The sequence below is a fragment of the Mustela nivalis genome (genome assembly GCF_964662115.1).
Source record: "Mustela nivalis genome assembly, chromosome: 7".
NCBI lineage: Eukaryota > Metazoa > Chordata > Mammalia > Carnivora > Mustelidae > Mustela > Mustela nivalis.
Genome location: NC_139026.1, coordinates 97,023,434 through 97,167,612, shown reverse-complemented (window position 1 = coordinate 97,167,612; position 144,179 = coordinate 97,023,434). Strand labels below are relative to the sequence as shown.

General features: G+C 38.2%; 1 long non-coding RNA gene across 1 annotated transcript; it reads right to left on the bottom strand.

The window, feature by feature from the left end:
* Positions 1-33,883: 33,883 nt before the first annotated feature.
* Positions 33,884-91,522, bottom strand: LOC309870019. Its single transcript, XR_014314428.1, has 3 exons — positions 91,390-91,522; positions 44,430-44,605; positions 33,884-33,960 (listed from the first exon to the last, which is right to left on the bottom strand). It is a non-coding gene; the product is annotated as an uncharacterized lncRNA (long non-coding RNA).
* Between the last annotated feature and the right edge of the window lie 52,657 nt (positions 91,523-144,179).

The window sequence follows — 144,179 nt, the reverse complement described above, 5'->3', positions numbered from 1 at the left end:
TAAGAAAAACTATTTAGGACTTCTTTTTTCCTCCCAGAAGTGTTCATTAGTATATAAATTTATTAATATTCAAAAGGTACCATAGGTAGATTTACCATCTACCACAATTTTTAATTTACTTGTGCTATGCTTTAAGGTTTACTTTTTTGTTTTTTTTCCATTATAAATATTCTCTGGAGTATCAGTTACAAGTGGTTCAGTACATTCAATATACTATAATAAGTATTAATGAAGTATTTGCAGTTTATGGCACTTTCTATGCTTCTGAAAGCACTTTCATGAATAATATTATTGATCACTAGAGTAGCAAAATTTCACTCATCCTTTGAGGCCCAATTTAAATCTAACCTCCTCCATAAAACTGTCTCTAATCACCGCAGCTTAAAAGACACTGACTCTCCAAGCGGAGAAAGACAAATATCATATGATCTCCCTGATATGAGGAAGTGGTGATGCAACATGGGGGCTTAAGGGGGTAGGAGAAGAATAAATGAAACAAGATGGGATTGGGAGGGAGACAAACCATAAGTGACTCTTAATCTCACAAAACAAACTGAGGGTTGCTGGGGTAGGGGGGTTGGGAGAAGGGGGGTGGGGTTATGGACTTTGGGGAGGGTATGTGCTTTGGTGAGTGCTGTGAAGTGTGTAAACCTGGTGATTCACAGACCTGTACCCCTGGGGATAAAAATGTATTATATGTTAATAAAAAATTTAAAAAAAAAGACACTGACTCTCCTTGAGTTACATATTTTCTGCCCATGAATTTGTTTTTCATCTTTTATTCTCCATGACCATCAATAACTTAATTAACTGCTCCTTTGTACATCTACTCACCTGCTCATTCATCCATTCATCCTTTAGTAAATATCTCCTAAATACATTCTACATGTCAGTCATTGTATGACAATCTGGAGACATTAAATTGTATATATAGTAATTGCTTATAATAAGGGTATCATATATAATATGATAAGAGAACCAGAGGTCAAAAAATTTAGCTTTGCCCAGGGGAGTCAAAGTATTGCAGAGGAAAAGACATTGGGACTGGGTCTTTCGGGATGCATAACAGCTTGCTAAGTGAAGAAGAGATCATTCCATACAAGAGAGACTAGAAAGTCAAAATGGCATGGGAGTTTTCAAAAGTGAACACATTTTCACCAGTATTTCATCTCATAGCCCAGATGTATTACTTCCCAAGGCCACTTTCTTAGGAGCACCAATGCTTTCTGTGTTCACGCTTGAATAGAAACATAGTCACATAAGTGCCTGTCTGGAAAGGACCCTGCAACAGAACTACATCTTCCAAATGTCAGAGTAATTAAGTGACCCTCTAAGTGAGACACCCTGTTTAGACAGAATGCCTTTATGTGAAAGGTATAGAAGGGATGAACTGACAAATCTAATGTTAGTTGACACAGAACTATAAAATCTGATCCTCTGGAAAAACATACACAACAAATGACAGGACTAGACACTAAGCTGGGAAAAAGAAAAAAAGAAAAAAAAAAAGGAAAAGAACAGTCATAAGGGAAAGATGCATGAGATATAAATGGAGCACTGATAGAGGCTCACAGGAAAAGAAAAGAATCTAGAAAAATGTTGGATGTGTAATCTGATACTTATTATAATTTTCCTTACCTGCATTGCTTGTCACTTAGGGAAACTTCATTATTAGCCTTGTTAACCCCAGCATCCAGGGAATCCCATGTACTTTGATGGGCCAGCGATGAGTGCAAATCATGACACTTTGTTCACAGTCTATGCACCATTCTCCCTTGGGATACATCAGTGACACCACAGTAACACACTCTGAAGAAATTCTGTCCAAGTCAATTAGCACAATCCTATAATGTATTTTGGTTGACTCTTGCTTGTCATTTTCTTTTGGATGCTTTCTGAGCTTGAAACTTTGTAACCCACATTGGGTCCCCCTGTCATTAGTGTGAGGTGAGAGAGTATGCTTCTATATGAAATAGGCAGGTATGTATTAGCTTGATTTCTCATCAAGGGAGAGAACCGTAAGGTAATTTGCATGCGCTGATGCTCCAAGGTAACTTAAAAGTTATCTCTGCTTTTCTTGACATTGATGAAACAAGACTATACCCACAGGCGATGGCTCAAGGTCACACTTTGGATTTCCCTTCATCTTTGATTTCCCTTCATCCAATACCTGAAAATTTATATTGGTAAAATGAGCTCACTTTGTACTGAATGACCCATCTTAATGAATACTGATGTTGTATAACTTCTCATATGCGTAGCTCTGTCAGACATTTACATGACAGTCTCTGGTGGATAAAACAGGTTGGAATATAATAGTTCAATGAATTCTTTTCTGCCTGTGGAGCTAAACATTTCTACCAGTTTTACTGAGATTTAAACATTCTCATAAAGATCTATGCCTTAAACCTTTTCTGTCGTTTATATCTTCAAAGCACATATCTTGGTATCACTATGCTTTAATACATGTGTATACATATAAAGTTCTCAATTTATTTAAAACATTTATCATTAAAAACATCAAAGAAAGGAACCAAATAAAACGAAACCAATTTTATTTTTGAAAATCTTATATTAAGAAAAATTATGAGTTTTAAATTTTTTTAAGAAAGAAAAGAAAAGAAAATTATATCCCATTTTCATTGTCTGACAAAAACAACGCTAAAGCTTTCTGTACCTGTAACAAAGCCTTATCACATGTGCATGCAAGAATGTGGATATATACATCTACAGATTTCTATTTCTAAGCAAATATTAGATCATGCTACACATACTTTGCAGATCATATTATCACTGAATAATATATCATCAACACTTTCCATACCAGTCTATAAGATCTACTTTATTCCTTTTAAAATCTTCATAATAATGTATAATATGAAGATACCATATTTACTTTTGTCTATTCCCTAATGGACATTTACATTATCTCTAAATGTTTGCTCTAACAAAAAATACTCCACTTTCTTTGCACTTTTACATATACAATTAGGATTGTATGGAATTGCTGGATGAAAGAGTAAGCACATTTTAAATGTTGAGAGATACTGTGAAATTATCTTTTAAAGAATTTCATCAAAGTCTACTTCCCCCAGTGGTATGAATCACCTTCACCCCATTATCACCACAAAATTATATTAATCTTTTAATTTTCTCATTATGATTGGCTTTTGTATTATCTATGTGAATTTCCTGTTCTTTTTGCACATTTAAAAAATTTGCTCATTTGTGTTTTTCATATTGATTTGTAATACGTTTAGAATATTATTTGGGGAAATATAATTTATATATATTATACATATTTTACCCCAGTTTCCTCTTGTCGTTTTGCTATTATATCTTTCCTTGCAAAGAAGTTTTAAATTTTCAAACATTTTTTCTTTTATGGTTTTTGGGTTTGAGATTTTCCTTTTTAATCTATCCTCATCAAATTTTTAAAAAATGTATATTTTACTCAATAAGAATTACAGTTTTAAAATATTTTTGTGTATGGTATGAAATAATAATATATTTTTCTCTTTCCGGTTGGAGAAAAACCATTTACTAAATTGGTCCAAATTATTCACTTACTGAATAACTCATCTTCTCTCTACCAACTTGAAATATCACTTTTATCCATGAGAATGACCTATTGTAGAACCTATTCTTCTACTATAACACTGTTTTAAGTAGTGTGCCCTACTGGCATTATTTGATATTTTTAAGTTATATTCCCCACTCTATTAATCTTTTAAAAAATATATTTGTCTCTTTTCTTCCTAAACTTACACCTCATATTTCACTTTTGTGTTTTTTTTTTAACCTTAGCCAATTAGATAAAATTTCCAGAATAATGTTAAATAGTGATGCCAGGGAATATTTGTGCCTTTTTCTTAACTCTAACAGGAAAACCCCTATTGGTTCACTGCTAAGCATGTTTTGAGTGGCTTGTGTCTTTTTCTGCCTAGCAGCCCCTCCTACCCTCCCAGTCTTTCCATAATAAGCCATACTTCCTGACTATGTTTTGGGGAATGTGACTCTCATCCCCTGGACACAATGACTGATTTAAACATGAGCACATGACTCATGCTAAGCCAATAAAAAGTCTTCCGTAGAATTTTTCAACTGGTGCTTGCAAGGGAAAAATCTGTCTAGCTTTTCAAGTTAACAACACCAGAGATATATGAATCTGATGTTGCTGCCATCAGGCATCATGCCATATGTCAATTCCTGAAATAAACTGAGAAAGATTGAAGCTCACCACAAAGATGAGAAGAGAGAGAGAGAAAGATTGAGCACAACCTATAATCACTTGTTCCTTGAGCCAGTCATATCGGAAAGGAGACCATCTTCGCTCTTGCTCTTTTCAGGCAACAGGTCTTCTTAGAACTTTATTTCAGAGAATCATTTTTACCTGAATAATGAAAACCTCAGAGATTTCTTTACTTTTTTTCTGGACGTTCCCCTCAACTTTATCTCCCAAATCTTATATCTCCTTTCCTGGAATTCTTATTACAGTGAATTCATTTTGTTGGTCTGGAGTATTTGCCTTTCCATACATCTATTCTGGTTGTAATCTGGTTCTCCTTAATCTTAATAAAATCTACTTATTTCTGGTGCTAAAAGTATAAATATCTTTTTAAACTTCATTTTATTTCTAAACTTTAACCTAAAGATCTATTGTATGTTAGAAGTCTCAGTTGGTAACAAAATCACAAATTCCTGTTACTTACTCCAACTTACCACTGCAATCCCAAAGCAGCATTGGAGGCAACAAAATCTCATGCCTGTTCATCTCACCTGGGTTTGAGTCTGGAGCTCTACCTTCCAAGAACCTCCGCCACCCTGGTAACCAGGTGGCGGCACCAACCCTATTATATCTACTACCCTCGAAGACCTCGGGTAAATAATTAAATTTGGCTCAGCTTATCCATCAGTAAAATAAGATCATAATCACTACATTAAAAATGGTTATTAAGATGACAAAATGAGGTTGTAAATGAGATTACACATGTAGATCATGTAGTGTAGTCCATGGCACATAGTACCCATCAATAGTCATTATCATTATTATCCTTCATGTGAGTGGTTCTCAGTCCCAGCTGAACATTAGAATCACCTGGGTAACTTTTGAAAAAATATCACATTCCCTCCCTACATCTCCCTGGAGTTGAGGCCTGAGTGTCTGCAGTGTTAGAATGGCCCATACGTGATTCTAACAAATATCTGAGTTAGTTAATAATCTCACATGAGCCAACCAGTTTCATCTTCCCAAAGCTCCAACTTCTTGAAAGATTCTTCTTTTATAAGCTAAATTTAATTTTCTACTCATATTTTTATTTTGAGTAGAAAGAACAACAATCAAATAACATTTCCTCCTTGATAGTCCTGTAAACACATGAAAGCAGCGATTTTTCTCCCACTGTGTCATTTCTGCCCCTGGCTAAACATTCCCAGTTTTTCATCCACTCCATATAACATGATCTTAAGTCAAATCATCTCTCTAGCATGCTAAGTTTTGGTGTCTAGAACAGAATGCAGCACTTCAGATTTCTTCTGATGAGCTACAAGCAAAGAGGTACTATTACTGCCCTAAGATAGCATTAAGTGTCCTCATGTTGTTGAGAGGTTGGGAACAAAGTGCTATTAACCATCTTTGACTCACATTGTGCTTATTGTCACCTAAAACTCCCTATCATTACCTACGAAGAGATCCCCTTCTTTCTCTTAGCCCCATGTCACCACATCAGGTAGCTATGGCCCTTGATCCATGAAGAAGTTCCGATATTTATCCCTCTTGCACATCCTTTTGTTAGATTCAGTTTGTCCTATCTCTTAGATTTTACTTAAATCCCAAATCAATCATCCAATGTGATCACTACATTGCTACAGATTTATGTCATCAACATTTTAACACAATGTTAGTGAAAATATTGAAGAGGACAAGAATAAGAAGATAGCCTGGTGGCTTACTACTAGGAAATATGGATTTTTTTCTTTTTTTGTTTTGTGTGTCACTAGACTGAGAGGCAGATTCTGAATTAGAATATCTGATTTCAATGGCAGGTTCTCTACTTGCTAGGCGTATGACTTTGGGGAACTTAACAAATTTCCAGGGCCTCAGTGACCTCATCCATAAAATGGTAATGAAATAATGATAGTACCTGACTACTACAGTTTTTGTGAGGATTTAGTAAGTACTTCAAGTAAGTATTATCAGCAAGATAAGATAGCCGATCACTGATAAAATCAGGAAGCACTGGTTAGCGGTATGCATTTAGATTCAGGTTGCGTTACCATTTTCCATTTAGGCGTCATTTGAACATAAGCAAGTTATCTACCCTCTCCAAATCACAATTTCCCTCTGTGAAATGAAGATTATAATCATACCAACTTCACAGGGTCATTATGAGGATTACATGAGATGACGTGCGTAAAGCACTTAGCCCAGGGACTGGTCAATAGAGATCACTAAATTAAGTGTAGCATTGCCGCTATTATTGTTGTTGTTATTTATAATATCACTCAGTTCTTCAATTCCCCATGCATTGTTCTCTCCATTATTTTTTGTTACCCAGGTCCTTCTTTTCAAAACCAAACTACTTGGCCATTGGTGCCTAAATAAATCTTTGTTCTTTTAAAGGGAATAAAATGAAATGGAATAAAAATTTTCATGTGTAATCCCCACCCCAATTTTTATACCTTTCCCTATAATAGACTTTTAAATATACTTCTTAGAATAGCATTTCAAAGAGTTAATAAATCTTTGAAGCCTTTTATTTTTTTAGTTGTGTTTCAGGTTTCTTTTATTACAGGTGGAAAATCATGCTTTGACTTTAAAAGAGTGCTGCTGTTAATTCTGTAGTCTTGAATTGCCCTTGAAATAAGGCTAAGTCTTCTTGCAGTGTTATTATTGCAGTGTTCTCAAGTTAGGGGGAAAAAAAGTCAGTGGATTCGAGAACACTTACCAACCTCTCTTATTGATTCTCTGAGTACATATGAATTTCACACAAAATCTCCACTCAAGTGCCAAATACAAAAGAAAGTTCTGATACAGGGAAATGATGATTGATGTACTCAGTTGCGTTCTGGGAAGATCTTTGCTGGGGCTCTCCTGGCAGGTGTAGACAAGAAGAGTGGCCTTGTTCCCAGCAGTCATGCGTCACACTCCTCTGCTTGCTAGTCCTGATTCCTGCTCATGGTACTAGACCAGCAAATATTTTAGGTTCATATTCTCCTCTCAAGAATTATTTCCTTGGTGCCTGACTCAAGCGTGGCTCCCATTTCTGGGACAAGAGGTCTGCAGGAGGTCTCTGTAGACTCTCCTGGTCTCAGAACTTTCTTTCCTGTGATTTTTTTTCATTGACCCATATGAGCCTGCAATCTTTCCCTCCATCTGTCCCAAAAGCACTGACCCCAGACGAATCTAATCTTGAATTCTGTGAACTACTTCATCGGCTATTACCTTGAGGACTTGGTGTAAATGCAGATGATGGACTTGCCAATTCATTCCGTCTTGTGTGGGATAGAGAAACCTGTGTGACTGAAAAGCTTCCCAGTTGAACCTAATGTACATTTAAGTTTGGGAGCTACATTTTACACATCACTACCACATCAGTTTCTCCAAACCATGGTTCAGATCACACCAAGCTCCTGCTCAAAACACTTTAATGTTCCTCCAATGCCAATAAAATAATTCAAAATCCCCAATCTGATCTATAAAATCACCATAATTTGGCCCCAAGAATTATCTACTTTTCTTTCTATCACTGTCATGTAGGTACCATTTACTCTAGCCAAACCCTGCCAAGATGTTCCACAGGTCTTACGGCCCCCATAATTTAACAAATACCTTGCCCTCCACTTGGAATACTTTCCTGCTATTTCCTTCAGCTATCCACAGACTTCAACATCAGAGTTTTTCCTAGCCTTCCTCTCCTACCTTCACTCCCGGATAGACTTTATCCAGTCAACAAGTACTTACTGAGAAGCAACCACATGCCAGATGGTAAGGAAGGCACTGGTGATGCAAAGCCTTCAAAATAGAGCCTTCATGGAGCTTACATTTTAGCTGAATTATGCCTTTGAACTGTTACTGCAATTGGCTTATGCTTTCCTTATGACACCGACCTTGGATATATTACTTGTGTGCATGTCCTGTGTCCTCTCTGAAACTGTAAATTCATCTATTGTGCCCTGCAGCATCTGTCATAGGGTTGTACAATTGGCTGGTGCTCATCAAAGTGTTATTGGACTGAACTGAAATCCTCCACAGGGATGAGCACAAAGGTGATGCTCAACACTGATTGACATTAGGCACTTCAACTACCACAGATCGTTCTCTGCAATAGAAAATACGCTTTGTGGATACCAAAACAGAGCAAAACTGGGAAAATATAAATGTGTTTTCCCAAAATATCCTCAATACTAGAAAAAGAAGCTAGAATACTTTGAATTACCCTTCAGAAGAAGGTACTGAAATAATTACAAGCCCATGTATGATTTATCAGCCTCGTTGGTGAACAAAGATAAGAGAATATGCACAAGGTGCCCATGTCAGCTTAATTCTCAGGAATAAAGCTGAAGAGTTTCCTTTCTTGAAACCTCAAGATAGGCAGGCCCAAGAAGAAATCATAGTAATAAAAAAGCCTTGGAGGTATGTGACTAGCCTCTAAATTCTGCAATAAATGTGCTTTGTTGAACATTAGTGTCAGCGTGTCATAACGTCAGCTCATTTGATGGGGCATAACTCCTGTAAGTCTTCTTAAAATGTCAAAATACAGGCTATAGCTCTTTTTTTCCTGTGGAAGAAATAGGAAATAGTAATAAATTTCTTTGCTGCACACAGGCTGCTGGACAGGTCTGTTTCCTGGCTCCCATGCTGGTTGTCAAGTGGTTATACCCCTGAGGAAAATGAAATGTTATTCCATGGATATCCAGTGACTGGTCTCCTGTGTTTACTAAAAGGCTAAAAGGCAGAATTCCCAGTGACAAACAAGGAATGGAGGGCAGGGAAAGCCTGGGGAAACTCCCCTGTTCAGAAAAAAGGTTCTGCCTACACTGTGCCTACTTCCAGGCACAAAACTATGTGGGCAAATAGTAGACAATAAATGCTTGCTTATAGGTGAATGTTGAATCGAAGTCTGGCTTCTTATCATTAGAATGTACACAGGCTGGGTCTGATGCTGAAAGGATACCTTGTAAACCTATGGAGTTTGGGGCACCTGGGTGGCTCAGCTGGTTAAGCATCTGCCTTCAGCTCAGGTCATGATCCAGGGTCCTGGGATCGAGTCCCAGGTTGGGCTCCATGCCCGTGGGGAGCCTGCTTTTTTCTCTCCCACTCTCTCTCTCTCTCTCTCTGTGCTCTCTCTCTCTATCTCAAATAAATAAATAAATGTTAAAATAATAAATAGATAGATAGATAAATGATTAATCTATGGAGCTTGTCCAGGGGGGTGTCCAAGTGATGAGGCTTCAAAAGAAGGTCCAGAGAGACATAATTCAACATATACTGTCCACTTTCCTGCTCCAATTTGTTTGGCAGTATCCAATTACACTAACAATTATAAGCTTCTCAAGGGCCGGGTGCACAGCTCATGTGTCTTGTGTATCTTCCATTGCTCTTACACATTTCTGAGCATTCCTGGTGTATGTTTATTGGCTAATTAAGAGTGGGGGGGAAGGGCGGGAAACAAACAGCTGAGAAGAAATGTCGCTGTCAATGCACGTGGCAAATCCACAAGCCCCGAGAGAAAATAAGGCTTGGATTTCCAAATAAAGTTGGGGCTTTGAGACACAGCTGCTTCTGTTCTGTCTCTCCCAGCTTTTTCTTATTGGTTCACTCCTCTGCTGCATTGCTGACAGGGTGCCATCAGTGTGCCTAATGGCAAATAGAAGCTAAACATACATTACAGTTCCTCTCCTTGTCTCTTCACAGTAAGTGGACCTTTTCTTTTGCTTTTTGGCTCCCCTTCCTGCATAATGAGCCATCTTTTTGGCTAGCTCCATGGAAGTTCCTTGAAAACATAGGAGACCACCTCTTGCCATTTTATTAAAAACCTCCTATATCCTTTGGGATAACTAACAAGAAAAGTTTTTCTTTTTATTGTTTTTACCCAACCAAAGATCTCATGATTCAAAGAGAAGTCTAAATCTGAAGAGATTCAAAAGATTCCTTCAGAGTTGGCACACTCAAAAGCATTCAAAGTCACATAAGTCTTTCTGAGAACAGCTCTCACTGTAAGAATAGTTCCAAGTACAGTCTATTGACATCGTCAGCAAGATTGCAAACTCAGGTGGTCCCAAGCCAAATCCTCAAAATGGCTTTGTCCTCGACTTGCACTCAATACCTCCGACTAGCCAGGGCAGATATTAAATAAGCGTGGTACATCAGGATGGTGAAGTAGCTACCAGATTTGTCAAGACTTGCAAGGGGAGTGTGGCTTTATGAAAAGACTCTCAGTTTAAAGGAAAGAGCAGACCCTGTTTTCAAAGCTGGCAAGTCCATTATTAACTATGTGACCCAGGCTAAGTCACCTCACCTATGTGTAACCCTCTTATTTCAGAGTAAATATCTATTCCACAAATTCTCATAGACCTTCTGAGGGTTTTTTTTTTACTTAATGTACATGAAAATGCTTTGAAACACTACTCACATATAAGGCAATGGATTTACTTTGATATTCACAGAGATGAGGCAACAGTCCTGTAACCACTAAAATCTTTCTTCATTCATTCAATCAGTCAACAAATATGTGTCAAATGTCTGTGTGACAGGCAATGTTCTAGATACAGAAGTAAATGAGGACAGAAGCCCTTGTCCTCATGAAGCTTACATTCTAGTGGAGAGGGACAAAGATAAATGCTATGGAGGACAATAAAACAGTGTGGGGGTAGAACCTGATTTTGGTGGAAGAGTACACTATTGCATATAGGACGGGCAGAGAACTTCTCCTATACACTGACATTTGGGCAGACCCCTGAAGGAAACATGTGACAAGGCCATGGGGACATCTGCAGAAGCAGCATTCCAGGCAGAAAACACAGTGCAAAGGTCCTGAGAAGGGAGTGTGCTCAGTGCCCTCAAGGGATGATAGAAAGGTGGTTTAGTGTGGCTGGAGCCCAGGGAGTGAGAATCATAGTGGTCAAAGAAATAATCTGGAGGTAGAGACAGGAAATACCTTAGGTATGAACTCAGTAGGTTCTGGGTATGAGGAAAAGGTCTTGGAGAGCTTCAAAGGGAAGAGAAACAAGGCCTACCTTTCTTTTTCAGTGGAACTCTCAGACCAGAGGGTCCTTCATTAAAGCAGCAGGGATGGAAACTGAGAGACAAGTTAGAAGCATTTTGCAGTAATGCATCCAGAATTTATGATAATTTGGATTAGAGAGGTCATTGTAGATGTATTTTTAAGATAGATGTGAAGGATTGTTGATTGATACATTGGATGTGAGGTGCTAGAGAATAACCTGAGTCAAGAATGATCCCAAGCTAAAAGCAGGTTTTCTTTTTGGAGTGAGACGTGGAGAGGAGAGAAATCAAAGAAATCTAACTTAACATTGTTTTTTCCTAAAAACTTATTTATCAAGGTCCTAACACATCTGACATAATTTTTGACCTCAAGGGAACTCACAGCCATTCAGCTAAGCAAGATCAGATGAGGAGTGGGAAAAGTTAAGCAATAGTATTTTAAACCGAGAGTTAATTACAAATCTCACAGTTTTAAAAATACGTGTTTATTTTTATTTAAAAAAAATAAGCAGCACGGTGTCTAATGAAATTAACTCTGAATGGTTTGTTGAGGCCAAGATTAAAATCCCAATTCTGCTATAAGTGTGCAATTTGGAGCCAGATAACCACAGCAGCCACAACAGTATAATACAGAAGTTTACTTTTTTCTAACTTAGTTTGGTTTGATGGACCTGGGTTCAAATGACAGCTCCATCATTTATGAACAGTGCAATACTGGGCGAGTTCCTCACAGCTCCAGATGCAATTCTCTCTTCTGTGAACTCTGAATGATAAAGCTGACTAGCTCATGGGCTGTCCTTGAAGATGATGTACCTGTGACATTGCATCTGACCCATGGCTCTCAATAATTCGATGCCGCCGCCATGGCTGTTACTTCCTCTGCAAAGCCTCCCTCGTGTTCTGCAAGCGTGCCTCACTCACTTGAACGCTCAAAGGGATATCTGGTCTATGCCGCAAACTACTCAATGGCAAGAATCCTTTTTAGATTCTTCACATTCCCTGAGTGCCTGGAACTGTGCTGAGTGCTAGAAAGAGTGGAAGGTGCGTTTGCTCCTTGACACACACCGCAAGGCCGTATGAAGATGTTTGCTAATTGGTATCAGCAATGCCACATGGGAGCATTTGCTGACTGACCAGCAACAAGGCAGTATTGGGTGGAAGGCCACCTAAATCGTGCAAGAGGTGAAAAACGACACAAAACTCAGAACTTTGCTCTTCCTTGGTTTATTAGTTTGGAAGGGCTGCCGTAACAAAGTACCACAGACAGAGCAGCTTGAACAACAGAACTTTATTGTCTCAGCTCTGGAGGCTAAAAGTCTGAGCCCAAAATGTCGGCAGGGCTGATTCCTCCTGAGGGTTGTGGAGAAAGAATCTGTTCCCGGCCTCTCCTCATTTGCTGCTGGTTTTCTGGCCATCTTGACATTCTTTGGCTTGTAAAATCATTGCCCCAGTCTCTGCCTTCATATTCATATGGCATTCTCCCTGTGTGTATCTTCATCCACATTTCCCATTTTTAGAAGGACACATGTCATCCTGGAATAGGGGCCCAGCCTACTTCAGTGGGATCACATCTTAACTAATTACATCTGCAGGGACCTTATTTCCAAATCAGGCCACCTTTCGAGGCGCTGTGGATTAAGACTTCACCATCTGAGTATCGGGGAACATAGTTAAATCCACATGACATTCTGCATGCTCTCCACATCCGGGACCTTGGCTTCTGTCCACTTTCCTCTCCTTATATATATATAGTTTTCTAACCAGCATTTAATAAACCCATGCCTGTGAGTCACCCATGGTAGCACTCTGTATTCTTATCACTACTGACTTGCCACCTTACCATTCAGGTCATGTGCTCTGGAAGGAAGGAAGCTTTCTATTTTGGGAACATTCCAGATTATTAAAAAAAAAAAAAAAAAAAACAGAACAACTTGTTTGAAGGACCCTTCGATGACCCACTCATCATTTCTACACTCATGTCTTTGCTTGTGTCTCCTTCCTCACTGACCTTTCCTCTTGGCAAACTGTTTCAGACAGTTTCCCTCTTCCAGAAGCTCAGCCCACCTCTCCTATCCACAGCCTTGCCAGGAGGATCTTATACACAGGCCATGCATAGAAATGAACAGCACAGACACCACAGAGCAAGGTTAATGAAGAGCAGTTTTAATTCTATGGCTATCTCCACTCCCCTCCTCTCCATTTATATTTTCAACATATGGTTGGTTTTTTAATGTCGCTTTAATGTTTTCTCTTGTATTTAATTATTTAAAGATTTAATAACAAACTGCTGAGAATCAATCGCACACAAGGGACACATTTCTTTGAATTCTTGCTCTTTTTTTTTTCCCTGCTTTTGCATAAGAGTTAATTTAAGTCACTGGAAACTAAAAGCAACAAGCTAAAAGGGGAAAAGATGAGAACAACTTAAATGCACTCAGGAAAGGATATCTGTAGGTGAAATCAAACTTCCAGCAATATCTGGTGTTGTCTCTTATCAGCAATGGGCAGGAGCGATAACCAGGAACCCCAAAACAAGTAACTTTAATTCTATTTTCTATCTAATCATATAAAGTCAAGGATCTTTTTATAATAAATTCCTTTTGGGATTGGTTCCAAGTGTTAGGAACGAGGAAATGGAAGAAGAACTGCGATAGGGCTCTAGTCCTATTGATGGACAAAAATTAGATTGTTAAATATCACTTTTAGAATTTTAAGTGATTTGTTGCCTGACATTTTAGGATTTCCTTTCCTCATTTCTGTTATCTGGGTGAGATAATCCATCGAGGAAGATATTCGTTTATTATCATGTTCTCCTTACATGGTTGGAACCACCGACTCGGCTAGTGCGCCATGTCCTGTGGATCCCACCAGAACCAATGCCAACTCCCTCCCTGCCTTCAGAGCCACTCCCAGCTATCCTGGGGGAACAGAGGTTGCAAGAGGCCAGTTAAAATGCATGTGCTCTGATGCGGGAAGTAGGATACTGTGGAGGCCCCTAGGATGGGCACCTAACCCAGCTTTGGGTGCCCAGATGAAGAGACAGCTATCGCAAGACCTGGAAAATCACATATCTGAATGGTGAAGCACAGTAAGAAGGATATGTACTATATGGTGACTAGCATAACATAATAGAAATATTATAAAACAAGAAGGATATGTAATGGACCTCATGGAGAATCCCCTACTTCTGAATCATTTTCTGCTTGTGTATTTGAAATACGAATTAGAAATTAAGCAAACATTTTACAAATAACACTAGAAACATCTTCAACATCTTCTAGAAGTAAAATCTCATTGAATTCCTTTGGGAAAATGTCCTCTGGAATTCTCACCAAATGACTGGATCTGACATTCTGTTTGCTTCCTCTGGCTAGCACTGCTAAGAAGAGAAACCTTAATCTGCATCTGTCCGTCTGACCATGGGCTTCACGGGGGCAGAACCTCTAAACCTCTTGGAATCCCAAATTCTGCACTAGCCACAAAGCAGTCCAGAAAAAGTTTGAGTGGAATCACAAGACTTCTCCTGATTTTGAACTGAGGTTTCATATCACTTCAGATTCACTCTGTGCCAGATTCCTTAGGCCATTTTATTCCATTTTTATACCTATTTAAAACTGACACTAATTTGAAAATCTGAATACAGTTAAAATAAATACCAAAGAATATTACATGCCATTATGAATTTTTTTCCAGGCTATATAAAGTTAACTTCAGTTAACTTCTTTGTTTTGGAGGGTATCATTGAAATATATAGTTAAAATATTTTTAAAGCCAGCATGCAAAAAAACTTTATTTTTTAATATTCAGTGATGTTTCTCCAGGATCTAATTAATGAAAAAGTTAGCCATTGCTTATTAGCCTGAGCCCTGTGACAAATCTTGCTGTCCTATCTTATAAGGTATCCATTTTTTATTTTTTTGCCAAATTGAGACCAAAGAAACAACATTTTCACTTTGTAAAATGTGCCTTTTATAAACATATATTATTTCTAAATCACATTTATTCCAAAAGGATTTTTTTGAACACCTACTATGTGCCAGGAGCTGTCCTGGAGGTATAGAGACATAAACCAAATCTAAACCAACCAACAAAAAAGTTTATATTTTATTTGGGGAGATAAAATAAATGACATAAATTATACAATATATTAGAAAGTGACCGGGAAAAATATTATCAGAAAAAATAAAGCATGTAAAGGAACAGAGAAGGCTGGGATGTGTCGCTATTTTGAACAGGATGGTTGGCAGAGGATGCTTCAGCAGTCCCTTGAAAGAAGAGGAAGAACAAGCCATGTGGTTATCTGCAGGAGGAGGGTTCCAGGCAAAGGAAATGCCTAACAGAAAAGCACTAGACTGGCCTAATGTGTTCCAGGAACCCCAAGGAGAATGGTGGCTGGAGTGGAGTGAACAAGAGTAAAAGAGGGTCAGATTATGCGGGAGCCTACAGGTCTCAGAAGACCATTCTGGCTTCTACTCTGGGTAAGAGGGGAAGCCCTCACAGGGTTTTGAGGAGAGCATGACAAGCTCTCATATTGCTCCGGCTCCTGTGATGAGGATACAGCACGGGGTGACAAGAGTGGACACAGACCGGGTAGGAGGCTACTGGAATGGGTCAGGCAAGAGAAGAAGGACAGTGGCCTGCACCAGAATGATGGTAATTAAGGTCATATCCCGAGGCCAGACTTGGGATTAATTTTAGAGGCACAACCTCTAACTTTTGCCTTTTGGTTGAAGGAACGGGGATGGGAAGAGAAGTCAGGGGAACTCCTAGATTTTTGGCCTGAGCATCTGAATGGATTGAGCTGCATTTTACTGAGCTGCGTAGACTTCACATAGGGCAGGTTTGGGCCAATTTTGGGGGGAAGACCCTCCAAAAATGGCAGTTATGCTTTTTCATGTATCTCCTTAAAACTATGGTATAGATTTTCAAGTTATCAAAAATGAATTTTTCCCTAGCACAAATTGTTGTAAATCCACAGCATACTTATCTGGAAAGAACTTACTGACAAACTTACCTGAGTGGAAAAATGTAAACTAAACAAAACACCTCCTTGAACAACAAAGATGATTTACTCTTTCTTTATTTGTAGCTTCTGACCTTTTGCCATTTGTCATTTCTGGCTGGAGCTAAAGAAATGCAGACATTTTCCTAAACCTACAAATTTCTCTCATCACTTCCTTGGACATGGGCATTTTCAAAGCTTTCTGAGGGGCTCAGCTTGACCTACACTCGACTGGTACGTGAAATAGAAAGCAAAGGTACCGTGTCACTGGTCCTGACACATTAATTGACTTCAATTTAATTGTTTTCTGTTCCCTCTAATCCAACACTCTCCTTGAAAAATAAATATAAGCAACTCAAACCCATTTACAATCCTTTTCTTCAATTCCTTTCCCTGATAACGCATTTCATGTTTATTCTTCTCTTTGTGTGATATAGTTGTGCCTGAACTATCCATTTACTTTTATTTCCTGAAATGTTGAAATACCTTCTATTCTTTTATTTTTAGATCTCTATTCCGTTCATTTCATCCAGCTCTCTCATAAACCTGAAAATCAACATCAACATGATCATCATCTTCCAACAGCCCAGGTTAACAAGAACCCAGAACATGTGACAAACTATAGCACCGGGTAGCTGAGTAGACTGAAAATTCCTTCAAAGGAATAAGTTGTCTAATGAAGCAATGTGTTCCCCATCCTTTGAGAGACTGAGGCAGTAAGAAGAGGACTGGAGAAAGGATCTTTGGGTTGACTAGGGGGCTAAATAATAAATTATTACTCTTTTAATTTTACAGATCATATACTTGAGTTTCATATTCCCTATAGGGTCATTGTAAGGATCATTTGAGATATACATAAATAGTATAGGTCAGAACCTGGCAAATAAATATATTTAACAAATTGTGGTTGAGTTTGTGTCATAGAAGTAGCAGCAAAATAGTGAGTTGTTAGAAAAAAGAGGGAGGGAGAAAATACCAAAAAAAAAAAAAAAAGAAAGAAAGAAAATTTAAAAATCTTGTAATATCTCTCCCCAGAGAAAAACACTTCATATTTTGATATCTCCTTTCGTCTGGATGGATGGGAGAGAAAGAGGAAGGGAGGGAGAGACCAACAAAGGGAGGAAGGAAGGAAGGGAGAAAGGAAGAAAGGAAGGAAGGAATCAACGAAGCAATGAAGAGGGGAGGGAGAGAGCAGAGGGAGGAGAGAGGCATGAGTGATAAGTTTGAAAGCTTACTTTTCGTCTTAATACTTGAATGGTAATTTAGTGGATATAGGACCCTCAGTGCAAAAAACATTTTCCTTCTGGGGTGCCTGGGTGGCTCAGTTGTTTAAACATCCGACTCTTGATTTCAGCCCAGGACATGATCTCAGGGTTGTGAGGTCCAATCCCACATCAAGCATCAGGCTCCAGGCTGGGTGTGGAATGTGCTTAAGATTTTTGCTCTCCCTCTCCTTCTGCCACCCCTGCTTCCCACTCACATACATAATCTCTCTAAAAAAAAAAAAAAAAAAAAAAAAACAAACCTTCAAAATTTTGCAGACATTGCCTCATTATTTTTTAACATCCTGTGTGATAACTGAGCATTCTGCTATTAGTCTGATTCTCAATTTTGTAAGCAAGTTTTTCTTTCCTTTTACTTATAGGATTTTCTCCTTATTTTTGTTCAGAAGTTTAATAATTACATGCCTAGCTGTGTCTCTTTTTCCATTTGTTTTAATTATCTACGATCTTTGTCAAGTCTTTGTTCAGATCAGAAAATTTTACTTCTACTTATTTTCCTTGCTCATGTCTCTTTTTTTCTTTACTCCTTTTACTATAATTAGACAGATGCTGGATATCTTAGACATATCTTCCATATCTCAGCAGATGAGGCAACCATTTTCTCCCTCAGCAGTGAAGAGGTTGCTAACCATAGAAACTTCGACTACAGCGGATGGAAGAATATGAACAAAGATAGAGCGTGCCTCTGATCCTAGAAGGTCCTTGTCTATTGTTTTGTTCCACTTCTTTCCCTGGAATCAATACTCATGCTGGTTTTTCTCATTAATCAATTGCTTCATTTGTTTAAAGAACTGTTCCTGCATCGTTCAACTGCTGCAAATCCTGATTCAGCTTCTCCCATGGAGACTGGAGCAGTTGGGCCGATTGGCCTCTTAATCATCACCACCCTGACCATCTTTGGCTTATTACTGCTTGCAAGTTTGGATCTCAGATGGGGGATTTTTCCTGAACTCAGCTGGGAAAATTCACTCTTGAATGGTATCCAATTTCGTTTTTATGGACCACAGACTCTCTATCAATCCAAGCCCATCTGCTATGTGTCTTCCAGAAATTCTTTAACATTCCAGGCCTGCTGATGGTGCCCTTTCCAAGGACTGCCAAAAACAAATTAGTGAGATTTTTTTTATTGCCCAATGGTATGCAGTGACTCTGCCCTTTTTTTTGGGGGGGGGGGGGTGGTTCTACTTTCACTGTGGGTTTATTTATTTTTTCTATCATTTCAGTAGGATTATGGAAGGAGAAAAAGCAAATGGATTTTCTTAGCCAGGCATCTTGAACCGGAGTTGTTGAATTGTGTTTTAATTGTTCATTTACATGCTTGTCTATTTGCAGTAAAAAAAACCCTTGATGTTATATTACTTCATTTTTATATACCTGCCCCTGACATGCAGAAGATACAAAACAGAGGTTACATAAGGAATAACTCAATAAATTAGGTAGAATGACTATAAATGAATATTTTATTATATTACCTATACATAAGTAAGCAATAGAAGAATCATTTCTTGAACTTGCTGTGGAGTGATAGGAGAGGAAATTTTTACCCTATTCATGGAACTTCCATTGTGTTCTACAGAAAAGGAAACTTTATAAAGAACTCAGCACTTTCTGGAAGCTCAAACAAGGTTGCCTAGAGTGGTTGGGGAGCAGAGAAGACGAGAAGAAGAGGGAGAATTGATTCTCAGCTGCTTCGCTAACCAGTCCTTGTAAGAGATTCCATTCCTGTCTTATGCCTCCTACTCTATGGACCACCTCCCCTCCTCTCTGAGTTCAGGCTTAGCTGCATTTCTCTGGCCACAGTTTGGCTTCCTATCCCACTTTCTTCATGTAAGTCACTGCAGCGGCATCTGCCTCTGGCTAAGCTTGGTCCTCAGTGTCCATTCCTTTTGCTGCCCTTCCAGGCTGCATCACAGCCACACCCATCCCAGCCCCCCTAAATAAGAACTGACATGTTTGTACCTATTCTTTCCTAATGTTTTTAAAAGTTTCATTTTTAATGTTAATAAAATTAGTAAAATAATTCCCTCTCTCCCTCTGTCCAGGGATAATTGGTGAGCTTAATGCTTCATCATTTATTTTTAGAGGCTCCAAGAAATATAAAAAGTGTCTAATATGCAAAAGCCATGGTGACTATAAGCAAAACAGATAAGAAGTCAAAGAATTGAGGCTTCCCAAGCTACTAACCACTTGCCCCTCTGCCCTCAAATCAAAAGAAATGATACATAAAGAAGTCAAGTCAAAATAATTAAACCAGATTTTTCAAATTACGTATAACAAGGAAAGAGAGCAATGAAGATTATTGTACCATACGGCAAAGAGCTTATCATTGAATAAATTTACACATTTTATTGTTAGTCATTCTAACAGCTAGTGAAGCAACCATTTCCTTCTCTGAAAAAGAGGTGCCTGCTTCAGGTCATTTTGAGGCATTGAGTTTAATGAGCTGGAAAGTATATGTTGTGAATTTCTACTTGTGGCAAGAAGCTTTGCATTAAAGTATTACATTTGTAACTCGGAATTGAATCTTGACTTATTATTTAGATTTGCAAAAGTGGGCCAGTTTGTGGGGATCAGTGGAATGTATGATACTAACAGTGGCAAGATAAAATAAGTGAGAGAAAATAATCATCAGGGATAAAGTCACTGGATGAAGTCAAAGATTTGTTTTAGCATATACACTTTCTCTGGCTTTATGATGGTCAATAAATTTGGGTATTTTTCACACCTTAGTAAAAGGAGCTCTGGAGAAACTGACTGTGGCAGATGATACTGACCAGCTTTTTACAAAACCCATTTCTTTTTCTTCCAGGACCATGCAATGAGGCTACCTTTCCCAGCCACCTAGAACGAGGCATAGCCTCATTCTAGAATGTGCCGATCACCACTTTACAGAACCACAAAATCCTCCCATAGGTGATTCTTCCCTCTTTCCCCAACCTCTGGTTGAACGTGGAGAATTCTGAGGTCCTAGAGAAGGATGGAGCCGGAAGATGGAAGGAGACTGAATCTCAAAATGTCAAGTGTTAACAAGGAACTCTTACATAAATAAGAAATCAGACTCTATCATGTTTAGCCACTGAGAATTTGGGATTTGGTCATCATAGGAGCTAGCACTAGCCTTACTGATTTATTATACTTACTTATAAGTTACTGGCTAGACATTTTTTTTTTTTAATTAGAATTGGTCACTATGGCAAAGGAATTTCAAATAATCTTAATGACCATGGACATAGAACTAGAGTTAAATCCATGATCACAGGTAAACTGTATACCTAGAATGGCAAGCATTTTTTAACTCATTTCAGTGAAGCTTGACTCTTCTCAGTCTTCCTATCATATAGGACCATGACACATCATCAAGGGGCTTCATTCATTGCATTTACCTCAACTTACTCTCCAACTACCTGGTTTTCTCTGTAGAAATAATAACTCACCAATTTAAAGGATCTTGGACAACCAACTGTTTATTTATTAATTTTCTATCAGCCTCCTTCTTGAATGTCAGCTGTATGACAGAAGAGAACTTGCTGGTCCTGTCACTTCTTAATACCCAGCAACTTGAATACGTGATCTATAATTAGACACTCAGTGGTAATTTTTGCTGAATTAATGAATGACTCTTGATGTCCATGACTGAAAAAATTATATTATTAGATTCTTCCTCCAGCCAACAAATATTAATGTGATTTAAAGCAAGTGTAAGACATTAGTCAGTGCCCTCAAGGAGCGTACAATCCAGGTAAAGAAAATAGGATATGATAGAGTGAATCATGACAGATAGTGATTGATAAATGCAGAATTTAATTTAATTAAGGTGACAGAATCCAAGCGTTTCTAGGACTTCAGAACAAAATAATAAGTGGTTAAGAAAAATTTCATAGAAAAAGCATCTTGAGTCAGATCTCAAAGACTCAGTAAAAAATGACAGCCAAGACTAGATGAAATGTGCTTACTTCAAGAATAGAGAATGAGGTTCAGAAGACATCTACTAGAGTGGAGGGAGAAATTTTTAGAACCTTCATCCTCATGTGTATTTGCTTTTTTATTTTAAAAAATTGGGCTTTAATAATACCATATGATTTAATAATATTCATGCATACAATTTATAAAATAAACATGCACATATTATGGGGGCATTTTTATAATCAGAAAGTTTAAAGATTATTTAAATTAAGAGGGCATTTTACTAAAGAGATGTGAGCAAGGCATGAGTGCAAGAAAGAACAAAGGAGCATAACTGTATCATAAACTGAATAGCGCAAGAGGCATGTAGAAATGAAGTATAAGGTCAAGTTATAAAAAAGGATTAAGTCAAATTAGAAGGAGTATTCAATGTCAGCAAAAGCATTTATATTTTGATTGTTGACTCTTCCACAACAACATACCCTTATGTGTCCACCATTACCATCTCCATGATTGTCTCTCTAAGAGATGTTCCTTTCAGTTAGTCTCTGGGTGGCTGTAACACCTCCTAACTCATCTTCTGGCTTCTATGCTGGCCCCACTCCACTAATGTCTGCTCCCCACATAGTAACTTTTGTGATATATTAAAAAAATGTAAAGGGGATCTTTCTACTCCCTTACTCAAAAGCTTTAAATGACACACCATTGCACTTAGAATAAAATCCAGGGACAAGTGAGTGGCACAGTCAGTTAAGCATCCTACACTTGGTTTCGGTGTGGGTCATGATCTTGGGGTCCTGAGATCGAGCCCCACACTGAGCCACATCCGGAATCCCACAGTGAACCCAGCAGCAAGCCCCGTGTCAGGTCTGTGCTCAGCTCACGCCTGCTTGTCCCCCATCCCCACCTCTGCTCCTCCCCCTCTGCCCTTTCTCCTGCTCTCTCTCTCTCTCAAATAAATAAATAAATCCTTAAAAAATAAAATAAAATAAAATCCAAATTTCTGCCAGTTCTGTGTGATCTTCTCCGGGCTTATTTTCCCATATCATTATATATCACTCTTGTCTCTGATCCCTATACTTAAGCCATATCAATCATGCAAACTCTTTCCTTCCATAGTGTCATTGCACTAGCTGCACCCTCTGCTTGGAATGTGTCTCCCCATAGATGCATGACTCATCCTTCCTCATCATCCAGGCCTCTTCTGTGCTTGGTACTTTCATATGTATACTTTCATATACACATATCATTAACTTTATCCTCCTCACATCACAGAGAGTTAGGCACCATGAAAAAGGGTCAACTACATTTGAAATGTACATATGGAGATTTGTATGTATGTATATGTGCATTGATTAATTCACAAGGTACTTTAGCATGATACTTAGCAAGGTACTTGATCCTACCTCCATTCTCTCAGGTGGAAACAGATTTATAGAAGAAAGGAATGAGATCAGAAAGATCATGACTTCACCAGAGTCACACAGATTTTAAGTGCTGGATTAGGAATTCAACTAAAGTCATTTGGCTTCAAAACCTGATGGTCTTTTTTACTCCATATCCCAAAGAAGCAAAGACAGTTTCAAGAATGTTGAGGGGAGTCATGAGCATCTGAGAGAGTCAGCAAAGAAATAAATGTATTGATGAGGAAGTGAAGAATAGCCTCCGGCAATATGATGAATCAACCAACACATTTATTGAATTAAAATATTCATTAAATTCCTATCAAGTGCAAAACACTGACCTGGGTTAAAATCAGCACAAAGAGGGGTTCCTATCCCTAAGATGTAATTTTCAAAGAATATCAGCACCAAAAGTCAAATTAGATGAGGACAATAAATAATTCTCTGAAGAAAAGAGAGAAGCATGCCCAGGTCAATTCTCTGCAATTCTGGCAGTGAAAGGAGACATCAGTTTGGTATTAGGAAGGAGGAACAGGTCAAGTGAAGGTTGTATTCAAGACTCAAGGCAACAGGCAATTAGGAAGATGTCAGCTTCTTTAGCTTGACATTGTTTTGTGGCCTTTTTAGCCTATATTAAGAAATTTGCATTTTTACCTCAGGCTTCCAGTTATCAGCATTTCAGTGGTGTCATCAAATGACTTTTCCTATGGGTCTGTTCTGAGAGCAGATGTCAATATTGAAAGCTTGGTATGCAGGGGAGGCTGACTTTGACTCACAGAAAATACCCTTCTGATGACTGATGCTTTTGCTGCCTCAAGTTGGCAGAGTGACACATTGACCCAGAGCCTCCTAGGATTTGGCTGATCCCTGGGAGTAAGATGAGAGTTTGGAAAGCCTCATGAATAACTCTGATGGGGGCAAGGAGCATTTGATAGATGCATACTTGCCTTTGTGTACTCATTGGTACTGTAGAGACCTAAAAGTGGGAAAGCAACTTCCCAAAGTCTATTTACTTACTCCAGGACAGTGGAAAGACTCAACTTTAACCCAAAATACTGCACCATCAGGTCTGAATTCTGTTTACAGTGGGTCCCTCGTTAGCACTGGATTTAATTGCTGTCATCTGCAACTGTCTAGGTTCTGCTTTGCAAGGCATTCCTCGAGAAACTTGGTGTATGACCAGGTGGGACATGGTCTCAAGTAATGAGACAAATTAGGTAGCTTCCTATTAATTTCCTAGGAGAAGAGGTGAAAATGTGACAAAGAAAGAAACTGAAGCTAACAGCTAGATACGCTGAAAGAATGAGGTCAGGACAAAACAAAAGTCAGACTATGGAGTAAGAGGGCAATGAAGGACACAATGGAACAAAACCAGGAATACAGTAGGCAAAGTTAGCAGATTTAGAAATTGTATTTACTACACTAGTTGAGGGAAATACTAAATATTCTCTATAATCTACATCTAAACATAGAAGCTTTCCTGGGAAAGCTCAATATTTAAATGTCATTTCTCTCAACCTGGGTCTTGTTCTAAAAGCCTTGTAATGGGACTTCTTCCTGATTCTGTCCCAAAGCCATCCTGCTATCTTGCCTGTCTGACATTCCTGTAAACTTTGATTCCATATCCTTCCTCCATGGTTCTGGGAGGTTGTCTCCTTGGTGTTCCACGGTTATTATGGTCATGTAGGTCTACAAGGTTATCCATCTGGGAGGAGAAAGCTAGGGTTTTTAGTATTACTGTCCCTCCATACAAGCCTCCCACAAACACTCAGTTGTTATCCTCATCTTGTTTATCCTCATCTTGTTCCTTTTTTCTCACACTTTTTCTTGTCATATTTTTCCCAGAACTCCCCAAGAGAAAAGAAAAAAAGTAAAATCTAGTAGCTATGAGAGTAACAACCAAGTACTCCCCCAATTGAAAATGAATCTGACATTTCTTCTGGTCTATATAATCAACATGAACCAATCATACTTTGGAAAATACAGTTATAACCTATAGTTTTTAAATTGAGGGCTTGCCTTTTCCTAAAACAATATAGGTTTAAATAAGTTGATAGAAATGGCTATATCCCTATATACTTCACTGATTCTCAACCCTGTATGCGCATCAGAATTACCTGTGTGGCTTTTTTTTTAGTTTTTCTATTGTGTTATGTTAGTTACCATACAGTACATCATTAGTTTTTTTATGTAGTCTTCCATGATTTATTGTTTGCGTATAATAGCCAGTGCTCCATGCAATCTGTGCCCTCCTTAATACCCATCATAAGACACACCCATCCCTTTTAAAACCCTCTGTTTGTTTCCCGAAGTCCACAGTCTCTCACAGTTGTCTCCCACTCCAATTTCCCTCCCTTCATTTTTCCCTTCCTTCAACATTGACCACAACAACTTCTTTCAAGACATATCTCCAAAGGCAAGGGAAACAAAAGCAAAAATGAACTTTGGGGACTTAATCAAGATAAAAAGCTTCTGCACAGCAAAGGAAACAATCAACAAAACAAAGAGGCAACCCACAGAATGGGAGTAGATATTTGCAAATGATACTACAGAAAAAGGGCTGATATCCAAGGTCTATAAAGAACTTCACAAACTCAACACCCAAAAGACAGATAATCAATTCCAAAAATGGGCAGAAGATATGAACAGGCATTTCTCCAAAGAAGACATACAAATGGTTAACAGACATATGAAAAGTGTTCATCATCATTAGCCATCAGGGAAATTCAAATCAGCACATTAGGATACCACCTTACATCAGTTAGAATGGCAAAAATTGGCAAGGCAAGAAACAACAAATGTTGGAGAAGTTGTGGAGAAAAGGGAAACCTCTTACAACATTGATGGGAATGTAAATTGGTGTATCCACTTTGGAAAACAATGTGGAGGTTCCTCAAAAAATTAAAAATAAAGCTTGCCTATGACCCACCAACTGTGCTACTGGGTATTTACCCCAAAGAGATACAGATATAGTGAAAAGAAGGGCCATATGTACCCCAAAGTTTATAGCAGCAATGTCCACTACAGTCAAACTGTGGAAAGAGCTGAGACGCCCTTCAACAGAGGAATGGATAAAGAAGATGTGGTCCATATACACAATGGAATATTACTCAGTCATCAGAAAGGATGAATACCCAACTTTTGCATCAACATGGATGGGACTGGAGAAATTATGCTAAGTGAAATAAGTCAACATGTGTAGCTTTTAAACAATACCAATACCCAAGCCTTACTCCAGACATTTAAATCAAATACAGCTTTCCCTACTATCCAGTAGCAGAGTATTGATACGAAGCTTTTGTAAGCTGAAATTGCATAAAATAAAGCAATTGCCATTACTTAGTATGGAAAATTTTTTAAACATTCCCAGACACCCCCCCCCAAAAAAACCTTTTATAGGCTTTATAGGCTTTTCTGACACCTTAGTACTATTCTTGCTAACAGATGAGCACAATAAATCGAGGTAAAGCACAGATACTCACAGACACAGTTCGAAGCTGTGGTAGCTTGTTTAGTTTCTGGGAAACGAGATTGGTAGCTACACTCTAGCTGCTCTGGTGTGTGTTGCCTAATGGCTCACTACAAAATAAACACAGTGGGTTGAGGACCATTGATATCACGCTCAGAGGAATGTAAAACTAAGAATTGGTTGCTGGTCTCTGCTCTACCACTCACTTTGGCTGTGACCTTGAACAAACCACCCAGTCCTTTGGGTTTGAGTTTCTTCCACTATATAATGTCAATGACCTCCTTCTCTCCATTCCCTTCTTTCACGTGGACTAAATGTTCTGCAGAAATCATCCAGTTTTAAAAGTTTGTCATTTTCAAGACCTACAAATGACTCAAGTGGGATTATTTTGGCTTCTCAAATCAGAGAAAAATCTTGTGACAAAAGGCACTGAAGTGATTAAGGATGATAGACAGGAAACAGCTGGTAGGCAGCCAGGGACTTAACTGGGCTGGAAGAAAGAGCCAGGTTTCCCAAATGTCAACCTTCCAGGCTTTAGGAGGAGAATAGTAAGAAAGGAACCACCTAGTTTGTTGACAAAGCAGGTTAGCCATGCAAGAGTTCTGATGGCGCAATCTGAGGAAATCAGTGATCTTACTTTTAAATTTCCAACTCTACCCTTTACAGGAAATCGACAAATAGCTTGAGAACTTAGTCTTATTTTATGTGAATGCTGTATCTAACACACACCTATATAACCTTCGAATATACATATTCACATATGTCACATATCAATATGTGTATTCATATGTTAAATGCATTTTTTCAAAAAACAAAATGAAAGAGATATTTGTCAAATAATCTATTTCATGTTTTACATATTGAGGATATAGCATATACAAAATAAAAGTTCCTTCTTAATGACAGCTTGCATTGTAGTGGAGAAGGCAGACTAAAAACAAGATAAGTAAGTATACACTGATAAGACTAGAGAGACAAATTGAAGAAAAAATATTCCAGAAGTGTTGGGAAGCAGCCTAGTTTTAGATGGAAAAGCAGAGAGGAAGATAATCCCACATATCTTATTTGGTGTTAGATACAATTAACTTTGGTTTCCATCTGTGAAATGAGGATTGTTTGCCTTCTCCAGGTTTGTTGGGAGGGTTAAGTAAAATTGTATATAATCCTTGATAGGTACCTAGCAGGTACTAAAGGACTCACTTAGTAGAGAAAGTGAAAGGAATAACCAACCCAGAGTCAGCAGCAGATCAATAGTATCACTAGATCCTAAACTCAGAGCTTGAGATGTTACATCTCAGCCCTGTAGCATTGTGTTTACAGAGTGGTTCTGATATTTAAATTAATGGTACTCAGTCAGGAGAATGTGAGGTCTGCAAAGGTGGAGGTGGACTGTTTGGTCTCCACTATAATCTAGGAAGTAGTAAGGACTCAAGTAATATTTGTAGAATATTAATTCTACTTACTACTCTAATTTCTAAAGGTAACCCCTAAAATTCAACAAATACTAGCCATGGAAATGCTGCACCTCTGTAGGTGTATTTGGTTTTACAGTGTGTTGAATGAGACTTTAACATGCTATTTGACTAAATTAATGTTTTGTTTATTGGTTTAGTTTAATTTAGATTATATGAGATTAAGTGGATTTCCAGGGTTGAAATAAGGATAAAAAACATATATTTTAAATAAGCGTTTACATTTTTCAAGCTCTTTGTGCTTCACCATAGCGTTTTAAGGCCCAGTCTATTTTCTCTGTATGTAAGGAAGTTAACCTTACATTTTAATCACTGTTCATGCTATTTTCACTTCTAAACTCTCATGGACACCATTCTTCTGATGATCACTAATGCTGCTGTAGGACCTCAACTCTGTCCTATCCTCTTTGGCTTTCTGGCAGCCTTTGAGTCCTGATGAACATATCAGTCCTCCTTGAAACTGTCCCCTTTCTTGGCTTTTAGAAGGTTGAACCTTGGGTTCTATGTCCTCTCTAGTCCTCCTTCCCTGTCTTTCTGAATGTATACCTTCCTCTCGCTTCCCTTTCTGCATGTACTCTTTCCCCAACTCCCTACATGTTGTCATTCCCCAGACAGTGTTGTCCTCATTCTTCTTTCTATATCCCTTAGTTAATCTGTTGTTATTTTAATCATGACTTCAGTTATCAACTTTATAAGGGATGTCTCTATTTTCTCTCCTGGTTATACTCCATGGTGGCTTCTAGGTCTACATTTATAGAAGTAAGACATGTTAAGGGTATGTTTCTTTGTTTTCTTATATGTACTGCATCCAAAATAGGATTCTTTAACCTCAGGTCTTTTATCCCCCACCATCCTCTTCCTTTTGTTGTGTTCTCTACCTCTGATCATGGTATTGCTGTCTCTCTAATTTACCTAATTTATGGATTTAAAAGTCCATAGCCATGACCACTCATTCCTGACCCTTATTCCCATATGCAACGGGCTGTCAGACCCAAAGAACATGGGTTCCCTGTTGCTACTCACATACCATTTCTTTCTCTTAACTGCTTTTGTTGTGCTTAACATTAATTCTTTCCTACACCATTGCAGTTCTCAGCTTCCCCTCACCCTCCAGTTCATCTTTCACACATAGGCAGTTCTAATTGTATTCCTCTCCTTCTGCTCCTTCTGGAATAAATTTCAAATCTTTGCATCTAAAACATTTAACCATTTGGCCCCAAATACCCCTTCCCACTCAAATTCCTGTCTTTCCTCTTTCATAGTCTGTTTCAGCTGCACCAAATAACTCCTCATTACTCAGACCTCCTGCCCTGGTGTCTTTGTCCTTAATGTGTCTTCCACCTGGAATGTGTTGCCCCCAACTTGGCCCACCAAATAAGTCCCCTCTTCCTTCAAGGTCCTCCTTCAGGAAGTCTCTCTTGGTTCTCCCACATAAAATATGGCATTTTTCATTTCTGTGCTTCATTACCACTTTATCCGTTCCTTTCTCATAGCTCTATTGCACTATCTTTTCGTATGGTAATTGTGCATATTGTAGAGACATTTATCGTGTGACTACTTGACTATTTCCCTGCTACTTTTCGTTGTATTGACCTAATATATCCTCCATGACTGTCTTTTCACTTCAGTCATTGCTCAAATGGCCACCAGTCTCTGCTAGCTACCATCATCCTCTTTTGGTAGTCCTGGCTCCTTTTCGCAAACTAGTACCCTCCCCGGGAAAGCATCTCTAAATGCCCAGTGCTGTTCATCTCCATAATGACTCTCCTTTGAGAAAGGGTAAGAAATTTCAGTTCATGTGGCATGTTTACATCTCCCATTTTCACTTCCCTTAAAATTGCTAATCAATGATTTTTAATCACCACATTTCCCATTGACCTCAAAGACCCAACCATCTTTCTGCTCCTTGGGCTAAGATCCTTAGAATAGGATCATGCTGCAAAGCTGGTGGGGAGTGAAGGAGGTGCCTCATTAGAACCTCTTTCTTTTGCAGTTAGAAATGCAATAAAATGTTTAAAAAGAAAGAAAGAAAGAAAAGAAATGCATGTAGCAGCCTTGCCTGACTTCTTAGCTTCAGGGCTGAGAATTCAAACAAATTCTCTTGCCAGAGAACATTATGTGTTTACTTAGCAGCAAGGAGAGCATTTTCTAAATAATCAATTGCAAGCATAGGATCTTCCTGAACTGTGCTCAGTTCCTGGAATCCACCCTGAAGGATTGTGAATGCTACTTACTCATAACTGTCACTGTAGCTATAGATCTGCCTCGGTATGCTTTTGATTTTTCTTTCTGTTTTTCTCTAAAGAAAAAGAATCCTTAGCCACAGTGTAATTTTAAAGATTTATTTTGATTAGTCAAAAATGAAGACTATGAGAAAGCTTTTGCTTGAGATGCTAATCCTCCGAATGCTTACATTTGAATTTGTCCTTGGCACGTGGTTTCTCACATTCCTGCTCTCACTGTTTCAAGTCCTCTGCCTGAGCATGCTTTCTATCTTTACTTTTGTTTGGGGGCTTAGGATATCAGACTACAAGTGGTACAAATTTAGAACAAAGCAGGCCTCCGTTCAGGGGAGATTTGGTGGGTCATATCAAAGCATACCTGCGCAAACGGTAGCAAAAGTATTTTCCCACCACCTTCTAAATTCATGTGGGCCATGTAAAGCGTACAGGTCTAAACCATATAATAACTCTTCAAATTAACTTTATGATAAATAAATACTCTAAATCTACCCAGAATTATGTGGGGTTTTCTTTTTCAATATTGTATTGCAGCAACAAAATATGTTGTTAGGACCTGCAAGAATTACTGGAGCAAAACAAAGGCTCAGAATTGATATAAAAGACACGGGATATCAGTGACGCTCAGTTACCCAGAAATGAAAGCCATACAATTCCAGAACTGTGAGTGATCATCAAAGCCACCCTCTTAGGAAACTGAGGCTCAGAAAGGTAGAGAAAGCTGCCCAATTATTTTATTAGTATTAAAAGTTGATGAAAGTCTCATGACTCATATAAGCCATGCCATCAAACCAAACTACATCTAATATTTCACATACAAGGTAGCCTGTTAAGATTCATCCAGAGTTTATCAGAGGAGCCAGATTTCAAAAACAAAACAAAATCTCATCAACTGCTGAATAAAATCTCTCATTTGGCATGAGGATGCCATGAGAATGATATAAAACCAAATCAAAGTCATCTCAAGCCTGAAGTCCTACCAATCATGTATTAAAATAAACAAGAAATAATTTTGCTACCAAATGGTCCCTCTCTGTTCTTCGTCTTGCATTTCTTCTCTCTTCTTCCGCTTCCAGCCCCTTTCTTTCCATCTTCTGCTAAAGAATTCAACCAAAACTAGTTAGTAGCTCTCAAACAATCTGGTAGAGAGACAACTGCCATTTACCTTTAATTAGTCAAAAGGCAAATGTGAGGAGTTGCTCAGAGCCAGCTTCTGGGGATCTCCGCGAGACGTGCGCTATCCGGGTTCAAGAGTTGTCAGTGCAGCCAGCAGTTGTCTTCTCTTCCTTAGAGACAGATTTGACCTGATTGCATAAGTATGTTGAATGGTTGCTTAAAGTGACTTAGTTTAAGCAGCAGCTCTCCATGGCTGAGCTGTCAGAGCCCAGCATATGAGGACCAAAGAATCAGATCTTGCCAAAACTTCTTGTCTCTATGGAGATCGAGGCTACAGGAAAGCTCATCAAACTAATTCACTCCCTTCACTATGCATGCACTGCCCACTGTGGCCTTTTCTCACCACTGAGCTTTGTCCAGTCAACCTACTGTGCACTGTTCTGAGGCCAAAAGGTCCCAATTAAATGAAACCAGAACTGATGTTTCTTGTTTCATTTTTCTATGTACTATACAGCTTTTAAAATTTGGTCCACGGTGAGACCTGTACAAAAATAACTCACACTGCTGTTCCCTTGGCAGGACCCAAATTCTGGCTTAAGTTCTTTACACTTTTTAATTTCTTTTTCCCATCCCCAAGTGGGGGTTTTCTCTAATGTTATAATGCAAAAGTTCCAAGGCCTGTGTCTTATTCAACTTCTAACCCTTGCCCTACTATAGTGGCTGGTAAATAATAAATATTTGACGTGTTTTTTGAATGAAGGAATAAATAAGGACACAGAGTCTGTTGCCCCTTTGGAGCAGCATCTCTGGGTTTCTATGTGTCTATCTTACTGTGCACACAGGACTTTTCTCTCATCTCTGCACATTTCCTGCAGACTTTCTCGCATACTTTTATAAGCATCTTTTGGCTGCTGATTTTACCTTTTTCCGTGATGGCGCTGGACATTGAGTTTTCTCCAGCTGGGTCTTTTATTCTAAGGCTACTGGGAACATTTCTAGTAAGTATATCATTGGAGTGATTTTTCAGTGGCTAACCAAGTTGTCGTGGGCATTTAGCACTGCCAAGTAGTAAAGCTCTTTGACACTACTTGTCCTTCTTCCTTTATTTATATAAAATATTTAAATGCTTCATTGTGCACTTAAAACAGCTTCAGAAAAGTGTGACCAGAAGTAAGTCAATAGAGGAACTAATGAGGCTTTGTCTGAAGAAGGCAGAAGTTTATAATAATTCTGGAAACAGATTTCTGGAGCATGAGATGTTTTCAAATTCATTATTGCCTTTAGAACAACATGACTGTCTACATGAGCAGCCTGGACTGTTAGCAATAGAATTAGTGAGAGAGGCGGCTTTGTTGTTTTTTCATTACAAGCGGCAGATCATTTTCCTTTTTATACTTGGGAACTCTTTTGACTTTGTGAAATTTGATCAGTAAATTCAACAGTTTGAGATATTTTGTTTCTGACTTTGAGTGAAAGTAAAGTGCAAAGAATTAAATCTGAAAACTTCCAGCAATTGTTAATCAAGAGATAGAACTGCTTTCAATAATAATTTTAATCCTGCTTGCACCAGATTTATATTATAGGATAACTGATTGCTTGATTTTATGAGGCTGGGGAGCCTAGAAATACTTTGTTGTATTGATTAAGGACTTAACATTTCTGTGCAACATACCTGCTTGCATGTCAGGTGCCTTGCAGGAATAAAGGTGTTGCCAATTCAAGATAACCTGATAAATTTTTATTCTAATTAAGTTATGTATTGATTCTAATTTTTTATTAAATTTGATATGGAAAGGGATTGGAATGGAGGGTAGGAACCTTCAAAACCTTTCTTCACCAAGAGAAAACAGCTTTTCCACCTATTACAAAAAGTGACACACACACTCTATAGATGGATTTGTGGGCCGTGGGCATGCCAGCTGTTGGTCTCCATGCCAGAGTCTGTGAAATATTACTAAGGTGGAAAGGAAGTTTACTGCTTCCTTTGATGGAGGGCCTAGGGAAAGTGGGCGACAGGAAAGACGCACTCCCCAATGCCAGCAAAAATGAATGTCCCTGAATGGGCAAGTTAGACGGGTGTGAGATAGTTTGGGATGGGCATTAACTCCTTAGAAATCACAAATTAAATATTCATTGAGCACCACTGACTGCGAAAAAGAACTGGGAGTCGAGGGGACATCTGGGTGGCTCAGTTGGTTAAGCGTCCAACTTTTGGTTTCAGTTTTGTCTCAGGTCAAGATCTCAGGGTCATGAGATCAAGCCGGACCTCAGGCTCTACATTCATGAGTTTGTCTCTCTCCCTCTGCCTCTCCCCACTCTTACACTCTCTCTTTCAAATAAATAAAGAAATCTTAAAAAAAAAAAAAAAAAAAAAAGCAACTCTGGGTTTCCTTATCTTGGAAATCTGTAATGTGAGGACATTAGTTCTCAATGGAGCACCAGGGATAGAATCATTATACCAAAACCCCTCACTTGCCCTTAGAGTACATAGAGCCAATAGAGTTCAGTGACTTAGCCATGGTAAATTAGTAAACAGTCAACTAGTAAATTAGTAATTAGTAAATAGTAAACTGTAATCTATGTGCTGTACTTCACATCCAAGCCTGTGGGTATGGCAATAAAATCTCTAATACTTGGTTAGCAATGTTAAAGTTTATCCTGTGAGTACCATAGGCTTATCTTGAGAATCTTAGCACAAGAGTCAAGAAGGAGGCTAGACTACATATTTAAAATAAAAATTTATCATATCCAGGGTGTCTGGCTGGCTCGGTTGGTAGAATATGCAATTCTTCCTCTCAGGGTTGTGAGTTCAAGCCCCATGTTGGGTGTGGAGCCTACCTGAAATCTGGAAAAAAAAAAAAAAAGTATAATATCCAATAAAAAAGGGAAAATAGATAAAACCAGTGCTCATACATTGTATTTTAAATTCCAAGGGTCTTCACAGTACATTTTTCCCTATGTAGTTGCCAGATTTATGCCAGCTGCTTTGAATCTAGTTCTTCCAGCTTAGGGAAGGAAAAAAAGGTTCTAAAAGTCCTACCTAGCATGTATGTACACAAAGGAAAGAAAATATTAGTTTTCCCTCTTTGGGCATTTGTTGCAGTGGGAAAACTATCCTCTCTGGATCTCCCATGAACATCTTGAAGAGACAGTATATCAGTTTTCTATTGCTGTGCAACAAATTACCACAAATTTAGCAGCTTAAAATAATACTCCTTTATTAGCTCACAATTCTGTAGATCAGAAATCTTGTGCAGCATGGGATCTCTGCTCCAGGTGTCATCAGGTATTGACGGAACTGAGTTCTCCTATGGAAGCTCCAAAAACCCATCTTCTCCCAAGCTAATTCTTGTTGGCAGAATTCATCTCCTTGCAGTTATAGAACTGAAATCCCTTTTCCTTGCTGGCCATTACCCAGAAACTATTTTTAGCCCCTAGAGACCACCCACATTCCTTGCCACTCGCCTCCTCCATCACCAAAACAACAATGGTCCCTCAAATCCTTCTCATACTTTGAGAGTTTGACTTCCTCTTCTCTGACCAGCTGCAGAAGACTCTCTTTTAAAGGATTCAGGTGATTAAGTGAGGCCCACCCAGATAATTTCCCTATCTTAAGATAAATTGTTTTGTAACCTTAATTACATCTGCAACATCCCCTCACAGAAGTCCTCAGATTAACATTTGACTGAATCATGAAACACTACATAAGAAAAAAAATAATAATAACCATTTGAGTGAATAATTGTGAGAAAGTGTGTGCATATCAGGTGCCAAGAATCTTGGTAGGCCATCAGAATTCTTCCTACCACAGATGGCATGGTGATACCTGTCCAATGTTAAAAACGATGCTTCCTTTCTGCCTTAAAAAACATTGTCACCCAACACTGAAGATTCAAAGATCCAAAGAGATTATTTTTATTTAATGTGAGCCCAACTCCTAACTCATATTTTTGTATTTTAATCTCTATAGCCTAAACCTAGATATGAAATTGGTATGACCATACATACATATTTCTGAGGAAGGGCTCATAAATTTTATCAGGTTGCTAAAGGGTGTGGGACCTTCCACCCTTTATGATCCTCTTACTCCCACCAGAATATAAATAGCTACTGTTTTAATCCCAGAAGTTGCTTGTCACTTTTCCCATAGAGGGAATATGAACAGTCAGTAGAAAAACCCAAAATTTCTTCTCTCTCCCCAGGCATTAGAAACAATTCACTTGTTAGCATTCTTGGTAAGCCTACATCAGGTCTGCCTCAGGTGGTTGCTGCAAAATGGTGTCCCCATTTCCTTGTGCCCCTGCGACCATAAGACATCCATTCTGGTTTGTACCTACAAACTTGGAATTTACAAGGAGAAAAGCCAGCTATTTTTTGTAGCACCAACTGACTCTACTTTTGCAGCTGCTTTATGAATAGGGTGAGTTATCATTAGTAGCAGGAGGAGATCATGTGAGAATCAGCCTGGCTGGATTCAAACCATGTCTCCAACATGACTCACTGGTGAACTGGGGAAGATTCCATAACTTCCTCCGTCTTTGGTCTCATCATCTTCAAATGGGGTTTATACTAATAACATTTACAAGGTTGGTGGGAAGACTAAATGAGATAATACATGTAAAGTTTTTGAAAGTCACTCAATAAGTGCTGGAATTATTGTTATAAATTCTCAGCTCTTATTACCATCTCTCTTGTCTGAAGCAAGGTATATATCCACTGGCTCTCTGGTGGCTTGGGTTTATTCCCCCATTTCTCTAAGGTGCCCTCAGCAATTGTCTCTAATGAACCATCACCCTATTTCAGAGTGCAGTGAAGAGAAAAGAACTGATAGCAAGCTCATAAAATCTCCCACAAAGACCTTCTTCCGTGGCTCTTTGTGCAAATACAGTCTCCAACACATCCCACAGATGCCTGAGAAATTAGTCCCAACACAGAATCATAGTGCAAAAAAGACATAGGCACAAAACTCTGGAAAAACTTACATAGATAGAAAAGCTCATGGGACAACTGGATGGCTCAGTTGGTTAAGTGTCTGCCTTAGGCTCTGGTCAGGATCCCAGGGTCCTGGGATCCAGCCCCACATCAGGCTCCCTGCTCAGTGGGGAGTCTGCTTCTTCCTCCCCCTCTGGTGCTCTCTCTTTCTGTCAAATAAATAAATAAAATTAAAAACAAAACAAAAATGAAAAGCTCATTATTTTGTCATTGGGCAAATATGGATTACAGCCAGAAATAAATGATTGTAATGGAAGGGAGAGGAATGTAATATTGAATACCAAGTATCTGCAGTAGCCCCTTAGAGCTATAGGTTATATTTAGGTGGTGCCTCCTGTCATTCAATGTAAAACAAAGAACAGTCTCCCAGGAGTACCACGTGAGGGGGAAAGTGACTATGACCTGAGGCTATGACGCCAAAGGGAATTAAAGGAATAATGATAATAGAGTCCTCAGTCCTTCTGAAAAGTCATAGAGAAATAGTTTTAAAAATGGGATATGAAATATTACATGGAAACCTAATGAAGCAATATAAAGAACCAATTTATTATAAAATGGTATTAAATTATTGTCTTCACTGTTTAAGATCTTTAAAATGTCAATACTTGACAAATCTCAGTAAAATAATACAAATTTGCTCTTTTCACAAGACAGAAATGAGGAAAATGATGATGAAAATTAATGATGATGTAGGAGCTGTCATGTTCAAGCAGACTCCTTTGGAGAATAAACAATGTTTATTCCACAATAACAACCCCAGAGTATGTTTCTGTCCAGAGTGGCAGAGAAGCCTCCAGCTTTCCCTGCGATATCACCTGCAATATCCAACAATATCAGGAGATACTGACTTGTGTGCAAAAATCTCATTTTTGCGACGTCCGCTTTGCTAATAAAGCCTGAACCAGATGTATCACCTTGAGATCAGAGGCCTCCACAACTCTTCACCCAAACCTTACTTGCTCCAAAACTTGCTACCACTGCTACTGCCACCACCAAAGACAAAATTTGATTTCCCTGTCTGCTGACTTTGCCTGTCATAAGAGATGGCCATTTGTTCTGCTGCACCAGGATGATCTATTTCCACCCAGAAGCCCATAGTGTCTTGTGCAGGTATAAAGGTTGACTAGCTGCCCAGCCTTCTTTTACCATAGATGTGAATATCTTCTGGAGTCTTCGAACTACTCATCTTGGTGTCAGTATTACTCTGGATCTTTAGGTATATTTTAGTAATTATAAACCTCAAAGAGAAGAGAGTTATGTGTATCACTCTGCTTGCACAGAGAGAAGAAAAAGAAGTCACCCGCCCCAAGAATGTTCAAAGCCATCCAAGCAAACTCCATTTGGCTTCAAACCTGGAAATAATCCTCTGTGGCTGGATACTCCACCTCCTGAGATCAAGGCTGAATCCTAGGAGTCATCCTTCCTTTTCCATGAAAGGTAGCATATGTTGGCAGCTAAGTGAGGTTTTTTTTTTAAGATTTTTTTTTTTTTTAAAGGCAGTTTCAGGTTCACAGCAAAATTAACAGGAAGGTACATAGATTTCCCATATACCATCTGCCCCCAAACATGCCTGGCCTCCCTGTTATCAACGTTCACCACCAGAGTGATATATTTGTTACAATTAATGAACCTATGCTGCCACACCATATTTTACCCAAAGTCTGTGGCTTCACATTACAGTTCATTCCTGGTATTGTAATTCTGTGTGTTTCCTGCAAGTGTAGAATGACATGTATCGATCATTATGATATCATACAGAGTATTTTCACTGTCCTAAAAAATCCTCTGTGCTCTGCCTATTTACTTCTCTGCTCCCCCCAACTCCTGACAACCACTCATTCTTTTCCTGTCTCCATAGTTTTACTTTTTTTAAATGCCATACAATTGGAATCCTAGAGCATGGAACCTTTTCCACTTGGCTTATTTCACATAATAATATTCACTTAAGGTTGTTCCATGTCTTTTCATGGCTTGACAGATTAGTTGTTTTTAGTGCTGGATAATATTCCATTGCCTGGATATACCACATTTCATTATCCATTCATCTACTGGAAGACATCCTGTTGCTTCCAAGTTTTGTCAATTATAAATAAAGCTGCTATAAGCATCCAAAACATGGAGGTTTTTGTGTGGACATGAAATTCTCAACCTCTTTGGGTAAATACCAAGAAGCACAATTGTTAGATCACATGGTTAGAGTATACTTAATTTCGTAAGAAACCATCAAACTAGAGCACCTGGGTGGCTTTGGCTCAGATAATGATTCAGGGTCCTGGTATTGAGCCTTGCATCAGGGTCCCTGCTCAGTGGGGCATCTTCTTGTCTCTCTTCCTCTCCTCCAGCTTGTGCTTTCACTCACACCCACTCTCTCAAGTAAATAAATAAAAATCTTAAAAAAGAAAAGAAAAGAAAAAAGAAAGAAAAAGAAAAACCATCAAACCGTCTTTCAAAGCAGCTGTACCATTTTGTCTTTGTACTAGCAATGAATGAGAGTTCCTGTTAATCCACATCTTCAGCTTTATTTTGTGTTGTTAGTTTTCTGGATTTTGGCAATTCTAATAGGTATGTAGTGGTATCTCATTGTTGTTTTAGTTTACATTTCCATGATAACATATGATGTAGAACATCTTTTCATTCATTTATTTACCATCTGTATATCTTCTTTAGTAAGGTGTCTGTTATGGTCTTTGGCTCATTTTTTAAATTAATTGTTTATTTTCTTATGCTGAATTTTAAGAGTTCTTTGTATATTCTGAATAATGGTCCTTTATCGGGTGTGTCTTTTCCTAATATTTTCTCTCAATCTGTGACTTGTCTTCTCATTCTCTTGACATTGTCTTTCCCAGAAGAGTTTTTAAATTTTGATGAAGTCTAGCTTACTAAGTATTTTCTTCATTGATTGTGCCTTTCACATTGTCTCTAAAAATTCATTGCCATGTCCAAGGTTGTCTAGGTTTTCTCCTATGATACCTTGAGGAGTTTTGCAGTATTGCATTTTACATTCAGGTCTATGATCCATTTTGAGGAAATTTCTGTGAAGTGTGTAAGGTCTATGTGGATGTCCAGTTTTCCAACAGCATTTGTTGAAAAGACTATTTCTGCTCCACAGCATTGTCTCTGTTCCTTTGTTAAAGAGTAGTTGACCATATTTATGTAGGTCTATATCTGGGCCCTTTATTCTGTTTCATTGATCTATTTGTCTATATTTTCTCCAGTACCACACTGTCGTGATTACTGTAGCTTTTTAGTTAAGTCTTGAAGTCAAGTATTGTCAGTCCTCCAACTTTGTTCTTCAATATTGAGTTGGCTGTTCTGAGTCGTTTGCCTTTCTGTATTAATTTTAGAATTAGTTTGTTGCTATCTACAAAAAACTTGTTGGAATTTGAATTGAGATTGCAATAATCTACAGATCAAATGAGAGAACTGACAGCTTGACAATACTGAAATCTATTCATGAACATGCAATTTATCTCTATTTATTTAGTTCTTCCTTGATTTCACTCATCCAAATTTTGTAGTTTTCCTCATGTTGATCTTATACATATTTTGTTAGATTTATACCTAAGTATCTCATTTTGGGGTGCTAATATAAATACTTTCATGCTTTTAATTTCAAATTAAATTTATTTTCATTGCTGGTATATGGCAAAGAAAATGACTTTTGTATATTAACCTTATATCCTGTAACCTTGCTATAATCATTTATTAGTTCCAGGAGTTGTTTTTTTCAATTCTGTTGTATTTTATATATAGACAGTCATGCCATCTGCAAACAAAGGTAGTTCTATTTCTTACTTCCCAATATGTATTTTTTATTTCCTTTTTTTTTTTTTGTCTCATTGTATTAGTTAGAACTTCTAGTATTATTTTAAAAAGGAGTGGAAAGAAGGGACATCTTTGCATTTTAGCTGCTCTTAGCAGGAAAGCTTTAAGTTTCTCACCATTATGTATGATGTAGTTGTAGGATTTTGGAGTTGTAGGGTTTTGGATTTGGTAGATATTCTTTATCAGGTTGAGGAAGTTCCCCCATATTTCGAGCTTTTTGAAAGTTTTTATCATTAATTGAAATTGGTTTTTGTCAAATGTTTCTTTGTGCCTCTGTTGAGATAATCCTGTGATTTTTCTATTTTAGCCTCTTGATGTGATGGATTATATTAATTGATTTTCAAACATTGAACCAAATTTTCTTATCTGTGATAAACCTCACTTGATTATGGTGAATTAATTCTTCCTTTAATATCGTTGGATTTAATTCAACTGAGTAGTTTAATCAGCCTATTTCTTGCTTATAGAATATTGGAAGTCCAAGAGCCTTCATTTATTTCATACTCTCTGTCCCTTTAACTCAAAACTAGAAGTTATAAAAAATTTCTTAAGAACTCTGTGGTGATACCTTTTATTTCTCTTTGTTGTCTGATTGCTGTTGCTAGGACTTCTAATACTATGTTGAACAAGATTGGTGAGAGTGGGCATCCTTGTCATGTTCCTGATCTCAACGGGAAGGCTGCAAGCTTTTTCCCATTGAGGATGATATTTGCTGTGGGTCTTTCATAGATAGATTTAATGAAGTTCAGGAATGTTCCCTCTATCCCTATACTTTGAAGCATTTTAATCAGGAACGGATGCTGGATTTTGTCAAATGCTTTTTCTGCATCGATTGAGAGGACCATGTGGTTCTTCTTTCTTCTCATATTAATTTGTTCTATCACATTGATTGATTTGTGAATGTTGAACCATCCTTGTAGCCCAGGGATGAATCCCGCCTAGTCATGGTGGATAATCTTTTTAATGTGCTATTGGATCCTGTTTGCTAGGATCTTGTTGAGAATCTTAGCATCCATATTCATCAGTGATATTGGTCTGAAATTCTCTTTTTTGGTAGGGTCTTTGCCTGGTTTGGGGATCAGGGTGATGCTGGCTTCATAGAAAGAGTCTGGAAGTTTTCCTTCTGCTTCAATTTTTTGAAACAGCTTCAGGAGAAGAGGTGTTATTTCTTCTTTGAATGTTTGGTAGAATTCCCCAGGGAATCCATCAGGTCCTGGGCTCTTGTTTTTTGGGAGGTTTTTGATCACCGCTTCAATCTCGTTACCAGATATCTGTCTATTCAAGTTGTCAATTTCTTCCTGGTTCAATTTTGGGAGTTTATAGTTTTCCAGGAATGCATCCATTTCATCTAGGTTGCTTAGCTTATTGGCATATAACTATTGATAATAACTTCTGATGATTGTTTCTACTTCCTTGGTGTTAGTAGTGATCTCTCCCTATTCATTCATAATTCTATGAATTTGGGCTTTCTCTCTTTTCTTTTGGATTAGTGTGGCCAATGGTTTATGGATCTTATTGATTCTTTCAAAAAACCAGCTTCTAGTTTCATTGATACGTTCTACTGTATCTCTGGTTTCTACCACATTGATCTCAGCTCTAATCTTGATTATTTCCCTTCTTATGTGTGGAGTTGGTTTGATTTGTTGTTGATTCTCCAGTTCTTTAAGGTGTAGAGACAGCTGCTGTGTTCTGGATTTTTCAATTTTTTGGAGGGAGGCTGGGATGGCTATGTATTTCCCCCTTATGACTGCCTTTGCTGTATCCCATAGGTTTTGGACAGAATTGTCTTCATTCTCATTGGTTTCCATGAATTGTTTCAGTTCTTCTTTGATCTCCTGGTTCATCCAAGCACTCTTAAGCAAGGTGGTCTTCCCTCAACTCTATGGGCAAATAATCTTTGACAAAGCAGGAAAAAATATACAGTGGAAAAAAGACAGTCTCTTCAATAAATGGTGCTGGGAAAACTGGACAGCTATATGTAGAAGAATGAAGCTCGACCATTCTCTTACACTGTACACAAAGATAAACTCAAAGTGGATAAAAGACCTCAATGTGAGACAGGAATCCATCAGAATCCTGGAGGAGAACATAGGCAGTAATCTCTTCGGTATCAGCCACAGCAACTTCTTTCAAGATATGTCACCAAAGGCAAAGGAAACAAAAGCGAAAATAAACTTTTGGGACTTCATCAAAATCAAAAGCTTCTGCACAGCAAAGGAAACAGTCAACAAAACAAAGAGGCAACCCAAGGAATGGGAGAAGATATTTGCAAATGACAGTACAGACAAAAGGTTGATATCCAGGATCTATAATGAACTCCTCAAACTCAACATACACAAAACAGACAAGCATATCAAAAAATGGGCAGAATATATGAACAGACACTTCTCCAATGAAGACATACAAATGGCTATCAGACACATGAAAAAATGTTCATCATCACTAGCCATCAGGGAGATTCAAATTAAAACCACATTGAGATATCACCTTACACCAGTTAGAATGGCCAAAATTAGCAAGACAGGAAACAACATGTGTTGGAGGGGATGTGGAGAAAGGGGAACCCTCTTGCACTGTTGGTGGGAATGCAAGTTGGTGCAGCCTCTTTGGAGAACAGTGTGGAGATTCCTCAAGAAATTAAAAATAGAGCTTCCCTATGACCCTGCAATTGCACTCCTGGGTTTTTACCCCAAAGATACAGATGTAGTGAAAAGAAGGGCCATCTGTAGCCCAATGTTTATAGCAGCAATGGCCACGGTCGCCAAACTATGGAAAGAACCAAGATGCCCTTCAACGGACGAATGGATAAGGAAGATGTGGTCCATATACACTATGGAGTATTATGCCTCCATCAGAAAGGAAGAATACTGTTATGTCGAAAATAAATAAAAAATAAACTAAAAAAAAAAAAAAAAGAATTCTGTGGTGAGTCTCCCCCATGAATATTCACTCCATTAAACTAGAAGTTCCTCCACAGATTTTTCTTGGATAATACTGCCTCTATCTCTGGCTTCTGCTGAGTGGCTGAGGAATACAAGAATCATATCCATAATGTCTTCATAGAGCCTTTTGTGTGACTGAATATTCTGACTTTCTGATCCTCCTGAGGCATTGGCAAAAAGGTTGTCTGTCCAGCCATACCCCTGGCCTTCTCTACAAAGCCCGCTTTTCTTTTTTTTTTTAATAAATTATTTATTTTCAGAAAAACAGTATTCATTATTTTTTCACCACACCCAGTGCTCCATGCAATCCGTGCCCTCCATAATACCCACCACCTGGTACCCCAACCTCCCACCCCCCCGCCACTTCAAACCCCTCAGATTGTTTTTTGGAGTCCATAGCCTCTTATTGTTCACCTCCCCTTCCAATTTCCCCCAACTCCCTTCTCTCTAACACCCTTGTCCTCCATGCTATTTGTTATGCTCCACAAATAAGTGAGACCATATGATAATTGACTCTCTCTGCTTGACTTATTTCACTCAGCATAATCTCTTCCAGACCCGCTTTTCTAACATTGAAGCCCCCAGTTTAGCATCATTTGCAATAAGGGTAGGCTGAGAATTTCCAAAATCATCAAGCCCTGGTCTCTCTCATTAGCAGAGTTGTCAACATCCATATTTATATTCGCATTCCATCCAAGGCAATCTAGACTCTTTATCATGCTGTTTTTATCAAACTTCTTGCAGCTCTTGCCCATTGCCTGATTCCCAAGCCACATTCACATTTTTGGGAATTTATTACAGTAGTACCACACGTTCAAGTACCAAAACCTATATTGGTTTCCTACAGCTGTTGTATAGATTAACACAAAATGGCTTAAAACAATGAAAATTTATTATCATATATTTTTAGATGTCAGAAGTCTGAAGTGAGTCTCACTGCAGTAAAATCAAAGTGTCATTAAGGCTGTGTTCCTTTCTAGAAGTTCTAGAAGAGAACCAGTTTTCTTGCCTTTTCCAGCTTCTGGAGGCTGTCTGCATCCTTTGGTTCATGGTCCCCTTCCACCTTCAAAGGTAGCAATGACCAGCCATGTCTTTCTAATATTGTAACATTTGGACTGTGACTCTTCTGTCTCCTCTTCCCCATTTAAGGTCCTTTGAGACTACATTGGGCCCGTCCAGATAATCCAGAATGATCTCCTTATTTCAAAGTTATCTCATTAGCAAGATTAATCCTATCTGAAACATTAATTCCCCTATATACATTCACAGTTTCCAGGAATTAGGATGTGGATATCTTTGGGGGCCTTTATTCTACCCACCACAATTATACTATCTCACTTAATCCTCACAACAATCCTGTGAGATGACTGTACTTATTACCTTCATATTGCTGATAAGAAAAAGGATCAAGGATATTGAGTCACATATCCAAAGCTAGTAAGTGTGGAGTTTATCACACCACTATAGTTCTATGACTGTGAGTGTGTACATATCCCTCTCTTAGATAAAACTAAGACCTATTGCAAGCACTATGTTTCAGACTTTTCTGACATACCTTTAAATATTCCTGTCAGTCATGGATATTATCAATGCTTCTGTTGGTGTTTGGGTTTATGAGGAGACCTAAGAATTTACATAGTTGCTACAGTATTCCAAGTAACTGGTTCTCATAGGAATAAGTGGTGTGATGCATAGATGAAATGGGCCTCAGCTGCTAGAAGATTCTATTATCTGTGGAAAAACAAAATAAATGGACAATTTGAATGCTCATATGGAAGGAGATAAAAACAGATTAGTCAAAAACAAATTGGCTGAAGCAGCTATTTGGTTAAAAAATGAATCTTTGGAGTCACTGTTTTTCTGGTACTTCTGGTACAATGTGGGGGAAGTTCTGGCAAAATTTTATGTGTTACTTAAACAATTTGTTTCCCTTACTTTTTTTTCTTTTCAAAAATTTCTCACTCTTTTCTGTCTCTTCTGAACACATATTCTTCTTAGTAAATTTATTATAGATTCTTTACTAAATTATATGTTATGTGTCATATATATCATACTTGTATGTTATGTGTTGTATATATCATACTTGAATTATAGGCTATTCTCAATAGAATCATACTGTAAAAACTACTTTGTAAACTGATTTTTAAACCTAACAAAGATCATGAAATTTCATGTCAAGGTATGTATTTCTGAAATATTCTTTTTAATGGCCACATAGTATTCCACCATATAGACACGCCATTATTTTGTTTAACTAGTTTCCTATTGTGAATTTACATTGTCTCTACCTTTTCGAAAATAATGAAGAACAGGAATAATTGCTGGGAAATGCATTAGTGACAAAATATGGAAACAATTTAAAAATCTAAAAATGTAAAAAATTGCTTTAAAAAGCACAAAATGCTGCACTTGAAGATGCAATGTTCACATAACCTCAACCATAATAAACCAATGTCGCCAATAGGTAAGGGAAAAATCAATTTACAATTTCAAGTATTTATTCTTTGACCTATTCTTTTCACCAGCTGCTATCTAGATCATTTTCCCAAATTAAATTGCTTTAACTAAATAATTTAACCTGAGCCTGGTTCAGTGAGGAGGCTATTTGGTTATTCAATCTATCACATGGTTTTTTGTCAAAGTTAAAATTACTATTGAGAAATGTGCCTCTAATAAAAAGGGAAAAATTTTTCTGCTCACTCAAGGCAGAAAAATGAAAGAGCTGGGTGTGATGGCCTTGAGAGGAGGTAAAGAGAAAGCAAGGGCTTAATTAAATCAAAAAAACAAATATATTATTGTTTGCCAAGATCATTTAATCTGAAATAAGAAAATGATACTAGCAGTCTTACCTCAGGTTTATTTCACATCTTCAGGTGAGACAGTTCTACACTGAAGACATCCACATTGGCTGCAAATACTTGCAAAAATAACACTGCCCTAATCCACATTATGAATTGATCTCCCTGCATTATTTGTTCTGAAATTCTGAGTAGATGTTTTATGTTTCTCTGTTAAAATCCTCCATATTATGGAGTAACAGAATTAGTGCCTGACGTGTCAACTGTGATAATCAATGGGTTAAAATTATTTCTAAATTATTCACTGACTGCCTGTCTTGTTGCAACACTAGTTTAGTTAAAATGTGTCCAACTAGCTAATGTCCCCTTGAGACCCCATTAAAAACATCAATACTTTATCAAGATGTGACAGACACTACATAGTCAAAACCTTTTTGAAAAGTAATTATTTTCTCTAAATGTCAATGATCAAATTCTTTCAAAATGATAAATTCGGGCTTTCTGTATTATTCTAAATGCAGATTACCTACAGCAATTTAATTTAATTCAGTTTATTGTCCAATAGAAATGAACTTGGCCAGACCAAAAATTCATTGCTTCATTCAAAAGAAATAATTGGCTTTTTTCATTCTTATATATAAACCATATTTTTTCATTCAATAATTATGGTAGTTATCACATACTGGGCACTAGGGCTATGAAATGAAGAGAATAAAGAAAGAAAGAAAGAAATTTTGCATCAAGCCCAATGCCTCCAGGACTGAAAACAGTGCCTAGGAATGGTAGGTTCTGGATAAATACCAGACAAATAGGAGATAAGGAGTAAAGGGGGAGGGAAAGGAGGAGAGAAGGAATGAAGGATGATAATATTCCCACCCCACCCCTTTAATAACTTTCAAATCTCTGTGTGGAGTAATAGAAAAGCCCTCGGCTGGGAGGCAGGCACCTGGGTCTCCATAGTCTGCTACCAACTACCCAGAATCTGGGTGTTATTTCTCCTCCCTGGGCCTTCATTTCCAGATATGAATGCTCCATTTCAGTTTGAAGTTCTAGAATGCTATAAACAGCACTTGATCCATAAAAGTGGTCGTATGTTTTACTTAATTGCCCTTTTGGGCCCAAACAGTCACCCTATGGCAGAAGTTCAGCTCACCCTGCTCTCCTTTCTGCTCTTCACTCAGAAACATCTGACCTAAGGATAATCATCTTCTCCTTCCAGTCCCAACCCATATCCAAGGATAAATGCTATTTGTCCTTCTGGCTACATCTTGGCCTTTCTCTTTCCTCTTTAGTAACAGGGAAATTAGCTAGTTCAACTTTACCCAGGAAGAGAGCCAAGTGCATGCACCTCAGAATCAAAGAGACCAGCCAGAAATGCAGCTCTTCCCATAAAGGGGAGTGTGCTCAAGGGGCTCAGCTGGGTTGGACCTACAATAACATCTTTCGGGGCCACCTGAAAAATCTGAGGTGAGTCTCGGGGAAATGAGTTTGGATCTTAGGACACAGAAAGAAATCAAATCTCCTAGTGTGTCCTGCTGTGGTAACAAGCTCTGAGGTTGCTAATGCTGTTTTCCTGTCTCTGTTTGCCTTCTTTCTTCTAGGCTACCATTAAAAACCTCTTGTATGATAATTACTACTTTTTGTTTCTTCAAAATGTCATGGAGGCTATTTAGCCAATAGATCACCTAATGCAAGGCAACAACTTCTCTTTTAAATATTGCATTAATCATTTAAATGTCAAAAGATGTGAATTATTACCTTGGCAACAAAATGGTTTTTCCTCTTGGCTCTTTTTATTCCTTCTCTTATTATTACAGAAAAGCCAAACTAATACTTCACAATGGACACTTATGTCATGACTTCGGGGTCTAAATAATATTCCTTTGTTTCCACCTGTCATTGAACGTGCATCCTGTGCTGTGAAAGCACTGGAGAGACATTCCTCTCCAGCCATGCCCATCACAGACATGGCCCACCCTATTATGTACAACAGCTAAGATTCTGAGGATGGTTCACAGCTGAGGAGAGGGAATGAAATGAGTCCAGGATGATGTTTTCAAACCCTAGATCTGGTCTAGCTCTGTCATAGACCAGAACAAGATAGGGAAAGTCCTCTGTCTCCTCTGAATTCCTCTCTAATGTGAGGGAGTTATAAAGATCATCTCTAAGCTCTGAAACTCTGTTGCCATCAGACTCTTTACTGTCCAAAGTATTTTAGAACGCATATAGAGTAGCCATAGCAAAAGCATACACTGTAAACTCTGGTAAACAAAGAACATGATGACTCATAATACATGAGAACAGTGCTTGGTATTGGGATATATGGAACTCCCTTTCTGATATGAGGCTGGTGATGCAGTAATTGCTCAGTACTTTGAAGCAAGATGTCTTTATCTCAAATCATGGGTCTGTCATTTATGATCATTTCAGGTGAATTATTTAAATCATCTAACCTCAATTCCCTCACTTATAAGACAACCATGCATGTGTATATTGTGAAGGGATAGAGTGTCAATTTGAGAAACACTCGCCCTATTATGTGTCTGACTGGTCTTGTCATGGTACTATGATTATATGAGCCTGAGTCTGTGCCTCTATGACTGAGTTTCTGCATCATGGAAATGTCTGTGGCATTCTGTGTCTTTGTTTCCTTGAGTAAGTGAATAGGTTTATCACAGCCGTGTGGTTGAAGACTGGTAAACTTGGACGTGATTTCCATCCTAACTGCCTTACAGAGCTACTGTGAGGATAAAATAAGATGATAAGCATGAACAATTGCCACATTTATATGGCATTTTATAACTTATAAATGGCTTACCCACATGACATCTGTTTTTGACATTCTAACAGCTGACTGAGGTGTTTTATTACTTTTGTTGATATCACTGTATAGATAAGGGGATTTAGAATGTAACTATTTAACTTGAAGTAACTCAGTTAATCAAGGGGGGAGGTATTCTGAACATAGATCTTTATCACGGCCAATATTTTATTAATTTTTTTCCTTTTATATACCCACCTCCTTGTGAAAAAGTCATAAGGTTCATTGTAAAGCACATTACCAATGTAAGACATTGTTGTTGATATTAAAGAAATCTCTGGAAGGCAGACTATGTAATTTCCTAGATGATTTCTTGGCTAGGTTTTCCTAAGTAATTTACATTATTTTTACTTTTTTCTCATTGAAAGGCAGTCAAAGTTGATGGCAAAGTCAGGGAGGAGTCATGGTTTTAGATGAAAACTGGTAAAAGAATTTGTCTGAAAGACCCACACTGCGTGTTCTTTCATTGAAATTGTTATAATGTCTGATTAATGCTTTTAGTGTGAGAAGCCTGCTCCTGATCTATGATCAATGCTTTCTCCAGCAGATATTGCAAAGGCCTCATCTTTCCTGTACTGAGATACCCTGACTGAGTCATCAGTAGAATGGAGCATGAGCCAAAAACTTTCCTCCAGGACAAAGGGGGAATTTTCACTGAGCCAATGTCTCTTTCTTATCCTCCTTAGTCATGTGCTCTAAGTTACCTTATCTGTCAGAGTATAGCAGCTGCCTTGCAGGAGTAGTATGAGTATTTATAAAATAGCATGTGCAAAGTGGTTTACACGATAAAGGATAGTTATCTTAAAAGAGAGATTGCTATAAGGAAATCATAGCCAAGATTTTTGTCTTTTAGCAAAGAAATCCTATTGAATGACCAAGCAGCCAATCAAAGTCGCTTCCATCTTATATTCTGACAATCATTTCTCAAAGACATATGGGGGGGGGGTGTGAGTTAATTAATTAAATAGTTTCATTGATAAATATTTTGAAATAAAAGGGACCTATCTTTGAAATTTTATAAGCTTTGTACAGTTGTTAACTCCTCTCTTTCAAATAATGAAGAAATTAATTTGTTATTACTTGGCATTAAAGATGCCTTTGTAGATGCCATTTCCACATGAGAAGCTAGCTTTAGGTCTGTGCTAAAGAATAATTCAATTCATAGGTCTTTTCTTGGGACCTTGAGAAAAGAAAGGTCCCGAGGCAAGAAGCTAACATATGGTTATTATTATTGTTATTAAATTCCATTTATTCAACACATAGTATATGCCAGGTTCTGAACTAAATGTTTTACACACATCATTAATTCACTTATTTATTGAGCACCTAGCATGTGCCAGGGGCTATAGTAAATAAATTGTTGAGAAGCCAGGATTATTCTGACCTCTGCATAATAACAAGCCAGATTTTTTTTTTAAATCATGAATTTTGTTTTTTCTGGGCCTTATGCTCCTCCTCATCTGTATATTGAGAATAATAAAAACTATTTTTCTTCCCAGGACTGTTATAAAAATCAAAAGACATAATAGACATGAAACCCTGTGAATAATTAAAAAGGTTTCAAAAATATAAACGTTAAAAAGACCACAGAAATGTTTGGTTAACAAATGTTTTTGCTTTGTTCATTTATTTGTTTTACTACATTCTAAAATACCTTTTATATTAGCTAGGATTTTATTAGACTGCCTTCCAGAGAAAAGCCAAGCAAATGTGGTTTAGCTGGCAAACACTTATTATTGCCAGATAACAAACCATAAGGGGAAGGTGGTACAAAGGCCAACAATGCTGTTAAGAACCCAGGATAAGTCTATCTCCTGCCACCCTAAACCTAGAATTGGGGTTTCTTCTTTCTGGTCCTACAATGGCTGCTTGACCTCCATGATAGTGTCTACATTCCGAGCAGACTTCCTCATGAAGTTGTGTCAGGTCATTCAGGAAAAGTTCCTTCTAGCTATATTTGGAATACAAGATGCAAATTATATCTTATCCCACAATTTATTAATACATGAATAAAAAGGAATGAGATCGCTTTTGTGAAAAGAATAGGTCACCCTTTTGGGGTTGTTGTAAAGAAAGAAACAACTCCATATGTTTTTTGCAGACTCAAATTTCGAAAAGGAAATTATATGGGTATGTGCCTGAAAACTTTCTCTAGAAGTCAAATTTTCTCAGGGAAACAGAGGGAAGCTGGAGGGTTGGAAAAATATGCATCATTCATACTATCAGAACAGGAGCAGAAGAGGAATAAAAAAAACAAGGGCAAGTAGATTAAGCTGAAATTAGAACACTATGTCTGTAAGGAATGTATGTTAATTAAGGTTCCCCAGAGAAACAAAACCAATAAGAACCTGGGAGAGAATTGTTAGCTTGAGTCTAAAGTCCATCACGTAACAGAATTCCCTCTTCATCCAGAGAGGTCAGGGGCTTCTTTGTCTGTCTGTCTGTCTGTCTCTTAAGCCCTTCAACTGATTGGATGAGGCCCACACATTATGAAGGGTAATCTACTTTACTCAAGTCTACTGACTTAAATATTAATATCATCTAAAAAACTCTCTCAGCAATATCCAGATGTGTTTAACCAAATATTTGGGTATCCATAGCCTCATCAAGCTGACATAGAAGATTAACTATCACAGGGACTACTGAGATCTTAGAAAACAAGCCAGGTAGATGTGAATTTCAGGTTATAATTTTACCACAGTGTCAGCATTTGGGAAATTATTGGAAGGTATCCTCCAAAAACTCAGAAAATCCATATTAAAAAATAAACAATCCCTTGAATTTTGAGATAGCTATATCTAGTTGTTGTAGAAAATTTGGACAGAGTTGAAAGGGTAAAAACAGCATGATAATAAAATACTCAAAGATTGTTATAAACAAAATAATGACTCCCAATGAATCATGCAATTTTTTTTGTTCATTCTCATTTGCTGTCACTTTACTCTGCCTTCCATTCAGACAGGAAGTCCATTTCCCCACTCCTCAAATCTGGGATTCTCTAGTGATTTATTTATTTATTTATTTACCAATAGAACATGGCAGAATTGATGCCATGCATCTTTCAGAGCTTGTACCTCCTGCTTTTATCCTCTTAACACTACTTTGAAACCATTGTGCTAGAAGAAATGAAGGCAGGTGAAAATAAAGGTCCTTCTGTCCCCGCTGTGGCAGCTAAGTCCAGTCTGCACAGGTCTTCCAGCTACACCCTCATGAATGAGTCCAGACAAAATTAGTCAAGAACAGTCTGACCAACTGAAAGAATTATTTAAAAAAAAAAAAAAAAAAAAAACAACAACAACAACCAAAAAAGCAGGGCATTTTTGCTTTAAGCCATTAAATTTTGAAGTGGCTCATTGTACAATGATAGAAAACTAAAACATAATTGCAATTCATTTTCTTCATGGCTGCCTGGTACTTCATTGAATAACCTCAATTTTGAAAATCCATTCCTTTCTTGATAAACATTTGGATTGTTCCCAGGTCATTTTTCTTGATTAAAAAATGAAACTTATAAATATTTATATACATTTATATCAACAGTTACACAAATCCAAGAATTTCTTTGGAATATACCCATAGGTGTAGAATTACTATTGTGGGTGTGAGCATTTTCAATGTAATTCTCAAAGCAGTTATCAACCATGCAGCAGTGGCATAGATAAAACATAAAAGAAAAGGTTTATAAATATGCTAATTAAAATCAAGAAATTTTTTATTAAAGGAAAAGACAAGCAACAAATTGGAAAGAAGTATCTGCCTATATTTAATTAACAAAAACAGTATACTTAACACATAATTATGAATTAATGGGAAAGTACAAAAAGCTTATTAGGAAAAAATATGAACAAACATCACAGAAGAGAAAATAAAATAAAAAGAAAAATATAATAACAAAATAAGTAGAAGAATAAAATAATATGATAATAATAAATCATAAAATAATAAAAAATTTAAAAAGAAAAAATAAAATGGCCCATAAACATATAAAGTGACTCCTAGTTCGTTAGTAAGTAGGGCAATTCATTTCTCAGTGAACCCAAGACATTTCTTTGCCATTTTAAAGGGTGTAAGCCATATTAGTAAAAAAAAATTAGATTATGCCTCATAACTATCTACATAATAATTTGAACATTTGAACATCCAAAACAAGCAAATCTGGAATTGAAATGGTGACAGAAAAATACATATGTCCTCCAAACATTTTCTTTTAATGAATACTTATTGTATGGGACAGGTGAAGTAGAAGGCTTAACGAATTATATTTTCATATGAAGACATTTAAAGGCTAAAAAGAGGAAATAGTTGATTTAATATTAACTGGTCATCAAGTATCTTAATTCCAGTTTTGTTGATATGACAGCGTATTATCATATTGATCTGTATACTATAAACTTTTGTAGACATACATATTGATGGTAAAGGTGAAAATAAGCTCACATAGCCAAAAAAAAAAAACAAAAAGCAGAAGAAAAGAGAAAAAAAGAAAAAAAAAATGCATATGTTGAGGAAGGTGCAGGGAGTACCACTAATTCTGCTGGTAAGAATGCAAATTAATGTGCAAATTAATACCACATTTCTAGAGATGGATTTGGCAATATATCTCAAAAGCTTTTAAAATGTGTGTACTTTTTGAGTCAAGAATTTCATTTCTGAGAATAACCAGCAAGGATATTTGTATAAAAGTGTTGATTGTTGCATGCCTTGACCATCCATATTTCTAAACAATCTGTCTCACCTGTAGTCCTTCCTGAGTGGCAAGTCCAGTTTTTATACCAGACAAACCAGAGGTCACCCTGCTACAGTTGAATGGAATGAGCCAAGAGCTGAGTCATCCCAAGGGTAAATAATCCATAGACTCTGGACAGAGATCTGACTGATCAGGCATAAAATGATGGACAAGGACAATAAGAAACCAAGAAAGTGTAGCTGTTGGTTACGGAACAAGAGCCAAAAATATTGATGAAGTGTCACTATGATGTATATATAAGGACAGAGAAAGCCACCACATAACAGAGATGAGAATCACCAGGAAATAGAGAAAGGTGCTCATGAAAGAGAGTGAGAGAAAGAGAATAAAAAGATGTACCAAGAGAAGCAGCCATTCTAGGGCTACCTTACACAGCAGTGGCTTTCTAGGTGCAGCTCCAGTCCACATATATATATCATGACAAGAAAACACCTTTTCGTGGAGGACCAAAAAAAAAAAAAAAAAAAAACCAGTCAAGCAAGACTGTATATTTTTTTATTCATTTTATTTTATTTTATTTTATAAACATATATTTTTATCCCCAGGGGTACAGGTCTGTGAATCGCCAGGTTTACACACTTCACAGCACCCACCAAAGCACATACCCTCCCCAATGTCCATAACCCCACCCCCTTTCTCCCAACCCCACTCCCCCCAGCAACCCTCAGTTTGTTTTGTGAGATTAAGAGTCACTTATGGTTTGTCTCCCTCCCAATCCCATCTTGTTTCATTGATTCTTCTCCTACCCACTTAAGCCCCCATGTTGCATCACCATTTCCTCATATCAGGGAGATCATATGATAGTTGTCTTTCTCTGCTTGACTTATTTCACTAAGCATGATACGCTTTAGTTCCATCGATGTTGTCACAAATGGCAAGATTTCATTTCTTTTGATGGCTGCATAGTATTCCATGGTGTATATATACCACATCTTCTTCATCCATTCATCTGTTGATGGACATCTAGGTTCTTTCCATAGTTTGGCTATTGTGGACATTGCTGCTATAAACATTCGGGTGCACGTGCCCCTTCGGATCACTACATTTGTATCTTAAGGGTAAATACCCAGTAGTGCAATTGCTGGGTCATAGGGCAGTTCTATTTTCAACATTTTGAGGAACCTCCATGCAGTTTTCCAGAGTGGTTGCACCAGCTTGCATTCCCACCAACAGTGTAGGAGGGTTCCGCTTTCTCCACATCCTCACCAGCATCTGTCATTTCCTGACTTGTTGATTTTAGCCATTCTGACTGGTGTGAGGTGATATCTCATTGTGGTTTTGCTTTGTATTTCCTGACGCCAAGTGATATGGAGCACTGTTTCATGTGTCTGTTGGCCATCTGGATGTCTTCTTTGCAGAAATGTCTGTTCATGTCCTATGCCCATTTCTTGATTGGATTATTTGTTCTTTGGGTGTTAAGTTTGCTAAGTTCTTTATAGATTTTGGACACTAGTCCTTTATCTGATATGTCGTTTGCAAATATCTTCTCCCATTCTGTCAGTTGTCTTTTGACTTTGTTAACTGTTTCCTTTGCTGTGCAAAAGCTTTTGATCTTGATGAAATCCCAATAGTTCATTTTTGCCCTTGCTTCCCTTGCCTTTGGCGATGTTCCTAGGAAGATGTTGCTGTGGCTGAGGTCAAAGAGGTTGCTGCCTGCGTTCTCCTCAAAGATTTTGATGGATTCCTTTCGCACATTGAGGTCCTTCATTCATTTTGAGTCTATTTTCGTATATGGTGTAAGGAAATGGTCTAATTTCATTTTTCTGCATGTGGCTGTCCAAATTTCCCAACACCATTTATTGAAGAGGCTGTCTTTTTTCCATTGGACATTCTTTCCTGCTTTGTCGAAGATTAGTTGACCATAGAGTTGAGGGTCTACTTCTGGGCTCTCTATTCTGTTCCATTGATCTATGTGTCTGTTTTTGTGCCAGTACCTTGCTGTCTTGATGATGACAGCTTTGTAATAGAGCTTGAAGACCGGAATTGTGATGCCACCAACTTTGGCTTTCTTTTTCAATATCCTTTTGGCTATTCGAGGTCTTTTCTGGTTCCATATAAATTTTAAAATTATTTGTTCCATTTCTTTGAAAAAGATGGATGGTACTTTGATAGGAATTGCATTAAATGTGTAGATTGCTTTAGGTAGCATAGACATTTTCACAATATTTATTCTTCCAATCCAGGAGCATGGAACATTTTTCCATTTCTTTGTGTCTTCCTCCATTTCTTTCATGAGTACTTTATAGTTTTCTCAGTATAGATTCTGTGCCTCTTTGGTTAGGTTTATTCCTAGGTATCTTATGGTTTTGGGTGCAATTGTAAATGGGATTGACTCCTTAATTTCTCTTTCTTCTGTCTTGTTGTTGGTGTAGAGAAATGCAACTGATTTCTGTGCATTGATTTTATATCCTGACACTTTACTGAATTCCTGTACAAGTTCTAGGAGTTTTGGAGTGGAGTCTTTTGGGTTTTCCACATATAGTATCATATAATCTGCGAAGAGTGATAGTTTGACTTCTTCTTTGCCGATTTGGATGCCTTTAATTTCCTTTTGTTGTCTGATTGCTGAGGCTAGGACTTTTAGTACTATGTAGAATAGCAGTGGTGATAGTGGACATCCCTGCCGTGTTCCTGACCTTAGTGGAAAAGCTTTCAGTTTTTCTCCATTGAGAATGACATTTGCGGTGGGTTTCTCATAGATGGCTTTGATGATATTGAGGTATGTGCCCTCTATCCCTACACTTTGAAGAGTTTTGATCAGGAAGGGATGCTGTACTTTGTCAAATGCTTTTTCAGCATCTATTGAGAGTATCATATGGTTCTTGTTCTTTCTTTTATTGATGTGTTGTATCACATTGACTGATTTGCGGATGTTGAACCAACCTTGCAGCCCTGGAATAAATCCCATTTGGTAGTGGTGAATAATCCTTTTAATGTACTGTTGAATCCTATTGGCTAGTATTTTGGTGAGAATTTTCGCATCTGTATTCATCAAGGATATTGGTCTATAGCTCTCTTTTTGATGGGTTCCTTGTCTGGTTTGGGATCAAGGTGATGTTGGCCTCATAAAATGAGTATGGAAGTTTTCCTTCCATTTCTATTTTTTGGAACAGTTTCAGGAGAATAGGAATTAGTTCTTCTTTAAATGTTTGGTTGAATTCCCCCGGGAAGCCGTCTGGCCCTGGGCTTTTGTTTGTTTGGAGATTTTTAATGACTGTTTCAATCTCCTTACTGGTTATGGTCTGTTCAGGCTTTCTATTTCTTCCTGGCTCAGTTGTGGTAGTTTATATGTTTCTAGGAATGCATCCATTTCTTCCAGATTGTCAAATTTGTTGGCGTAGTGTTGCTCATATTATGTTCTTATAATAGTTTGTATTTCTTTGGTGTTAGTTGTGATCTGTCTTTCATTCATGATTTTATTTATTTGGGTCCTTTCTCTTTTCTTTTGATAAGTCTGGCCAGGGGTTTATCAATTCTATTAAATCTTTCAAAGAACCAGCTCCTAATTGCGTTGATTTGTTCTATTGTTTTTTTGGTTTCTATTTCATTGATTTCTGCTCTGATATTTATGATTTCTCTTCTCCTGCTGGGTTTAGGGTTTCTTTCTTGTTCTTTCTCCAGGTCCTTTAGGTGTAGGGTTAGGTTGTATACCTGAGACCTTTCTTGTTTCTTGAGAAAGGCTTGTACCGCTATATATTTTCCTCTCAGGACTGCCTTTGTTGTGTCCCACAGATTTTGAACCGTTGTATTTTCATTATCATTTGTTGCCATGATTTTTTTCAATTCTTCTTTAATTTCCCGGTTGACCCATTCATTCTTTAGAAGGATGCTGTTTAGTCTCCAGGTATTTGGGTTCTTTCCAAACTTCCTCTTGTGGTTGAGTTCTAGCTTCAGAGCATTGTGGTTTGAAAATATGCAGGGAATGATCCCAATATTTTGATACAGGTTGAGTCCTGATTTAGGACCGAGGATGTGATCTCTTCTGGAGAATGTTCCATGTGCACTAGAGAAGAATGTGTATTCTGTTGCTTTGGGATGAAATGTTCTGAATATATCTGTGATGTCCATCTGGTCCAGTGTGTTGTTTAAGGCCTTTATTTCCTTGCTGATCTTTTGCTTGGATGATCTGTCCATTTCAGTGAGGGGAGTGTTAAAGTCCCCTACTATTGTATTATTGTTTATGTGTTTCTTTGATTTTGTTATTAATTGGTTTATATAGTTGGCTGCTCCCACATTGGGGGCATAGATATTTAAAATTGTTAGATCTTCTTGTTGGACAGACCCTTTGAGTATGATATAGTGTCCTTCTTCATCTATTGTTATAGTCTTTGGCTTAAAATCTAATTGATCTGATATAAGGATTGCCACTCCTGCTTTCTTCTGATGTCCATTAGCATGGTAAATTCTTTTCCACCCCCTCACTTTAAATCTGGAGGTGTCTTCGGGCTTAAAATGAGTTTTTTGGAGGCAACATATAGATGGGTTTTGTTTTTTTATCCATTCTAATACCCTGTGTCTTTTGACTGCGGCATTTAGCCCATTAACATTCAGGGTAGCTATTGAGAGATATGAATTTAGTGCCATTGTATTGCCTGTAAGGTGACTGTTACTGTATATTGTCTCTGTTCCTTTCTGATCTACCACTTGTAGGCTCTCTCTTTGCTTAGAGGACCCCTTTCAAGATTTCCTGTAGAGCTGGTTTGGTGTTTGCAAATTCTTTCAGTGTTTGTTTGTCCTGGAAGCTTTTAATCTCTCCTTCTATTTTCAATGATAGCCTAGCTGGATATAGTATTCTTGGCTGCATGTTTTTCTCGTTTAGTGCTCTGAAAATATTATGCCAGCTCTTTCTGGCCTGCCAGGTCTCTGTGGATAAGTCAGCTGCCAATCTAATATTTTTACCATTCTATGTTACAGACTTCTTTTCCCCGGCTGCTTTCACGATTTTCTCTTTGTCACTAAGACTTGAAAATTTTACTATTAGGTGACGGGGTGTGGGCCTATTCTTATTGATTTTGAGGGGCGTTCTCTGAACCTCCTGAATTTTGATGCTCGTTCCCTTTGCCATATTGGGGAAATTCTCCCCAATAATTCTCTCCAGTATACCTTCTGCTCCCCTCTCTCTTTCTTCTTCTTCTGGAATCCCAATTATTCTAATGTTGTTTCGTCTTATGGTTTCACTTATCTCTCGAATTCTCCCCTCGTGGTCCAGTAGCTGTTTGTCCCTCTTTTGCTCAGCTTCTTTATTCTCTGTCATTTGGTCTTCTATATCACTAATTCTTTCTTCTGCCTCATTTATCCTAGCAGTGAGAGCCTCCATTTTTGATTGCACCTCATTATTAGCTTTTTTTATTTCAACTTGGTTAGATTTTAGTTCTTTTATTTCTCCAGAAAGAGCTTTTATATCTCCCGAGAGGGTTTCTCTAATATCTTCCATGCCTTTTTCGAGCCTGGCTAGAACCTTGAGAATTGTCATTCTGAACTCTAGATCTGACATATTACCAATGTCTGTATTGATTAGGTCCCTAGCCTTCGGTACTTCCTTTTGTTCCTTTTTTCGTGGTGAATTTTTCCGGCTTGCCATTTTGTCCAGCTAAGAGTATATGAAGGAGCAAGTAAAATACTAAAAGGGTGGCAACAACCTAAGGAAAATATGCTTTAACCAAATCAGAAGAGATCCCAAATCGTGAGGGGGGAGAAACGGGATAAAAAGAGGTTCAAAAAGAAAGAAAGGGAAAAAAGAAAAAGAAAAGAATTAAAAAAAGAAAACCAATAATGAAAAGTAAAAAAGAAAAAATATATATATTAGATAAACTAGTTAAAAAATGTTAAAAAGGAAAAGGGTAAAAGTTAAAAAAAATTTTAGCAAAAGAAGAGAAAAAAAATGAAAAAGAAAAAAATTACTTTAACTGCAAGACTAAAAAATCACAGGGAGAAAGCCATGAGTTCCGTGCTTTGGTTTCTCCTCCTCTGGAATTCTTCTGCTCTCCTTGGTATTGAAACTGCACTCCTTGGTAGGTGAACTTGGTCTTGGCTGGATTTCTTGTTGATCTTCTGGGGGAGGGGCCTGGTGTAGTGATTCTCCAGAGTCTTTGCCCCAGGCGGAATTGCACCCGCCCTTATCAGGGGCCAGGCTGAGTAATCCACTCGGGTTTGTTTTCAGGAGCTTTTGTTCCCCGAGTGCTTTCCATAGAGTTCTGGAGGATGGGGATACAAATGGCAGCCTCCCGATCTCCGGCCTGGAAGAGCCCAGACCCCGGGACCCCACTCCTCGGTGTGCCGTCAGAGAACACCGCCCAGTTACTCCCATCTGCCTGACCTCCGGCTGCGCTCCGAGCTCACCGAGCCTGCGACCGGTTCAAGGTACCCCCGAGCTGTGAGCTGTGAGGTTACTGTCGGCTCCGTCTCTGTAGCCGGCTTTCCTGATCCAATACCCGCCTGCTCTGCGACACTCAGACACCCCGATCCTTCTGTGACCCTGCGGGACCTGAGGCCACGCTGACCCTGCATGGGCTCCGCCCCGTTTAGCCTCTGGAGCGATGTCCCTCAGCGGAACAGACTTTTAAAAGTCCTGATTTTGTGCTCTGTTGCTCCGCCGCTTGCCGGGAGCCGGCCCCTCCCCCAGGGTCTATCTTCCCGTTGCTTTGGATTCACTTCTCCCCCAATCCTACCTTTCAGAAAGTGGTTGTTTTTCTGTTTCTAGAATTGCTGTTCTTCTTCTCTTTGATCTGCTGATGGATTTGCAGGTGTTTGCAATTTTTAGATACTCTATCTAGCTGATCTCCTGTTAGCTGAGGAGCAAGCAGAGCACTTGTGAATAGAACATTCAGGAGATCCAACCATGGTGGTCCTGAAATGTCTTAGACAGCTCAGTTAAAACTATCAACGTCTTCCCAATGTCCAACTACTTCTCCACCATCTTCACAAGACTGTCTTTTGAACTCAAAAAAGGTTCTCACTAAAATAGCCCTAAAATGAAATAATGTGTAAGGACATAAAATTGTAATGCTTAGACATATTAATTAAACTGTGGTTCATGATGATGATGTCATCTGTCTCCTCTCTGTGATGTATGGTCTGCACCCTTGGGACAATTTAATTCTGGAGAAGCAGATGAGTAGGAAGCTCTTTTGCCTACAGGATCAAGTTTTGTTGTCCAGTCTATTCCTATCATCAATATATACCATTTTGAGCCCACCCAATATAAGTTTATAAAATTGAAAGAAGTACATTACAGAGCAGTATATCTAAATATTTGCATTCCTTCCTTGATATTTACATATACATACATACATATACATTTGCATAGTATGTGATAAAAACAGACATATCATAAATGATGTACACCAAAGTATTGACTGTGACCATCTTATTTATTTCCCCCTTCCTTCCTGCCTCCCTCCCTCTCTCCTCTTTCTCTCTCCTTCTTTTCTTCCTTCCTTTCTTTCTTTCTTTCTTTCTCTCTGCCTTCATAATATTTCCACAGTGAAATGGATAATTTTAGAAACAAAGACTTACTTTAATGTGAGATAGTGACTGTTGAGACCACTGGATATCATCATCCCCATTTGTTTCTCCCATGAAGTGGCCAATTCCATGGGAACAGTTTGAAGATGGGGATTCACAGTTAAGTATTTTGCACCTACTCTCATAAATGATTGCTACTGATCAGAAATATGAGGTAAGGGTCAGCCTTGCAGTTGGACATTGGGAAGATGTTGATAGTTTTAACTGAGCTGTCTAAGACATTTCAGGACCACCATGGTTGGATATCCTGAATGTTCTATTCACAAGTGCTCTGCTTTGCTCATGGGATTTAGAAAGAAATGCCACAGACTGCTATGAGCAAAATGAGTTATTGAGGTATTCAACATAAAAAAAAATTGTTTTAATGAGAAAAACATTAGCGGTTGCGTTTGCTTATTTCTGTAATAATTTTTTGAATTAGAATTTCTAATAAACTTATCATTACAGTTTTTGATTGCTCGATGCAACTTTATTATTACAGACTATTTAGTAATAGCTTCAGAATAGATTCTATTTGTAATCTTCAGCAAATAGGATTTTAATAATCAAGAAATTGTTACTTTTACACCATGTTAATCATTAAATTGAGCCAGGAAATAGCAGAGTTGAATCAGATGAAAATATTAAATCTTTATCAGGAGGCTGGATAAAACCATTTGATTGTTTGTGGTTTACCTATGAGTTAACTCATTATGAAAAGATAATAAATGATTCAATCTGTTAGAGATTCAGTTAAGTGCTCTTTAGTTTTCATAACCACAGACCTCCTGCCATCACTCCATTCTCAATACTATCTCTATTGCATATTGATACCACTGGAGGGTAAACTATGATTATCTGAAAAATGGAAATAGTGTGAATCCAACCATAGATTCATGACATATCTGTACTATAACTTTCATCCACTCTATATCATTTACGCAACATTTATTCAGTGATATAAAACAGTGAATCCCCTGAATCTCCAGACACACCTAGTCCCCCATCCTCAGCACCCTTCAGACACTCGGGAGCTCTCTCTGCACTTATCTTGCCATGTTGCAATGATATCTTTACATGGATAATTCTTCACAAAATGATGGATTCTTTATGGTTCAGGACAATGTTGAATTCATTATGAAGGAATGGGTCAAAAGATATTATTTAAAGACAAAGCTGACAGTACCAACCTCTACCCATTAAGAAAAATGTTATAGTTATATTAGACGAAAAGGACTTTTGATTTTTGTAGGAGAGAGAAAAGACAAGACTGAAATTGCAACACCTCTTCCAGTTCTTTTGTGTTGCTACACAGTAGGAGCTAGAGCATACATCTCATTGTTTAGCAGAAAGTTGTAAGTATATCTCCACATATTCAAATGTGTACTCAAAGCCGAATAATGGAAAGTAGGTTGCTCAACTTAATGCAGTGAGAAGAATTAAGTTTTGAAGGGGAGGGACACCTCCCTTTTGGAGGGTGGCTTTTGGAGCTACCTACCTTTTGGAGGGGTGGCTCAGTTGTTAAATGTCTGCCTTTGGCTCAGAGCATGATCCTAGGGTCCTGGAATCGAGTCCTGCATTGGGCTCCCCGCTCAGCAGGAAGCCTGCTTCTCCCTCTTCCACTATCCCTGCTTGTTCTCTCTCTCTCACTGTCTCTCTCTCTCTCTGTCAAATAAATAAATGAAATCTTTTTTAAAAAAATTTTTGGAGGAGAGTTTAAGGATGGGGATACTTCCTACTAAACTGAAAACCTGAAAGAGTAGAGAATGTCCCTCAACATATCCATGGTGAAAGAGCAGCTTTTTACTGTTTATTTGTTTGTTTTAAGGGGGGTTATAATGTTCGATCATCACTGATCAATTATTTGTAAATGATTGCTCTCGATTTCTCTACTTATCTCATGGTATACTGATAACAGACCACACTTGAAGTAACATTGTCTAGAGGCTGGTAGGCTAAAGAACAAGAATGTCTAATCCTGGATTTTAAGTTGTCATTGCTAATAAATATGCCCTCTTTCTGTCACCAACTTTTTAAAGTCATGGTTGACACACTTTGTGAAAATAGATTTTGCTTTGGTTGTAGTTGTGGGTTGGGGGATTTTGGAAAACAAGGAAGAGACACAGTTTTGTGTCTTGGTCAGCAAACAGCAGAAACAAGAGAAGAAAATAGATAGTGATACAATTTCAATGGGACCAAGAAATTGAAGCCACAATGACCTTGAGAATGTAAGCTCTGTAGATTGCTGACTCCCCAAAAAGACCACCAAAAATTTATAGATCAAGCAAAGCCACATTTATTGCTTATTGTAATAAAGGAGATCATTACCTTGACCAAGTGTTAGCAGCATCTTGAAAGAGAGAGTACAAAAGGAAGGTATTTATAAGGGTCTGATTTAAGATGGGTCTTCCAATGTGAGAGCAGAACTAGGTAGAGTTCATGATATAATATTTTAGGACTGGCAGACATAGTGAAGAAAGGGTCTCAAAGGGAGCCATAGGAGTGAACAGTCTTTCGATAAACCCAGGTGAATGATCTATTGTCCTCAGAAGAAGGCTATTTACCCCGATGAAGGCTACTTTGGTGGTCTACTATTAAAATAAGGGGTTTCAGAAAGTTCACGAAGCAGACATCCTCCTGGGTAAGAATTTCCTTGAAAAATAAAATCAGGTTAATGCAGAAAGTTGAATAGTAAGGTCATACTGATGCAGACATTAAGCTACAAGTTTCAGTTCTGAGTTATCAGCAAACGCAAACCCTATAGAAGACATTAGATTTTTCAGAGGTTTTAGAATGGGAAATTTGATCTCATGTGACAGTTAGGTTGTATTTCATTGTATATATCATACCTGGCATCCAGTAATGAAAAGCACATAGTAGATACTCTACAAATATTTATATAAAAAGAATGAATAAGTAAATAAGTATACCACTCTAATACTGTTTAATTCAAAGCCTGAAAGCTTTAGTTTTCCTAATTTTCTCTATAATAAAAACTTATTTCGGGACGCCTGGCTGGCTCAGTTGGTTAAGCAGCTGCCTTTGGCTCAGGTCATGATCCCAGCGTCCTGGGATCGAGTTCCACATCGGGCTCCTTGCTCCGCAGGGAGCCTGCTTCTCCCTCTGCCTCTGCCTCTGCCTGCCACTCTGTCTGCCTGTGCTTGCTCCCTCTCTCTCTCTCTGACAAATAAATAAATGAAATCTTTAAAAATAATAATGATGATGACTTATTTCAACATAATTTTAATTTTTTAAGATTATATTTATTTATTTATTTTAGACAGAGAGGAGGCAAGCAGGAACAAGGGGACGGGCAGAGGGAGAAGGAGAAATAGACTCCCCACTGAGCAGGGAGCCCAAAGAAGATGCAGGGCTCGCTCCAGAATCCTGGGGTCATGACCTGAGCTGAAGGCAGAAGCTCAGCCAACTGAGCCACCCAGACACCCCATTTCTGCATAATCTTATGCTAAGCTTCAAACATGAGCACACAAGCATGTCAGACAAGTGACCCTGGACCCACTGGAATCTTACACAACTCCTCAACTGGTTGGAAATCTTCTCTCCCAACAGCCATGTAAAACCTGAAAGTGACTTGGAAAGGAGTGCTGTCTCTGCTATGCGAGCCAATCAGAGCTCTGAGCTCAGAATCTTGCCGGATGTATTTGGCATGATTCCTCCCTTTGTGACCTTTTGGTTTCTACTTGGGAACACTCATTGACCTTGTAGCCGACTAGTGGAGAGATCCCTTATGAGACAAACTAGAAATTTAGTTTTGTTTCAAATCATAACTGGGTGGTCATTTTTTCCCTCAGTGCTTAGCAAGTTTAGTAGAACCAGAATCCAGAGATATAATGGAAAGTATACTGTTAATAAAATTCAAACCCCATTGTCAATGAGATTTCAAAATTATGTATTTTTTCCAAAACTGCGGTCCCAAACTACAATAAAACTCGTAATAGTGTAATTTTCAAGTGCAGTCATTAAAGACTATGGCATATATATTGCAGCTAAATGGTTCTGTATTTCAAACAAATTAAAACATTATTAAAACATTCTATGAGCAATAGTATAGTACCAGAACTGCCCCCAGAAAATCTAGAACATTTGGTCATGAATCCAAAAGTCTGTCTACCCACACGGTTTCTATTGTATACTTGCTCTCTAATTCTGTCTGAAATGCCATTAGGCATGCATTTGAAACCAGCAGCATTTTAAAAATGTAAGCTTCTCTAGGAGGTTCTGGGCACTGCTCATTTATATAGACTCATTTAAATATTGTGAATTTGGTCAAATAAGGGCATGGGATTTGGGCTCTTAATGGATCTCAGGGAAACGTATGCATCTGAGTCAGCACCCTCAAAGGACTGGTTAGGACAAAAAGAGAGGGCTGCAAGCCAGTAAGTCCTGAGAGTAATTTGCAAAGAGAGATGGGAGTAGCTTTGCCTGAACATTAAGGGAACATTCCCTAAAATCAAATTATAGAGGTAGGTCTGGATGTCACACTGTTTGTGAGTTGGAACCTGCCTGTAGTACTTTTAGGAAGTCTTAGTTGCTGAGATGTTATGATTTCTGAACAGGAGGGGACAGATGTCTCAGCCATATATTTTTAGAACATTTTAGTTTTGTTTGTCTCTCCAGCTGAGCTTGGGCTTCCAGCCTGATGGTCTGCATGTAAAATGTTCTGTTGGAGTATTCAGTTCATTTATTTTTAATTAAAATGTTATTAAGATTATAAAACTGTATAAAGATTAAAAGCAGAGAGTACAAATTATATATATGATGTGGTGACATTAAATATTCACCCACCCAGCTAATCTGGGTAACTTCAGCCACAAACAGCAAAAAATAACTATGGCTTCTAACTTTGTTCTTTCCAGGTTCCCAGAAGGTCTCTCTCTGAGCACCCCTTTCCCTCTGTTGTAATTCAAAAGTAAAGGCTTCTTCCTGGCCTGATAGACTGTTTAATAATTGAGCCTTGTAAATGAATCATGTCTCATCAGTCCATCAGTGTAGAAAATGGGGGAAGAGGTAGTAGAGAGGCAGCTACCTCTTATAACCCGACAAGAAAAACCCGTTTCATGAAACACAGAGCCATAGGACACAAGTAACAGGGGCGCCTTGAAATGATGGAAGAACTCAGTGTGCACTAAGATGCCTCCAAACGTTATTGCCCCTCTGCATATAATCACCTTTCCTGTGGCAAGTTCGAGGGCCCACTGGAAAGGTGATTATATGCAGAAGGGCAATAACGCTATAGTTATCTTGCTCTGGTATAACTCCTCCCCTTACGGGTAGAAAAAGAGAATAGGACTACCAAGCACCCAGAATTTGCTAGAGAAAGAAATTATAGCTAAAAATCACTCTTAAGTTCATGATCTATTTCACCTTTCAACAATCTATTGAGGTTAAGAACAGTTAACCAAGCAGAGGTTTAGGAGGTGAAATGACATATTCAAGATCATTGTAGAGGTATAGGTGATAGAGGGAGCATTGGAACCAGCCCCCAAGCCTTAACAGTCCTTCCACCACACCAAGCAGGGAATTCTAGGTGATATGTACATACATGTTTATCTATGTATATATCCATGTATATGTCCATGTGTGTGCACATGTGTGTGTATGTGAGAGAAAGAGAGAGAAACTGGTCAGGACACTTCTGTATAGGATATACAAATGTTATACCTTCCTATGTACAATTGTATTAGTTAGTATCTCAGTTATGCATTTTATAAATATAGCACTTTATCCATCCTGAAATGCTAGACTGGCAAATCTGACCATTAATCGATTATGTCAGATTACTTTTAGAGGTTTCTTAAACCAAAGTTTATGTTTTATATAAATATTTCTATTGAAGAGAATAAATCCAGAAGAAAAAATATATTCTTGTCCCCACCCCTAAATGCCACTCGAGTAAAAAGAGGGTAATCTGAAAAATAACATAAATTCCATAAATAAAGCTGATGGTAAATGCAGACATCTACAGTGGTTTAGGATAATGGAAGCAATCCTTTTCGAAGAAAGAGAAATAACAGTGAACCTCCTGTAGGTTTCTTAGCAGAAAAATTCTCAAACTATATCAGTATGCCTCAGATCTGAATCTGCGTTTTTATTAATTTAAAGCATAGTTAGTTAGTTATGTTTTCATAAGTCCTGGGATCAGCACCCAGGTGGCTGAGAGACCTGTGTCCTCTGAGACACAGGAAGGTCCCTACTGGGATGGCCAGCCGCGCAGTCTCCATGTCTAATTCTTTTGTCTTACCAGAGCATTTGTGAACTCCCTGGGGCTCTTTAGCACATTCCTTTCTTGTTTAAACTGTCAAGGCGGACCTTATTTTTCAACGCCCTTACACAGAAAGACATATGCAAAGTGCATCCTCCACACAATGGCCAGAGAGAGATTTCTGTGTAAATTGCAATATATGACAATCCCTTGATAAAACCCTCAAATGGACTTCCCATTGCTACTATGCTATACCCAGACTCCTCCCCAGGACTCTGGGCTCTGGTCTTGACTGCAGAGACCTCTGCCACAGCCCACAGCCCCACATCGCCTGCCCTAACTCATCTCCTTCCCTTCTTCCTGCTAACCACTCCACTCCAGCTACACTGGCCTCTTTCTGTCCCTCAAACATACCAGCTTCTGCCCATCTCAGGGCCTTCCCACTTGCTGTTCCTTCTGCTTCAAACACTCCTCCAGAACTTCACATTGCTGGCTCCCTCTCACCACTGAGATCTCAATAAAATATTGACTCAAAGAGGGCTTCTTTTGACCACCTTAGACCCTTCCTATCATGTTCTCCCACATTATCTTCTACTTCCTTCATGTCCATGAAATTATTATTGATTTATTCACTTAACTATTGTATTATCTATTTCATTGCATATGAATGTAAATAAGTTGAGGGAAAAGGAACTCTGTCTTCTTTCCAGCATTTAGATCTGTACTAGGAACATAATGGATATTTAATAATTATTCACTAAATGACAGACTTAACAAAATACCTTTGAATACATTTTTGAGGTTTTGACTTCATTTTTTTATTTTTTTAAAAAGATTTTATTTATCTATCCGACAGAGAGAGAGAGATCACAAGTAGGCAGAAAGGCAGAGAGAGGGGGAAACAGGCTCCCTGCTGAGCAGAGAGCCCTATGTGGGGCTTGATCCCAGGACCCTGGGATCATGACCTGAGCTGAAGGCAGAGGCTTAACCCACTGAGCCACCCAGGTGGCCCGAGGTTTTAACTTTAAAACAGATTATTATTTTCTCAAAGAAAATAATGTATTTTCATTTGGGATAACCTGGAAGATACAAAAGATTACAAAGGAGAAAACACAAATCACCTTTATTTCCATACCCAAAGATAAGTCCTATTAACTATTTGATCTGTTTTCTTCATGCATTTTTTTCTACATAGAGGAATTTTTCATAATTGAGGTTAGATTCCATATTGATTACTTTCCTTGGGCTGCTATTACAAATTACCACAAACTGCAAGCCTTAAAATGACAAAGATAGGCAACTTACAGAATGCGAGAAAACATTTGCAAACCATACATCTGATAAGAGATTAATATCCAAAATATATAAGGAATTCCTATAACTCAGGAGGAAAAAATGGACAAAAAACTTGAATATATATTTCTTCAAAGAAGGCATACAGTTGGCCAATGAAAAAATAAATAAATAAATAAATAAAAAACAAGTGGGGCACCTGGGTGGTCCAGTAAGGTAAGTATCCAACTCTTGATAATCAGCTCAGGTCTTGATCTCAAGCTTACTTTAAAAAAAAGAGAGAGAGAAGGAATAAATATTGGGGAAGATATAAATATTGGGGAAGATATGGAAAAATTGGAACCCTTATACATTGTTGGTGGGAATGTAAAATGGTATGATACTAGGGAAAACAATTTCTCAAAAAAATTAGAAGTATAACTAATATATGATCTGGAAATCCCACTCATGGGCATATATCCAAAAGAATTGAAATCTGATCTTGAAGAGAGCTTTGCGCTTCTATGTTCATTGCATCATTATTCACAAGAGCCAAGAGATGGAAATAACCTAAATGTCTATTGATGAACGAATGAAGAAAGAAAATGTAGTATATACATTCAGTGGACTATTACTAAGCTATTTAAAAAAAAAAAAAAAAGGAAATCCTGTCCTATGCTACAACATGGATAAAACTTGAGGACATTAAGTAAAAGAAGACGGTCACAGAAAGACAAATACTTCATGATTCCATTAATATGAGTTATCTAAAGCATTCAAACTCTTAGAAAAAGAAAGTAGAAAGGTAGTTGCCAGGAGCTGGAAGGAGAGGAAAGTGGGATATTGCTATTCAATGCAGCATTTCCACTGTGCAAGATGAAGACATTCTAGGAATCTGCTGTACAACACTGTGCTTACAGTTCATAATGTTGTACTATACACTTAAAAACGTGTTAAGAGTGTAAATCTAGGGGCGCCTGGGTGGCTCAGTGGGTTAAGCCGCTGCCTTCGGCTCAGGTCATGATCTCAGAGTCCTGGGATCGAGTCCCACATCGGGCTCTCTGCTCAGCAGGGAGCCTGCTTCCTCCTCTCTCTCTGCCTGCCTCTCTGCCTACTTGTGATCTCTCTCTCTCTCTGTTAAATAAATAAATAAATAAATCTTTAAAAAAAAAAAAAAAAAAAAAAAGAGTGTAAATCTATGTTATCTGTGGGTTTTGGCCACAATTAAAAAAACAACAGAGACTTATTCCTTCACAATTAAAAAGGCCATAAGTATAAAATCAAGGGGTCAGCAAGGCCATACACTCTTGAAAACTCCAGGGCAAAATCCTTCCTTGCCTCCTCCTAGCTTCTGATGATTTCTGGCAATCATTAGATTGTTTGGCTTGTTGATGCATCACTCCTGTTGTTACATGACCTTCTTCCCTTTATGTCTATTATGTCTCTGTGTGTTCAACATGGCTTTTTACAAGGATACCTGTCATTGAGTTTACTCTGATCTAGCATGATCTCATCTTAATTAATTACATCTGCAAAAACTCTACTTCCAAAAATGGTCACATATCTGGAGATCAGTCTCTGGTAGGCTTCACCTCAACTTCCTTAGGGTAAAGACCCTAAGACCCTATATCAAGCTATCTACTTCAGCTCTGAAATGATCTTAGTCTGCTCAGTCCTTCTTGTCCCTGGTCCTCTGGATGAGACACTTCTACTCTGGCTCCAGGGACAGGCAGGTTCTTTGTCATCAGATTACCCCACCCTAAATATACAGATTTCTCCTTTATTACTACTAGGGGTTTCTTTGTTCTTAGCTCAGGGAAGCTGACCTTTGGCCCTTAAATCCTTTCTTTTTATTAGCTTTATTTTCTTATTTGAGGCATGTTCACTGCAGAGATTCTAAAACTGGCTCCATTTTTCAAAAAAGTTCCACTTCTTTACGTGTTATTCTGCTCTAGGACAGCACTTGGATCTAGTTTCTCATGGGTTCTCCTATTGTGGATTTTCCCCAACTACTTTATCAAAGATTGGCATAAATTTTCTTTAGAAAGCTTAAAAACTGTGGAACATGCCCTTGAATATCTGGGATTTGACCTCAATAGAAAAACAGAAGAAACTAGAATACGCTGAGCTAAGAAATGCTCAGGCAACATCCTCTGCTTATTTCTGGTGTCCCAGGAAATACCAGGAAATACCATGCAAACAATACCAAAATACATTTAAAAATACAACAGTATTAAAATATTTCTCTCAGCAGCTTAAGGATATCTAGCTAAAACTATGCTGGCAAAGCTAGTTCTTACAACAGCCCGTACAGGGATTCAGGGATGAGAGAGGAGACTGGCCAGTTGGTCATCACGAGATCTGAAGAGACTTTGTGAACTAGAGGAGCAACAGAAGGAAGAGGAGCCATGAGAACTCTATTCAACTTAACTGATGCACTGTTATGACTTCCCCAAATTTCCCAATGTCAAGGAAATGTGTCATTGAGCTGGTTTAGACATGTATAGACTATTAGAAGAACATCTGTCTAAAGGGACCAAGTGGAGTGACCATGAAGGGGCAGAGCGTGACAACATAGAGTTCTGATAGTGAGCTTAAGATAAGTAACATGCAAAATATGAAATATCTGGGTTGCTTGTGACAGTATAATACCATTAGATCCAACAAACATTTAAAGTCCTACATGAAATTAAATCCTCCCATAAAATGAAGACAGACTGGAAAAAACGGGTTATTTTGCTTAGTAAGTATCACATATTTGAGAAAATAGAATACATGTTCTAAGTAAAACTTAAGACACAATGTGCTTGTTATAAAGATATTAAAATTATCTTCAAGCAGTAACAGTAGTCAAGAATTCGTTTAATGACTAGAGTGTTTAAAAGAGCTGTATTTGGAACTTGCCATTTCCAGTATTGAAAATTGTACACTTCAGTGAAGTTAAAAAAAAAAAAAAGGTTTTGGTCATTTCACTTTAAAATTCTAAAGAGAAGGAAGTGTGGAACAAATACCTTTGTACTTCCTCAGGCACAACAAATATGACATGATCCTTTATATCATTCTCATATGCCTGTGGGAAAGTTTAAAACCAAAAATGTGATTCATTTTAAGAACCTTTAACCTTATTTCATGCGATGCTGTGCTGTTTGTCATTAAGACAGTTCTGATTAAAGGTTTATTGACTCAATAGATACTCTATATTATATATTACTGTTTTAAAAAGAGCAAAACCAACTCATTAGTTAGAAACCAGCAAAGCATGCAAGCGCTTTGTTCGACTGACAATAAGCAAGAGAACCAGTGGAAATTTACTGCTGGAAAGCATTATCACCAGAAGATATTCACTGAGCTGACAATTTTTGACATTTCCCATGTTCCTTCTGAAAATATTTGTGTTAGAATCAGACCTTTCAACATCATCAAATACCATCTGATTGATTTCTGTGAGATTTTTCAAACTCTGAAAACTGAAGTACAAGTAAAATAGTTAAAATTTCTTTGAATCCATACCCCAGACCAAACCACACCAAAGATCCTGCTCTTTCATTACCCTAACCCCATCACCATCATCATGAGGCTGTACTTGAAGGAGACTATGACCTTGTGTAACCTATACTGTACAAAAAAGAAGGAAAAATCAAGTGATATGACTAATAAAAACAGTAACAACAATAACAAAAACAACCTTGTGTCTGACTGGAGAGGAAGGATGGGGTCCCCCTTTCCCTGACAGGGAAACTCAAATGACTACTCCAAACCCCGGGTTCTCTGTGGAGCCCTTCACCTTCACTTGCTATAACAGTCTTCCTTTCTGACATCGAGTGGTCCAAGTGAGGTAGTACACGGGCTGCCCCTGTTTCTGTTACTTTTACCTCATATTTCCCCTCAGAACCTACTGTTCCTGCTAGAATCCAGCTTTGCTATCACCCCCATTACCTTTCCTCTTATCAACGACTTCTACTGCCCTCACTGTCTATGATGCTCTATAAAGATGGTGAGCATCCTCTAGGATGCAGTATATACTCTAAAACATAGGTCCAAGAAGCAGGGGATGGGAGTGGTAGAGGCCTCTCTTAGCATCATTTCCAGTGACCTACCTGGGAATGTGTGCTTCCTACCCCTCCATTATTAGGCTCTGGGTATCTAGAAGTTCTGGGTTCCCAAAGCAGAATGCAGAATGCTTCTAACTAAAGAACATGGTTAGAGTCTCATATAACTTTAAGCTATGGCTGCCATCCAGTTTCATTGAGTCCTTTGTGCCAGGAGACCAGGAGGCATGGAAAAATGCCACCAAATCGGCAAGATTAATAACCCTGATCATAACAAGATTTGCAACTGCTTTTATACAATGGAGTAGGAAAGAATTTGGTTGGCACCCAGGTAATCCCTTGGATGTCTCTTGGTACTCCCCTATCCAATTTAGATGGAAAATGGAGAGATAAATCAGCTACCACATAATAAATTTATGGTGACCAGCAACTCAGAGCCCTCAGGGATGAGTCCTGTTTCCTCTGCCAGATTAGCCACATAAAATATCAGAGGTGTTAACCAAGGATGAGGGAGACCTAAAATAGGTGGTAGAGAAGGAAGAACATGAGTCTTGGTTGCAACCCCAGCTAGAGTGGCAAAGAGCTGAGCTAGACCTCTTAACCTTTTCCTTTTTGGTTTCATAAGGAAATAAGACCAATCAGAATTTTGGAGTTCTTCCACAAGGAGAGGATCTTACTATATGAAACAAGTGGGTCTTAGGGATGGATGATGGTAAGTGGAAGTTTATGCCATCAGATCTCCCCTTCAACACTGAAACACTCTTTCCTTTACCTTCTAAGCCTGTGTGCTAATGACAGATCCAGAATTGCTGTCAGCCAAAGGGAGCTGCCTCATCTTGGGGTACCTGCTATCCAGTGACTGGGCCACAAGCCCCTCACCTTGAAATGACACAGCTTTGGAAATCCATCCCAATGCCAGAGCTCCCTGAGGGATTTGCTGAGACTTCAGTCACATCTTGCCAACTTGATGTTTTCCTCTGCCCAGCTGTGTTCCACTCACTCCATTACAGATTCTGTTCAGCACTCCTCTAGACATCTTTTGTACACAGACCACAGAATCTCTAGGGGAACCCAACCTATAACAATCTCATGAGCCATGATTTCAGTATTTGTAAAACTCATAGCAACACCTACATTACAGAGTTACTATGAGGATTCAATGAAAAACCATCTGCAAAGCATTTAGCGTAATGCCTAATTTATGCAATAGTCACTTAAGTGTTTGTTCTTCTGGGGCCCTATTCCAGATTAACTCTTGGCTTGCATGTCAATAGTGATGTCACTATCACTAGAATCTAGAAAGTCTGGCATTTCCTAAAACTGGTGCTATAAGAGGACCTTCCTATTTGTCCCGCCCCTTCTCCTAATGTAGTTCATCTGTAAGCCTGAGTTTCCTGGTTTCAACTCTAAGCCTTTGAAAGATTTTGTGGTATCTGTGGACCCTCACTTTGGGGATGCTAGAAAGCCCTAAAGCCAAGAACAATTGAAGGGAAATTGCTAAAGCCAAGAACAATTGAAGGGAAATTGCCAGACCTAGACCTGAAGGATAAGTGATTGTCAAATTATTTCTAACTTGAATGTAGAACATGTTTGAAGACTATAAAATGAGATTTGGGAGATCTGTTATTAACCTCAAGAAAATAAAAGCCCGGTTCTGGGTATTCAGTTCCTGTACTGGAAGCCATGGAGTTCTCTAGTCTTTGGAAGAATAACAAATAAGAATATTCTCTATTTTCTCTTTAGTGTGCCTCAGAGCTGTAGCTGCACAATGTATTCTGCTGAAAATGGATGGGCGCCAAACACTCTTCTCTAGGCTCAGCCTTCTATCTGGGAGGGGAGAGTTAGATAGGATTGGGTAAGCTGGCTGTCTAACAGGACATTCTTAGAGCTTAGCATTAAAATTACTCTCATCACCCTGTCCAACCTTCTGCATCAACCATCCATCAATTTAATTTCTCCTCACTTTCTCCACAGGGCTCCGCATTTTCTTCAGCCTGTGATCACACCATGCCCTTCATTCTTAAAGTTGTTACTCTTTGGCCCCTGCAAACTCTGCAATAACTCTCTCTCCTTGAATCCCATGGCAACTAGAGACTGTACATTGAATGTACATATATGTAAATATATATTTACATATATTTTTGTAAATATATTTCTTTTATAATTCTTTCTTGTATTAGATATGTTTGTTTTCTCTTTCTCTAGTAAAACTAAACTCCTTCAAGGGAAAAATTCCTATTCTGAGTGAACTTGGAGAGGATACTGTGGGAGAACGGTGAACATCCTCGAGTGAGTATCCTTCAATGGGTATTGATGTCCCTCTTATCATGAAATTAAATATGGCATCTGTTCCTATGGGCAGAGTAAAGGCTAGATCTATAACATGACCCACTAAAAGGAACCAGAGATCTTTAGAGAAAAACCTGATTTTAGAGCTTGGAGAAGGAAGGGACAATTAAGGGTGGAACATCTTTCTGTCTTAGAATAGATGTGCTCAGGAGCACCTGGGTGGCTCAGTGGGTTAAAGCCTCTGCCTTCAGCTCAGGTCATGATCCCAGGATCCTGGGATCTAGCCCTACATCTGGTTCTCTGCTCAGCAGGGAGCCTGCTTCCTCCTCTCTCTCTGCCTGCCTCTCTGCCTACTTGTGATCTCTGTCTGTTAAATAAATAAAAAAGATCTTAGAATAGATGTGCTCAAATAATGGGGAAATACCAAAATAGACATAGGATCCAGTTCGAGGAGCTCCCTCTGGCCAAATCCAATAATTGAGCATCAAACTGAATGTTGGTTTAAAAATCATTGAGTAAGATAAATATCCACTAGTCTATCCTGACAAATAATCTATCTTTGCCTATTCCTAGGTCACAAAGGTGTTTGTATGTTTTCATTTAAAAGTTTTATAGTTTTAGAATTTATGTTTGTTTGTTTGTTTGTTTAATTTATTTGTCAGAGAGAGAGGACACAAGCCAGGGGAGCACTATGCAGAGGGAGAAGCAGTCTCCCCACTGAACAGGGTGCCTATTGTGGAACTTGATCCAAGCACCCTGGGATCATGACCTGAGCTGAAGGCAGATGTTAAACCAAATGAGCCACACAGGCATCCCAGAATTTATGTTTAGATCTAAAATTCATCTCAAATTTGCTTTTGTGTATAATATGATGTAGAGATCAAGGTTCATTTTTTCCATAAGTTTATCTATTTCTTCCAGCACACTTATTGGGGAAAAAAAAAAAAAAAAGCCTTCTCCCCATTACATTAATTTGCTCCTAGGTTAAAAAAAAAATCCATTAACCATATATCTTTGGATCTATTTCTGGACTCTATTCAGTTCCATTTCTTTCTCTCTGTCTGCTGATTCTACTGTCTTAAATGTTGTTTTATAGAAAGTTCTGAAATCTAATAGAGTAATTATTCAAGATTTCTTGGCTCCTTCTCTTCTGGGATATTTTATCTCAGTTTCTAGTCACCTCAGCATCCCAGGCTTTGCCTTCTAATTCCTTAGGTCAAGAAAACTGTGACTTTCCTATAAGCCTTATGAGGACAGGAAGTGCCTTCAGGAGAAGAGCCTTATGTATGTGGATTTCATGCATTATAGTTTTCTTTATTCAGGGGTTGAACTCTTGCTGTTCTCGCCCACTTTGGGAAGTTATCTATCTATCTTCTATCTATCTATCTATCTATCTATCAGCTGTCTATCAGAATATATTATACAGCCTCTATATAGAGAGAGTCTATAATAGTTGTCAACAGATGAGTTAATTTAATGCAAGCTATTTGGCCATTATCAACTCTTCCATTGGTTTTCAACACTGACTGTCAGGTCTGTGCTAATAGCCCCCATCAGCCCTAACAGGGAATTTCTAGCAGATGAGTGAGCCAGGAACCATGCTTTGTCATTCTGGCAGCTTTTCATTTTCACCATTCCTCTAACCAGGTCTCCCCAGCTGCATCCCAAAGCACCCAATCACACCATGGAACTGTTGTGCACCTTTGGCCATCTAGTTCCTGTCTGTGAATCTTCATTCAGGACAAATGGGGACAGAAGCAGATTCAGGGAAGCACGTATAAACATCCTGAGGAAAGACAGAAAGAACAGGAAACTTAGCCATTTCTGAAGTTTCATGAAAGCATGGATGTAAAGGAGGTCCTAGGGCCAAAGCATGGATGGAAAGCAGGTCCTAGGGCCAAAGGTGCTAATATTTAGATCAAAATCTTGTCCTTTGGGGGAGCTGTTTATCAACGACTGTGGGTACTGAAGAGTTTTATTACTCTATTGACAGTGTCTCTTTGTCCTCCTTGAGACCACTAATCCCTTAATTGTTCCCAGGGGAACCAAAACTATAATTATACTTCTAGCTACCATTGACTCCCTTGGCAGCCTGGACATCACAGTCATGTCAAACCTCCCTTTCCTACCATGAATTCTTTGGTCTTTTTCCCCCTTCAAAGGAATCATTACTTCTGAACTACCTCCATTACTAAACTTTGTCAATTTCTGTAAAGAGAAAATCTACTTATTTTCTAATGAAAAAGGGAAACTCATCTTCCTTTGGAAATTGTGCTTGTCTTTGAAAACTTGATAGTCATATCAGTGGGAAGGGTATGAAGAAAACAATCGTTATAATAATCTTTAACTCTATGCGGTTTAGTAAGACGTGAGCAGCCTCAGGTTATGCGACTTAGGACAACAATTTTATTTATTTAAAAAAAAAAAAAAAAGATAAGGTAAGCCCTAAACAAATCCAGCTTCATGCTTGTTTTCTGACCTTTCATTGAACAGTTATCAGTTGTCACTTTGGCTTGCAGACTGACATTAAAAAAGGATAAAAATATTGCTTTCTTGGTACAGATTCTTATTGACACAGCTTTTGTGGAGACTGTGGTGCCCTGACAAATTAGACCAGGAAAATGGAGCAGTGGGGAAAAAAAGGCTTCTGCTTGTTAGCATTTTTAATATGAGCAGAACAGTTTTTGATCCACATGTTCCCACCTCTTCACTTCTCACTAAGGGATAGGATCTGCATGGATTATTACATGCAACTAGATTGTAAACTCTGTGGGTGGGGAACTTGTTTTAATCCACCACAGCACTGAGCATACTCCTAGGCACATGGAAAGTACTCAGTAATTCCTTGTTCTTTTTCATTGAATTGGAATTAACATACAGTACAGTATTAGCTTCAAGTGTACACTATAATGATTCAAAAATTCTGTACATTACTTGGGCTTATCGTGATAAGGGCTTAATCCCCTTTATCTATTTCACCCCTCTCCGCACCCACCTCCCTTTTGGTAACCATCAGTTTTTCTCTGTATTTAAGAGTCTAGTTTTTTGTTTGTTTGTCTCTTTTTCTTTGTTCATCAGCCATAAAAAAGAATGAGATCTTGCCATTTGCAACAACATGGGTGGAGCTAGCTTAGGTATAATTCTAAGTGAAATAAGTCAGCCAGAGAAAGACAAATACCATATGATTTTGCTGATATGTGAAATTTAAGAAACAATACTCAGTGATTCTTGTTTGATTGTATAGCCCAAATATTGGGCTATACAATCAAACACACAATATTAATATTCCATATTAGCACAATATTAATATTCTATATTCAACCTCTGTTTCCCTGAGTGTCAAGAGTCTACACTAATTTTGCATTGGCTCAATGTCAATGACCTAACAATAAACCAAAATAAAATGAAATAAAATAAAATAAGCAAAACAAAACAAATAGCAATCTTTTCTCCATGGGTTTTGTAAATACAGTGAGAAAAGCTTTAATAACTCCAACTAATGGGTTTTATATCAAGCTTTTCTTATACTTTGTAATCAAATTGGAGATAAGGCCCTTTAGCACACTCAAATCTATGTAATACTTCACATTATAATGGCAAGTTCTATTTCAGCACATTTCATACGAAGAAACTGTTGATAAGTATGATGTTGGTTGTTGTGGTGATTAATATCTTAAATATGTTTGACCAGCCAGAATTCACTAAATAATTTCAAACTCTCTTTTGCTCTCCATACTCGACAGACTAATATAGGGCAAATGATTTGGGGTGTTGGGGGTATGGAATCTCTCCTAGCCTTAATCTCTTTGGGAATAATAACACCTGTCTGGTCTGCCTGTCAGGTTTGTTGTAAGGGTCAAACAGGATAATGCATGAGAAAATGATTTGTAAACTGCAAAGCTTTGCACAAATGCAAGTTGTTATTATAATTTGCATTTTACACAGGTCAAAGCCTTACTGGGCAAAGATCCATTCTAAGCGTCTAGAATAAACATTTTCAGCCATTTCTAAATCTGCAGGGTGTAATGTGAACATTTCTTTCTGTGCCACAGATCAATGATGATCCTGCCTTGTTACTTATTTCATTGGAACAACCCCTAAATAAAAATAATTAAAAGCTGATCTGCATACCACATATTCTTCATTGCCATATAGAGCCTCACAAACTAGTAACAGATCAATTAATCAATGTTTTTCTCAATTATGGTTTGTCAGCAGATAAACCTATGAAACTTATCAAGAGTATCATGGGCAGATAGTTGCACAGGAATGATTTTTGCAGCCGCTGAGCCATTTCTCTTGAAAAGAAAGGGTGAGAAGTCATTGTTTTACCTCTTCTTCTCTGCAAACATCAGAAATTTCCAACTGATGGAAAGGTTATGTTGACAAAGTCACAATAAGACCCTGGGAATCATACGTAAGTTCTGATGGACGTTTTCTGGCACAGAGGACGAGAAACATTCTGAGGAGGAGCTCACATTTGCCTTTTCGCAGCACATCAGGGAAATGAACCCCACCAGTGTTCACTACAAGGTCCTGTTTCTGAACCTACATAAAACATCGATAATAATGTCACTACTCTTGGGGAAGGCATGATGTCCCAAGGTGAATATCTTTGTATGCTTGTGTTCATTTTATTTTGAGGTGTAGGACAGTAAGACAGTTTTCATTAAGCACGGAAACCATTGTCTTAAGTAAGGAAGAATTTTAATATTTTGTTTCCCTAACAAAATATTAGGGAATTAAATATTTCATTTATTACTGAATCCCACCTCATTTGGCTTTCCTTCTCATATTCTTCTTCTCTGAAAGAAAATATGGTAAGGGATCAAATGCAGGAATCTGACTGCATAGGCAGACCTGGCCTTCACTGTATCTAACACCCTGGAATCTGAAGAGCTTACTGCACAATGAATCTCTTCTTAGGAAGGTTATTCCAAGTAAGTTCTAATTTCCAAGGCAGCAGGTGACAGACTGTGGGTAACTAGCATGGATTTATGAAACCCTAGGAAAGGTGAAATCATGAGTCTTCCATCTGCTTCTCCCTTTCCTCAATTATTCTATTCCATTTCTCTAGAAAATTTAATCTGTATCATAATATACAGCTGGAAGCAGATTTAGATTGTGTTTCCACCAGTGATTTTTCAGTCCTTTCAAAAAACTATCAATACCTGGGTCCCCCCTCAGATATTTACTTGGTGTGGAATGAGACCTGGGTAGCAAAACTTAAAGAAATATCCTGGATAATTTTAATGTGTAGCTAACAAGGTTGAGAACCACAGTTTAGAATGCAATATGTAATGAATCTTGGAAAAATAGATTTTACATGGGAAATGCTATGGTATATAGGAATTAATGTTTATATTATAAATTCTTGCATTGTTCCATGTTTTAAGGAAATGTACTTGAGTTTCCCAAATGTTGCAGGTATGGACCTTGCATTGATGCATTCCTATGTATCCCGTTGCCCTTGTGGGATTTCAGGAAAGTTAAGCATAGGAAAGAATGAGGTAAAATCAATCCACTTTTGAAAATTCAGGAGGAATTACAGAAATTCCCAAGGATACACTAAGCAGAAGCTGCCAAAAATAAGTTAGATTCTAACCAGTCTGCTGAAAGAAGTCCCACTGGCTGATATTGAAAAGAATAAGAAAAAGGGAAACAAAGGCAAAAAAAGAGCTATTGCGACTTCATTAAGATAAAAAGTTTTTGCACAGCAAAGGAAACAATTGACGAAACAAAAAGACAGCCTACAGAATAGGAGAAGATATTTGCAAAGATTTTATCAGATAAAGGGCTAGTATCCAAGATCTATAAAGAACTTACCAAACTCAATATCCAAAAAACAAATAATCCAGTCAAGAAATGGGCAGCAGGGGGCGCCTGGGTGGCTCAGTGTGTTGGGCCACTGCCTTCGGCTCGGGTCATGGTCTGGGGTCCAGGAATTGAGTCCCGCATCGGGCTCTCTGCTCAGCAGGGAGCCTGCTTCCCTTCCTATCTCTCTCTGCCTGCCTCTCTGCCTACTTGTGATCTCTCTCTGTCAAATAAATAAGTAAAATCTTTAAAAAAGAAGAAGAAGAAATGGGCAGAAGGCGTGAACAGACATTTCTGCAAAGAAGACATCCAGATGGCCAGCAGACACATGTAAAAATGCTTAACGTCACTTGGCATCAGGGAAATACAAATCAAAACCACAATGAGATACCACCTCATACAGTCAGAATGGCTAGAAGTCACAAGTCAGGAAATGACAGATGTTGGTGAGGATGCAAAGAAAGGAGGACCTGCTTACACTGCTGGTGGGAATGCAAGCCGGTTCAGCCACTCTGCAAAACAGTATGGAGTACTACCGTATGACCCAGCAATTGTCCTGTTAGTTATTTACCCCCAAAACACAAATGTAGTGATCTGAAGGGGCACCTGCATCCCAGTGTTTATAGCTACAATGTCCAAAATAGCCAAACTATGGAAAGAGCCCAGATATAATGCACGCATAAAGAAGATAACAGTATATATGTACGATGGAATGTTACTCAGCCATCAAAAAATGAAACCTTGCCATTTGCAATGATGTGGATGGAACTAGAGGTATTATGCTAAGTGAAATAAGTTAATCAGAGAAAGAATTGTCCTATGATTTCATTCATATGTAGAATTTAAGAAACAAAACAGAGAAGCATAGGGGAAGAGAGAGAGAAATAAAACAATATGCAGTCAGAGAGGAAGACAAACCATAAGAGACACTTAACCATAAGTGAGAACAAATTGAGGGTTGCTGGTGGGTAGGGGGCATGGGGAGATGGAATAACAGGGTGATGGGCATTAAGGAGGGCATGTGATATAATGAGCACTGGGTGTTATCTACAACTGATGAATCACTGAACTCTACCTCTGAAACTAATAACACACTAAATGTTAATAAATTGAATATGAGTAAATTTTTTTTAATTACCACAAAAAAAAAAAGCAAGAAAAAAAAACGGAAGAAAAAATCATTCTGTATATACCTTGAGTGACCAATTTCTTTAGGGTAACAGGAAGAAGAGATTCATTTGGTGAGGCGTGGGACTTTAATTTTTTCGTGAGAACAAAGGATTAATTTAATAGTCAAATATGGGAAGCTGGGGGCATTGACTATTTGTATAATAAAGGTGACATTTTGTCCCAGGGTAATTTAATTAAAATAACATACTGAGAACTTTGGGAGACTTCTGGAGAAAATAAGCAAAAGATATTTACGAAGTTCTTTGAGAATATGAACTGCTCATTTCCTTGACCTAAATGAATATATAAAAACAATGTTGGATTGGAGCAGTAGTTTCACAAAGTATGTGCAAGACAACTTCGACTGTCATTGCCTTCTTATTTAAGTGGGATTTCTCAGGACAAGTTAGATTAAGTTATTGGATTAAGTAATTTAAGAGGAGCCCAAGACTCAGATATCGTACAAAAAAAGTCAGTTGTCTGGTGTAAGTCAAAAACATTAACTGGATTATGGTGCCAAGTGCTGGTGAAGTTTTTAGTGAAATGACCAGATATACCTTTTTTGAGATCTCTTTCTTTGGCTCTACCTTACTCTACCTTTACTCTAACTTACATTCTTACTCTTGCCTTTTGGTTTGCTTTGTGTTGCCTTTCTCCACTTAATCTCTTCTCTTAAGGTCGGTGAGATAAGCGCCAAAAATACAGACTTTCTGGAAGGAAAGCACCCTCCTTTTCAATTCTCCAAGTTTTAGAGTTCGAGGAAGAATGGAGGAAAAGAATGAGTGATTTAAGTCTTCTCTGCCATGGACTGAAATGAGAATTTTCTTTTTCTTGAATTCATCTTTTGGGCCTCCAAAAGGTCATAAAACTGCAGTCAAGATGAAAGTGGCCCTGGGGGAAGACGTCAAGAGAGTTCTTTAGCCTCCTCCTAGCTCTTGGGATAGAAGCACAAATGGAATCATTGTTCTCACTTTGTCTACTCCAGTTCACTGCGTTTGGAAACAAGTCATCATGATAGGAAACTAGAGAACTGATGTGGCCAAATCCTCAGCTAAATGGATTGTGGAGCTTCTGAAACAAAAACACAATATCAGCAATGCTGGCTGAAAATGCCAAGATTGAAATCTTGGTCATTTCCGATTCTATCCATGGGATATGCAACAATTAGCAATCAATGTTGCTATCCCTGCTTTCACCAATACTTCCTTTTCCTCAGTCTTTGCTCATCTGGAGTTGTTGAGTTTACTAAGACATGTGCATTATATTGCTTTGATTGCTCTATCAAATAAATGTTGTGACTCGTCTTATCTGCCTATCTTCATCAGAATACTATTTCTAAACATGGATTTGAACCACATTTTTTACCTTAAAAAAGCTAGAGACTCTAATTTGTACTAAAATGCAAAATTCCATATCTTTGCCCCTGTTTTACCTGAGGATTCTGAAACTCTACACATCCTCTGATGTTGGCAATAATAATAATAATAATAATAATAATAATAATAATAATGAAAGGAGCAATATTCTTTATAAGTTGCAAATTGAGAACTAAAGCTCAGAGGTCACTGAGCACTGATTTCTAGAATCAGACACCAGACTATTACTGCTGCTTTTTTTTTTTTTTTTCCTTACTAGAATGCTGACTTATTATAAAAGGATAGAACTCAGGAACAGCCAGATGGAAGAAATGCGAGGTCTGGGTACGTGAGGGAGGGGCTCAGAGCTTGCGCTCCCTCTGTGGTACTTGCATGTGTTCATCAACCCAGAAACTCTATTCTTTCTTTTTAAAAGTCAATTTTATTTTCCTGAATTATGCAAGAATAATAGGGTAAAAGCAGTACTTTGTTGTTTTGTTTGCTAGTTTGTTTTAACAAGCTCTCATTTTATTTAATTTGTCATTATCCACCTGAGGTGGAATAAAGGCAGATATTTTTCATGGTACTGTAGACTAAATTACAAATGAATGGGAACATTAGCAAATGAGAACATTGCAGTTATTTCATTATAATGAGATTCAATTTCCCTCTCCAAATGTTTGTTTTATAGTCCAACTCTCCAGGAAAAGGGCACAGAGGCCATTAGGTAAATTCAGTGGCCCAAACTTACCCTTAATACTGGCAAAGATGAAAATACAATCACTTCAGACCAAAAACGAAGTAAAAATGAAATGGAAGATATAGTTCTTAGCAGGTTCTCTTGAAAAATTACTATATTCAAATGCATCCAAATTCAGCGGTTAGAGTTCAAAAATGGTGAAAGGTCAGATTTTTCCCTGCTTGCAAGGCAGCAGCTTAGCAAGCCAGTTTCATAGATGCTGGCAGAAGCTATGAGATGCCTGGATCAGAGACAAGAGACTTGATAACTCAGAGCACCACGAGCAACATGAGCTTTCTATCTTTGTCAGTGCTCGTCTTTCTCCCACCCACACATTGTGCGGAAGCAATACAGGACAGTGGAGGTGGGTGCTGCACAAGTCGTGGCTTTGCATTACAGCTAAGGAACCCTAAATCTTTTATTATCATACTGGCAAGTAAGCACATCTGCTCTCTGCTCTAGAGAAAACTATTATTCCCAACTTCGAAGGCTGTTCTGTATACAAACATCCTTGAAAAGATAATCCAATCTAAAAGCCTACCAGTGCCTCTGCTAATAAGACATGCAGGATCGTTCCCCCACATGAAGGTTATTATGAAGCACTCCATCAGAGTCTGTTCTAGTTCACATATAAATGGATGATGGCACGTATTTGTTTTGTTCCCTAGTAATCCATCTCTTCCTTATTAGACTATGAACTCCTCCTGGGAAGAGATGGTCTGGTTTGTCCTCATACCTCCATGGCATAGCCCAGAGCCCTTCACCTCATAAGTGCCTGATGAATGAGTAATAAGTAAGCATATGATTGGGATCACACAGCAAAATTTACTTTATGCTGTACCTAAAGATGTAATAGATGTCACATTCGGGAGAAATTGATTTTAATTTTCATTTCTTTTTATATTCAGGGATAAACTGATCCTTAATAGATATGGATACCCATGTGTACCAAAGCCTCTAGACAAAAGTTTTCATTAAATTTTTCTTTAAAGCTATTTTATGAGCATGCCTTAGAATAGGGAGCTTTTCCCAGGCAAAATGGTTAATTAGTGTTCTGTGAACATGGCTAAAATAGTTCCTTGACCTAGGTCTCATCTCAATATTTATGGAATCCTCTTAATGGCAGGCAGTTAAATTGAATAAGTCTTACATGGTTTTGTGTAGCCACTGAAAGTGATTACTAAGGATACTGAATTAACCCCTAGGAGAGGAAAGTCGGAGCATTTTAACATTTAGTCCTCCAATTTTGACCCTCGCTTCCCAATACAGTGCTGTTCTGTTAGATTTATTTGGTTTCCATTCTTGTGGGTCATATTTAGGATGTATGGGTGCTGTTCATCATATATATAAAATAACAGAAATAGCGATATAGCAGGTCTTAAAACAGTCTTCAAGTTTTAGGGCAACTAGTAAAGTGATGGTGGAGCTTAGAGGCAGGAACTCAGAGTAGCTGCAGGTCCCTGGCGCAGGGAGCAGGCAGGATGGGTGCAAACTTAGGACAAGAGTAAAGAGGACACCCACCTGGACCCCCAGTAATACACAGTAACATTCATCCTGGAGCTGGCAAAAATCAAGCTGGTGAGAGGCAGAAAATCATCTGAAAATACCACCCTGTCTTAGAGTAGATGTGTGGTCAGTGTCCAGCACCTCTGTTTTCCTAGGTAAGTTTGGGTTAGTTAAATAATCTGTAAAAATGTTTATAATAATCCCCATCTCACAGGGCTGCTTTAGGTATTAAGTGAACTAATACATGTGAAAAGCCTTCCTATGCCATGATATGAATGGTGGTTATTATCATTGCTATAAAGACATGCAATAAAGGCAATTTGGTTGAAGCAGTACCTTTATAGAGGGTACCCCACTCCAGGCCTTTACTGAAAAATAAAGCAGACAACAGATTTTGGTAAAAATGATAAAAAGACTACCAAATGAAAAAGTGAGAACCAATCAGATATTCCTCTGCAAACACTGTAATAGCCACAAAATGTCTGAGGCTTAACTGTAATGTTTGAGCTATGTGATTTTTCAGATTATGAAGCAGATAGGTGTCTAGAACTGCAGTGGGATTAACTTTTTTTTTATTAATTTTTTAGCAAGTCTGTACTCCTGAAAGCCTGCCATCCTATATTAATGCACCAGCTTAAAGCACAAGACGTCTCAAAGATGACTTATCTCTCTTATGACTTTCTTATTCTTTCAGCCTTTCTCACCTCTGCTGAAACCTTGGGAACACAGAAATGTGAGAGCATAAGAAAATAACTTAAGTCCCCGGGTATAATTATAACTCTAAATATAAATAGCATTTTTCCACTAATACAAGAGGAAAAACTTTATGGGGATACTAAGTGATTATCACCTTTTAAATAGCTTTTCTTAATGTGTGAAATAAACAGGGTATAGTGGGTTGGAAAATAATTCTTTAGCTCATCTAAAAATTCTGCACATTTTGTTATTTCTCCAATGATATAAATTATTCTCAGGTGCTTAGCCAAGTGTCTAGCTCATAGTGTGTAATTAATAATTGTTGAATGGAGGGAAGAAAGAAAGAAAGGAAAAGGGGGAGGGAGTGAGGGAGAAAAGCAGGAAGGAAAAAAATAAAGATAAAAGAAGGAGAGAGAGCAAAGGAACAAGAAGAGAAGGAAGAATGGAAAATTTTAGGAGAAAAAGGAGGAAAGAAGGAAGGAAAGAAAGAAAGAAAGAAGGGGAGGGGAAGAAGGAAGGGAGGAAGAGAGAAAAAGGAGGGAGGAAGAAGGAAGAAGAAAGGAAAGAAGCAGAAAGGAGGGAGAGAAGCAGGACAAAAACTTCATATCACATAGAATGTGAAAGAAATGCAAACTTAAGTTACTGATCAAGCAAGTTTGAAGTTAGGTATAAAATGAGCTGGTACAACATAACTTCTCTCATTGTGGTCAGCATCTAACATCTGCCAGAGTCAAAGTGGGGCATTCAACCATGGTCTCTTTGAGTCAGCCATTTTGATATCCCTTGATCCAAGAATGCAATGAACATTTCTTACACCTATCCCACCCCTGAATCTCGACCAGTTCCTTTCTCCCACTCCACCCTTCACTTTCCCCTTGCCCTACCTCTCACTCCATAGTGGGTCTCACCCAATACCTGAGCCTTACTCCATTCTGAAGCCTCACCTTGTCTCTGAGCCTGAGGGAACTGTTGTGTGAGAAGATCATTTGGGGTGAGAATGTCAATTGACCCCATTGCTTAGTAATTTTCAAGTTTAAATGTTAAAGAGAATCTAAAAAAAAAAAACCAAAAACTATATTAAACTGCCCTGACATCAAATGTTTCCCTTTTAAAGGGCAGTATTAAATGAGCTACATCCAGCTGTCTTGTACTACTGTTGAAGGGCTCTTGTTTTCTACTGGGGTCATGTTTGGGTCATGTTTTCACCACCAACAACTGTCCAATACAGACAACTAATTCAATCTTGCATCATTGTTTGGGAGAGACCTTGACAATTTCTACTTAACTTCTTCTTGATCCATAATACTAGACTGGTGCCAATTTAATCAGGCCTTTGGCTCACAGAACGTATCATTTCCCTTAGCTGACCAAAGCAAATGAGGACTGATTGTTTCTTCTTTTCTTTTTTCTTTATTGTGGAGTGAAGAATGCGCTATTCCCTCTTAGAGACTTTAACTCCACACAAATACAACTTCATCTGAAGTCTTGAAAAGGAAGCATTTACCAAAACAGATCTGCTAAGATACCTAATTGATGAGTTACAGACTATTCCCCATGCTTACATCCCTTAACCATCTCTCCTCTAGGCCTCATTTGTCAGCTGTGTAATTACATCCTTTGATGGTCTTCCACAAGCTCCAGATTCCCTCATCTTTCTTTTACCACTCAATGTGGCACCATCAGGCCTTAGTTAATCTCCTTTAATGCATATTGACATGCCCTTCCATCCGCCTTCCACGTTCTTGAGTCTCCTCTTTAGCCCTATTCCTGGACCGAAGATTCCTGGACCGAAGAGCATAAGTGCAGCACGGCTGGTTACCTACTTTCTACCTCCTGTGGCCTCCTGATCTCTGAATTCCCATTTCTCTTAAATCTTTCTGATGTTTTCCTGGGCTTTTCAATAGCTAGTCAATGTCTCTTCTTCCTTTGGTTTATTCCTCCTTTTCACTTCCATTGAGGCTTTCATTTACTTGACAAAGTGTATTGATTGCCTATCACATAGAATCCTGCCTACAAAACTTCCACACCAAGTATAACAACAACAAATTCCTATGCATCATTCATATCGAAATTTGCCATTTCGTTTTTCTTTTTGTTTGTTTGCTTTTTTTTCCCCCCGAAAATAAGCCCAGACCATTAAACAAATGAAACTCCAAGAAGTAGGTTTTCTCCCACAGCGAAACAAACACCAAAACAGCAACAAAGCAAAAACAAACAAACAAACAAACTGTATGGTGACTCAAAACTAATTCTGTGGGATAGACTAGAGGGTAAAATCATGATGGAGATGCTGCGGGCTGGGAAGGGGCTGGAGCAGGAGAAGGTGGGGTCCTGACCATTCAAGTGGGATCTCTATGTCCTGCACAGTCCGCTGTCAGGTGGGGGGAGGGAGGCAGTTCTTGCCTCCTGTTCTGTGTGTTGGTTTTGCAGGGGGTGGGAGGTCACTCTCCATGTCCCAGTGCCAGGAAGAGGCAGCTCACCCTGGGAGGAGGTGAGGATCGATTTCAAATGAGGTGACCTCTATTCCTCTCACTTCCCAGGACTAAAAGGAAGGGGGCTAGAGAAGCTCTGGGAGCTTGAGGGGAATGAATAAAGGCACAAAAATATGGAAGTGTTGGAGCGGGGGACTTGCATGGGTTGATCAGTGTTAACCTTGTTATTCCTTGATATACATACATTTTATGGATTTATGGTCAGTTACAGGAAGAAAATCCTAGCCACAGTTACAACAGATACTCCAATTTTACTGGAACGTAACTGTTGGTATAACAAATATATCACAAATATGTGAAATTAACACTGCAAATGCAGTGACTTGCTGGAAGAATGAAGACTGTTTGGTGTAGTAGATGAGGAAAAGTCAGCTTGAAAAGACTAGCCCAATGCCACACATTCTTTCAGAACTATCTTTACTCCACAGCGGAATATAACCCTGAGCCAGCTTTAAAGGTCAAAACAATTAAAACTATAATCGACATCATACTTCATTTCACTATAAATTCCCTAAATCTGTGACTGCCAGATTGCTTTTCGAATTCTAGTCATTCAGGTCCTCGGGATGCAGTGGAGGACAATTTTTAATAAAAGGTTTAAGAGAAAAGGAAGGAAGGAAAACAATCAGAACATGAGAAAAAGAATTATGGAAATGTGGTCATAAGGTTTATGCAGAAAGAACTTTATTTTGGATTGTGCTATGCCGACTTGTGTGATAAATTCAGTTTATGATGATCTCCATTTAGGAGATTTTCATTCTCTCTTGAAGAGTATTCAGCAGCTAAACTAATTGCTTTTACAGTTGAAGAAGAGGAATGTTGAAGTCGGAGCTCCCCCTCAAATAACTCCGAAATTCCAAAAAAAAAAAAAAAAAAAAGGAAAGCATAAAAAATAAAAACCCACTTCACCAAAAGGACAATTTGGGGTGTATAAAGGAACAGTTTGTACTTCTGCTGAGTTCAGAAAAGATTCATTTAGAGGGCGGCTATGAAACGGAGTAGCGAACCAGCAACTTAGTTAAATTGCTGGCTGGAGGGCCCGCCCGCTCTCCCCGCAGCCTTTATTCTCCGCGTGCCTCGCCCGCAGCGCCGCTGCAGCCCGCCGAGCGCTGCGGCGGGGCGACACTGCCATCTACAGGAACTGCCCGACCCGCGCGCGACACCCCGGTCAGGCCGCACCGCCCGGGAGTCTCCATTCCCGAGCCTCCTCACCAGCACACCCTACTTCATTTTTCATGAAGAGTAGTCACTCTGACTGTGAAAAGCCCAGCCTGTTGTTTAATTAACATTCAACAATAAACAGACTAAAGAACCTTTTTTTATTTTAAAGATTGTATTTATTTATCTGACAGACAGAGATCCCAAGTAGGCAGAGAGGCAGGCAGAGAGAGAGAGAGAGAGGATGAAGCAGGATCCCTGCTGAGCAGAGAGCCTGATATGGGACTCGATCCCATGACTCTGAGATCATAACCTGAGCCGAAGGCAGAGGATTAACCCACTGAGCCACCCAGGCGCCCCAGAGTAAATAACCTTAAGGGGGTACATTTCCTAGTAGAGAAAGCTGTTCTGAAACCTAGGAGAGTTCCTTTAAAAAAAAAAAAAAAAATGAAAAAAGGAATCAGGAATGTGTTTACTGTATTGTTCTTGACTGTCAGGGTACAATCATAAAAGCAACAAGCACTTAGCCAGGAACAGAACATTCTCCTTGACCTTCGTTTCTCAGATATTCCTCAGACTGAGTTCATTTTCTTCCAAGAACCTATAGAGTCATGGGCTTAGGATTCCCTAGGGGTGGGGAAAACACACACACACACAAACACACACACACACACACACACACACACACACTTGTATATTTGGTATTTGAAATATGATTAGAAGTTTCTGTCTTCACAGTGCAGCTTAACCCAAGGTGATTTACATAGTGTTAATCCCCAAATGATGGTTTGGGGTCTCTTCAGCAGGTGATGCCTCATGTGGAGCGATACCAGATTATTCTCGAGTTAAGCCTCCTATGGGGTATGTCCGGTATTTATTCATAATGTTATTTCCTTAGACAGAGCAAGATAAACTTTTCATATACGACAAGAGATGACCAATACACCCAGAAAAGGCCCCATATCAGATGAAACAATAACCCCCAGACTACATTAGCCTGGCATTGCCTCTTTGATAGTCAGTCTCCACGCCTCGGTTGAGAAAGCACAGAGGGCTGGGTGCTAGAATATTCTGGATCCTCGCCATTCCCCCATGCAAACAAATGCTCCAAAGACAATGGTTTTAAAACATTTTAGAAGCATGTTTAAAAGGATGCAGAGGACACAGAAAAGATGAAATTTCTTTCGCTGCTTTCAGGTTGATCAACTGCAGTAGCAACACTGACTTATTGAAACAGATATGAAAATCAGAAGGATAATTAGAACTCATTTCTATGTGAAGCAACAGCCTGAAACTTTCATTGAATTTACACAAATTAGACAAAAATCAAATTTGGCATTATCTCATCCTGAAATTTCTTGTTCATATCAAGAAGGTCGGTCTTCTCAGCACAATGTCATCTAAGTTTATTGCTGCTGCTTCCTACTATTGTTTTCCTTCCCTCTGTTTCATCCTTCTATTTTTTAATGTACTTTGTCTTGCTCTATTGTTTGCATCTTTGAAAGGAATTCTAAATCTTTTGGGGATAAAGTGAAAATAAAAATAAATAGGTGCATAAATTTTGCCTGCTGCAGTTCACGACCATCCCTACACTTTTCACCTTTAATCTGTCCGGAATCCTATGGATCTGTCCAGATGGACAAACCAAGTACAGCGATTATGATTACAGTCCTTTCTCATGACCTCACGTGGTCTGATGTGTAGCTCCCCTTGCCCAGGCAAGAGGCCAGGTGGGTAACCCACTCGCCATGGCCTCTGTACCAGGACTTTTAGCAGGACTTTCGGAACCAGAGTTTCTTCATCTTTGTATTACTTTCTTGGGGCTGCCACGATAGATTACCACAGACTATGCGGCTTATAAGAACAAAAGGGTATTTGCTTACAGTTCTGGAGACCAGAAGTCAGAAATCAAGATGTCTGCAACTTCCTGCTTCCTCTGAAGGCTCTAACTTCTGATGTTGCCAGCATCTTTGGCTTTCCTTGGCTTAGAGACACATCACTCCAGCCTCTGCCTCTTGTCTTCACATAGCATTCTCTTTGTATCTGTGTCCAAATATGCCTCTTCTAAGATCACCATTCATTGGATTAAAGTCCACTCCAATTTACTATGACCTCATTTAACTTGATTATATCTACAAACACTGATTTCCAAATAATCACATTCTCACGTCCCAGGTGGGTATGAATGAAGGGGCGGAAGGCACTGTTCCACCCAGGACAGTATGTACAACTTATAATGTACCTTCTTGAGAAAGCTATTGTAACAAGAACACAGGACTCCGCTTTTATTAAAATCCGGCCATATCTTCACTTTTCGTAACATTGTGTACAGTAGTAAATATCAAGAACACAAGCTCAAATTGTCTTTTTGCTTTTATTGTTTATGTTTCTCTTTAAAGAAAAACTCTTTTGGTTTGTTTTCAATATTTTTCATTGTTGTCCAAAAAATTATGGAGGTATTATATTTACATATATTAAGCAATCTACTGCTCTACAGAAGATAAGGGACTACACTAAGTATTTGACACTTATAGAAGAGCAGAGAGGCATGGAACAGAGAGATTATCTCACCAGACGCCTGCTAGAAACTAGAAGCATCTGCTTTGGGACCCAATTGCTCTTTTCAGTTTTATTGCCCTGGACTCTCCTCAGAATTCCATTCATCCCCACCTCCTTCCTATAGATAGAGACTGAGAAGTACACTAGTTTTCCCTCTCCCTTCAATAATACAGAGAAGCTAGGGAAAGCATAAAGAAGATAGGGCAGAGTTAACATGAAAAGACACGTTCAGTTACAATTCAGAGAAACACCGAGTAATAATTCAACTAGAGCAGACTCAAAACAGAACCCCCATGGAGAGAGAGAATTAAGGGTTTATTCAGTCCATTTGATGCTCTTGCTGACCTAACAGTCTTTCTCACCATCGCTCATGCTCCAGAGAAGTTTGGCATGGAATAAGTTCTGGGTGCTCTCTTGAAGTGTATCAGCTCCAGGCTTATCATGGTTCAACAAAAATACTACTTTTAAAATATTTTAACGTTTGTCATTTCCTCCATTAGGTGTTTACAGACTTCACCTGGCCAGCATGAATGCCCCTGCATTCAAAATACAGCAAAGCCTTCCATTCTTGAAGCCCAGAAGCCATTCCTGGGATTCTTGATCCAGACCATGTTGGTGGCAACACAAGGATGTGTGCACTGATGCATGTTACCAGTGTGTCCATAAGGTGCATAGACCAGGCAGAGGACCTTTGTAAACATGGTCTTTACCACCACATGCTTGTTCTATGAGCCAGGGGCACCAATATGGCAAGAAAAACTGGAACATTTTTCTTCCATGAGGGAAATTGGAAGCCAATAGTTGATGTTTCCCATCTGTGAAGCATTGGAAGAGTCACTTATAGCTAACACAAGCTCTTATAATTTAAGCCAGGCCCAGAGAAGAACACAATAATACTGGGACTTACAATTAAGAAGTAGTAAGATAAGAGTTACTTTAAGAGGAAGAACAGTCTTTCTTCAAATGAGAGACCATTATCTTGTCTCTAACAGAAGCTAATATTCAAACCGATGAGGAACATCGCCTTGCAAATAAGCCAAAGAGAATTTTCCTCTTGCCTGACCAATGAAAAGACCAGGATGGAATTGGAATGCCTCCCCCTGAAGCCAAGGAAACTTCAGCCTCAGGTCCACATAACCACTGAGAGTTGCTGAGACATGCAGTGTTCCAGGTGGTTAGGAAAAGCCAGGTGAAATAGTGCCCTCCGCCCCTTCACTCATAACCACCTGGTACCTAAGAATGTGATTATTTGGAAATCAGGAAGCATTTCCCTTTAAGCATTTGTGGAAAATTGCCCGTAAAGATCCAAAGATATGCTGGGTCTCCAAGGCTTCAATAATTAGTTGTGAACTGTTTTCTTTTTCAACCATTTGCCTACTTTTCTATTCACAATTTTGTCTTCATTTTCTAAAAATAAGTGCCTAAAATTTGGATTAGCAGAGGCAAACAGCCATGGCTGGAGGGCAAGGTAGGGAAACAGATTTTTCTCTTACTGTCAGGTATAGCACAGACCATGTAAAAAGATAACTAAGAGTATAGAAGGTGGCGATTGAGACAAGTGAACATTCGCCTGCACATTCTTCTTTCAAAAGCCTTAAACATATGGATTGGGGAGGGTATGTGCTATGGTGATTGCTGTGAAATGGGGAAGCCTGATGATTCACAGACCTGTACCCCTGGGGCAAATAATACATTATATGTTAATAAAAATAATTTTTTTAAAAGACTTAAACAGTAGGTCCTCTCCTTCGATGGACCAAGCGTGAAGTAAAACTGTCCCTTTGATACTCTTTGGAGCTCTAACCAATTCTTCATATAAAAATAAATAAATAAATAAGCTGAACTTCCACCATAGAACCTTGGGTGAAGCAGGAGATCCTCAGGAAGGGATGGTAACTGCTCCTGAACTCACTGCTGTATGGGGCTTCAGTGAACATGGGGTTAGGAAGACATAAACTGATTTGTCATTGGTTTTGGCATCCATGAAAGCTTTTCATGGCTCTGAAGGCAAGAAAATCCCAAAGCAAGCGAAACATTAAGACTGAATTCCCAGGCCCTGGGTGGCTCAGTTGGTTGAACCACTCACTCTTGGTTTCAGCTCATGTCATGATCTCAGGGTCGTGAGATCGAGCCCTGTGTCAAGCCCTGCATTGGTCTCTGCACTCAGTGTGGAATCTGCTTGAGATTCTCTCTCCTTCTGCCCCATCCCTATTCTCTCTCAAATAAATAAATAAATCTTAAAAAAAAAAAAAAAAGAATGAATCCCTTATTCCTCATCCTCCCAAATATATTGACCACAAGCAACTATTTCTGAGATTAAAAACAGGGGCTCTGCCACACCAACCAATATATTTATATGATTGGAGGACATGCTCTGCTGGTTTCAGATCAAGGAAAACAGGACTGTACAAGACATCTAAAATTTAAACTACAATCCAGGTCATGATATCAGTGAGGTCCCATGGGAGGGGAATGCATGGGCTTTGTTCTAAAGCATAGCTATAATCATTGTAACTGCTTACTGTAAAAATGAATAAATTTCTTCCAACAATGAGTTTTATAAGTATATATGCCAATTCTTCAAGGAGTATAGTACTGCTAAAAACCAGCGACACTGATTATATTGGAAGCCCAAATATTTTCATGAGGAAAAAAACGTACACTGTTTAAAGACTTTAAATCCTCTAGGGGGGCAGATGTTGTGTAATGATACTAAAGACCCAGTATGGGAAGAGAGAAGAAGGAGACCAGAGACATCCCCAGAGAACCGAGAAGTTGGACCAGATGGTCAAATCAATTGGAAAATTACTTATATTATTAGTTTTTTTAGGATAATGGCTTTGTTTTCTTCATTTTTCCATCTCCAATAAAATTTATTACAATGTTCTAGCACTGTCAGGGAGATGAGGTGACTCTCATTATGCTCTTTCCTGCCTCATGAAATTTTAAGAGATGAAAACGATATTGGAAGTAATCTTGTCTAACATTACATCTAAAGAAGGAATTCCCTTCAAATTGCCTCTGGTAGAGTAGAAATCAGACAAATCATCTAGTGACCTAGAAAAAGTGACTTATATTCCCATTGCCTTATTTTCCTCATTTTCCTCAAATGAGGTCACTTAGAGGCCTGTGCATCCTGTTGCTGTGAGGGTTAATTGAGATGTGTAACACAGATGTGGTATATAGTCCCATGGTCCAACATAGTTGCTCTGAACCAATTTTAGGTCCACATTCAGCATTTATTGGTTTCCAAAAAACAAAGACAAAGCCACAGCTCATTAATAAAGAAATGTGTATTTTAACAATGATGTAGGAACATGGAGAAAAAAGATCTTGTACTGGACACCCTACAGTATAAATGTCATCAAATTCCCCAATAAGCATATTTGCTTTTTCTCTGAACGTTTCTTTCCCCTGGCAGCCACCTCACCTCACATTTTTTTTCTTCCCTCCAAAAAATCACCCTAAAAATTTCTCCCATGCTTCTCCATTATCTCTCCTCAGTTTTTAAATGGAATTCAGGGTGGGGGCGGGGGGAGAAAGTTTGTTAACTAGCTGAACTATGACTATCTACTTTTCCTCCATCATGGCGGCGTCACAACATCACGCAAAGGCTTCTCAAAAAATTCTCTCACCCATAAAGATAGTAGGGGTTTGGAAGAGTCTCCTACCAAGAAGATAGGGTTTCCTCTATATAATTATATAGTAAAGTGACTAGTTCACTGTAAATATTAATTCCCTCCTTCCTTCTATCCTTCTCAGTATTTCGGTCCAAGCACTTCCACTAATGAGAGGAACTCACTCCCTCAGATTTATTAGATTAATAACAATAAATCCATTCTATGTTTTAATGGCTCCATTTGTTGGGAGATTCTTTCTATTTTTGACTCCAAATATGCTTCCCTGTAACTTTTGTCTGAAGTTTGTCATTCCCCCTGGGACAAATTAGAGCAAGTTTCTTTCTTTTGTAGAATTGTAACTTCTCCATCCGTAGGTTTCTCCCAGTTCATTTACTGCACTTTCTGCTACCAACTTCCCAAATTCTGGACTTTCTAGCTGCCCTCTACCAAACAACCCCAAATTTCCCCTTTTAAAAGCATGGTACTCCAAGCTAAATGCAATCTCTAAATGTGGTCTGTGATGTACTGTATGTCGAGTGCCAACAGATCATCTCTTCCCTTAATCTGGGCACACTCTGGTTAATTATTCAATCAAAGCATCTTTTGATGTCCTCAACTTCTTGGGCAGCCCTCTCAGGAGACTCTTTGGAATAGCACAGGGGGATAAGAGGAGCACTGATGCCAAACTTTGTGCATTAGTCACTAACTGTGCTGAAGCAGGCCACTAAAATTTCAACAATCAAAAATGGATTGGCTGTGACTCAGAGCAAAGGCATCAAGTAACATTAATTGAAGTAGCAAAGGCTCCAAGTGACAGGCTCCTTACTCTGAAAGCTGTAGGTGAATCCTGAAAAGAAACATCACACTCAATATAGTTTGCCTGCTCCTGTCCCCTCTGTGATCCAACCAAGTGAACACCTGGTATCTCTCAGGCACTGTTCTATGCGGTCCCATTCTCAAGCAGTTTAGAACGGATTCATGGCAAACAAGTAACCAGTTGGCAATTACAAGTAAGTAGGTAATCACAGATTGGGATAGGGCTAGGAAGAGTGTAATGAGAAACAGGATAAAAGGAGGGACCTACTTTAAGTGTGGATGATGACAAAAGGTGTCTCTGAGAAGATGACATTTAAGTTTTGATACCCAGTAGAAGTGAAAAAATTAGCCAGCAAAGAATAGGTGGGAAAGGTTATGACAGGAAAGGGCATGGTGGGTTATAAACCCAGAGTGAGGAAATTTTGGTGTGTTTGAAGAAGCTGAAAAGATGTTAGTGTGTGTAGAGCCTAGCAAATGAGAAGGAGAAGGTCAAAAGTAGGGACAAAAATGGACAAAAAATGGACAAAAAAGTCGTGAAGTATGGACGACTTCACACCAGCCCTGGATAGCCATGGTGGTATGGAGTCAGTGCTATGAAAAATGTTTGGTGAGCTTTAAGCAAAAGAGTAGGATAATCTGATTTAGGTTTTTAAAAACCATATTAGCCATAGCTGCTTTGTAAAGGAAAAATTGGAGGGAAGCAAGATAAGAAGTGTGGTATTAATTTGAAGGGATTTGCAGCTGAGCAGAGACTGTTGGTGGCTTGAATCTCAATGGAAACAATGAGGACAGAAAAGAGGAGCAGTTCTGAAAAATAAATGTCAGAATTTCAACTAAACTTTAAATCATTTGATCCTGGAATCCATAAACATCCCTAGGAGTTCTTAAAATGTGGTCCCCAGACAAGGAGCATTAGCATCACCTGGGAACTTGACAGGAGTGCAAATCTCGGACTCCACACCAGATCCAGCGAATCAGAACCTGGAGATAGGGCCAGCAATCTAGTTCTCACAAGCCTTCCAGCTCATTCTGATACACGCTCAAGTTTGAGAACCACCCACTGACCAAGAGGAATCCATTAACTTGGGGCTTTCTGAATACAACAAAACATGTGTACATGTTTTGTTATTACATACAACAAAACATGTGTAGAGAATTACTGAGTCGATGCTATGGAATTAAAATATATTTACCATGCTCTTAATACAAACTAGCATGACAGGCTGAAAATATCATAGTCATGTTCTGAAATAAAATTCTAGCTCCTACATACTGGGAACTTGTTTGAAAACTTGGCTAATAAGGTCAAGAGAATCCTCTTCTGGTGTTACTGGGATTTTTTTTTTTATCTTTTTATTATCCCAATTATACTGATATTTTGTATTAGGATGGTTGTATCCTTTACCTAGTCCTCAGGCTTTAATGTCTTTTATGAATTTGTTCAAATATTTCATCTATATTTGGATTCCATGGAGATTTCTCCTTTCAGTATGTTCCAAGAAATGTCAATTGCCTGCTTTGTTAATCATGGGGATAAGATTTTTGGTTTGCTTTAGTGCTTTTTCTCATTCTAGGAAAGAAGAGAAGTTTGATTTATTTCATTGGACAAAAGAAGTCATGACCTGACCTGAGTATAAATTAAAAGTGGCTGTCCCTTGTATGCAGCACCATGGCACTTTGGCATACCATTAAACATCCCCTCAGAAGCACTGGTTTAAAGCATTGTTGAGTGGGCTAATTTTTAGTGGTTAGCATAGATTACTAATAATTGCGTGTTTACATTACCGAGTAGTAATTTGAGTTCCAAGTTTGGGGGTGCCTGGCTAGCTCAGTTGATAGAGCATACAACTCTTGATCTTGGGGTTGTGGGTTCAGGCCTCACGTTGGGTGTAAAGATTAGTTTAAAAAAAAAAAAAAAAGGTCCTCTCCCATTGAGTTCCAAGTTTGGAGTTTGGGCTTGAAAAAGGGTAAAACAGTGTGATGGACCCCGGAGCCAGGAGGTAAGACAAAAATGACAGCCCTTCTGGAGTGTGGACACTACTGGGGAGAAGCAAATGCATGCATTTCCCAATAAGAACCTCAGGTCTAGCACAATGTCTGACCAATTAGCAGGTCTTGAAAAATTAATTATTTATCCAGCTTTGAAAAAGAATACAATTCAAGTACATGCTACACCATTGGGTGAACCCTAAATTTATTCTATTTATTTCACTTATGCTAAGTGAAATAAGCCAATCACAAAAGAATGCATAGTCTATGATTCCACTTACATGAGGTACCTAAAGCAAGCAAATTCACAGAGGCAGAAAGTACATAGAGCTTCCTGGGGCCTGGGGGAGGGGGAAAAAGGGAGTTAGTATTAGTGGCTACAGAGTTTCTATTCCAAGATGGAATTGCAGGGGCCAAGGACAGGACTCTGCAAGATGGGCCTCTTTGGCATGAAGACTATTTTGAGTTAAAAGCAATCAAAACCCGGAAGATTCAGGAAAAATTCTTTACCTCCCTCTCAACTGCCTAAAAGAGTTAGATAGAAAACATACTGCAGGAAGAGAGCTATCACCGTAGATAACTACATTATATTATGAACTAGATATAGCAGACAGAGAGGAACATACCAAGGCTTATATGATCAAAGTCCTCTATGTTCCATTGTTTCTGAGTGCCCCAGCAAACATTCGTTTACAGAACTTTTGCTTTTTTTCATCTTCCTGTGAATTGCATTCCCCTTTCAAGTCCCAGACCCCACCACTTTCTCCTTGGTTCAGGATAACATATATACCTTATTTTGCCTATATTTGGAATTTGGTGTCTGTGTAGATGCCCTGTATATATGAAATTAAATTTTATTCTCTCATGTTAATCTATCTCATGTCAATTTGATTCTTAGCCCAGCCAGAAGGATCTTCAAGGGCAGAGAAAATTCTTCCTCCTCAACAGAAAGATGAAAACATTCTGGAACTGGATAGGGGTGATGCTTGCAAATATTGTGAATATGCTTGAAGCTACTGAGATATACACTTAAAATGGCTAACATGGTAAGTTTTATGTTATGTATGTTTTACCACAATAAAAATTTTATTTAAGAGTTCAAAAGAAGCATTGAATAAATACTTGTTTACTGATACCTCCACAGGGCTGTTATAAAGATGAAATAACATGACATATAAAATGACTGCAAATACTCATTATCATTGTAATTATTACATATCCTGAAATCATTATGCTTACCCCCTGCATTATCAGAAGACTTCAGAGTTGAAACACAGGAGGCGTGTATTAAGAAAGAAAAGTTTATTAACAATATGATTATGCAAATATTACCACAAGTATTACTCATTAGTCCTTGGAACTCCTAGACCACATGCCTTCATCCTTGAGCTATTAAATACATTGGTTGTTAGTGATTAAATAAGTGTATTACACAAATTTATTTCACATGTTCATCTTACTCCATCAAGGAAATAAAAATTTTATTGTGGGATCCCTCAATTTTTTTATACCAATTCTAAGAAGCCAATAAAATTTAAAAGCTAAGCAGTTTCTAATTTTGGTTTATGCATTTTCTGTAAACTGCAAAAATCCAGCAGAGAAGGATTTTTATGCATACTAAAACCTACATGGTTTTCTCGGAAGGAGGCTTCATACTACAAGATCCTCACTGCTCTAGAAAGTAAATGCAATTCCTGATCTGTAAATGCTAGCACACCCACCTGCCCCTTCTTTCCTAATGAGATGAAATTACAAAGGAGAAAGCAATTTGCAAATATCCTCCCCTTAGCTGATTTATGCTTCTATAATGTATGTCAAGTCCTTTCTGAGTTCTTTTTGCTGCATATATGAGAAGACATTTAGAAAAAGGTTTTGGAGTGCTTCTAATCTTCTAAATCAACAATAAAGAAAAAATAAAGCAAAGGTCAAGGTTTTGATACACTGCTTCTAAAATACATCCCACACGGAGTAAAATGCCATGAAATCATCTGTCAGAACTGACTTTCTTCTAGAGACTACATTCCAAGAGCGTGAAGAGAGCTGGAGTGGCTATTGATGGTTTTCTTAGATTCCAGTGCACCTTAATCATATTCACAAGACTGTACTTTCTCATCACTGCAGGAGCTGACAGGATTTTGTGTCAATTCTTAGAAATGCTTTTAGATGGCCTCTTCTATGAATTATGAATGTTTCACAAAGTTCTGTGGTAAGTAGAATGTAAGTAGAATAGCCTTGTTCTCCACTAATGCAGAGGCTGATTAGGAGGTGGCCTTTCTTTGTCTCCTTGCCTTAAAATTTAACATTATTTGTAAAGAGCTATAGAAAATAAATTTCAGTAAGATTAATTAGTTGTAAACAATTCTTTGAACTCATAAAAGGTTTTATTTCTATTCTTTCTTTTAAAAAGATTGTACAAATTTCAAAATTTTCTTCTCCAATCTTAATGTGATAATAATAGTAATAATAAGTGACTCCTTTTAAGTATTAATAAAAAATATACAGTTGAGTCTCATTATTCCTTGTAGTTATGTTCTATAAACTTGCCACAAGCACTGAACTAGTGAATACTGACCCATTGCTTCTAGGGGAAATACAGGGTTAGATTCCTGCAAGACTCTGCACACGTTTTTGTCAACTGAGCAATATATAACTTTGTTTTATGTGTATATCTTTTAAAGGTACTTTACTATATATCAGTGATTCATTATCATCAGACGCACGGCCAACAGGCCTATAACTTATGCCTGAATGAAGCTTATCTAACATACATATTTCCTCTGTTAAGGCATATCACACCTGTTGCACGTAGGAACAACTAGCCAGCATTTTAGCACTATGCTCGGGGACCGTTTTAAACACTGTAGTTACCAACAAATAAGTATAAAAATGCAAAAAAGAAAAAAGTGAACCAAATAGAACTCAAAAAGGACAGTCGTTTACAATGTGAAAGTTGAAAAAAGAAGACAGAGGAATACCTTATTTAACATCATCTGGGAATGTATGCATCAAGCAACTCAAATTCTGCACTGTTCTCCACATGTATATGAATGACTGCAAAATCACCACAGAGTATTGGTTTAGCAAGGAAGTGAATTCACAAATATGAAGCCCACAAATAATGAAAAATAACTATATAAGTATTCATCTGAGACATCTCTCAGCTTAGAGATAATTTTTCCTTTTAAAGCCATGGTCAGTTGTTAGGACACAGTGAGGGAGGCCCACCTAGTTGTTGTGAGATTTATGATAATGGTTGTGTCTCCATTCTATCTCCAGAGTCCCTAGATAGTTTTGTGCTAAGTTATTTTATTCCTTCTCCTATCCTCTGTGTATCCCCATGAATGAATTTGGTGTGAAGGAATCTGTCTAACCTGATAGGGGTGACCAGAACCTGGCTGGACTGCCTGATAGTCATGGTGGAGGCAGCTTCTGGTTGGAAGCTGGGACCATGTCCCAAGACAAGTTGACACAGAATCCACATCTCAGTATTGTAAGGTCCAGGTCGCTCAGATAACCACCCAGTGGTTCAAGTTACCTTCAAGGAGAAGGTAAAAAATGAGAGAATGAGGCAGGAGTTGAGAGGATATAGAGCAGGAAGGCAAGAGTTCAAGGAGTTTACAAGGTAACCACCAGCACTGAGATGACAAATAGAGAGTACTGGAATTCCTATCCTCTGAAGTATTTAGTGTGTGAGTCCCACACTAGAAGAAGATATTTAAAAAGAATCATGCAAAACTGAAAAGACAAATATATCTAATAAGCATAAGTCTCAAAATGAACCCTCAGTATCTCAGTCATTCTGAGCAGATGCATGTCTATTTTATTCCTGAATATAATGAAAAGTGGAAAATTTTTAATGATTCATTGGTAGCTAATTTCTGTGGTTTTTATCACAATAAGTCCCCATTCAATAAATTTGCTTTCACTAATGACTGACCACTACACTTAGGACATACAGATGACTATCCAAAGGACTCCCAGAAATTATTCAACTCCTGCTAAGTCACTTGAGAAAGAATTTTCTATCAAATGAGTACTTTCTGCCCCCAAAATCAGGCTATGAGATTCTCTTTCTCAACCAGACAGCACAGAATGGGGACACAGTTTCTCCCTTGTTATTTTTCTGAAGTGTTCTATAGCTGCCTCCTCCAGGATAGTTTAATTGCATGATAATTGTGTGTTCATATGCTGTGTTTCCCTCTAGGTCGCAGCCTTCCTAAGTGAAGGGATTGTGTTGTGTCTTATTCATTCCCAGCACCTATTGCAAGTTTTGACAGTAAGTGCTCAATAAATGTTTTATGAAGGAATGAATGCAATCATGTGCCAGGTCCACCTTTATCTACATGAATTATCACCTACATCTTAATTACCAAAAAATGAGGATGGGGTGCAGAACCAAGGATTTCTAAAGACTCATCCTGTTCTAAAGTTCTTTGAGCATCCTGTGAGCATCAAAGTCTGTCAAGGTGTCTTTGCTGAACTTCTTTCCCAGGCCAGATGCACATCAAGTACCGGTATGAATATTGGAACACTAATTCCTAAATTTACTTTGGAAATCCGTCCAAGCCCATGGGAAATTTCTTCCTTTGACAGGATGATGTCCCAAAGATTATCCCACTGCCCAAGGAAACTCAGATATAGGAAGCAAAGGCCTATGCCCTGCCCCCAAATCCCACTTTATGATTCTACTATGACACGTCACGGTGGCTACTGATCATACAGAATGATCAGTGCCCTGTTTCCCCTGAAAATAATTTTACAGATCCCCAGCATCCCTAGGGCACCCCAGTGCCAAGCAGATATTCGCACTAGCATTATCAGAAGTAAAGAAAGAATATTTGATTAGGTGTCTGAAGACCAGTATTCAAAGCCAAGTTCTATCTCTTTGGACAAGTCACTGCTTAAGTTTTGAGTTTCAGTTTCCTCATCTGTAAAGTGGAAATGATAACTATATTATTATAAGGCACAAATAAAAAGTGAAATGTGAAAAGATTAGATGAACTAAAAAGTTATGTACATGTAAGTTAGTTTGGTTAACTTTGCTTTGGTCACCTGGGCCTTCTGCATTAGGCTCATTTCTACTCCAGGCCCTTTGCCTTTATTGTTCCTTTTACCTAGAATGACATTTAGTGGTCCTCTTCCTGGTTCATTCCTACCTCATTCAAGTCTCTACTCAAATGTCACCTACTCAGAGATAACCTCACTGACTATTCTCACTAAAATAGTACCCTCCTGGCCTTTTTGTTATTTTAACCAGTTTTATTTTTTTCTTGAAAGCACTTATTGACTATACTATGCTAGTTTGCCTATTGTTCCTCTCTCAGTGGAACACAAGTTCTTTGAGGACCAGGACTTGTCCTCTGTTGTGTTCCTAAAAGCTATTAATGACCCATGCACAGTAGGTGCTCAGTAAATATTTGTAGAATGATTGAATAATGTGCAAATAGAAGTGTAGGAATAATAATAAAAAAAAAATCTCACAATGAGATGCAATTAAAACCAGAGAAGTAAAGAAGATGAATAAGAAAGTATTTGATCTGAAATTGAACCCTAAAGCAGAACTTTGTTTTATGAATTTTTCCATAAACATAAATTACCAACATCTCAAATACATACAGTAAATTATTTGAGGACAAAGAACTTACTTTTATCTCTTTGTACACTCCCTCTCCCATTACCAACCAGAGTACCTAGTGAAACTAGATAAAATGTTAGTTTATTTGTTTACAAAGACATCAGTTCAATGCAATGCCCCTGACAACTTACTAGGGTATTGATCTAGTACTAATTCAGAGAAAAGATAATGGCCCCTAGACAAATTATAGACATTGTTTATGTCACAATTATATTTCTTGGTGATGTCTTGCCTAAATAAAACCAATGCTTGTAAAAAATCAGTTAAAAATCACAGCCTGAGGTAGAGAGGAGTGCTCAAGAATCAAAATTTACAGAAAAATATCTGTCTGTTCATGGATTTCCTTTGTTTCTTTCTCCCTTCTTGCTGTCACAACTTTGCAAGCTCAATAAAGAAGGTAATAAATTAGGGGAGGAGAGATGGCTGGCAGGATGATTGGAAGAGGAGAAAAGAGAGCAGAATGTAAGGAGATGGGATCCACATGAGAGCAGATGAATATGGCAGGAAATCTATGAACCAGGAAGATGCTATTGAATGTGTACCTTGTCAATGACCTATTTTAATGAAAGCCAACTGCACAAAAGCACCTACAAGAGTTTTACAAATTGTAGGGAAAAAAATCATGGAGCATTTATTTTGGCATGTGTATATAAAGTTCTTACTAAAGCATTAATTATTCTAACCAATTTATTGCACATATATGTAGTAAATACTGACTGTGGGCATGCCACTACCAAACTATAGAGGTTTCATTTTAATTTCTATCAAGAATATTTGTATTATACTCTTTGAGAAACTGACTAGGACTATTGCTCAGTTACTCAAATTTGTCAATATTTAGGCAGCCAAATGTATTGATATATTTCAACATTATTTAATAAAACCAACTACATTTTGAGAAGTTGTTTCAAGGAATTCAAAATACACGACTTTTTTCCTTATCCTCAAAGCACTTATCCTGACAGGAAAAGAAAACAGATAAACAAATGAGTATGTCTAACCAATAATTGTATGCACCGCCATCAGATTTACATTCTATGGCTATGTTTGTATTTTTACTTATACGTAAAAAAGAGCTGGAGAGGTGCCAATGGATACTCAAAGACAATTTCAGAAAGGAGATACCATGTGTGCCTTGAGGGGCACTCACCAGAAGGATAAGAAACGAAAGGATATTCCAGGTGGAGGAGAAACTAGAAGCAGAGGTAGGCATTGGAGAAAAGTAGGTAAGATTTGTTTCAGGTGGGTGAACAGAGAAAAATTTAAAAAGATCTGGTTTCAGAACTCCAAGAAACACCAACATGTAAAAGGACATGTGACAAATTGTTGCTCCAAATTTTCCACCCACTCTTGTAATTAGGTTGGCTCTCACGATTGGCTGGTGGAATATGGGAGGAAGTGGTATGTGCCACTCTAAGACTGATGCATGAAATCACCTTGCTTCACCTTATTTCCTTGTCTCTCATCTGGATACCAATGCCCAGTGCTACATGAGCCACACTGAAGATGGCAGAACCTCCATTTATTTAAGTCCTCAATGGTTACGTGAAACAGAGTCCCTCATCTCCCACTCCAATCTCTACTACCACCTCCACCATTAGACAGATTAAAGAATAAACTTACTGTGTTAAGACACTGATATTTATTCTAAGACAGTTCAGTATAAGTGAATTCTGAGACTTTTATTTTAAGTTGCAATATAATACTAATAATTAGGGATTTAAACAACCATTTGAAGGTACCAAGGTGAAAGGAAAATTACAGCTGGCCTTCAGGAAATTTGGATGGATAGGAACCATCAGGAGGTTCCTACTGATAATCAGCCCTGACTGCAGCACCCAGGCAAGCAATTTGCAGATGCTCTCCTGAAGCTGCCGTAAATCTCATGACTACTGACTTCCCACATGCTTACAGCTGCCACCAGAGAAAAACAGCTTTTCCTTTCTTCTGTCTTCCAAACCTTATGCAGTACTTCTTTTTGGCAGAAGCCAACCCAGAGTCCTGTTGGAAGAAGAATTCTGAACAATTTAATTTAGCCTTTTCTACTCTGAGATGCAGAAGAGCTTGAAAGGAGACCAGGATGACACTGAGTTGATAAGAGTCAGGCACAAGAAATAGGGAAGGAAGGAAGAAAAAGAGGGAGGGAGAGAAGGCAGCCCTTTAGGGGATTCCAGGGGGAGGGAATTGAAGAAGGAATGGTATCAATGCTGCAGAAACACCATGTAGGAGGAGTACTTAAAATAGGACTTTGGTGTTACCAAAATAGTCACTAAGGACCAGCAGGAAAAGATCTCAGGAACATAGAAGAGTAGGTGCCTGACACAGCTGAGGAAAGGTAGGACACCTGCATCAAAAATATGGAAGAGGAGACTAAGTTTTAGAAAGGATGCCTATTTATATAACTAATAAAAAAACAGGATTGCATCAAAAATAAGGAAGGTTTGGGAAAGGGAACTAAGCAGTGTGAATGAAGAAAGATGGGAAGGAATTTAAGACCTTATTTTAAAATCCAACAGAGATTTTGAAATGCATAAGGGGTATATAGAGAGGGATATGAGAGAAAGCATAGATCACTGGGGCTGAAAAGGACTTTGAGGAGTGGCTATACCAAGTTTTTCACTCTATAAGTGAGAGAACAGAGCTCCATAGCAACCCAGTGAATTGCCAAGTTTGCACAACAGAGAATAAAATACAAGAACTAGACTCTACCTGGAATCGGGTTGCAGTGGAACCAGACAGAAAGGACCCAGATCTACACCAGCACCAACCTCTCTCTCCCCAACCAGGCCTAGGATTGACAGAAATTGTTCTATGGCTAAAATTAGTGGGAATAAGAAGGTAGAGCCTTATGCCATCCTGTCTTAGGCTATCTTTTAAAATCAAACACAGTATCAGTTGCAAAATCATCCCTGTCACTACATACTCACCAGAACAGCTAACATTAAAAACATTGACAATACCAGGTATCTGAAATATATGAATTAGGTAGAACTCCTTCAATTCTACTCTACATGCCCAGAGAAATGTGTGCCTTTCCACTAAAAGACATGAACAATAATGTCTATAACAACTCAGCTCATTAACAGGACAAATCTGGAAACAATCTAGATGTTCATCAAGCCTTGAATGGACAAATAAATGTGGAATGGTCAGATAGTGGAATACTATACAACAATGAAAAGAAAGAACTATTGGTAAACACATCAACATAGACAAAACTCAAAAACATTACAGTGCACAAAAAAAGCCAGACATAAAAAAGGACATCGTGGGCGCCTGGGTGGCTCAGTGGGTTAGGCTGCTGCCTTCGGCTCGGGTCGTGATCTCAGGGTCCTGGGATCGAGTCCCGCATCGGGCTCTCTGTTCGGCAGGGGGCCTGCTTCCTCCTCTCTCTCTCTCTGCCTGCCTCTCTGCCTACTTGTGATCTCTCTCTGTCAAATAAATAAATAAATAAATCTTGAAAAAAAAAAAAAGCACATCGTTTGTGATTCTATTAATGTAGAGTTTAAGAACAGGAAACACTTATTGTGATGGAAAAACTCAGAAAGTGGTGGTTATTTTACCATTTTATATGGCCTACTTGAGTACAGCTTATATGTGGGAATTCTCAGCCTCTGTAGCCAACCAATCAAGTATTTATAATATAGATGACTTCCAGAATATTAAACATAGGTGGACAGTGATTGGGTCCCAATTCCAAGGGAACTTGGTATCCTAGGAAGCAATTTTTTCTCAAGATTCTAGATGATTGATGAAGTATTAGAGATAACCAACATTGAAAACAATGAGCTTCTCTTAATTAGATTCTTGGCAGTTTCTCCATGGAAGCATAAGAGATTAGAGAAAAGGTGGGGAGGTGTGCAAAATCGATGATACGTTTCTGAGACCACATTTCTAAGGGAAAAAAATCCCTGCCGTGAAGAAAGGATGAAGGAAGGAGGGAGGGAGAGTAAGAAAGAGGGAGGAAGGAAAATGAGAGAGAGAAAGAGAAGAAAAGAGAGAAGGAGGAAAGAAGAAAGGCCACGTAGCTGCTAGCCACAATACCCCTGTTTTGGAAATCCCTCCCTACCTCTCTGTTTCATGCCCATTACCACCTGCAGGGCATCACACTATAGCTTCCTCCTCCTGCAGGAAGACTTTGGGTATGAACTTTCAACAATTCTGAACACTTCTTGACCTTGCCTCCTTCCAATATCTCTCATTTTTCCCTTGTGGATAGGATATTTTGCCATTGTTTACATGGTCTTTCATATGTACACTTTGTAAATAGCACCAATGTGTTCTTTTCCAGGAGGTTCTCCTACATTCCCTTACAAAATAATGCTAGGCAAAAGAAGTGCCCAAAGAATTTTAGCTAGAAATGTGCCTATCACATAAAAGGCACTCAGTAAAAATTTTCTGAATGAAAAACAAGCAAACATGAATGAATAGCACCTCACCAAAAACCCTGACTGAAGGTCTCTGTTGGGGCCTGGAATGGTCTGGGCATGAAGAATAACAGAGCTTGATGGGTATTCACATAAAGTATCTCACTTGTAAATTCTGGTTGGCCATTCTCACTTTTGGGGGGTAATAACTTTATATTAACTGATTTGCCTTTCAAAAATTGAATAAGTTTGCTTCATACCTATTTTATCATAACCTGCTCCATCAAATTCACCTTTTCAGGATTTATGATACAATTCAATCAAGAACAGCTTTGAAAATAAATACTGCATGGGAGTTGAAAAGCACACTGGACTGGAATATCTCCCACGTGGGTCGTCGACCACCACCTGCAATGTCAACAGAAGGAGCGTCACGACAGTAATACTGACTGGTAACATTTACTGAGTGCTTACTAGGTGCCAAGGTGTAAGCCAAGTGCCTTAAGCCCCATTTAGTCTTCACAAAAATCTCTATGAAATCGGCTAAAATACCTACATCCAAATCATATAAGCTTTCTGAGCTTCAGATTTTTCTTTTTTTTTCCTTTTTAAAAAATTTTTATTTTTTTAGTTTCTTTTCAGTGTACCAGAATTCATTGTTTATGCACCACACCCAGTGCTCCATGCAATAGGTGCCCTCCAAAATACCCACCACCAGGCTCACCCAACCTCCCACCCTCCTCCCCTCCAAAACCCTCAGTTTGTTTCTCAGAGTCCATAGTCTCTCATGGTTTGTCTCCCCCTCCAATTTCCCTCAACTCCCTTCTCCTCTCCATCTCCCCATGTCCTCCGTGTTATTCCTTATGCTTCACAAATAAGCAAAACCATATGATAATTGACTCTCTCTGCTTGACTTATTTCACTCGGCATAATCTCTTCCAGTCCCGGTCTATGTTGATACAAAAGTTGGGTATTCATCCTTTCTGATGGAGGCATAACACTCCATAGTATATATGGACCATATCTTCTTCTTCTTCTTCTTTTTTAGATTTTTATTTATTTATTTGACAGAGAGAAATCACAAGTAGATGGAGAGGTAGGCAGAGAGAGAGGAAGGGAAGCAGGCTCCCTGCTGAGCAGAGAGCCAGATGCGGGACTCGATCCCAGGACCCTGAGATCACGACCCGAGCTGAAGGCAGCGGCTTAACCCACTGAGCCACCCAGGCGCCCCTGGACCATATCTTCTTTATCCATTTGTCTGTTGAAGGGCATCTTGGTTCTTTCCACAGTTTGGCGACTGTGGCCATTGCTGCTATCAACATTGGGGTACAGATGGCCCTTCTTTTCACTACATCTGTATCTTTAAAGTAAATACCCAGTAGTGCAATTGTAGGTTCATAGGGATGAGCTTCAGATTTTTCTTCTCCAAAGTCAAATTGTTGAAGCAAAGAATTACAACTTGCAGCCTATTACCACACACATTTCTAATGCATTCTCCCTAAGTATTATTTAATTTACCATTCAAGTTACCCACATGTTGTTGAATTTCATGGGAATAGCCCTGAGTTTACTAACAACTGCCCTAGTGGCCAACTGCTTACACAATGACATCTGGAAATATGCAAATCAATTTCCAAAACGACTGCAGGGTGATGGAGTTTCACGGATTTTTTTTTGAGGAGACTGAGGGAAGTGGTTATATTACACAGACTTCAGTGCTCACTATGTTTGTTGCTCAAACCCTCTTGGTTCCTCCAAATATACCCTCTCAACTCTTAACACTGACAGCAGCCCTCCCCCTGTTGTTATTTATTTTTCTTTAAAAAAGCAAGATTAGAAACATTAAACAAAAGAAACACTGAGGATTGGTAAAAACTACAATCACCTACTGACACACTCTCAGGCATGGTCTTATGGAGCCCTGGTTCATCTTGCCCTAGGCTCACTAGCACAGTGAAGGGCAGGCACCACGAGAGCCCTGGTCAGGGTGCTGCAGATCAAGGCCTTGAATCCTCATCTTCTGACCCCATGCAGAGTGGCATTTCTACTATGCCCCAGAATGTTCTCCTTGGGCTTTTCCATCTCTAAAATAATATGATCCTTTAAGATATAGAAATAAGCACAATGCAACAGTGCAAACAAGAAACAGTGTATGTCATGTTCTTCAGTTTTTGAGAATTTCCAACTCAGTTTTCCCGTCTCTATTTTACAGGGCATGTGGATTGAATTTAGTTACTGCATGGGGCAGTTCTCATGTGAGTGATGGTCGTGATTCAAAAATGCCTGGGAACACTTTCAGAGATTTATAGCCCTGTCTCCTAGGCAAAACCTGAGAAAAACAAAATGGAATTAGCACTCACTGAGTGTCCAGAATGGTCCAGGCACTCTGCTTTAACTCTCACACTATCCCCATAAAGCAGGCATTGTCGCCATTTTATTTATGAGAACAGTGAGATGTCCGGAATCTAAACCACTAAAGTCCACACAACTTATAAGTGGTAAGATTTTGAATTCAGATATATTTGATATGATAGCCCCAGAACAACCTCTTCACTGCACATCCCAGGATAGGAAAACCTGATAAAATTGAATATGCATAATCTGTACCCCCCATTCCCTCTCTGCTAGAGAAGGGAGAGTTCAGAGTAGGTCTGCTCCTGTCTGAGCACCAGGCGGTAGCCATGGTGAGGAAGGTCCATCCAGTATCAGATACCTTGGCCTGAAATCCTTCCTGTTCAGTGTTACTAAAAAGATACAGCTGACCTCCTGGCAGTCTTCTATGGGAAGACTAGAAATTATTGATACAGATGAGAGATGGCCATAGGTTAAACTAATAGATGGTGATAGTAAAGGTAGCCAAGGAGCCATGAATTTGAGAGGATTTGGTAAGGAGCCTGGATGGCAGGTCTCACTGATGGACGAGACGTGGAGACTAGGATGGAGGGATCAAAGATAACAAACAAGGGAGGTCAATGAGGGCCTCTCTGAAAAGCAGAGAGAGACTGAGACCATGCAGCCATGTTGAGTGTGGGAAAAGATGGGCTGCCAGGTCCAGGGTGGGAAAGAGATCAGCATCCTTGAGGAGCAAAAAGGAAACCAGAGTGGCAACATGAGCAAGGGACAAAATCAAAAGAGAAGAGTGTGGATTTAAGGAATCAGATCATGTGGGATCTTTCAGACTTTGTTAAGACATTTTGAGTTTACTCCAGGTATAATAGAAAGAAGTTTTAAGAAAGGGCAAGAAAATGAATTATCTCCTAGAACCCTCAGAAAGACTATAGCCCTGCCAGCACTGATTTTTAGATCAGTGAACCCCATTTCAGACGTCCAATCTCCCAAATTGGAAGATAATAAACTTGTGCTATTTTAATGTGTTATAGCAACAAGCATCAACTAAATTACAAGCATTTTTCTAGATTCCATTATCTTGATTGATTTTCTATCCCTTTGACTCATTCTTCTTTACTTCCTTCTGAAGTTCTTCTTTCTCTCCCTACCCCATAAGTATATACATGTATCCAAAGTCTGTCTCATGTACACACTTTCTCCACTTAGTAGCACCTATCCAGTGACTCTAAGCATGAATTCTTGCCAAGCTACCTCCACATTTATCTCTGTGCTGATTTTTTTTCCCCCAAACTTTACCCCCATTACCAAAAGCCAGCTGAACACCTCCTCCTGGACATTTTACTGGCACATTAAAGTCAGTGAGTCCAAAACAAAAGTGGGGGCTTCCCCAAAGAGTAGATTAACTGTAATTCTAATGAGCTTTACACTTCCCGCTGATCACTTCGCTGGTCATTTCTGAGGACCTGGGAGAAGCCCAAGAATATGTTTACATAGTCTTATTTTTCTGGAAAATTTGCAAGAATAAGGTATTTTAACCACCCTTGGTTAAGACCATTCTCTCTTTGCAATATGACCTCATTGTCATCACACTTTCAAAACCTCAAGTGAAGTGGTATTCAAATGGCCTGGAGCATTTGGGGATCCGGTAAGAAAAAGCTGCTACTACATGTTTGTTTGTTTGTTTGTTTAATGGGATGTGATTTGCTGTCATTTTGGTGTATAATTAAGTTATAGTGAACCATCTCAGAAATATTTGTATTGTCTGCTGTATGAACTCACATCATGATACAAAGGTGCTGGACCACTGGTTGTATCACAATATGAATGAGTCCTACCATACCTGCCCCCATAAGTATGTGCATAGTGAAGATAAAACAAGGGTTAAAATGTACAAAACCCGAAGTTATTTTGTGGAAAATTCCTCCAATCATAAGACAGGTAAAATTATAAGTAGGGTTTGATTCTCATTGATGCCTAGTTCTCTTCTGTTTGGAAATACAATTTAGTAAATACAGTTAGAAATACAACATTTTTTTTCACTTTTCCCTTGAGGATTGCACAAAGTAGAATTTCTTATAATTACTATATTTGTAAAACATACTTTTTACAGTTCGACCAACAGTGAGACGGTTGATGAAGTTGCATGCTTTATAAATCCCAATTAATTTAAATTAATTAAATTAAATATTAATTTTTAAATATTTTGATTAAATATGTTGGAGAAAAGTTCAAATTACCTTTTTATTCTCTCTCTAGATAGTATTACAAATCATTTTCAGAGCTTCCCATAAACTGAGAATGTCTGAGACAGATTATTTTATTTTTTCTATTATGACTATGTTTTCCCTTGTTCAAATATTTTATAGACAATTCAGTAGGTTTATTCATAAATTTTCTCAGGGTCTAGGTATTCTGTATATGTAAAATTTTTCTTCCTGCTTCTCCTAAGTTTCATATGTTTCCCATCCACAATGTCCTACAAAATTATTCAATGATTAGATAGTCTCAAGAGATAACTGAGGCAGAAATTTGGCTGGGATGAAGCATTATGTGCTTCAGTGGGATGCCAACTGAGTTTGTATCTTAACACAGAATAAGGGAATTGTACTGATTGAGAAGTCCTGGAAGTGAGAAGGATAGGGGAAATAATAGTGTGTATAGTGAGTACATTTTTCTATTTCCTTAAAAGATGGTTCCAGTGTTTGAGAGCTTTCACTAACACATGGAGAATGCAGAGCTTATTGAATCCCAAGATCTAACCAAGGCTATTCTGCGTGGTATTCATTAGGTAAGTGCAGCCAGTCATTGCCTGAAAATCAAAACACTTCGACCAACCTACTATAGTGTCTTATGGACCAAATTCATATCCCTCCCCAACACATTTCTTCCTATGTCCAACACTATCACCTTCAAAGTAAGCATTCCTCCAAAATTGATTTCTGGGCAACTTCTCCCTCCCTCTCTTTGAAAAAACTGGAATAATGGCATAAAAATTTCCAAAAATAATCTTTAGAGTAATGAAAGATGCAGGTTTCTTAAACTTAAATTGCATTTTAGCTTTGAGATTATTTTCTTATATCCTAATTCATACTAGGTCATACCTTATTTGTTTTTAATACTACCACAACTTCTTAAAAGAGTTGAAGGCAATTAAAACAATTTTCTAAAAAGACAAGTAAATCCCCAAGTGAAAGGATTAGAGGCTACTATTGAGTATTGATATGTTAATAGCATAGACTCCATGACAGGTGGAGCCCAACATGTGCCCTTAATGAGACACCCCTCTTCCAAGCCAGGATGGTAGTGAGTGGGGGATGTTCAAAATGATTTATCCAGTGGCTGCTTTTCTAAAGCCTCAGAGAACACAGTTGTCAAGCTGAAATAGCACATCCTGACCACCAAGATGACACAAGATGTGGAAGGAAACTCTCAGAAAATGGCACTGACGCAACACAAGCCCTTCATTCATCATGCCAAAGGCTATAATGAGGGAGGACCATGTAGTGTCCAAAGGCATCATTACTGAACACATTTCTGATTTAGATTTGCATTAGAATCATGATCTACTTACTTAGAATTTCACATATTTGGGGCTCTTTTCTTCTCACTTAGCGTTATACAATTCAGCCGACCGTTGTTTCTTGAAGTAAATTAGAGACAAAATTATTTCTTCCTGATTAAGATCAATGATTTGATATCTACTTAGCTTTGATACTCTGACAAACCTTACTTTTAAGGAGAAATCACCTAGTTCTACTGAGTAATAGATAGTTTTCTTTTTCTGCTTTGTGTGTGCTTGTGTGTATATATGCACATGTGACCCAGAGTTTATATTTGGTTTCCAAACAGCGATGCATTGTTTCAGCTCTTCTGTGATGCCTTCAGGGATTAGCTAAAGGGCCACAATTGCTAATCAAATTTTACACCAGTAAACTTGGCTTGAAGAGCTGCTGTAAAAATCCCACTGATTGTCATAAGCACTCATTCATAAGAATGCACACTACCGAGCATATGTGGGACAGGATGTTTTGCTATGCCAAAAACGAATTTTCATGCTGTTGAATTTATGCATTTCCCGCTGCTACTCAAAAGGCTTGTCTGAATGTTCGGGCAGGGGAGAGCACTCTCTGTGGAAAAATGTTCCTCTTCTGTTTGTGTCAAAAGGTCTGACCTGTACTCCAGTCCCCATTCAGAGGTAATTTGCACACTCTGTTAGATAATCTTCCAAAAATCCACCAGGATAGAATACCGGCTTAATTTTTGCTTAAAAAGAGAAGGACTATAAAAAGAATATTAGGAAGGGAGAAAACGGTCTTAAAATGGAAACCAAAACAGGCATTTGGGAAAGATAAATGCAACATCCCCTTCACCCTCAGGAAATGAAATTTTTCTGACAGGGTCGGAGACTCTGCTTGGCAAACCTTCTTAAATTAATTACCTTCTTGACATTTTAAAGGAAGGTTTCAGATTGTAAATTTAACCCAGACAAAGCATTCTTTTTAATCTTGTCAGTATGCAAACTACTTTGCACTGCAGTCTGTGAATTATTTATCAGAGGAACGACCCCAAAGGGCGAAAGGAAAAAGCAGGCATATTTGATCTGAGATTCCACAGCTAGATGTAGTTCTTTGCCTCAGATCTGTACCTGTTGCAACTACTTAACTTTTTTTTGCTTTTGATGTTTTTAATACCTTGAGCATTCTTTGTCTCTGAGAGGAAGACATTCGGTACCATTTTAATGTGCTTATTAAGATGAGTGAAATATATGTCTCAGCAGGTTTTATATGGCTGCCACAGTTGGGTTGGTGGGGGAAACAACAGGGCTTCTTTTCAATTTACTTTCACGTTCTATATGCCAGACAAGAAGCATCTCTGCCTACTCCTGGGCCCATGTGAAAAGGAGCCTGGAGGGATGAACTGTCAAGGAAATTAACTCTTCCAGGTATCAGTAAGCTTGTGTACATACGTTTTCAACATACATTTGCAGATTAGTTTAGGGCTTAAAGAAAAATGAAATTTACTATGCCTAGAAGCTATAAAACAAGCTGTGGCTTTCGTTCTAAAATTAAGTGTTCTTCGATCAAATGCTTTGGGATCAAGAACACCCTTGCAATGGGACATGCTGTTCATTCTAAAGCATTATATAATAGACATGGCACTAGAACAGCAACAGGACACATAAACTGATAGAGAGCAGCGTCTGTTGCCTTCAAGGAAAGAGTTTGCAGAGTGATGGCAAACTCAGCTTAGAAAATCATTCCCCATGGCTTCCGTCCTGCGGGGGTGGGATGTATGCATAGATCACAACGTCTCACCTGAGAACGCTTCACATGTCTCTTCTCAGGAGATTCCTGGGCTGCCCTTCAGAGAAAAAGGAAGGGATGCAAACTTATTGTGCCTTCTCCTGCCATGTGTGCTCATTTCACTCTAAACAGATCTCACCAGTCCATCAAAAGATGGGTGTACCCTTGGCAATTGTAAATAAATCTCCCAGTATGCACAGCTATGTGTCTTCATGAGATACTCCTTTCAAAACTAATAAAAAGCATGCATGTGATAGCTAAAATAAAGCAAAAAATTAGACCTAGTTTTTCATTTACTCCCAAGACCATGTGGGGCTGATTTATTCTCCTTCAAAATGCTGATCTGTTACTGTAAGAAACTACCATTTATTGAGTGATTATTATGTTCCATGCTCTCGCAACTCACTTATGAGAAACATCGTATTGTCCTCTCTACACCCTTCCTTTTTTTAAAGATGTATTTGTTTGAGAGAAAGAGCACAAGAGGGAGGGGCAGGGGGAGAAGAAAAGGGAATCTCAAGCAGACTCCATGCTGAGGGTAGAGACTGACCAGGGGCTCAATTTCACAACCCTGAGATCATGACCTGAGCCAAAACTGAGAATGGGACACTTAACTGACTGCACCCCCCAGGTGCCCCTTCACCCTTCCACAACCTGCCTTTTTTTTTTTTTTAATAGCTGAGAAAATTGGGGCTTGAAGGGACATTGAGTCTCAAGCCAATGGTCCTGTAGCTTAGAAATCTGTGATTCAAAGTTAGGTGTTCCTGACCCCAAATTCCATGTGCTATGCCTCTCTAACAGTGAGATGTGATCTTAATGATCTTAATTCCATTTGGTTGCCTGTAATTCTTCTCTTTGTGCACATTTCAATCTAGTAGAAGTATAATAACCCTAATAGTTCACGGAATAAAGAGCGATACTTTATAATTTTCTGGGTCATGCTAGAAATGTTTCAAACTTGTATTTAAATCTTAACAATCTAACCTCTAAAGAAACTATTTTATGCAGTTTATGTAAACCAAACAAGTGAAAAATAGCATATAGATTTGAGTTTCAGCAAGTATGTTTTCTAGAAGAATTACACAGGCACCTACCAAGGAAGCATATAACATGCAACCAGCAAAGAGAATTGATCTTCATTAGTCGGTGCTTTCCAGATACACAGAGGATTTACCTACTTAATAAGACTTATAAGAACAAATCCCCTGAGCATGAATTAGAGAGACTGGGCACTCTGAGGCTTATCCTTTCATAGAGCTGTCACACATACTAATTGAAGGACCATGAATGTCTTGCTCTCTTTTTCTGGTAAGTCCTCTTTCATTCACCTCTTGAAGAAGCACCACATGCAGAACACTAGATGCTCTACCCCAAGGTCATCTCCACTGGGTGAAATTAAACAGTGAGATCCAGACCCAGGAATGATGTCCTTTTAGAGTCATGGCATGTCACATTTTCAGAACTGGAAAGAAACATAGAGATTAGAAGAAGTCCAAAATTTGAATGACAAGGAGATGAAGAGACAGGTGCAAAGCCACCTACCTTGTCTGAGTTTGAACAAAAACTAACTAAGACTACATATGTATTAAGACTCATCATGGCTTTAACAGGAGACAGAACCTTTTGTTTTAATATAACCAGGCTTAGGCAGCGCTCTCCGCGGGGGGGGGGGGGGGGGGGGGAACAACAGAAAGATGAAGAGAAGAGAGAGAGAGAGATTAAGAGATTTATGATAAGGAATTAATTCATGTGATTAAGGAAGCTGACAAGCCCTAAGATCAGCTACATGAGTCAGCAAGCTGGGGACCCGGGAGAGCGACTGCTAGAGTTCCAGTCTGTATCATTTATGACCAGGCTTGAGACCCAGAAGATCCTGTGTTTCAGTTCAATTTCAAGGCAGGAAACAACCCTGTGTGCCAGTTTGAGGTCAGTCGGACAAGAGTTCTCTCCTACTCAGGAGAAAGTCAGCTTTTTTCCTTCTGTGATGGCTCTTCTACAAAATGTCCTGTCAAATTGACATATAAAATCAGCTATCACATCACCTAATCTGATGATTGTATTCTATTAACTCACATCTCTGTTAACGGCTAATTCTTATATTTAGAAGTTAAAAGAAACGCAACTCAGATATTCATAAAATGCTGTAGTTATTATCAAAGCATATCAAAAGCAGTATGTTTATCTATTAAAAGGTTATCACTTCAGTGAAGAAGTTGATTCACATTTAACAAGATCCTCGATGACATTTATTGGTTCTTCCAATGTTTTGATCTTAATATTTAAGTTATTATATTCTCTAAAATGTAAGAACAAAACTCACAGATGTAAGCAGTACAATAAACTTAAGGTCTAATTAAATTCAGTGTTTAGTTAGACAGTTAAATCACTTAAGCCAACATATAGAGAAAATTTAGGGTATAATAACTTGTTTTCTAAAGGATGTGAGATGCTAGGGAGGACCTTTCTTCAATCACACAAATGTAGTGATACATTTTGTTTGGTATTCCACGAATATTCAATACCAAGACAAATAAAACGAGTTTGTCATTTTTTTATTAAGAGATGTACATTTAAGATCATGGGGGTGATTTTAAAATATAACCACAAATTCTTTCATATTTCCCCCTTCAGGAGGTAGAGCTTAATTCCCTTCCCCTTGAGTGTGGGCTACACTTAGTGACTCACTTCTAACAAATAGTATATGGCAGAATTGGTGATGTACCACCTCTGAGGTTAGGTTATAAAAGATAGTGTGGCTTCTGCCTTCCTCTGTCTTGGACTGCTATCTCTGGAAAAAGCCAGCTATAATATCACAGGGAGACTGAAGCAGCCCTAGGAGAGGTCCACGTGATGAGCAACTAAAGCTTCCTCCCAATATCCAGGAATGAGCTGAGGGCACCTGTCAACAGCCATGGGAGCACGTCATTGTGGACGTAGATCCTCCAGCTCTGACCAACCCTTCAGATGACTCAAGCCCCTACTGAGCCTTTCACTGAAGCTGACTATATAACAGGAATGACCCTGAGTGAATCAACAAACTAAGCTTCCTCTACACTTCAGAACCACAGCAGCTGTTAGGTAATAAAAAATGTGTTGTTTTCAGATACTGAGTTTAGGGGTCATTTGTTTTATAGCAATGGATAGCTCAGCCATGGGAAGTCTAAATTTCCGTTATCATAAGACTTTTCATCTATAAATTATCATCCACTTATAGTATATTATATTTATAATTTATAGATCATGTATTTGGGGGGCCAAAGTAAATGTATGTGTGTATCTATGGAAATAATATAATTTTAATGTTTGTGAAATATTTTTTTCTTATATGAATTTCACCCTGAGCACCAGTGATAAAATTGTTCTCCATGTTTTGGTAAAAAATTGCTCTACAATAGCAGAAGCTTGACAGTTCCTTTGAAACCCTTTTTAATCTCATTCCCTTTTTTTTTTTTTTTTTTTTTTTTGAGTTGCCATGTAGTAGTTTGAGGAGAAAACATAAAGATGGTTAGTACTTTCACTTTTTTATTTACGGAGTTCAAGCGTAAGATAAAAATGCAATTAGTTCTTCTAAATAAACTCCCTGCTATAAAAAAATCATTAAACATTATCTACACTTATTTCTCCAAGATTAAAAATCATTCTCCTCTTTATATCAACTCATTTTAAACTTTTTTCTTGATCCATTCATTCTACATTGATTTGCTTAACTGATCTTTTATTCTCAGCATATTTCTACATTTTACATTTCGGCTAGCCACTTTCCATCCTAACCTCTTTCCTGATTTTTTTTTCTACTCCTTCTGCCGGCACTAACTCCTCTCTTCTTTTTACTTCAACTGCACTTCTAAGGTAACTTCTTTAAAAAAAAAATAGCATTATTTTTACCAACTTCCAGTTATTTCAACTACATCACTCTTGTCTCTCAAACAAGACTGCATACTTCTTCGATTGTTTCTTTTTCCTTTACTGTGCTTTTGATGCCTAACCCAATGTTGAACACAAAGGAACCACTCAGTAAAACTATGTTGCATTATATTTATTTCCTTTTCTCAATGGTTCTTGCTTCGTAGGATCTTACTCCGCTTTGGGGAAGAGCCTTATCTGGAACTAAGCACAGCTGCAAAGGAACACAGAGGTGCAACAGACAAGTTGCAGGGGGCATAGAAAAAGGAACTACCAAGAAGAGACATGGCCATACCACTCTCATAACTTCTAAATACATTCCTGAATACACATTAGCTCCAGGGACACAAAATCACTGAGTATCCTCTTTTTTTTTTCCTTTGATTTTCATATGGGCAGAGGAGAAATATATGGGCAGTGTCACCGCCCTCTTTCAGTGAAGTTAGAGCTGAAGGTTTGCTCATATCTGCCCAGCCAGCTGGGTTCATCATTGTCTTCTACTTGGCTGTACATGTATGCATCTTTTAGAATCTCAATGTTGCCTGACTCCCCCTGCAATATATGTTTTCTCACATTTTCTATCATCTATGATACAGTTGGCATATAGTGGTGGATGATTTTACCTTCTCTATACGTATTTGTTCATTGCACTTCCTAATATAGCATTCAGTATTTATTTTTCATCATTGACAGTTGACTGCTCTGTTTCAAATATATAAGAAAGAGAAAAAGTGGGAGAAAAGTAGGTGAGAATTGCTGATAACCCAGGTTTAGGAATATTAATAGTAACGATTTCTCCTGAAAAATACAAGAGTGGGAAGGACGGCAAAGATGTGCAGGGACAAGGCTGCATCCTCTACCCATTACTATTTAGTAGCTAATACAGAGGAGTCTTTTTGCATAGCTTATTCAGATTTACTCAGCTCTGGAACTAGATAGACACATGATGACTGGGTTTGGTCTAATTATTTGCTCTAAGCTATCTTTGCTGGGTTATTTGTCTCTTCCAGAACTTGTTAGATAAATAGCTTTCTTAAACTCCTCATCTACACAAAATATTTATAAATAGTATGAAATAGGAAGAAGAAGGTCAGAGAGTAAAAATTTGGTGTGGAGAGCAAATATATAACCTTTTATTAAAATAGACTAGATTTGTGTGAATGACAGAGAGCCATAAGGCAGTAGGAGTATAATGGGTTTATCATTTTGCTTTATTTAGAGATTTGTGCTTTATCTGAAGGAGTACCAATTTCTAGAAGGAGAAGAAACAAAGAGAAATCCAGCCAAAGGGAAGACATAGTGCTGTGGAAGAACATAACATTTTTAGAGAAAGTTGAGAAACTGAATGTTGTTAGAGTTTGGTATACATGATAGGGAATAGTTGGGGGGAATGACTCTGATGGATATATTCAGATTAGATTGTGAAAAACTTGGTGCTCATCCATTCATTCAAAAATATGGCAGGTCCTAAATGATTAAGACAGTCACAGGTCCTGCCCTCAAGGAGTTTATGGTCCATGTACATCATGAGGGAGTTTTAACTTGTTCATCTACAGGGATGGCTTCTTAGATATTACTGGATCATAACTTTTCTGAATCATAACTTGACCAGTGGAGCTTTGGGATTTCCAGGTTCTGCAAGACCAGTTAGAGAGCTGTGGTGATGGTAACCAAGATAAAAATAAGATAAGGGGTTAACAAGGCAGTAATGAGAGGTGGAGAAGAAAGGTTAGATTCGGGATACATTTTCAAAGTCAGATTAACAGAATTAATTAGCTACATAGACGTGAGGTGGAGGGAGAAAAAGTGAAAGAAATCCCTGAGGTTTCCAATGTGGAGGAGAGATTGAGTGAACAGAGAGGGATGGAGGAGGAACAGGTTTGGTTTGGAAGAAAAGAAGCTTGCTTCCAAATCTATTAAGGTTTAAAGGGACCTCCAGAAATTCCTTAGGTGTTTAATTAAACTGCCCTACTCTTAAAAGTCACATTTTCCCTCCTATTTACTCTTTACTGTTACTCTTCTTGATCCCAGAACTTTGGGAAAGTGGGGAATGTGGACAGAATCAGGGCATGATCAGAGTGAGGGCAGTTGACCCGATCTGGATATGTAAACCTTGCTCCTGGAACCAAAACCACAGGTGAGAAGGTAGAATCTTCCATGACAGCTGGGTATCTGATTTACATGATGTCAAAAAGCAGATTGTTTGAGCTGTTTATTTTATTGGATTGGAGTTTTTTAACTGACTGAGAAAATGGTGGTTTTTCCATATAGTGTGCAAACGTCTTTCTCCCTCATAACATAAAACATCATAAAGCTACTTCTGGCACGGACTATAGGTGGGACCAGGCGAATGTGTGGATGAGTTTATGTGGTATGATCTCAGATATGCCAAGATTCCCCAAGAAGGGAATCTACTCAAAGTATCTTCTCCAGAGGCTAAAATTTCAGCATGAATGGATCCATTTATTTGGCCCAAACATTATCACCCTCCAAACCTGCCAGCCACAGTGCTAATGCATGTATTGTGGAGGAGATGTGCATTCATATTTAGTATGTCTTTATTCCTACTCTTTCCTGCCTGAAGTAATATTCCCCATGTGACTTATCTCATTTTTCAAAGCCAGTTCCATTGTCACTTCCTCTCCACATATTTCCTTAAACGTCCCCTATGTACCTGCCCAAAACATACACACACACACACACACACACACTTTCCCTGGGATAAAATATTTCACACTTCTTTTGTTCCTCTATCTTCTAATGTGCTTGTAGTATAGCAAATGTCATACTGTGCTATCAATTTGAGTTTTAGGATCTTTCTTCCTCACTGTAGAAAGGAGCTTTTTTAAAGATGAGGAACAGAGGGATGCCTGGGTGGCTCAGTTTGTTAAGCATCAGACTCTTGATTTTGGCTCAAGTGAGGATCACAGGGTTGGGCGACTGAACCCCGTGTCCAGCTCCTCACTCAGCAGGGAGTCTGCCGAAGATTCTCTCTCCCCTCTTCCTGTGCCCTCTTTTTTAAAATAAATAAATAAATAAATCATAAAAACATAAAGGTAAGGATCATATTCTTATGTTATACATTTTCATATCCCCAACATGTAGCACAATGAATAGTATATAGTAGATAAATGTTTACTGTTGAATGCTAGCCAGTGTAATACCCCTAAATGGGTGACCCCCCAGAGTCCCACTAAGATAATAAGACAGAGATGGGTAACAGATTTCAACTCATCTACTCCAGTAAATTGCTCACATTGCCTGGAGCTTTGGTAAGAAAGGAGGCCATGATCCTGTCTAACCTCAGCGGGGAAGAGTCCCATGATCAATAGAGACATCTGCCATGACAGTGACAGCATCATTATTTTCTGTCCCCCAACTAGGTGTGTAGTCGGTAAGGTAATCATTTACTCACTCAACAAATATTCATCATGCAACTGGCACTGTTGCTGAGCACCAGGGGACAGAACATGCAGATAATGAACATACAGCTCCTACCCTCAGGAATCCGGGAAGTCTGGAAAGTAAATGATGTGACAACACTTGTAATTTATTCAATTGTGTTATAATAGCAGTATAATAATAATTTGCTGGGTAGGAGGTAAAAAAGGAACCAGAGAGTATGTCATCTGTTTCCTATATTGCCCAGGACGGAGAGTATATTGACGAGTGCCCATGAAAAATCCAGTCCCCAGGATGGGTGATTACATGATGGCATCATTGTTTAAAGACTTCATTCATTCATTCATTCATTCTTTTGAAAGAATGTTTATCAAATTCCTATTTCATGTCAGTCCATGCGCTAGATACTGGACAGGCTATGCCAAGTAAAATAATCTAAACAGAGGGCAAAAAATAAACTAGCGATCATCACATAATAAAATGTATAATTACAAATTAGGATCAGTGAGAGCCCCAATCTGTTTCTTCAGTCATTCTAAACAATGTTCAGTATAATTTTGATCCTTAGGTTGGCCTTTACTGAGGTCAAAATGCATTAACCCTTTTTTAAGATTTGATTTATTTATATGAGAGAGAGAGAGCATAAGAGTGGGGGAGGGTCAGAGGGAGAATCAAACTCCACACTGAGCAGGGATCCAATGAGGGATCCAATGGGATAAACATTATCCCATATACTGGGACCCTGGGATCATGACCTGAGTCGAAGGCAGACACTTAACCAACTGAACTACCCAGGAGTCCCTGCATTAACCATTTACATAAATACTCCCTTTTGTTTTTCTCTAACATAATAAAGGAGCTTACCAATTAGTCTCACATATTCAATGGTTATGCATGAGTCCTCCAGAGCCCAACCACCTCCGGAGTAACTAATCAGTGCATTTCTGGACAGTAAACCTGTGGCCCTCATCTGGATTGTTTTGATCTCAAAAAGTCAGCTACCCAGAGGTACATTGCTTCAATAGCCAATCTCCCTCTTGACCTCTTTTAGATGTTTTGAAATCTACATTTCTAACAATCCTAACCTCTTATCAAAACATCCCATGAAAAATTTCCATTCCATTTTTTTGCAAAACCTAAATACAATAGAAAATATCTCTGGAATAAAGAGAATATATATATATATATATATTTATATTTATATGTTTATGTTAATATTATATATATTTATATACACATTTGAATGAAGATGCCCATTAACTAAAAATTCATTTATATTAGATAATATTCCTTTTGCCATAAAACCCTCCTGGTCTTAAAAATTTATTGAAAATTAAATTCTAGCATCCAGAATTGTTTCACTTTCCATTTTGCAGGGAATCTTATGACACAAATATTTTCACAACATTTTTCACATAACTTTTTTTTAGTTTTTTGTCGTTGCTCACTGTTTTATACAAATGTATATTGCCTGTGCCCTCTGTCCTGTTTATAGACTTACTGTTAACTGCCTGTGCAAGATTACTCCAGCTGGAAGCCCACCTATATGCAACACTATTATACTGCACTAAAATAACTCTTCCTTTATTTCCTTTTTTGTGATGGGTGTTATAAAAAGAGGAGTTAAGTATAAGCAGTTGAGGCTCACAGATACTCGGGATTGCTTGCTTGCTACCAATCCAGCCTCCCTCTTGGTTAAAAAAAAAATAGGGTCTCCAGCATTTCCTAAGAGTCCGTTTTGGAAAGTGCCCCTGTGGAAAAGGAGAATCACTTAAAGCCAGAGTCCCAGCTCAGCTCATAGCTGGATGTGTGACTCTGACCTAGTGAGTTCATGTGTAGGATTTAGTTCCTTTTTATACTTGTTTCAGAGACTTCTTGTAACATGTACAAAAGTGCCTTGTAAGCTATAAGGTCCTCCACCAATGCAAGTCTGGACTGAGAGATTAATTTCTTCATGGGCAGTCCTCTCAGATGGCCAGTGGTGTCCAACTAACAGAGAACAAAGCATGGGCTCCCAAATAATATGAATCTGCATTCAGTCCCTGCATAGGCTTGGACAAGTAATATGCTCCCTCTACCCTCGGTCTCTTCTTTTGTGCCATCAGGGATAGGGGCCCGGCCTGGGCAGGGGCTAGTACAAGTAATGTGATGATACAGATAATCAGCTGATGTTGAGTAATTGTTTTGCTTTTTTTGTTGGTGGTTTTTGTTGTGTAACTGCAGGTAAGGGTCTCTGTGATAACCCAGAATTACCTGAAACCCCCTTTCACATTATGGTCCTTCAAATACTGGTGGGAAGCTCTATGGCCCTCCCATCGCTTTTTCTATCAAACAATTCTTTCTTAAATTGTTTTCCCTCCCAGCTTCCCATCAAGACGCCTGGGTCCCTCCACGCTCCACCCATATCTGGGCTTTCTCCAGCCTGCCAAGTTTCCCTACAAAGAGCCACCCCAGGCTGCCTTCCCGGCTGTAGCAGAAGCCTTGTCTGCTTTCTGGTGGTAATTACTTCTGCTGCATCTGTGTTTACTTTAGAACCTGTGGCTAAGGTAATTAGCTGGCAGCTGGCTAAACCTTAGATAATAATGTGCCTGACATTTTAGGTATCTCTTTTCTAGAAATCATTTTTTTTTTTACCTTATTTCACTTACACAGTCAACAGACAGTAACGGTCCCTCGGTGGAACACAATCAGGATTCATCTGCATCTGGAGGAGATCCGCTTCTTTAAATGTGGTTGAGTTGGAAATGACTGCTTCTACATGTAGAGTGTTTTTTGATTGCAGTACTTTTTCATTTACTCACTAAACATTCATGGAGGGCCTGCTATGGGTAGGGCCCAGGGCAAGGCACTAGGGACACAAGCACCAATATGACACCATCCCTTTCTTCAAAGATTTTGAAATTCAGAGACAGGCATCAAACAGCTGTCTATGCCAAATGTGTGGGGGTGGAAATGGGGCAGTGGGCATTCGGAGGAAACCCATGAGCAGGGCCTTTAATGGAAAACAGGTATGTAAATATTTACAGGGCTTATTGGAGGACCCAATACAGGACACTCTTCCTAGACTGAGGGGCATACGCAAAAGTATTGAGGTTTCATATCCTTGACACAACATGATTAATTGGAAATCGAAAGACAAGACTAGGGTCAAGCAAGCAAGGCACCTGGGTACAAGGATTTAAGGAGGCGCCGCAAGTCCAGGGTTGGCTTGACGCCGTCAGAAACGACATCCACCCCACTTGTACCAGCCTAAGAGGAAGTACCTCCTTAAATTTTGCACCCTGGGCACCTCACTTGTCTCACCCTAATCTCAGCCCTGATGTATATAAGAATGTGTGTATGTCAACAGAACCTATATATCAATGGGGCAATGCCATAATAGCCCACGTGCTTACTGATTTATTTATGCCCAGAGAGGATCACTTTTCTAAACAATTCTTACACTTCCCCTAGCAATAAGGCTTGTGCCTGACTTCCTCTAACCCAACTTAGGAAACGGGGCCAAAGAAAATAAAACGTTCAAATACCCAGAACCCCAGTCCTTCGATAGGTGATGTTTTGTAGCCATCCAACATTTCAATATTTTCTTTATACCTAAAAAGCTGTTTATATTTAGATGTCTCTAAGTTAAGTTGTCTGCAGAAAGAGGGTGATTTGATTTTTAAAAAATTCAAAACATTGGGGCGCCTGGGTGGCTCAGTGGATTAAGCCTCTGCCTTCGGCTCAGGTCATGATCTCAGGGTCCTGGGTTCGAGCCCCACTTCAGACGCTCCGCTCAGCAGGGAGCCTGCTTCCCTTCCTCTCACTCTGCCTGCCTCTCTGCCTATGTGTGATCTCTGTCTGTCAAATAAATAAATAAATCTGTTTTTTTAAATAAATAAAAAAATTTCAAGACAAAAAATAGCTAATGAAGCTCTTCATTCTTGTGACTGAAAGGAAAGATTTTATGGAAGAAGAATAAAAGGACATGTCCGAGAAGCGCCTCCCACAGTGGGGGAAGGGAGCTGACAAGGTGCTGGGCCACCAGTCTGCGTTGGCGACATGAGAATGATCTCAGTGGCTTAGGCAGGGTAAATGCGAACGATAAAATCTTACAAGATAAGATTACTGAAAGAATAGAAATCCTACAATTAGGTAACTGCAGAGCAAACCTGAATGATATTACTAGCAGATGTGTAATGCTCTAGGAATGCTTCTACCACTGGATAGGATAACAGAATTAATACTTCATTTCTATTCTGAAGCTAATCCTGTGCCGTAATTGCCTAACGACCATCATGTGAGATGTCCGTAAGTTCTCCAGTTCACGCCATTGAATGTCAGTGAATTGTGAAGTGAAGCAATTATTCAAAGCTGACACTTTTCAAACTTGTTGCTTAACAGCTTCGGTGCTTATTAATATATTGATTTCATATATATGTATGTATATTGTTCTAGAAAAAGGAACCATATATATGTATGTATTTCCTTTTTCTAGAACATTTTAATAGCTTTAGGACTGTATCTGAATTACCACTGTGGGGCCTTACCAGTGCAGTCTCCATATTTCTCCCACATCCCCCTCACATCCTCATGGCTTTGGGCCTCCTATGGTCCCCTCCCTTGGGACCCTGCTCCCCTGTCCTAGATTAACCTCTCTGGTGGAACTGGCATCAGTCTTGCTGACCATGGTACTCTAGCACACAGTATTCAGTCTGGCACATAATAGGTTCCTAATAAGTATTTGTTGAACAAATTATGCATCAATGAGTATGTTGTTATATACTGCTGGATAAGGGTATGTGTCTGTCTATTCTCACCTCAGCATTCTGGGGTGATTCTTGAAAACATAAGTAGGATCTTGCTCCCTTTGATCAGAACTTCCTAGGGGCTTCACATCTGGCTCAGAAGTAACACCTCCCTGCCAACCCAGGTGGTTTGATCCAGCCCCCATGACCCCTTGGACCCCATTACCCTGCACTCTCCCCTTTTACTTTCTTATGTAGTTCCAGTGACTTCCTTGCTGCTTTTTTTTTTTTTTTTCCTTTTGACATACTAGGCATGCTGCCTCCTCAATGCATTGGTTAGAATGCTCCCCTCAAATTTCTCAGTGTTAATTTGGCTCATTTCTGCACTTCTCCAAACCTTGCCTCAAACCCACCTTCCCAGTGAGCTCCTCCACTACTGGGATCCCCCATATGCACCCTTCCCTCTCACCATCATAAACCTGATCCTTCCAAAATGCTGTATGATGTATTTATAAATGCTAAGTTTTGTTAACCCTCTGTCCCCATTAAAAAGTTAAGCTCTTCAAGGCAGGGATTTTTACCCATTTTACTTAGTGATCCATCCCATGTGCCTAGAACCATGCTTGAACCATGAACATCTGTTGAATTCATGATTTGCAGATCACAGCTGAGCAAGTGCTGCCAAGTATAAAATAATATGTTATAAATAATTCATCTTTTCCTTGCCTTGCTTTATCCTATCAACAACTTCTGGTGATAGGTACTATTACTATTATCCTCATTTTTAGTTGAAGAAATTGAGCCCTGAGAATTGAGTGGCTTGTTCTTTGTCCACAAGGTGAGTTGGTTCATTCAACCTTCATAGGGACCTCCTTCTACTCGGAGATTTTGGAAAACTACAAACTATATTTCCTAGACTCCGTTGCAGTTCAAGTTGAATTCCCAGAGAGACTGCAAGGTAGGAGTGAGGTGGAGGCCATCTTTCTGCATTTTTGTCTGTTTCTCCTGGCCTGCATGGTTGTGGAAACATGAAATATCTCTGTAACATGGTTCTTGTGTCCCTTCTCCAGCTTTCTGGGTGTTGAGAAGACATGTTGGAGATCATGGCAGCAGTTAAGACTTCACAATTTGGCTTCCTAAGCCCTGGGTCACAGCTGTGATGTCATTCTTCAGCTCCCAGGGCAAGAGAAACACTTAAAACAAGAGAATAGAAGCAGCTGCATCAAGGTGTTTATCCCACCTGGTTCCAGGGTGACCTCAAAGATAGCAGCTTCTAGAACTTCCTACAGGGGGGCAGTACTGCCTGGCGCTGAGAATCAAAAATGGAAGTCAGTTTATAACATACTTCTGCAGCCCTGCCAACAATTTTGCAAGCACCTACTTTCTCATATTAAATTCCTCTGAACTTAAAATATCTAAAGTATCTTCTGTTTCTACCCTGAAACTGATAGATAGGACCTTAGATTACATCATGAAAACTAGATTCTCCTTCTAGAGCCTTTCAACAACAAAATATTTCCTGAGCACTCACCTTTGGAGTGTTAGACACTGGATTAGGTCCATGGCACAATTACAAATATACAATAATGCATAATAACAATATTCTATTGAGATCAACCCCACCTGAAGAATTTGGGGTTCCCTACCCCTTTTCAAATCCCTCATAATTCAGAAGAGCTCAAGAGCTCCAAATGCAATCCCCTATTAACCATCAGCAGATTTCTCCTCCCTATAACCAGTCCTGACCACACAAAGCAACCTTACTGTTCCCAACACAGGTTAAAAATGGGTAAAGTATCAGAGTGAAACTGTGACATCCACTTCCATCCACAAGAAGTGGTTTCCCTTCCAATTCACTCTCCAGGAGAGAAAAAACTCCTCCCTCATCTTCCAATTGATGGTTGTGAGATTTACAGAAATTTATTTAACCTCTCTGAGCCTCAGTTCACTCATCAGTAAATCAAAACCATTTATATACATTTCATTCTGATTAAAACAAGATATTCCTGGGGCACCTGGGTGGTTAAGTGGGTTAAGCCTCTGCCTTCGGCTCAGGTCATTATCTCAGGGTCCTGGGATCGAGCCCCGCAACAGGATCTCTCTGCCTGCCTCTCTGCCTACTTGTGATCTCTTCCTCTCTGTGTCAAGTAAACAAATGAAATCTTTAAAAAAACAAACAAACAAACAAAAAAAAACAAGATACTCCCATTTATGAGGGAGGAAAACAAGTTCTACTACTACTATCACCATAACCTGATACCCTCATGTATCTCCACCTTGTTGCAACTTTCTCTGCTCAGACCCTTCTGGAAAGAGGTGGCTGGCCAACACTTTGCAGTGCTGAGGAGCAATCTGAGTAACATAGTCCCTGAAATATTCCAAATAATCTCTTCACTGTCATTGTTCTCGGACCAAGTTTGCAAACCGTCATCTTCCCTTAAGAGGTGGAGAATCTTCCTTAATCTTCTTGGCCCCTCAGCTCATTCACATCCCCCCATGAATCCTGGCCTACTTCCCTATTCCTCTAGATATGTCAGACATTTCTGAAGTCACAAGAAGGTGTACAGACTGGACATTAACTTTTTAATAGCCCATACAAACACCTCTACTTTACATAGATGAATGAACTGTCATCCTGTTCTCAGGAAGCCTACAACTTATTATAAAGACGAAGACAAATTGCTGTTAATTTTTAAAAACTAGCCATATAAAGGGATGGGACGGGATATAAGTAGAAATAGTGGGGATGCAGGCTCAGAGTTGAGAAGACTCTAATTACATCCTTCCTTCGTACACTCCAACACTATGTTCATGGGCAAACAATGGAAGCCTGCCAGGTCTCAGCTTCCTCACCTGAAAAATCTGGTGTCTTTGAAGACTAGATGAAGTGCCTGCGTAGAGTCCTGGGTATGTAGTAAACACTGAATGAACAGAAACTGTTATTATTTTCACTTAAGTGAATTCATGAAAACTTCCTATTGAGTAAGGCAGACCCTTGTGGTGTCTTATAGGTTGAAAAATCTAAATTCAGTCACTGAAGAGAGACTAGCCATCATTTAGAGCAAGGATAATGAAAGGGCTCACCACCTGTAGATCTGTGGGCCAGAAAGCCAGAAAATGTTGGTTAGTATACAGATGGCAAAATAACATCTATAGACCAATTTCTCCTTACATATTGGTATCACCCTCTCAAAAAGACAGGGTATAGAACGCAATGAGAAACTACTCTTTTAGTGTCTTATCAAAATGTATTGGTGAACAATACAAAATACTGACATGAGTTTTTTATCAATCAATATTTATGCCTCAGGTAAACAAATTTAGATATTGAATGTAGCCTAGAGTAACTACTCTATATTATTCTTTCTCATAATAATACTATGTTCCAGATGAATACATTTCTTTTCAATGTAATCACCCCCGTTTCCAATTACATTTTGATATGTTTGTTCTAGTATGTGAATTTTAATTATCAACTCCAAACTTGGTTACAATAGTTAACCCAGCACAATTCTACATTTTTATAGTTCTTTCTCCTTTGCATAAATATATGAGAGAGAAAACATATTAATGATTTCTGTCTGGGAGGCTCAGAATTAAATACCATCGGAGTAGGGGAGATGACAGTTAAGAGGGTAGTTGTCTTCTAACACAATTTTGCCCACCTACTTTCAACTAAAAGATATAGTTTTCCTGCTGTATATCACAGTGACCCAGCTCCTAAGAGTGAAATTCTAGCTCTGATACCAAAACCCTGAAATAAAAATAAACAGCAAAGAAAATGTAGAGATTGGAGTTTGATTAATGTTATCAACTTCATGAGAATAAAGAACTTCATGGTCCCTTTAAAGAGCTTGCTTTCTGTCCTGTCTTGGAGACTCCCTTTTACTTGGTCTGGTTTCTTATCACCTAGACTCAAGACTTCTTGTCCAGTTGGAAGCTCTTCTTCTTTCTCACCCCTTACTTTCAACCAGCCAACAAATCCTATATCTACTTCCTTTACCAACTTGCTCTCTGCCTAATTATTTCTACAATTGTTATCTAAACTCAAATCCTTTGTACTTTTTGTCTGGATTATTACAATTATTATGACAGCCCCACACCTATCCCCCTACCTCTCATTCCAGCCCTATCCAATTTAGGGGGCCCAGGGGGCACATTACCACCGAACTAACCTATGTAAAATATCACTTTGAACACTTTACATCTTTGATGAAAAATAATTAATGATTCTTTAGAGCCTTCAGAGCTGATGCTCAAATTTAGATTGAATATTTTGAATAAATGAATAAATAAGTATATTCATAAGAAAGTTCTAGAAATATCTCCACTCATTTTTACCTTAACTTTGAGCCCCTGCTGTGTTTATAAATCCTCTGCTTTTTAAAATTGCTAATAGATCTATGTAAAAAATAAAAACAAATAAGAAAATGCATCCTAAAAATGATACATCCACAAAGGAAGCCTCAGGGCCAACAAGTTTTACCAAGCATTTAAAGAAAAATAACACCAGTCTTCATTAATTTTTCTAGAGCATAAGAAAAGAGAATACTTTCCCACTCATATTTTGAATTTGGAAGGAATGTGACAACAAAACCTGACAAGGACGTATAAGAAAGCAAGTTAGAGGCTTTTCTCTCTCATCAACAAAAAGGTAAAAATCCTAAACAAAACGTTAGCAAAATGAGTCGAGTAATAAACAAAAATGATAATACATCATGATCAAGTTGGATTTATTCCAAACATAAAAGTTTAGGTCGTACATTAGCAATCAATCAATATAATTCAACACATTAACAGACTATAGGAGAAAAATTGTATGATTGCCTTCACAGATGAAAAGAAAGCACTTGACAAATTTAGTATGTATTCATGACAAAAGCTCTTAGCAAATTAGGAATAGAATATCCATAATTTAATAAAGAGTAGTTACAAAAGGCATACAGGAAATACTGTATTTAATTGTGACACATAGTAATTTGGAGTAAGAATGAGACAAGTTGACTGCTATCCCCTCTTCTATTTAGGACTGACAGGAAGTCTTAACAAGGCATTAAGACAGGGAAAAGAAGGTTAGGAACTGAGAAGGAAAAAAATCTAACTGCCATCTTATTCACAGACAACATAGTTGTATACATAGAAAATTCAAAAGAATCTTTAAGTTATTAAATTAAAAATGAATTTTCTAAAGTCACTATAAACTTAATCAATATATAAAAATCAATTTTATTTCCACATACAAGCAACAAACATACAACACCATTTTAAAATATTACTTAAAGTAACATCAAATACTTCCAAATAAAAATAATAGTAAGTGTAGTATGCAAGATCTTTATACAAATAACCATAAAACACTATTAGGAAAACTATAAGAGACTGAATAGAGAAATATATTATGTTCATGGATTGGAATATTTAATATTGTCATAATGTCAATTCTACTCAAATTAATATATAGATTCAATACAAACCAAATCAAAAATTTCAACAGATATTCTTGTGGAAGTTGATTCCAGGATTTACTTGACAATGCAAAAGCCAGAAATACCCAAAACAATCTTCTTTTTTTGGAGAGGAAAAATAAAGTTAGAAGCTTATATTCTAGATATCAAGACTTATTATAAAGCTATAATAATTAAGATAGTATGGGACTGTCTGTAGAAAGATAGATACATAAAGCAAAAGAAAAAGCCTAGAAACAGACTGCTACATCAATTGACATTTATAAGAAATACAATAATGCACATCCGTTGGGAAAGAAAAGATGTTTAAATAAATTGATCCGGGTCAATTTTACATCTATGTGAAGAAAACTTGAATCTTGACCTCTCATCTCACACCTATACTATTCCACATGAATCACAGATCTAAATCAAGGGGTAAAAGAATATATTTGGGGAGGCAATAATATTGAAAAATAATATTTTCATGCCACAATTTTGGCAAATAGACATTTGCCATATAAGAAAAAAACTAATAATTTGATCTTCATTAAAATTAAGAACTTCTGTTAAATAAAAGATACTATTTCAAGAGACAAAAAAAAGAAAGTCACAATAATATACCACTGTATACTAGAATGGCTAAAATCTAAAAATCTTATAAAATTAAGTTTTAACAAAGATACAGTGCAGCTGGAATTCTCAGACACTGGTAGTAGGAATACAAAATGCAATAAATGCTTTGAAAATATTTTTGTAGTGCCCACTAGAGCTAAACATACATAGGTACTGTGGACCTAGAAGTTCTATTTATTTTCATATAGTGTATAGAAAATCTCATTCATGTACGTAAGGAGACAATGTATAAAATAGTCACTTCAGCATTGATGGTAATTCCAACTTAGCTTCTGGGGAGCAAGAACTTTGATTATAACTGCTATATCCCAATTACAGTGGCCTCCATACAGTTCCATAGTAATATTTAAATAGTAACCACAACATCTAAATGGCAGGTAGAACTCATAATGGAGATTCATTACTGTATCATTGAGTAACATTGTTTCTTTTTTTTTAACAATTTATTTATTTGAGAAAGAGAGCAGGGGGAAGGGCAGAGGAGGAAAAAATCCCAAGCAGACTCCCTGCTTGAGCGGCTCGATCCCACAACCTGTGAAATCATGACCTGAACCAAAATGGAGTCATAAGTTTAACCAACTGAACCACCCCGGTGCCCCCATAGCATTGTTTCTTTATTAAACCAAGATAATCGATAATAGTTACCTCTTATTGAGTCCATATAGTATGCCAAATGTTATACTCTGTGTTTTATGTACATTATCTTCTTTAAGCTTTGCTACAGCTTTGGAATATAAAGATAATTATCTACATTTTATGGGTAAGAAAGACGAAGTTAAGAACAAGGAAGCTTGCCTCAAATCAACACAGCATTAAAGCTAACTCCAACATGTTAAATTACCTTCTATTTCTTGTATCTTTAAACTCCTTGAAATACATACTAATTGAGATTGTATACAGAGGATGACCAAAATAAATCAGATATATTTAATCCAAATAAGTATCACACTGGAGTTATGTTGTGAGATACAACACCAAAAGAATTTTTGGTCATTATTTTAACTTAACAAATAATCAAGATAATCATTTATTGAAGTTTATTTCAGCCCTTATAAAATTAAAGACAATTTTTTCCTGTTTTGTCAAAGATTAGTTGACCATATTGTTGAGGGCCCAAATCTGGTCTCTCTCTTCTGTCCCATGGATCCCTGTGTCTGTTTTTGTGCCAGTACCATGCTGTCTTGATGATGACAGCTTTGTAATAGAGCTTACAATCAGGCAACATGATGCCCTCAGCTTTGTTCTTCCTTTTCAACATTGCCTTGACAATTCATATGGTGATGAACATAACATAATAAAATGAAAAAGAAAAAGAAGTAAAAATAAAAATAAAGACAAAATACTGTGTTTACTGGTAGAGTGCTACATATCTTTTGGTTGAAAAAGTGAGTATATATATTTGATATATCTAATTTACTAAATATTGTAAAACCTATATGTTAAAAGACCACTGTTGACATGGCACTATCCCGGAAAACCAAATGCTGCTGATGAGGCTGTCTTCAGTTGGCTGATTTCCCACCCCACACAAGCAAAATGGAATTCTCATCCTTGACCCTCCCAGGACTTCCTGTCCCCACCTAAGACTCTTGGTGGCTCTGATAAATGAGAAAATCTGGTCCTTAATTCATCTTGCAGGAACTTACCCAATACGCAGTAAATTAATATGAGCAAATGAGTGTTGGTTCTACTAAGGGAAAGAACCTACCACAAGTATAACGTCTAATGCGTTAGTTCTGCATGTTATATCTTACATGGACCTGAATTACCCTTGCTGAACAAAGCTACAAGGATTTGAACAGGTTAAATTCTGTATGCAGTCAAAAATTTAAATGTTAAGTGATACAGAGTGGACACCACTACTCGTTGGGAAGGAGGGAAGCGGGCTCATTATCTTAATGCCCTGGAGCTCATAAGATGAAAGAAAAGCTGAAGCATCAATGATAATGACTTAGTTTCACTTGGAACAGAGATGGTCTCTTGTTGACAGCTAATCGAAAAAAGAGCGGTTTCAGACAAAATGTTGGTGAACATTCCTGTATATTTAACTAGGATGGTTGGAATCAATGGGTGCATTGTTATGTTGTTAAAAAATACCTTTGAAGTAGAGCTAAATATTAAGAAGGAAATACTTCAGTGAAAGTCATTGTAAATTTTTAATTAGCTCAGAAAAACCCAGCACTGATGTTACTAGAAACTATAACACAGCTTTTGCAGGTAGTGAATGATGTATATTACAGTTAAGGGACCCTTACTGGGGCAGAGTTAATATCCAACTTGTGGATTTTGCATGAAGCACCATCCTGCCTGTCTCCCAAAGACGTAGTTAACAATACTAATTTCGTCTCCACGAATCTAAGCTTTTAAATTTATACAGCACATGAACAAATTAGTTCTCACATTACCTCTGAACATCAGGTCAGATTCCTAAATTTTATCCAGAGCAGAAATCTCTATTTATGGACATTTATAAGGCCACAGAAAAGACAAGTGATAGAATCTGAGATTAAAATTTTAAAGTTCCAGTGTTGCATCTCATATCCACTTGATTTCAATTTTTTGTGACTTAAATTCTATGTGTCAAGATCAAATGATCTTGTGCTATGTTTTCATAACTCCTTTTCTGTGTATTTATACACACCTTTCCCTATTCTAGAAAGGACTTCAAATGACATGTTGAAATGAAACACCAAATGCGTAAAATCGAAAATCAGAAGCTAAAGATGAGAAGGGTGGGTGGAAAGGAGGAGAGGAACTAAGATAAAGTCAGAATTAAATTAGCTTACGTAATGTAGGAACCTTACATTTGTGAGAGGTGGGATTCACATTTTGAAGCTTTGTCTTCTTGTGGCTGAGCAAAGAGATCATCAGTGTCCATAACATAAAAATAAACGTGATGTTTATAAGGAGTACAATTATGACTCATTCTAATACCAAAAAGAAATTACTCACCTGTATCCACATTAAGAGGACCATCTGTGGTATAATGAGCTACCACCTCAGCAATACTCTGCAAGGAAATACAACACATTTCACATGGTAGATTCTTAAAAGTCCCTCAGTCTAAATAGAGGGGATACATTGGGACTTTATGGGAATGACAGACAGAAAATCTCTTTACGTTCTAAAAATACAAACTGCTGGTGTTGTCCTTCCTGCTTACTCAGAGAATATTACTTGTCAAAAAAGACCCTGAGCCAAAGTCATGGCTTGACTGAGACTGTCAGCTGGCTTGGCCCTAAAGCAATTCCCTCTTATTATATCATGTTTTCCTTCCCTGAGGTTGTCAGAAACAAAGGGGTCCACCGATGCTCACCTCTGCCAAAATTGTTTTTCCTGCCAGTCAGAGATAGGAAGGTTTGAAACCACAAATGTGGGCAGACATGGGTTTTTTTGTTGTTTTTTTTGTTTGTTTGTTTGTTTTTCTAATTCAAGTCTATTAAAGGAGAGGAGTATGGGGACCGGGGGCGGCGGGGGCACTAAGCGGGGGGGGGGGGGGGGGGTACCAGGAGTTGAGGAACCATGTGACTGTGTGTCAGGACAATGTTTCATTGATGAGAGGTGGAGATGGAAAGTATCATGTTGCAAACTTGGATGTTCTAATATTAATAGATACTAACCACAGGAGTAAAAACCACATGGGGATCAAAGTGTCAGCTTTACCTGAGGGCTAGGCAGCTTCTCAATAGCTATCAATCTCTAGGATTGTTGAGTAAACTGTGCTGACAAACAGGGCTTGAATCTGAGGAAAAGGGAGGAGGACAAGGATCTCTCTCTGCTTAATTGAGGGTGTAGGGCCCAAATTATTGGCCTGAAATGTTGGGGCAATGAGCAAAACTCTGGTTCACTACATGAAAACTGGGAGTGAAAGATGAGCCTGAGCAGGGACAATCCAAAAGGCCAATAAAGAGGTAAGAGCAGTTGCCTTCAGCACATTAATGCTACCCACTGATGAGTAGAGTCCAGTGGACATAAACTCTTACTAACCAGCTCTCCTATCTTTGCCTTCCCAGAGAAGAGAAACTTCAAAGTGTAGAAGGAGGGGTGGGAAGCTTTCACTCCAGTACTCACTCATCGAGAGAAGTCACAAGCTCCTTCATTCATTACAAGGAGAGGGAAGGTGAAGAGTGGTTCCCAGCCAGGCAAGGTCAGCTTCATGGCTGTGTAACCTGTGCATCACCCAGGCAGCCCTGTGCTCTGAAGAACCCTGCCCTTGGCTTAATGCTCTGCTGTCACTGTCTTGAAATTCTTAATGATCTTTGAACAGGGATTCATATTTTCATTTTGTATTGAGCTCACAAATTATGTAACGGGTACTGCAATAAAGAATGAAGACAACAATTACATTAGAGAGAGTGACAGTGAGCCAGGGGCAAAAATCATCTAGATATGAGGGAAACTGACACCAGGGTCAGTAAATGACAGCAATGAAGGAATAGGAATTAATATAATCTGATGGCATGAGCATCAGTGAGGTGGGAGTTAGGGAGGAGGAAGAGAGGAGTGCAAGGAAATGTCTTCCTCACAACCAGACACAATTCTTTAAGGGGTATAGGAGAAAACAGCCAGTGCTTGAGAGGGATGTAAGGGAAGTGGTGTCTTTTGAGGACAGACACCATGTATGTGTACAATCGTGCATGCACATGCGTGTATGCATTCACATCTAGTGAGATAAAGCAAAAAGGAGAAATCCAGAAATTTTAAGCCAGCAAATGATCATATAAGGTGAGACTAGTGTAAAATGCTGGTTATATGATCTGCACAAGAATTATAACCCTCGGAAGAAGTAGGCTATGTGTCTCCCTAATCTTCTGGATGAGGCTTTTTGAACATGCAAGCTTAAAAGGTCTGGGAGAAATGTAGAAGGCATGTAAAGGTCCTGCTGAGAAAAAAGAATCTGATCCTTCTGATTTATGGGGAGAGTTTGCCTTCCACTGTCTCTGCCAGCTATGTGTCTTGCTGGCTATTATAAAAGCAAATCAGAAATCAATAAAATATATGAAAGACTAAGAATGAGACAAGAAAAAATATTTTCAATGTAGCAAAAATAGTAAGAGATGTAATCCTAAAAAGATCTTCAAATAAAAGATAAAGAAATAGAAAATGTTAAAAATAAAAATGAGAATTCAAAAGATAAAAGAATTACAAGTTTTAAAATGTTAAGTATGTGAAATTTCAAATAAAATATAAAAGACAAATAAAATTAAAGTTTAACTCCTTCTCAAATTATTTTATTTATTCATTGCTAAAAACTAACAGATGGTTTGGGGCACCTGGGTGGCTCAGTTGGTTAAACATCTGCCTTTGGCTGGCTCCCTGCTCAGTGGGAATCTGCTTCTCCCTCTCCCTCTACCTGCCACTCCCCTTGCCTATGCACTTGCTCGCTCTCTATCTATCAAATAAATAAACAAAATCCTTAAAAAAAAAAATACTAACAGATAGTTAACTTATGCTAAAGATGGGTGCAAGTAACATTCATTCTTCTCCCCACCACAGGTAATAGGCAATATTTTGTCTTCATAGTGACTTTGATGCCAAATAAATAAAACCAAGCAAACACATGAAAAAATGCAAAGAAAACAAATTAGACAATGAGACAATAGGGCTGAGGATGGTTCAACATATAAAAATCAATAAATATGATATACCACACTATCAAAATGAAAAAAAATAAGTGTGATTATCTCAATCGATGCAAAAAAAATTACAGAATTGAATACACTTTCATGACAAAAACACTTGACAAACTAGGAATAGAAGGAAACTACCTCAAAATAATAAAAGCCATACATTAAAAACCACAGTGAACAGCATACTCAACAGCAAAAGACTGAAAATGTTTTCTCTGAGATCAGGAATAAGACAGGGATCCTTGCTTTCACTTGCTTATATTCAACAGAGTACTTGAATAGCTCCAGCCAAAGCAATTAGGCAAGAAGAAGAAATAAAAGGCATCTAAATTGAGAAGAAAAAGTAAAATTACTTGTATTCATAGATGATATGCTCTTTTATGGAGAAGACAATAAATATTCCACACACACATAAAAAAAATCTATTGAAACTAATAAGCATACTAAACAAAGTAGAAGGATTTAAAGTCAATACACAAAAATCAGCTACATTTTATATACTAACAATGCACAATCCAAAAAGGATATTATGAAAATAATTCCATTTATAATAACATCACAAAGAATAAAATTCTTAGGAATTAACCAAAAAAGTGAGATACTTATACAGTGAAAACTATGAAACATTGCTGAAAGAAATTAAAGAAAGACAATGGCAAGATATCCCATGTTCATGAGTAGGCTAAAGACATTATTGTTAAGATGTCAATACTACACAGAGAAATTTAATGCAATCCCTTCAAAATCTCTGTGATGTTCTGTGCAGAAATACAAAAATCTATTCAAGAGACCCCAACTAATCACAACAGTCTTGAAAAAGAAGAGTGAAGTTGAAGGACTCACACTTCCTGATTTCAAAACTTAACTGCAAAGCTATAGTGATCAAAACCATGTGAAACTGGCATAAAAACAATGAGCAATGGTATAGGAGAAATATTTCAGAAATAAACTCTTGTGTATGTGGTCAGATAATTTTTAACAAGTCTGCCAAGACTATTCAATGAACAAAAAGACCATCTTTTCAAAAAATGGTGTGGTGAAAACTGGATATCTAAGTGAAAAAAAAAAAATCCTTACTTAACACCATACAAAAATAAACTAATAATGGATCAAATAATTAAAGAAAAGATCTAAAATTATAAACTTTTACAAGAAAACATAGAGCAACAGCTTCATTATGTGGTATTTGACAGTGATTTCTTGGATAGGACACCAAAGGGACAGATAACAAAAGCAAAACGGGACAAATTCGACTTCATGAAAATTAAAAATTTAAGTGCCTCAAAAGATACTATCAACAATGTAAAAAGGTGATCCACTAAATGGGAGAAAATATTTACAGTTTACCCTTGAAAAGCATCAGTTTGACTACACATGTCTACTTACACACAATTTTTTTCAATAAATACAGTACAGTAATATAAACTTGCTTTCTCTTCCTTATGTTTTTTTTAATAACATTTTCTGTTCCTTAGTCTACTTTACTATGATAATATACTATATACTACATGGTAACATAAATATATGTTAATCACCTGTGTTATCAGTAAGGCTTCTGGTCAACAGTAGGCTATTAGGAAAATTTTGGGGGGGGGAGACAAAATTTGTACATGGATTTTTAACAGCATAGAGGACAAGCACCCCTAGCCCTCTGTGCTGTTCAAGGGTTAACTATACAAATCACACATCTGATATGGGATTAATATCTAGAATATAGGAAGCATTTAAAAAAAAAAAAAAAACATAACAACAGGGGTGCCTGAGTGGCTCAGTGGGTGAAGGCCTCTGCTTTCTGCTCAGGTCATGATCCTAGGGTTCTGGGATCAAGCCCTGCCTCTGGCTCTCTGCTCAGCGGGGAGCTTGCTTTCTCCTCTCTCTCTGCCTGCCTCTCCGCCTACTTGTGATCTCTGTCAAATAGATGAATAAAATCTTTTTAAAAATAAATAAATAAATAAATAAAACAAAAAGACAAATGACCAGATTCAAAATTGGGGAAGGATTTGAATAGGTATTTCTCCAGAGAAGATACAGCAATGACCAAAAAGCATGTGAAAAGATGTTGAGTGTCATTAATAAGGAAAATGCAAATCAAATCTACAAACAAGATACCACCCTATACCCATTAGGATGGCTACTATCAAAACAAACAAACAAACAAACAATAACACATTGACAAGACTAGGACCCTTGTACACTGTTGGTGGGATATAAAATGTTACAACAATGGTGGATAATAGTATCGAGAGGTGATTCCTCGCACAATTTAAAAATTAAAATCTGTTTAAAAATTATTGTTTAAACTGTAGTGTCTGGGTGGCTCAGTTGGTTAACCATCCAACTCTTGATCTCAACTAAGGTCTTGATCTCAGAGTCTTGAGTTCAAGCCCTGCAGTAGACTCCATTCTAGGCACAGATTCTAATTTTTTTAAAAAACTAAAATTTAAACAAATTTAATTAAAGGCAATATAATCCAGTAATTCCACTTCTGGGTATACAACTAACAGAAATAAAAACAGGGTTTTGAAGAAATGTTTGTACACCCATGTTCATAACAGCATTATTCACAATAGCTATAAATGGAAGTAATATAAGTAAGTGTTCATCAATAGGTGAATGGATAAACATAAGGGGTATAAACACACAATGAACTATTATTTAGCCTTAAAAAGAAAAGAATTCTAAAAAAAAAAAGAAAGAAAAGAATTCTAACATATGCTACAATGTAGACAAATCTTAAGGACATAATGCAGAATGGAATAACCTAGTCACAAAAACACAAATACTGTATGATTACACATATATGAGGAACTTAAAAGTGGTCAAAAATCAAAGGAGCAGGAAGTTAGAATGGTGGTCACCAGGAGGGTCTGGGGAGGGGGGAGAGGAATAAAGAGCTATTGTTCAATGGGTGAAGCGTTTCAGGTTTGCAAGTTTCATTATCTGAAGATGGATGGTGATGTTTGTACAATACAAATATGTTTAGTATCACTGAATTGTACACCTAAAAGTAGTTAAGATAGTAAGATTTATGTTATATGTATCTTTCAAAAATAAAAAAAAATTTAAATGCAGTAGAATTTGAATTTCAGATAGACAGTGAGTGGTTTTATAGTGTATGTCCCAAATACTTCATATAATATACTTGTATTCCAATTATTTTGTTATTTATTTGGAGTTCAAGTTTAATTGAGTGTCCTATATTTTATCTGAAAATCCTTAAAAAAAAGAAGAAGAAAGAATAAAAGATAAGTGAAGGGAGGGTGAAAGGGAGGAAGGGAAAGAGAAAGGGGGGCAGGAGAGGGTTGGGGGAAGAAGAGTGAGAGAAACAGAGAGAGAAAGGCAATCCCAAGAAGTTTCCTAAAGATGGGTTTTCTGTTGCTTCTGATGCCCCAGGTCAGCTCTATGTGTCTCAGTAATGTGAACACATACTGATCACCTAATCGAATGGTACGATTTTACTTTTCCTTTAAAAAATATGATCTTTCCCAATACAAATATGAATGAGACCTAGATGGGTAATTTTGGATATTTGGCTATTTCAATGAGCAAGCAGAAGAAAAGAAGTAAATGTATCTTTATTTTAATTCAGTATATTCTAAATGAAGAATGCTTTATTACTGGAGAAATGTGTCTTGAGAAGCTGGAGAAATTTTGTGGCTAAGCTCTTTATTCCTCCTTGTCCTTTTCTAGCCTCTGCAAATGCTTGTACAATTTTATTTATATTAATGGACTTGGATGTGAAGGCTATGAGCATCCTTTAATAATGTGGAAATAAACTATTACATTCTGTGCTGATGCTACCTCCGAAATATCTTCTCTCCTTCAATGAAACTTTCAGCTATTTCATATACTAATATTTGCAGATAACTGCTTTATATTTCAATGTACGGAGTCATTTTCCCATGCCTCTCGTTCTATTACGTTGATTTTAGCCTCAGCATTTTCTTTCCACAGAGACCAAGTTTATTGTTCACAATTTCTGCCAAGGTCATTTACTCTTAAAAGTTCAAACAGGCACTACGATGAGACTGAAGATTTTCATCTTGACTCCCGAACTAATACACCAAATATTTTTTTCCTGTTACCTGTACAGCATGAACATGCTGCCTTTTAAAAACATTTTTGTTTTGCACTTTATCTTATTGCTGGATAAATTCCTGTGTCTTTCCTCACAATCATTTCCTTTTCCTCTCCTCTCAACATGATGCATGTACTCATCTTGACTTTTAGCCTTTGCATTAACTGTATCCAGTCATTTATTTTCATTTTATGACTGAATGTCCAGTAATGGCA